At 44.4% G+C, this 144,179-nt stretch overlaps 4 protein-coding genes across 9 annotated transcripts in view; 2 read left to right on the top strand and 2 right to left on the bottom strand.

Moving 5' to 3' along the window:
- The window catches only part of ARHGAP1 (Rho GTPase activating protein 1), a 108,716-nt gene extending 96,148 nt beyond the window's left edge, over window positions 1–12,568 (top strand). The window contains exons 11-13 of the mRNA XM_089684570.1: window positions 1,518–1,646; window positions 3,268–3,371; window positions 6,064–12,568. Coding sequence (XP_089540696.1) covers window positions 1,518–1,646; window positions 3,268–3,371; window positions 6,064–6,243 — 413 coding nt within the window. The 3' untranslated portion in view covers window positions 6,244–12,568. The remainder of the gene's footprint in view (window positions 1–1,517; window positions 1,647–3,267; window positions 3,372–6,063) is intronic.
- Window positions 12,569–17,651: 5,083 nt separating this feature from the next.
- LOC149456697 (SPRY domain-containing SOCS box protein 3-like) lies at window positions 17,652–36,886 on the bottom strand. The gene is made up of 5 exons (XM_089684569.1): window positions 36,705–36,886; window positions 32,958–33,130; window positions 28,399–28,530; window positions 25,829–26,019; window positions 17,652–22,830 (listed from the first exon to the last, which is right to left on the bottom strand). The coding sequence occupies exons 1-5, from the start codon at window positions 36,734–36,736 to the stop codon at window positions 22,612–22,614; spliced, it is 747 nt and encodes a 248-aa protein (XP_089540695.1). The 5' UTR covers window positions 36,737–36,886; the 3' UTR covers window positions 17,652–22,611.
- A 7,202-nt stretch (window positions 36,887–44,088) lies between these two features.
- Window positions 44,089–126,600, bottom strand: ATG13 (autophagy related 13). 6 transcript variants are annotated; one of them, XM_089684562.1, is made up of 18 exons: window positions 126,252–126,599; window positions 105,686–105,767; window positions 100,812–100,892; window positions 99,287–99,406; window positions 94,811–94,857; window positions 91,432–91,572; window positions 90,906–90,946; window positions 86,264–86,360; window positions 85,899–85,997; window positions 80,171–80,261; window positions 79,750–79,848; window positions 57,552–57,662; window positions 54,801–54,928; window positions 54,597–54,717; window positions 53,030–53,107; window positions 50,625–50,732; window positions 50,361–50,486; window positions 44,089–48,721 (listed from the first exon to the last, which is right to left on the bottom strand). In XM_089684562.1, exons 2-18 carry the CDS (start codon window positions 105,752–105,754, stop codon window positions 48,644–48,646), a joined length of 1,635 nt encoding a protein of 544 aa, XP_089540688.1. In that variant the 5' UTR covers window positions 105,755–105,767; window positions 126,252–126,599; the 3' UTR covers window positions 44,089–48,643. The 6 variants fall into 6 exon arrangements, with proteins under 6 accessions (XP_089540688.1, XP_089540691.1, XP_089540689.1 ...); XM_089684565.1 differs by lacking the exon at window positions 79,750–79,848; XM_089684563.1 differs by lacking the exon at window positions 85,899–85,997 and having other exon boundaries at window positions 126,252–126,597.
- A 2,512-nt stretch (window positions 126,601–129,112) lies between these two features.
- HARBI1 (harbinger transposase derived 1) lies at window positions 129,113–139,933 on the top strand. Its single transcript, XM_089684561.1, has 3 exons — window positions 129,113–129,312; window positions 136,100–136,843; window positions 139,478–139,933. The coding sequence occupies exons 2-3, from the start codon at window positions 136,174–136,176 to the stop codon at window positions 139,849–139,851; spliced, it is 1,044 nt and encodes a 347-aa protein (XP_089540687.1). The 5' UTR covers window positions 129,113–129,312; window positions 136,100–136,173; the 3' UTR covers window positions 139,852–139,933.
- Window positions 139,934–144,179: the final 4,246 nt, after the last annotated feature.

The following is a 144,179-nucleotide window of genomic DNA, read 5'->3' as shown; positions in this document are numbered from 1 at the left end:
TGAAAACGCTGCCAATTCCGCACCGCATCAGTGTGAACCCGGGCTGAATATCTGACTTATTGCCGTGAACTGGTATCTTCACACTGGGGATTCATGGAATCAGCATTGGAGACTAAAAGTTTTACTAAACCCATGACCCTGCATTCACTATATCTGATCTCCCACAATACACACAATATAAACTGCTAAGCTAAATACTTTTTCTCATCAGCAGTCTTGTGATTTCTATCAGTGTCCAGCAAAGCACTGGTTAAAGCTTGTAGGAGGAATTTTCATTCTGCTCTGACTGCCCTATGAGGATGCATAACCTCCGAACCTCTCTCTGGGCAGTACTGATTGACCCTGTGATGATCACATGCACACCTCCCAAAGGAAAAAAAAAACTCTCTAGCCATACACACTAAACTGAGTATGTGCAGAGTGACTCCTAGAGCTCTGTATTATCAGCAGAAGGATTGGGGTCAGTAGAAGGAGAGGATCAGAGAAAACAGAATCAAACAGCCTTTTTTACACAATGTGGAGGATTAACCCCTTAGGTTCCACAATGAGTATAACAAGCATGCTGCACTCCATATACACACTGATTTTACTGTTGTGGGTTTAGTAACACTTTAAGTTATGTTTGGCAAAAGTCTCTATTTAGGTTCCCAATATGTAGCAGTCCAGGCTCTTTAGGGCTAGTTTACACCACAATCCCCATGTTTAGTGTGCATTTCCACATGTTTTTATTTAGTTTGTAATGTGTTCTGGTACTTTTTTTTTTTTTTTTTCTTTTTTCCATTTGCAAGTTCTTTATTTTACAATGGAGTATGCTGGAATTTCCTTTGAGGCCATTTCCCTTTTCTTCCCATTGCGTTTGTGTGAAGCATCTTTAGAGTGCTAAGGATCTCCTTCATGTTTATATGCATTCTGGTGCGTTTTACATCGGTTTCCGTGCAAAAAAAAAAAAGCATACTGCTGTACTTTGTGTTCGGTTTTTTTTTTTTTTTTTTTTAACATTGGAACTAAAAGTGCTAGGGTGATTGGAAAACATTGATTTTACTGTGCTTGTGTTTAGGAACGCATCTCTTGGGAACGGTTCAGAGACTGGATAATGATACCCATGTTTTGCTTGAATTGTCTTTTTTAACCAATGAGCTGAACAAAAGTAAAACCTGATTCCTCCATCATAGACAAGAGGAATTCTCCCTGCTGAGACATTGTATTCTGACAGCAGGACTCCTCCGCTGTCAGAATACATCGATCAGCAGCTGCAGCCTTCAGCATTCCCTGGCTCGCCACACATGGATCAAAAGTCATCCGGCCCCTGCTTTACTAGTCATTTCAATCTATCCATGACCAGCTTTAGTGCGGAATGCTCCAAAATCCATAGATAACGTTACTCATTTGGGTGTTTTTAATAAAAGTAAACCGTTTGCAAAAAGTTTTATTTTTATCCTGTTTAAAAAAAAAAAAACACACATTTTAAAATATTTCTTAACTTACAAAATTGTTTTTTTTTTTGTTTTGTGACTCAGGAAATCCCGTTAGTTTTCAGCAGTACAATGATGTTCACTTGACAGCAGTTATTCTCAAGACATTCCTCCGAGAGCTGCCAGAGCCACTGCTGACCTTTAACCTTTACAACTACGTTGTCAGCTTCTCCAGTAAGTCCATTTTTTAACTTTCGATAATATGGGCAGGGCAATGAAAATGTAGCCTTTACCCTACGTGGGTCCCCGAGGCAATGACCTCTGCTACTACAGTTTAAAATCATCACATTATTATTATTATTATTATTATTATACAGGATTTATATAGCGCCAGCAGTTTGCTCAGCGCTTTACAATATAACGGGAGACAATACAGCAACAATACAGTTCAATACAAGAGGGATAGGAGGGCCTGATCCTGGGAGCTTACAATCTAAGAGGAATTGAAGAGGCCTGTTTCGTATATTGAGTATATTGCTGCCTTGCCTTCTGTTATTCAGTCCATAGCCTCCCTTGTACTCTCCTAGTTGCCGGCTCCTGCTAGAGATGATTGAAGGCACGTGTGGCTTGTTTAACATTACCCCAGTAATTTATTTACAGTCTGGGGTGCTGAAGGGAATGGTTTGATTTTCTTTTAGGTGTTCAGCTCTTTCTTTTCCACTTTTCAAACCCCTCCATGCCAGCTGTGAAAGGAAATGTTGGGTAGAGCTTTAACTGAACTTGTTTTATACAATATCTAGAGATGAGACAGTTTACTTTGCTTTAAAGTGGTTGTAAACCCTTCCATATACCCAGAGGAAACTAAACAAATCCCCCCACATAAGTTGTACTTGTCTATCTACATTCGTTCAAAGTGCTGATTTTTAAAGCTTGTCTGGGATGCCAGAAAAAAAGTGGGCAAAGAGCTGACGTTACACTCTGCAGAGTTTAGTGAGGAGAGCTCTGAAAGCTGATTGGAGGGAAGAGACACCACACACACACCACACACCCTATGTCTGTAGCCCCTGTCCTCGTTATTTCCACCCTCAGGCCTGGGAGAAATAAAGCTCCAGACACCGAAGTGTGCAAGCTAAATCTAATCTTTAATGCAAGACAAGAACGGTTATACAGAACTCAGTGGGTGTTGCCTAATCTCAGGATGACCAATGAAACATTCCATTCTTATCAATATAGTTACGTGAAGAACAGAAACTGAGGGATACCATATACTGTAGTTTCATTTACAGAAATGAAACTAGTCTAAGAAACGAGAGAGGAGTTACAAAAACAAAACTAACTTTTCACACATCTAGAAATGGAGGCATTATACAAAATGGATGACCGGTAATAAGACATATTTCCTTTACTTCACCTGAAAAGAGCTGAGGCTGTCAATCTACTGGAGGTTCCTCCCTTGTCACCATTTTTCTCTTGGTGTTAGGAAAACCTGGCAGAAGTGATTCATGCTGATGGCAGTGGAACAAAGCAGCAGAGAGAAATCACACTTGGTGCTCCTAATTGAGACAAGTACACACTGTGGAGGGATATACTTTCTTCATATTTCAACCACTTTCAAAATAAGTCCACTTGTGTTGCTGATGTTAACCTATTCCAGATATGCGATTAGAGATTTGTATAAATCATTTTCTCCATGGCACCGTACATAGTCATAGATATAGGGTCAGTAATGCTAATAATGCAATACACAGAATGTTCTAATGACAAGTGACTTGCTTGCTTGGGCCAACAGTTTTGTTTGGTTTCTGCTTTATTTGATTACCTGAAATGTTTTCCTAAACCCGGTCTCTGTGTGCAGGTATTGAGCCAGAGAAGCAAGTGGAATCCACTCAGGAAGTTCTGAAGACTTTGCCTGAGGAAAACTATGAGGTCCTGCGGTTCCTCACAGCATTTCTTGTGGAGGTAAGACCTGTATTTCAGTGATATAAAGGAAGCTTGGAATCCGTTCTCACTGTGCCCATGTGTACTCTTTGTTCTGTACCTGGCACAATATATACCTGCCCATATCAACAGGCATTACTTTCCTGCAATTAAGGCACATTCGCAAGGCACTCTAAACGCAGGTCAGCTGTGTCAGCTGTAATTGAGCAGTATACATGGCATTGAGAGGCTGTATTTGACTTTCTTTTCGTTAAGCTGCTTTTTTCAAAATTATACTTGCCTAGGTGGGTGAAGCATCAGTCTGATGCTGCATCTCTCTCCCGCTGGCTCGCAGGGAGAAAACTCAGCGAACACCTGATTGCCGAGTTCTCACCACCACTGTGAGCAGAGGATGGTGACTGTCAGTCACCACTGTCTTCTCTGCCTCCCTGCGCTCACTGGAGTGCTGGGCTGTGGAGGGGGAGGGAGCGACTGGCTCAGGATCTCAGCGGATCTCTGGGAGGCTGAGCCAGGTGCCGCTCCAGACTCTGGGGTGGATCCCGACTTTAAAGTCAGGATCTTTCCCCAGTTTGGACCAGCTGAGTGACGTCAGCTGACAGCGGACTTCAGCCTGCTGTCAGCTGAAAATAGGTCACAGGACTGCAGAACGAACTGCACTCCTGTGATCCACAGGAGAAAGACAGCCAGAAGAGCTTTGGCTGTACTTCTTTTTAAAGCACAGCAAAGTGTGGCAAAAGCAGCCTATTGTCAAACGCTGCCTTTCTATTTGAACACCGCATGCATTCGAATAGAAAAAGAATTGTTTGAATAGAACACCTGTTGGCATTTTGTGGGTGCTCTTTGGATTAGATACTGACAGGCTGATTTAAGGGAAAATATAATGGCGTAGTTCAAATCTGTTTAAGAGCCAGTCCACATATATGCAGATTGGATGTGATTTGAACCGCATCCCATCGCATGGCATGTGATATACCTTTCCTTCCTATGGTGCCTTTTCACATATGTCTGATGCACTTTCAGTGCGGATTGAAAAATAGTCCTGTCTGGTTTCTGAGCAGTGCAGTCCAGTTCAGGTGTGGATTATGTTGTCTTCTAATAATTATGAGGTCCACACAGAAACCGTTCATAAGACAAATCTGTTGTCTTATATCAATGATGGAGGACGTATCAGCAGTGTATATTTATATGTACTTTTCCCACAGCAACCAATAGTTTCTATTCCAGAGAGATGCATTTATTTGGATAAAGATATTTGTTACAGATGACAGAAATCCAGCTGAATACTTACATATATTTTACATATATTACATACTTTATATGTAATATAAATATTACAATGAACAACAGCCCTCAAGGTCCCATTCAAGATACTTCATATCAAACATAGAAATACCACACTGCCCAGCATATGTCCGATCTATAATATGCACCTAGGTAGCTTCCATGCATGCAATAATGTGAGTTATAATCTATACCCAGGGGCAGACTGACAACTCATGGGGCCCCCGGGCAATAGGGGATCATGGGGCCCCTGTGTCCTTGCCCAAACTCAAGCCTATGAAAAAGGTACCAGGGGCATCTCATGGGGCCCCCTACTGACCCCGGGCAGTGCCAGAGTTTCCAAATGGTCAGTCCGCCCCTGTCTATACCTGTGCTCTCATATCAGTGACAGAAAAAAACTCTTTCCCAGCGGAGGTACAGACAAGGTAGATGACAGGCATTCATTAGGACCCTTCAGATAACCTTCCTGTGTCCTGTCACATTTAACATTTAAAAATACATTTCCTTAATATACACATTTTTCCCATTCAGTACAATGGCAAGCACTCTGATTGGCCACTTTGATTTTACATGAAAAGACTTCAATTGTCATTACTATAAATAACAATTAGGGTCACTATAGTGTTTCCCAGGTAATCAAGTCATCCTTTCACCATATAATAAGCCCTCAAGTCTAATTACTATCAATAAATACTTCTTGTGTGGTCAAATCACATATACAATGTACCCTTTGGAATGTCTAATTAGATAAACAGGCTATTCCCCAAATACCAGGTGACCTGCATAAAATCAACATAGCAAAGAGTTCTTTTGATGTGTAAAGTGGTTTTGTCACTGGCCTGTCCCAGAATGAACAGTATGTGTTTGTATATATATATTACACACAATATACTACAGATTACAGTGAGGACCACATCTGAATCGCACATGTCATGAGTTTGTGAATGCGATTTCAGGATGGTTTTCTCTCCTGATCCTGATCTAAACATGACCTGATCCTGGTCTAAACCTGACCTGGACCACAGAACAGCTACTTTGTCAATTATCTGTGACAACTGAGCTTCAAGTTGAAATGCACATGTGCGAATCTACACTAAAGGTTTACCGTACCTAAAAAAAATGTAATATATTTCAGTTTAGCAATCCTTAGACGGGGGTGTCTGCAGTAGTTTTCATTTTTTATGCTCAGATTATTTTTAGCAAGTACAGAACACACCTGTTGAACCTACCAGAAATGCAGTGTCCTTGTAATTTCCTGTGAGCTGAAAAGAAAGCACAAACATCCTTCTCTGTCTTGTGTAAATTGCTAGTCCTGGCAATCCACTGTGTAATTTAGTTGAACAAAAGCAAAGGTCCAGTCTGTATGACAAGTATGGCTGCCCCACAGATACAGTGCCGTGCTTGTAGTGACATACTGTCTCTTTTTTTGCAGGTATCTGCTTGGAGCTCTGAGAATAAGATGACCAACACTAATCTGGCAGTGGTATTCGGGCCAAACCTTATGTGGGCCAAAGACGTGGCCATGACCTTAAAAGCCATTAATCCCATCAACACCTTCACCAAGTTCTTGCTGGAGAACCAGAAGGAGCTGTTTGAAGAACGTTCTTTGTAAACCAGTATGTTGTCACTGCAACACTCCGCCACTGCCAATCTGACACCACACAGCCACCTGTCCCACAGCACTGCTCCTTTCCATTCTCTTGTGTGTGTTTGTATGTAAACACCTATGTGTGATGTGTTGGAGCTGGCATCTCCAACTTCAATGACAGCACAAAGACCCTTCTAGTTGAAGCCGCCCATGTGTCTACTCTGTGTATGCCGCTCAGTGACAGCTGATGCCTCTGGCAGGCTAAGCACTTTTGTGTTGTGTGATCGTTGTGATGTTCAATGGCATGTTGGGTGTGAGGTGGTGTGTTGTGGCGTAAAGACCTCATATGATTGTTGAAGGGAAACCTTCTATCCCATAATAATCCTCTGCCCTTAGTTGGAATACATGCTTTTTGACAGTTTATCTTGTGTTTTTCTTTTTCTTGTTTTCCCTGAAATTCTAGATTTGTCATACCAGCCAATTCCATTCTAGTGTCTACTTTTGAATTCACATTAGGAAATGAAAGCTAAATTCGGATTGGTTCTGGACTGTATAGAGTGAAGTCCACCCAAATGCATAGTTTGAAACACGATGCTGGATGGTAGGGTTTAGTTATGACTTATCTTCCTACTGCTATTACAGCTATTTGTGGGTCATGTGAACGCCAAATATGTACGTTTTAACATACAATAACGCATGTGCATTTTACGTTTTTTTTTTTTTATTGCTGGAAATTTGGTAAAATGTAGTCTGGTGTAAGAGTCCTTAAAGCAGACTAAATAGGCTAAATACATTCTAGGTGCATCAGAAAAAAAGGTGTGCAGATTCAGTTTGTTTTCAGATGCAGTCTGAATAGAAAGACCTATTCCCTGCCATTGTGCTGCACATAAGGACCATTGTTCTCTGTGGGGAATCAGTAGTCTCTTTGCAAAGGTCTGACACACATCCTACTGAGTCAAAACTATAGCTCTGCAAGCAACAACACTTCTGTATCCTGCTGACTGAGAGCTCTAGTTTTGACTCTGCAGGGAGTGTGTTGGACCTCTGCAGAGGGACTACTGCTTCCCCATAGAGCACAAGGGTATTATCTAGTATGCTCGGTCTTTTTGGATTGTTCAGAGTCCGTTTGTTTTTGAAAATTATTTATTTAAGGGAGACAGCACATGTTCATCAATAACAAAATTTGCAGACGCTGAAAAACCAAACAGATAACGCAATATAGACAAATAGCTACACACAGGCATGTAAATAAAGAAACATCACCTTGCTCATTGCACGGCTCCCTGGGAAAAGCCATGTCTGTGTACATATAGATGAGAACAATCTGACAGAACATGGGATGCCTTAAGTTTGGTAAGAGACAGCAGATAAAACTATGATTAGTGTGTATGCTTGCAGACAAGAATCAGAAGCTGGAGACCGACGTGGAATCAGAACTGTTCAGAGCCTGTTGAGCCAAACCTATAGCTCTACAGTTGACAAAAGTTCCGGCTTTCTGCTGATTGGAGGACTCTAGCGTTGATTCAGTAAGCGGGGTTTTGGACCTCTGCAGAAGGACCACAACTTCCACACCGAGTGCAGGCGGTCTCTACAGCATGCTGCTAGGGAACTGGTTTTAGTACTCGGGCTGTGGCTGCTTCCTAATGAAAACAAACTGTAATACCTGAAATGTCTTATTGTTTTGATGCACCTGGAATGTATTTAGCAGACTCAACTAAAAGTTCAATTGGGCTTTAAGCCTAGGTTCACATCTCTGTGAGCCACAATTTGTGTGGGCACAGCAGCCCATTCATTTTAATGGGCTGCCATGCCTCCTGAAATGCAGGGAAAAGGTCCCTGCAGCATTTTAGAAATCGCAGCCTATACGGGAACCGCAAGTGCAATGTGGTTCCCAGTGCAGGAGTGACTTTCAGTGCATGTGGCGTGCCATTAGCATTAATGGCACCTGCATACAGCCCCTGCTTTTTTCTGTGTGGGTGGTTGTGGCTGTGGGAACGGGTGCCGTTCCTGCAGTGGTAATCACCCGCACTGATGTGAACCTAGCGTAAAACACATTTTTATCTTTGAGCTGCAAGAGGAGGTACTCATTGTGGGGCCTTTAAAGAATTGTAGAGAGAAAGTGGATAATGTCTTCTTTCCCCACTCGATTCTGAGTGACTGAAGTGAGGAGTCATTTCCTCTTGAAACCTCCACCAATCCCAGCAGCATTTTAGAAATTGCAGCCCGCACGGGCACTGCAAGTGCAGTGTGGTTCCCAGTCCTGGAGCGATTTCCAGTGTGCGCTATGTGCCGTTAGCATTAATGGTACCTGCACACAGCCCCTGCAATTTTTTTTTTTTCTGTGTGGGTGGTTGAGGCTGTGGGAACAGGTGCGTTCCTGCAGTTCTAATCACCTGCACTGACGCATTTTTATTTTTGAGCTACATGAGGAGGTACTCATTGTGGGACCTTTAAAGAATTGTAGAGAGAAAGTGGATAACGTCTTCTTTCTCCACTTGATTCTGAGTGACTGAAGTGAGGAGTGATTTCCACTTGGAACCTCCACCAATCAGATATTTCAGGCTTGCCACTGCGGATCTTTGAGAATATTGCCTCTTGGAATGCAGTCTTGCTTTCTTAGGATTCTTGGAGCTCGGCTGAGGAAAGAAGTGGGCTCTAAAGGATGGGCTACGTCATGCACAAGAATCCAAGCAAACTGCAATCTTTGATTTCTTCAGATTTGGTAAGAAGCACTGTTATTCCAGTAGATTGTTGAGTGCTCTGAAATGGGGGGCCCCACCAGCCAGCAATGGTGGAGGCAGAGGGCTGTGGAAAGGTTTTCTACTTTCTACCTAGAAGTGGGAAAACCTCATGAATGTCCCAGGTTGAGCCCTTACTCTTCTAGTTCTCCTACAGCACCCCTTTCTGCTTTCTGTCTGGAGATATTGAAGGGGTAATCGATCTACACAGATGTCGGGAGAATGCAGAGGGGTTAAAGATCGATCACCAGACTATAACTAGGAACATGGAGGTCACCTATATTCACACATCTGCCTTCCATCACCATCTTCCATTTTTAAATGTTTGTGTGGTGTTTTTAAAGGTTTAGGCCAAAACATTTTGCAGCAGAAACATGCCTTTTTAGGACCTCAAGATACTCTTGGATTCAAGAATCTTTATATATGGTACAAAAGTAAACTACAAGTCAGACGTTTTGCATTCTAAATATAAGCGATAGTGTCTTAAGGTTTTAAGGGTTTTTCTAATATTTGCTAAAAATGTGAGAGCGGCTTCTTAGTCCTCATGCACACCGGACGTTTTTACAGAGGCTGTTTTTGGCTTTTGCCGTTTTTTTTTCTACAGCCAGTAAATCCCCCAGCATGTTATCCTATGTGTCCATGCACACATAGATTGTAATCAGTGGTTTTTGGCTGGAAAAAACCCAGAACTAGTGGGTTTCCAGAGGAATTTTGTAGCTGTAAAAACGCTCTAATGCTGCAAAACGCAGCAAACCAGCGTTTTTGGACTTTTTTTTTTTTTTCTCTTCACAAAAAATCCGCAAACGCGAGAAAACGTGGTCAAAAGCTAGAAATGCTGAAAGTCACATTTTTAAAATGACTTTACACAGCTAACATTACCAACGTGATAAAAACGTCCCGTGTGCATGAAGCCTTACAGGGTTGGTAGAGGGGCCCCTTCTTATGACCCTACACATGGTAGCTTGTCTTAACAACATGACTATTCATTTCTATGAAGCCCTCTGAGAAGGAGTTTATCTGGTGGAGCTGCCAAAATTGGAATGAACCCTTCCTAGGTTCACATCTGTGCGGGTGGTGCGGCTGTAGATCTGCACGAAAATCCGTGCAGCCGTACCACCCGCACAGAGGATTGCGTACCCACGGGCGGTTGCCATTAGTTCTAATGGCATGCCGCCCGCACTGGAAAACGCAACCGTACTGGGAACCGAGGTTCCCGTGGGGGCTGCATTTTCAGAAGAAGTGCAGGGACCTCTGTGTCACGGGCACAGGAGCCCATTCAAATGAATGGACTCTCATGCCCGCGCAAAACACGGCCAACACGGCAGCATATATGTGAACCAGGGATTAACCTGTTTGCAGCTAAACTGAACTGGGAAATAAAAACCCTTCCTTTTTTTAATTAAAAAAAAAAAATAAAAACATTGCCTATCTTTCTAACAGGCACATATGAAAGCATTGAAAATGGCATCTGTATGTAGCCACTCTTCCTCCTCCGCGTGCCATAGCTGAGTACGTCTGAAGCGGTACAAGAGCAGTCTTCGCTCCAATGGCTCGCCGAGAGCTTTCCCTTTTTATGTGATCTGTGCTCATATTGGCTGTAAAGTGGCTGCATATTTTGTATACAGTTAGAATACACCCTTTTCAAGGTGACACTTTTTTCTGGTATAACGCTGCTTTTATTGCTGTTGTCTTTGGAGACAGGTGAATGCTGTCTCTTGATCACTTCTTGTGGTGCAGTTTTCTGATCACCTGTTCTTCTGAGTCAGCAAGTAGCAACAGCACAATATAAACCAAGCAGGACTTAGACCAGTGTCAGGGAGGCACTTACCTGACAGCAAGGTAAGCTTGTAGAACCCATTCCAAATCCTTGAGAGCAGCCAGCTAATCTCACCCCTTTTCTAATGGCTCTGAAGAGGGCTGGTGAGTGTCACCTCTATGGAAACTTTACTTCCCGTGAGTGTCACCTCTATGGAAACTTTCCTTCCCGTGTGCCATACATGCCAGTACAGAGTACAGTGCAAGTAACGTGAAGAATGTGAACTATGTGTTTTGCTTTGGTACTTTCCATAACTATTTTGAGGATTCCTAATTCAGTCTTATTGCACTTTCCAGGCCCTGAAAAGGTTTTTCATGTATGTGAATTTTATTACTTCAACATTGAATATGCGACTGCCAAAGTTCGTTTTTTTAATTAGAATTTCACAGAATGTATGTTTTGGTTTGGAAGGTGAGTGAATGATTCCTTCATTCATTGTTGCCAGATTTCATAGTGTGTGGTTTGCCAATGTGTATATTGGTGACCGCATGCTCTACCATTTCACAGCTGAAAGTAGCATTGTCATATTTTGCTGTGCTGAGCTTTATTGGGTGTAAACTGGGGATCTGTTTCCCTGTTGCATTATTATCTGCCCCCAAAAATAATTGCAGCATTTTTTTTAAACGGGGACAGCTCTCCTGTTTGATCGTATATGATGATGAGAGGAACCAAGCACTGCATACTCACTGTGATAGGACCAGGTACCTACCATGGGCTCCAACAGAGCATCCAGGACTGCAGTGCGGGTAAGTAACCAAAGGAGAGGGAAGAATATCTTCTCTTAAATGGGCAAAGTAACAGGTTCTCTTTAAGCTTTTATTTTCTACTTGAAAAAATGATTGAGTGACTGTTAGCTGGTGATGGAAATACTTCTATTTCCTCCAGTTCTGATAAGTCAGGCCTTTTACCACGCTTGTGCCAATCTCAGCAGCCGTTTGGAAATCTACCTACCGTAGTCAGAAGGGACACTAAAGTCACCAAGCAGGGCACCTGTGTGAGAAGAGTCAAGTAGTTGCTGCCATTCTCTGACTTCCAGGCAGCAAATTTGTTCTACAACAGTAAAGCACCTCCTCAGCTTCACTACGAAAGATAGCACGAAGCCTGGTTGTAGGAAATTGTGGCTGCCATCTGTGGCTTCTCAACAAGGTGCTGTGCCTTTAATAGAATCTATCTGAATTGTGCACAGGGAAATCTATTTCAGCAGCAAAGCTGAGATGTGTGCTTGTATATTTGCTTTTTGTTTCTTTTTTTGCAACTGTTTGCTATGTTTTTTTTTTTTTTAATGTGAGATTGTTTATTCATGCCTTATGTTATGCTTTGCTGTATGTATAATTACAAATGGTGGTTTTTGGGCAACCCATGACCCTCTTGAGAAAACTACAAGGTTCATCATGCCATGCCAACCCCTGGCAGGCACTGCAGAATTTGTTCTTCAACATTTGAAGGGCTGTTGCCATTTTTTTGTGGCTGACATACAAGAAGCATCACTTCCTGTAAATTCAGTCAGCTGACAGGAAATGAGTTGACAGCGTGACTCGCTGCTTGACATGACCTGAAATTAGTCTGTAAGTTGTGGCGACTTGTAATGCGGTCTTCAGCAGTCATGCAGTCAGTCTTGAGGTTTTGCACTCACTTGTTATATTTTCCATATTGTATTTTGGACATTTCTGTATCCGCTGATGTTTTTGATGATCTTTTTATGAATTCCTCTCCCTCTCTGTCACCTCACATAATTTTATTCTGCTTTTAAGTTCACGTTTTGTACTTCAGTAAAGAGTCAATGATAAATTACAAACTGTGTTTTTGTCTTTATTTTGAGAATGGTTACTTTGAGGCAACCGGATGCTGGCATTGCAGTTAAATAAAATATGCTCATTTTACGCGCCTAAAGCTGCAGTCAAGCGGCGCTCCAGTCTCCTTTTCTGTTTACAGATGGTAGGGTCCTTCTTTGGATTTTCGTGACACAGAGGCTTCCTATTGGCTACCCATTGGTGGGGTTCTGTCAGTATCCAGAAGAGGAGTGTGCAGCAGTGACGCCAGTGTGAGCGGAGCGGTCTGCATGGAGAACTGGATTAAGGGACCCAATCAATGGACTTAGGTGAGTATATCTTTTTTCACCAGGTAAGAAAGAAAAATTATGTGCAAGATGGATTTGTAGAGGAAGGGGGGGATTAAACTATAACTAAAGACAAACATTTTTTTTTCTTAGTTTTGAACGGAGTACCGAGTGATTAGAATGTTGGTCAGTTTTTATTGCTGTCACTCCCCCCATTAAGGAGATTCATCCTCCTTTTTTCTTTTTTTTTTTTTTTTTTTGTTGTACTGTTTACCATTATCTATGAAACTGAAAGTAAAATAAGATCACAAACTTTGGGTTGCCCCCAGAAAAGTAATAGAGGGGAAATCTTCCAATGGGGACACTAGTTCTGATGGTCTGTCGCAAAGAAATTCTCTTAATTTGCAGGGATTTGCTCTCACTTCCTGTTCATCTATGAGACAGGAAGTGAAGGGAAATCTCCGCAATGGGACACAGATGATGAAACAAAACCTGATAGGAGTTAGATCTCTCCCTTGCTCTATCCAAAATAGAAAAAAAAATGTTGCCTATAGTTCTACTTTAACGTTTCCTCACTGATGAGCTTTAACTAGCATGGCTTTTGAAGTACAGACGTACCCCGGTTTACGAATTAAATGTGTTCTGCGGGACTCTTCGTATTGCAAAAGATTTGTAAACTGAAATGCGGTTTCCCATAGGAATGCATTGAAAACCAATTAATCCATTCCGGAGGTCAGAAAATAGTTTAAAAAATGTATTTTATTTGTTCAAAACTATTTATAAACTATTTTCTGACCTCCGGAATGGATTAATTGGTTTTCAGTGCATTTACGAATTCATTTTTAATCATGTCCCTGTACAGTATTTATGCCTTTAAAGTGCACTTTATAAATAGTTTTGAACAAATAAAATACATTTTTTAAAGTGCACTTTAAAGGCATAAATACTGTACAGGGACATGATTAAAAATTAATTCGGAAATGCACTGAAAACCAATTAATCCATTCCGGAGGTCAGAAAATAGTTAAAAAAAAATAAAAAAAAAAGTCTTCTCTGTTCAAAATTCTTTATGAAGTGCATTTTACAGTAAAGCAGTGTTTCTCAACCTTTTTTAGGTCAAGGCACCATTTAAAATTACGGACAGTCTTGAGGCACCCCATTCTAAAATGTGAAAAACTATTCTAATAGCTTTATATAATGCAGCAACATCCACACATGTAGGACACCCAACATTAGAGGTGATTTACTCTTGCAAAGCAAATCCACTTTTACACACTGGTACTGACTAGTATTCCAGTGTTTCTCTTTTCTCTCAGTTTTTCTCCATCGATGGGCTGTGACCCCAGTACTGATGGAGAGGGGCAGGGGAGGGACAAACTAGTATCCTGTGCAAATCAAGAAATAGAGATAAAGTGAGCGCTAGATGGAAGAGCTGCTATGCGCCAATAAGTACCAAAAGACTCAAAAAGACATACAAAGAAGAAAGGGCGCAGCGCTAAAGTACAGTATAATTATAAACCATATATATGTAAAGTGATAACAAAGTGCCAAAAACTGTGCAAAAAAGCAATAATAGTCCTTTAAACAATAAATGGTGACTGAAAAACGTGCGTCTTCCGGTGATCAGAGTAATTGAATCATGCACTCACCAGATGCATAATTCAAATATGCATATAGATGGTATCCCGATATCCAAACGAAGTTGTCTCATAGATGGATAGGGTCATCATCTAAGTATAGCAGTCCGTCCAAGGTATCTTCTTATGGATCGTGTGTTGCCACACTAAAACACCCCTCAGCTGTCCCCTAGGGGACTCTGCAAGTGGTGGACTCAGCAGGGTCCCAAGAAAAAAAGCCAGGATGGTGTGATACCGTTTAAAATGAAAATTTATTGGTCCAAAAGAAAGACAAGGACTGCATAAATAAAACTGACCATAAGGTGTATAAAGATGGCCGCCGCTCCATGCGGTGGCGTAATGTCTGGGATATGCTGCTCTTACCCTGACGCGTTTCGTGCCATGTGCACGTATTCATAGGGAGTGTGTCAGCTAACCAGACATCTACTCCAAACCCGTATAAATAGTGTCTGGCAATCGTATAAGCGCGTCCGCCATTTTCCCGGCGTCCTCGCGCATGCGCAGAACAGACATCGCTACGATGTCCGCATCTCAGTCCAGCGCCATTTTGTTGTGGACTTAATTACCAACAACTACGATGCCAGATACAAGCACAGCTATGCAGTGAATATATTATCGTTCATCATAATCCTTAACAGCTGTTAGCCAAAAAACAATACATACAGGGCTGGAAGCAACACACAGGAAATATAGTGAAGACACCTAACAGATGTAATGTAAACGCATGTATATAGATGAATCAACATCGATATACCATAAATGTTAAAGCATATATGTTAATATAATTCTAAGGTGTCTTCAGTATAAATATACAATAAATGCAGTTACATAAAATACAAAACGTATACAAATGTAGTGTTAAAAATAAACATACATAGGAATAAACAATGTCCATATAGACAAAATTGCATAATCAAGTGTATACTCACAATGACCAAGAACCACAACATGGTAAAACACATAATGCCTGCATCCAAATGTCATGAATGGACTTATGGTACAAGTGGCAACCTATCACGGGACCACGCTTGGAGTCACTGATCTCCTGAGAGCGACCCATTCTTTCACAAATGTTTGTAGAAGCAGTCTGCATGCCTAGGGGCTTGATTGTATACACCTGTGGCCATGGAGGTGATTGGAACACCTGAATCCAATGATTTGAAGGGGTGTACCAATACTTTTGGCAATATAGTGTATATTAAAGTGGTTGTAAACCCTTCCATATACCCAGTAAAGTGACTGTCCTCAGATGACACACAGAGATTAAAACAAATCCTCCTACATAAATTGCACCTGTTTATCTTCTGCCGTCTTCCCCTACATCCATTCAAAGTTCAGAATTTACACAGGATCTCAGCTCTGCAATGCAGGCGGTGGGGAGCTGCAGTTGCAACAGTGAGAAAAGCTCTGAGAGCTGATTGGAGGGAAGAGACACACCCCCCTTCACACAGGAACAAAGCTGAGACTGTCATTGTGCTGGAGGTCCCTCCCCTGTCACCATTTTTCTCTTGGTGTCAGAAGTGACTGATGCTTATAGCAGAGGAACAAGGCTGCACATAGAAAAAACACTTAGTACTCTGGATTGAGACAAGCACACACTAGAGGGATACGCTTTCTTCATATTTCATGTCTGAGGCTTACAACTACTATAAGTAGCTTTTATGATAAAAAAAAAACTGGGGACACGTTAAAGGCTTGAGATATTTTTAGGAGAAAAAAAAACTCAATCTTGGTGTTTAAAAGCTATTGTGACGATCAGAGCAGAATGTTCTACAAATTGGAACTGGAGTGCTATAATGTGTACATTACAGTAATTATTTACCAGGAACTGCCCACATTTGCTCAGCCACTGTATCGAAAAATGTTTGTTCATCGTTAACAGATCCAGCTCTTCCCAGAACGCCGGGCGGACTGAAGTGCTATTTGTGGTGGCTGGGTGTGGGCTCCGTGTAAATCTGGGTTCAGAGTTCACCAGAGAGCAGAAAACATCATGTCCTTTCTGATCGTAGTTAGGTGATATGGGTGTTGCAGTTCCCTGTGTGCTGTTTACTAGACATTCCAGCTGCAATAACATGTTTGTGGACCGTGTAGGAGACTTCTCTAATCGTTTGTGTAGAAGCGGAACGACCCGTTGCCCTCTCTGGGTATCCATGAACACATATTAAACACAAGACATTTTCTATGTGATCTGTACTTGTCAGCAAGTATTGGGGGTCATCCATACGATCTCCTGCACTGTCAGTTTCACGTTTTCCTCATTTGGATTGAGGTCAGGGCTTAACGTTAACTATTCTAAGACATTCAAGTTTTTTGTTTTGTTTTGGGGTTTTTTTTGTTTTGTTTTTTTGTTTAACAACTCTTTGGTAACTCTGGATGTATGTTTAGGGTCCTTGTACTGCTGAAAATATGAATACCCGCCCCTGCCTTGGTTCTGTTAGGCTACGTTCACACTAGCCTTGTGTGCAGGAGGCAGAGAGGCGTTTGGGAAGCGTTTTTACCGCTTCCCAAACGCCTCTGCCAATTCTGCACATTACAGCACATGGTGCTGTTCTAACGGGAGCGTTTGCATTGCGTCGCGGCAAAACGGACGCCTCTGGTCGAGTCAGGAGGCTTTGAAGCCTCCTATTCTCGTCTATGGTGCCGCTCCGCAAACGCCCGGCCGGCGTTTGCGGTGCGGTTACGGGGCGTTTGCGGAGCGGTAACACCAAACTGTATTATAGGCGTTTGTGGGGCGTTAACGCTCGGCAAACGCCTAGCAAACGCCACTAAACCGCGCATGCGGCGTTTTCCGAGCATTAAAAAACGCTCCGCAAACGCCAGACCAACGCTTGCCAAACGCTATAGGGGCGTTTGGCAAGCGTTGGTAAAACAGCTAAGTGTGAACGAGCCCTTAGACTGAAACAGGTTTCCCTTTAGAAAAAAATTTTATGCGTTCAAAAAAACCACTGTACACTCAACTGCCTGTAATCGAAGATGTGTACATGGACACATAGGAAAACATTAGGGAGTGTTCAGGGACTGCTGAAAAAAACGTCAACAGCTCCTGAACATCAGTTTATCATCTGCAGTGTACATGAGCCCTAAAAAGATCGCTCTCCAGAGGTAGGGATAGCTAAAGTGTTCTGCCCAATATTGGCTGCACCTGTAAAAGTCTGCCGCGGCCAATGTAAAGCTAAACCACAGAGTACTGAAAATACATGACTGGTTTTATTATATTGTACATAATATATGTAGCTGTAGCAAATAATTTTACATTGACAGAGGTAGCAGAATCTCATGTCTTCCTCCAATGGGTGGCTCACTGCTCTCACCTCTGGAAAAGGAACTACATGAGATTTATAAAAAAAATACAACACAAGTATAAATATAATCACTGCATGCTATAGCAGCATGTTATTCACATTAAGTCCTCATTATTATTATTATACAGGATTTATATAGCGCCAACCCTTTGCTCAGCGCTTTACAATATAAAAGGGAGACAATACAATTCAATACAAGAGGGTTAGGAGAGCCCTGCTCCTTGGAGCTTACAATCTAGGACGTTTTTTACAGCGGCTGTTTTTGGCTTTTGACATTTTTTCCTACAGCTAATAAACCCCCCAGCATGTTATCCTATCTGTCCATCCACACATAGACTGTAATCAACATTTTTTGGCAGGGACGTTTTTTTGGCTGGGAAAAAAACCCAGGACTAGTGGGTTTCTAGTTAGCTGTAAAAATGCTCTAACGCTGTAAAACACTGCAAAGCGGCATTTTTTGACTTTTTCTTTTTTTTTGACCCGAAAAAAATTTTTGGGGGCTGGAAAAAAAATTCCAGGACTAGTGAGTTTCTGGAGGAGTTTTTTAGCTGTAAGAATGCTCAAACGCTGAAAAACGTGACAAACCGATGTTTTGGGAATTTTTTTTTTTTCACCAAAAAACATTTTGGGGGGGCTGAAAAAAAATCCCAGGACTAGTGGGTTTGTTGGGGAGTTTGTTAGCTGTAAAAATGCTCAAATGCTGAAAAATGTGGTACAACACAGTAAAACGCCGCAAACCGGTGTTTTTGGACTTTTCTTTGACCGAAAAATTTTGGGGAGCTGGAAAAAAATCCTGCGACTAGTGGGTTTCTTGAGGAGTCTTTTAGCTGAAAAATGTGGTAAAATGCTGCAAACCAAAAACAAAATTTGGGGGGGCTAGAAAAAAATCCCAGGACGAATGGGTTTCTAGAGGAGTTTTTTAAAAACTGCTCAAATGCTGAAAAACGTGGTAAAACACAGCAAACCGCCGTTTTTGGACTTTTTTTAACCAAAAAAAAAATTTGGGGAGGCAGGAAAAGAATCCCAGAACTAGTGGGTTTCTTAAGGAGTTTTTTAGCTGTAAAAATGCTCAAACACTGAAAAACGTGTTACAACGCTGCAAACTGCCATTTTTGTTCTTTTTTTTGACCTGAAAAAAATTTGGGGAGGCTGGATAAAAGATCCCAGGACTAGTGGGTTTCTTGTGGAGTTTTTTTAGCTGAAAAAAATGATCAAATGCTGAAAAACGTGGTAAAATGCAGCAAAAAATTGGGGGGGTTAAAAAAATACTGCCTCTAAACGCAAATGCAGAAACGTTGAAAAAAAAGCTGAAAAACTCACGTTTTAACATTTACACAGCTAACGTTACCAGCATTATCAAAACGTCCCGTGTGCATGAGGACTAAAACAGTAATAGAGCAAGGCACATTCTTATGATGGTGCTCATCAAACTGTAGCATCTTCTAGTATAAACAACTGTAGCATCTTCTAGAATATAAAAGAACTTCTTAAACATCTGGCCTTCTAGTAGTGCAACAAGCAGTGGTGATGTGCAATGTACAGTAACCCAGAACCACCGGTCTTCACTGCCATAGGTTCACTAACTATGGGCAAGCAGCTTAATACACATACCAACTATGGGAGCTGTTTCATCGGCCAAAATAATATTTTTGTTCTTTTTAGTCCTGAGATTATTATTATACAGGATTTATATAAATATATATTATTATACAGGATTTATATATATATAATTATTATTATACAGGATTTATATAGCGCCAACAGTTTGCTCAGCGCTTTACAATATAACGGGAGACAATACAGCAACAATACAGTTCAATACAAGAGGGTTAGGAAGGTCCTGATCCTGGGAGCTTACAATCTAAGAGGGAGGGGCTAGTGGTACAAAAGGTAGTAACTGTGGGGGATGGACTGGTAGGAGGAGTAGAAGATTCCATTATTAGCTGAAGGCAGGATAGGCTTCCCTGAAGAGATAGGTTTTCAGAGTGAGCCTAAAAGTGGGCAGAGTAGGCGATAGTCTGATATATTGGGGTAGAGAGTTCCAGAGGATGGGGGAGGCTCTGGAGACGAGTATGGGAGAAGGAAACAAGGGAGCTACAGCAGAAGGTCGTGCGAGGAGCGGAGAGTACGGTTTGGGTGATATTTGGAGACAAGATTGGTGATGTAATTTGGGGAAGCGTTATAAATTATTTTACAGGAATTATATAGCGCCAATAGTTTGCTCAGCGCTTTACAATATAACAGGAGACAATACAGCAACAATACAGTTCAATACAAGAGGGATTTGAGGGCCTGATCCTGGGAGCTTACAATCTAGGAAATAAATGGCTTTATATGTTAATGATTTGAATTGCAGAGCCCTGTCTGACAGGGCAGGAGACCTAATTACTCTCTACTGCAGTTTAGTAACTCTTATGGGTCTCTTTCTCAACCTGTGAATGGACAGTGAAAATAGTCACTGATTGGGTGGGGATTTGTCTTTTTAACGGCTACCCATGAGGAGAGAAATATGTCTGTGATCTTAGTTTCCCTTTTAAATATGAACTCCAGCAAATTCTATTTTCAATTTTGGGGAATGCAAGGATCAGGATCTGTCTCCCCCCCTTACGTCCTTTACTGGGGTGGATTAACAAGAAGCAGGACTATCCCTTCCCCTCTAGTAACTAGACGTCTGTGAGCTCCCTCATTGGCACCAATGTTTGCCCGGTTCTCTTCCATGTTCGGAATCTTCGGTCCTATTGATTGGCTGTGCCAGACTGATGCACCTCAGAGCACCTATGGCACCCTACAGATGCCAGAATTGTACATTGCCAAGAACATTGTGAATGAACAAGCAATCCTTTATTGCAGAAGAGACATGAAAGGAGATTTACTAAGACTAGTGCAGCTGTGCGTAGTAAGCAGTCAGCTTCTAGGTTTTCAGCCTCATACACACAGGACGTTTTTGAAAACGCTTTTCCTTTTGGCAGCAGCATTTTAGAAGAGAAAACACCTGATTCTTGTAAAAGTGTCTTACGCTGTGTTTAGGCGCATTTACAGGTGTCCATCACTTGGGCTTTAGTTCACTTCATTGGCCGGAATAATTTATTGAAATGTATTAACACTCAAGAGCTAAATGTGCGTAGCGTTCCCACGCGTTTAGGCGCTTTTACATGCTTCAAGCACTTTTCTTTCGAAACGCTGCTGCTTCTGGATGCACTGGCTGCGGGTTTTGTTCCTGCCACTAAACACTTCGAAAAGCCTATGTGTGCATGGACACATAGGATAACATGGAGGGACATTTGGAAGCAGGAAAAGAAATGTCTGAAGCCCCTAAAAGCGGCAGTAAAAACATCCTGTGTGCACTAGGCCTTTTTGTCAAAGCTTAATTTAACAAACTGAAGCTAGAAGCTGATTGGTTACCATGCACAGCTGCACAAGATAGTTACATAGGTACATAGTTTGTCTGGCTCAAAAAAAGACAAAGGTCCATCCAGTTCAACCATTAAAATAAAAAAAAAAAGTTATAATGCTATACCCACAGTTGATCCAGAGGAAGGCAAAAAAAAAAGCCCAGCAAAGCACAATCCAGTTTGCTCCTGCAGAGAATAAAAATTCCTTCCTGATTTCCCGAGAGGCAATCGGATATGCCCTGGATCAACTTTGAATATAACTCGATACTAACATTTATAGGTAGTGTATCTAGGACAGGATCCAGGCTTTTTTTTTTTTTTTTTTTTTAAAGCAGCCCACTGAGCTGGCCAGAACCAACTCTTGAGGGAGTCTATTCCACATTTTCACAGCTCTTACTGTGAAGAAACCTTTCTGTGTTTGGAGATTACATTTATTTTCCTCCAGACGTAAAGAGTGCCCCCTTGTCCTCTGTGATGACCTCAGGGTCATCAGTTTTAGTAAATCTCCCCCATTGTGTTACTCTTCTGTGATAAAAAGCCAGCCTACCTACCCATTCATGGATGAGGGAAATTGAAGAAATAGGATTGTTGCTAGCATATGATTGGTTCTTTGGAGTGTGCACTTCATTGTCAACTGTGTCACCATTGGTGGGTATTTTTCTCATTTTTCTGTTCTGACACCCAGCAGAAGAGTGAGAGGAATTCACCAATTTAGATACAAAGACAACACCAGAGGCAGGCTGACAACTCATGGGGCCCCTGGATAATAGGGGACCATGGGGCCCCTGTGTGCTCACCCACACTCTAACAACACCCAAAAAAGCCTATGACAGGTACTAGGGGCATCTCATGGGGCCCCCTAGTGACCTTGGGGCCTCTGGCAGTGCCCGAGTAACCAAATGGGCAGTCCGCCCCTGGACAACACTAACTAGCTAAATACCTTGTACCCTTTGCACACTAACAAATGTCTAGTGCTGGACTTTAATTCCAGTTCAGCATGTTCTGAAGGCCATGACAATATGTGCATTCATGGCCACACCTAAAAAGGTTGTCCGCTGTGCTGGAAACTGACCCCCCCCCCCCCCCCCGTTGACGTTTACAGGTGTTGGGCATGCACACGCAGCAAAGTCTTTCTTCCTCTTTTCCACTAAACAGGAACTAGTGGAAGTCACACAGAGTTTTAAGGATGACCATCATCTCCAGTGACTAGGTGTGTACATTATTTATCCCTACCATGGTAATGGTTGAAACAGTTGCTTGCTTTTAACAGGCCAACTCTGGGCCCTCCAGTGTTTTTACTTTTTCTCCATTGTTTTCCTAAAATGTTCTCCTATTGGCATAAGAAGCATTTTCAGTATAGGCAAACAAAGGTCTTTTCCCGGCTTACAACGTGGGCATTCTATCATGACCCCTGGCACATAGTCCACAGCAGCAGTTCTCCTGGATACAGTTCAGGCCTTTAAGACATCTTCGCTTTTCCAACTTTTGAGCTTCCACCTAACACTGGCAGGAAGAGGGAGCCGATCGACCAAGTCTATTTGTGTCAAATTACGAGCCAGAGTGCTGAGACATCGCTCCTCCAAAGTGGGCAAAGTGCAGCAGCGCAATCCTAGTGCAAGTTCGGTTCCTGAGCTGGTAGACGAGACCATTGGATACAAGGGGTGATGGACCTGGAAGATAACCGCATTGGTAAGATGACTATGTAGACACTCTAAAGGCAAAGACACCTGACCGTCACACCTACCCTTTATAGCTAAAGGAACGTGGACACCGCTCAACATGATTGTTTTTTTAGTGAAGGGTACTGCTCATGTTATAGCATACAAAAGATATTTTGGATAATTTTGTATTTCTAGCCTTGTACCAAGTTTGTATTAAAGGCCCTCCTTTTTTTTTTTTTTTTTTTTATTTCAGCATGGCTATGCCCCTATCACCACCCAGGTCTGCAAAGACATGGTTTGGTGTAAAAGAGCCCAAGTGGCCTGAAGAAGGGAGTACGTCTCCCGAAATGCGTTAGCTTACCCCACCAAGGGTCTACCACCACTTTGGACTGTTATTACGGACTCTGTTTTTATCCCCCTTTGGTTTGTGAGTATGCATGTTAATGCTTTAAATAAATTTGTGTTTCACCACAGTAATGCAGGATGAGAGTGCGCCCTGTTTTGCTTTTGTTCACTAAGCCCAAGTGGCCTTCCCTGACCTTAATCCCACCAAACACTTTTTTGTGATGAACTAGATTAGATCTCACCAATTCTCTTCTGGCTGAATGGGCACACATTCCCATGGACAATCAGAAATCTTGTGAAATTGTTACAGCTAAAAAGGGGGATGTCTACCCTTATTAATGCCCGTGGTTTTGGAATGGAATATCCAACAAGGTCATAGAAGTGTTCACAAACGTTTGGTCATTTCATTTGGATATTTACTGTACACTTCTTTTTGTTCTTTGACACAGAACCGTAACATACTAGAAATGCATCAAATTCTATACAATCCAGTTGATTTTGAACGTTACACAGCGGCTGGCTAGAAAAGAAAGCACAAATGAAGCGCCATTTTTTTTTCTTTTTGAGGGGGGCCTGTATGACCTGTGAGGATCTGACTGAACAATAGTCTACAGTTAGAACAAATTTTATCTAGCCCATAAGATTTGACACAAAAGATAACGGCCTTAACTTGGACATGGGATTCCTCAACCATTATCCGACAGCTTTATGACTATTAGCTGACGCTTGACCCCCTCTGTGTGAGTGTAGTACCCCCCCCCCTCGCTCTTGATGTATCTTATCTGTAGCCTTTTTTTTTTTCTCTCTCAATCCCTTCTAACATTCTGCTTAAACTTTGTGATTTGTAATAGTACTGTTTGGACTTTGAAGAAGGGGACATTCCCCGAAAGCTTGTCCTCAAAAATGTATGTTAGTGCAAATAAAAAAAGTATCACGGACAGTACTCAATTGTTTCTATCTAGCCCATAAGAAATGTTGTACCCACATATGTCCCTATTGCTGGGTCCTGATGAGTGCTGCCTAGAGGAGAATCAATAGATGGGCACATTTTCATCCAGTTTCACCCATTCTCTCTACAACTGACATACATACCGCCACATACAGGGAACAAAAAAGTTGGGGAAAAGTTGAAGTTCCTCATCTGTATGCTTCCTTGTACCTAAACTGTGGCCTTTTTGGTGTTTGCAGTGCGGTCTTCATACTCAGCAGTGGGAGTTTTGAATTGTAATGAGTCTGTAATAGATGTGATCACTAGCAGTTTCATGTAACATATCCCCAGTCTCTGACAGTTTGACTGCAGTCTCCAACAACTCTTGTAACACAATCTATAACCATCTCCTCTTACAAATCTTCAGTCTTTGACAGTCTTTTGTAGCAATACATATAATAAGTATTGTATGTGGCCCTTTGATAAAACTTGAGGCCCCATATATTTTGGAAGTTGACAACCACTGGTACACTTGCTTTAGCCCAGCAAACAAAAATACTGAAACCATGACAGCAACAAACTAGTATTTTCAGGAGAGGTCAGCAGTAGTTACTTTATACATTTCTTGGAAAGAAATAATATTCCACCCAGGATACAGGAAAAGGAAGAGTAGTTTCATCACCTGCTTCTGCTAATTTATTTACACACTCCCTGATATCCACTAATGATGGTTGGTCATATACTATTGAGGGTTAGACCATTTATATCTCGTCTGATTCCTCATTTTACAAGCCCTTTATAATTTTTAGGTTACTGGTGTAACAAGAACCATATGAAAACAAAGATGGAAAGATACATATGTAAGTAATTTTTGTTATATTCATTGTGATGGGAGTCACTTTGGGTGGGGGGCCCATGGAACCCAGCTCACTTTGGGGAGGTGGGGAGACCCCATATCCCTCTTATGTGTAAGTCACCCTGTGCCTGTTCGGGGTATTATTATACTTTATTATTATACAGTATTTATAAAGCGCCAATATTTCACTCAGTGCTGTACATTACAAAGGGGAACAGAACATGTGACAGAACAATACCAATACAATGCAAAACATGAGGGGATTGAGGGCCCTGCTCTTTCGAGCTTACAATCTAGGAGGGAGGGTACAGGGTGATATGTCCTAATATTATGTAGACATGTCTAGGAGATGGGTGGCGATTGTGGATTGTTTGGTGTTGTGTGGCTGCATCCCATTGTTCTATTGTGTGTCTTGCTTGGGAGCAAACTATTATGGGATGTATGTGTTTGTGTATTAGCTTAGTGGGGGGGGGGTCTCCAGCAGCCCTCCCTCCTGATGGGACTGTCTGCTGGTGTGAAGTTTGAATACCTGTGTGTCTCTTGTTACTAAATGTAGATTGTCCCTGCCCTGTGTCATTATACAGGGAGGGGGGATTTGTCCCCTGAGTGTATATCTCTTGTATCTGTGTTCAAATAAACTAGTCTTGTATGGTCAGCTGTGGTGTCTGTTGTCTGTGTTCAGATGGGGAAGTACCCAAGCACAGACTAGGTCGGTTCTGTTACACTCATAAATGGCAATACAGAAAAGGGACTGCTGCAACGATTATTTTTTTCTACCAGTGGTCTCAGGCAATTAAAGCCAACTAGGAAATTTCTGTTGCTTGGCAGAAATGTGATTGTATTTCTTCATGAACCTGCTTTTCATGCAACCATCGTACCTTGTGTAACCCTGTGAAGGCCTCTCCTAGACACAGTCGGTCCCTGTAAAAAGTCAGCGTCCCTTCCTCCATGTTTAGGTGTACACCAATCATGGTGCCTTCTTCATAGAATGGTTCTGTGTACTGCTTGCTGATGCCATTGTGCCACGCTGTGCCCTTATAAGACAAGCCCCAACTTTCTGAGTCCATGCCTGCAAAAAAAGACACAAGATCAGATCGGTATGTAGATGTGTAAAAACAAGGCAAGATCAGATCACACTTCCCTGCTTGGTTTTATGTCAGCAGTATTTACATGGAAAGTATAGAATATATAATCATGAAGCCTGGGGCATGCGGTATAGACATGCTGGTGTATCCCAGAATAGGAGTTGTGAGCTATGGAGGCTTAATCAACCCTTTTGAAATAAAATTAACAAATATTAATTTTTAGTGCTTTTAACTAATTGTGATCAGTATCTCTTTCACATAAATGTCTCCCAAAACTGATCATTTAAGCAGAACTGCTACTAAAATGAAGAATGTTGCAGACTCTTTCCCCTCCCCCAACCCATACTCTCAAGAACACAGGCCTCAGAGAAGAGTGCCAGATAACAGCTTCTAGCAGCCAACTGCATTGGATTTATTATCTGTGGTGCTTGCTTTGCTAGCTTTGTTCAGCGATTCTTCATAGACTTCCACAGGTGATATGTACTCTGACTAAAAAGTGTTCCTTTAATTCTTTTGAGCAGAGTATAGCATCAAGTCAATTAAACTCCTGGGGTATTCAGTTGGCCAGTTAAGTAGTAGAGGGGGTTGGTAATCCGTTTCAGATGCTTTGGTGTGAATGAAATTAATAACCGGTGCACTAGATGGGCAACAATGAGACAAACCCCAAAACAAATGATTTTTACAGGTGGAGGCCACTGACATTTTTTCCCTACTCATCTTTTCTGACTGTTTTCACTAGTTTTGCATTTGGCTAGGGTCAGTGTCACTACTGGTAGCATGAGGCAATACCTGGACCCTACAGAGGTTGCATAGGCAGCCCAACTCCTCCAGGATGGCACATCAATATGTGCCATTGCCAGAAGGTTTGCTGTGTCTCCCAGCACAGTCTCAAGAGCATGGAGGGGATTCCAGGAGACAGGCAGTTACACTAGGAGAGCTGGACAGGGCCGCAGAAGGTCCTTAACCCATCAGCAGGACCGATATCTGCTCCTTTTGTGCAAGGAGGAACAGGATGAGCACTGCCAGAGCCCTACAAAATTACCTCCAGCAGGCCACTGGTGTGAATGTCTCTGACCAAATAATTAAAAACAGACTTCATGAGGGTCCAATGTCCTCTAGTGGGCCCTGTACTCACTGCCTGGCACCATAGAGCTGAAATAGCATTTGCCATTGAACACCAGAATTTGCTTGTCTGCCACTGGTACCCTGTGCTTTTCACAGATGAGAGCAGGTTCACCCTGAGCACATGTGACAGATGTGAAAGGGTCTGGAGAACGTTATGCTGCCTGTACCATCGTTCAGCATGACCGTTTTGGTGGTGGGTCAGTGATGGTCTGGGGAGGCATATCCATGGAGGGATGCACAGACCTCTACAGGCTAGACAATGGCACCCTGACTGCCATTAGGTATCGGGATGAAATCCTTGGACCCATTGTCAGACCCTACGCTGGTGCAGTGGATCCTGGGTTCCTCCTGGTGTACGGCAATGCTCGGCCTCATGTGGCGAGAGTATGCAGGCAGTTCCTGGAGGATGAAGGAATTGATACCATTGAATAGCCTCCATGCTCACTTGACCTAAATCCAATAGAACACCTCTGGGATATCATGTTTCAGTCCATCCGACGCCGCCAGGTTACACCTCAGACTGTCCAGTAGCTCAGTGATGCCCTGGTCCAGATCTGGGAGGAAATACCCCAGGACACCATCCGTCGTCTCATTAGGAGCATGCCCTGATGTGCTGGTATGCATGCCTGAGTATCATTTTGAGTTGCTGCAATGACATTTCAGCAAAATGGATTAGCCTGCTGCATCATATTTTCACTTTGATTTTCGGGGTCTCTTTGAATTCAGTCCTCTGTAGGTGGATGATGTTTATTTCCATCAAATGATGTGTTAGGAACGTAGGGATGTCCCAATACCCCAGTGTTTCTCAACTCCAGTCCTCATGGACCCCCAACAGGTCATGTTTTCAGGATTTCCCTCAGATGAAACAGCTGTGGTAATTACTAAGGCAGTGAAACTGATCAAATCACCTGTGCAAAATAATGGAAATCCTGAAAACATGACCTGTTGGGGGTCCATGAGGACTGGAATTGAGAAACACTGCATTACCCGGTCCATATCATTATAGATATCCAGCATTATATTTTTCCCATTGAGATCTGTGTTTTCAAAGTGTTCCTTTAAATTTTTGAGCAGTGTATATTAGTCCTGATTTGTTAACAAGACCATCATTTTTGGGCTGCTAGAAAATGCATCCAGCACTTGTTGACATCTTGTAGTGTGATGGGGCTGGGGGATAGCAGTTAGCTTAGAAGTCAGAAAAGGCTCAAAAAATTAAAAAAATACATCAGATATTTTACCTAATAGGTTGACATACTGGAAATTCCCAGCATGGAGTGCTGCTCTGCCAGTCCCAACACCAACCATAACAGACAGTCCAGTGGGTGGTTCCAGAAACTCCACCTCCCAGTAATGTTCACCTTGTAGGAAGCCTGGAAGAGGAAATCAGTCATGTGAGGGATAACCAATGAACAAGCCAGAATTGTTAAAGACCAACATACAATATTCAGTTTTGGGTTAAATATATACTGTATGTCTCCTCTGATCCTTCACTGGCATGATAATTTGCAGTGGGTTGTGTCTCTGTTCCTCCCATAGTAGTAGATAGTATTTCACTGCAGGACTTAATTAATGAAGAGGTTTTTTTCTACTCAGTAGATGTTTAGAAGTTCAGTTTCCAAAATCGCTGTCCATGAATGGATAGGAGTAGCAATAGATTGCTAGACAGATGCAACAAATGACTCTATGATGTAACACAACACAAATATTATGCCATAGCAATTAACCGTAAATGGTTGCACAAAATCAAGTGTAACTGATTAATACAAACTATTCATCCAACTTACTCCATCATAAAGTGTTTATGTCATCCATATACCAATCTTGTGAATATATTGCAGATTACTAGTCCTTAGAAAAAAGAAACAAATACAGATACCATATTCTAACTTTTTTTTCCCCTTTAAATTTATATGATCTGCCAGTAAGGGCTCATTCACACTTGACTGGTTTACCAACGCTTGCCAAACGCCTCTATAGTGTTTGGCAAGCGTTGGTCCGGCGTTTGCGGAGCGTTTAACGCTTGGCAAACGCTCCGCAAATGCCGCATGCTCGGTTTACCGAACGTTACAAACGCCCATAATGAAGTTTGAATGTTGTTACCGCTCCGCAAACGCCCTGCAACCGCTCGCAACCGCACTGCAAACGCCGGCCGGGCGTTTGCGGAGTGGCACCATAGACTAGAGTAGGAGGCTTCAACGCCTCCTGACTCGACCAGAGGCGTCAGTTTTGCCGCACCGCTCCCGTTAGAACAGAACCATGTGCTGCAATGGGCAGAATTGTCCGAGGCGTTTGGGAAGCGGTAAAAACGCTTCCCAAATGCCTTTCTGCTGCTCGCAAACAAGGCTAGTGTGAACGTAGCCTAACACACTTGCACTCCTGGGATGCCAACACTCAGTCTACTACTGTATCAGTATCTGGGTGAGACCAAAGGACTCCACCCTTCTCCTCCATCACATAGAAGGAACAATGCAACTGATAACAGCACAGGCAGAGAGCACAGGACGTTATCAGTTTACAGATAAAACAAAATGCTTCCAATGGTATATTTTTGGCTTTTTTCCTACAGCCAGTAACCCCCCCAGCATGTTATCCTAGGTGTCCATGCACACATAGGCTTTAATCAGAGCTTTTTGGCTGGAAAAACCCCCAGAACTAGTGGGTTTCTAGAGGAGTTTTTAGCTGTAAAAACGCTCTAATGCTGGTAAACACGGCAAACCAGCTTTTTCGAGCCAAATTTTTTTTTCCCCCTAAAACACGCTAACACGTAAAAATGTGGTTAAAAAACTAATGCTAACAAATGTGGCTTTATGCAGCTACCACTACCTGCGTTTTTAAAATGACTGGCGTGCCTAAATGGGAGAAGTATTTTTTGCATTGCTATTGCATTCAGCCCACCAGAACCCACCAGTCAGCATCGCAGCCATTGGCTGAGAGCACTGATCGGATGCCAATCAGCTGCTGGTTTTCCAGCATGCTCATTTGACAGAAGCAGTTTGCGAGATTGGCTTCTGTCAAACAAGGACCTGTACACATTGGCTGAATGTTGGCCAGTATCTACTGTACCAGCTGATTTTGGCACTACATCTTACCAGGGGAGATTTACTAAAAACTGGAACACTCAGAAGCTGATTGGCTACCATGCACAGCTGCACCAGATTCTAACTTCAGCTTAATCAATTAACTTTTGACAATAAAACCTGGAAGCTGATTGGCTTCTATGCCGAACTGCACCAGATTTTGCACCCTAGTTTTAGTAAATAACCCCCAGTGTGTTGCGGGTTGCTGTGTTGCCAACAATGCTGCAGGTGCAGTTTTTCATGTGTTTTCTAAAAAACGCCTCAATTCACCCAAAATATCACTTTATATTTGCATGAATTTGGTGGCAATTTTATATCTACTGTATGTAATACAAAATTTTTGTATGTCCACTCACTCATAGTTACCAAAATGTACAATTATTGTGTTTTCCGTTGGGTGCTTAATAGTGCATTGCGTACTGTACACTGTTGCGCACTAATGCCCGAAGAAGTCGTGGAATTCAGTAAAACATGTAGGGTTGTGGGAAATGGGGAGTTTTTAGTTGTGAAGAGGTTTAGAGAATCAATATCTGGAAGTCAATGAGAAAAGGATCATTAATAATTTTTCCAACTGACCACCAATTATAAGGTGAGTATTCTTTCAACTAACCACCACTATAAGAGGGGTGTTCTTCCATTTTTTCAAATAAGGGGAGTGTTCTTCCCACTGACCACCTCATTAAGGGGGGGGGGTATTCTTCCAAATGACCACCTATTATAAGAAGCCTATCCCTTTGATTAAACACCACTGTAAGAAGAGTGTTCTTCCATTTTTCCAAATAAGGGGAGTATTATTCCCATTGACCACCACAGTAAGGAGGGAATTCTTCCAAATAACCACCAATGTAAGGGGGGGATGGGGAGGCGTATTCTTCCAAATGACCACCAGTACATTTTTTCATTGATCACTGATAAAGTGTTTTGTTTTTTTTAGCAGGGGTTCCCTGATACCATAAAATAATTGTAAGGGTTGCTTTGAAGCAAAATGTTTGAAGGCTGATCAGGAATTTAAACTTGAATGATACATTGGGGGTCATGTACTAAAACTGGAGAGGGCAAAATCTGGTGCAGCTCTGCATAGAAACCAATCGGCTTTCAGGTTTTATTGTCAAAGCTTAATTGAAGAAGCTGATTGGCTACCAGGCACAGCTACACCAGATTCTGAGTGCACTAGTTTTATTAATTCTTGCCCATTGTGACCACCATTCCTGGACCCCCTCCGGAATAGTAAATGGATGAGAAGCAATAGGAACAAATATAGCTATAGTGAAAATATTGTCATTTGTTTCAATAATTTATTTTTAATTTTGAAATATTCTCAAGCACTCAATGCGAATAAACAGATTGCATGTGACATTACTATCAGATCAGTGTTGAAATAATAAAGGTCGGGCAAGGCTCATAGGGGAAGATTTACTGACACTGGAGCAGTCAGAATTAGGTGCAGCTGTGCATGATGGTCACTCAGCTTCTAACACCAGCGTGTTCATTTAGGGTCCTTTCACACGGGCGTTCCATTTTTTTTCTTTGAAAAAAATGTGACTGAACTGATGAAAAAAACAAATCAGTTTAAATCTGTTTTTTTTTTTTCATCCGATGAAACCGGATGAAAAACTCATGAAACCGGATGAAAAAAACAGTTTTTCATCCGTTTTTTGCCCATTCATGTTTTTTTTATGGAAGAAAAATAGGATTTTCTTCCATTCAAAAAAACAGATGTTAACGGATACGGACATTAACAGATGATCATCCGTTTACATCTGCTGGTCCATAGAAATAGCTGGGTATCTCTTTTTCAGATGAACAACGGACATACACAATGCTCGCGTGAAAGAGGCCGTAAGCTTTGACAACAAAACCTGGAAGCCTATTGGTTTCTATGAACAGCTGCACCAGATTCTGCACTCTCCAGTTTTAATAAATCTCCCCCATAGTCAACATGGGGGTACAAGGAAATGGTCTGTTTTTACAATCTCACTGAAATGATAATCCTATGGATGGCCAAATCCCAGATTGAAGAGTTGAGGGATAAGAACTTGGAAGGCCAAATAATGATGGGGAAAGTTTTGTTTTTTTTTAATTTTTACTAACAAATGTTATGTTTTAGTCATTCGGAATGGATGGACACAGTAGAGTAATGCAAGTCACATTCATTATTTTTATTTAAAAGGTCTTAATAACCCCAGGGGAGAAGGGACTAAGGATATAAAAATAATTCTTGGTTAACAAATGCATCTGCTAGAATCAAAAGGGATAAAGCAGAACTTGAGGAAAATGTGACTGCATGGGTTAACGGCTTGTTTTGTCCAGGGGTGAACAGAAAGCATGCCAAATCCTTTGATCCTCTGGATAACAGCACACCCACACATCCATCAGTGGCCTGTTCCTGCTGTCCTTACATCCAGAGCGGTCTATGGGCATGATGACATCAGGAACAGTCCATTCACTAGACCTCTGGGGGGAAGGGGGATAGGTCTTGAACTCGGAGAATCAGCGGATTAGGTAAGTATATCTCTGCTTTCTGAACCCCTAGACAAAAACGAGCAGTTAACCCGTACAGTGCGGACACAGCACCATTGCATGGGGGAAAAAAATTCCCAAAGTTCTTTTAAGAATGCAGAGCTGTGTATATTGCAGTGTAGTACATTTGTCAGAGTTCCTAACTGGAGGTCCGAGGGCTCTTCTGCCCAGGGACTTGTACCTTCAGGCATGCCCCTTACCTGTGTCCCCCCGCACTCCTGCAGTGCCACTGCTCTCTAGGACGGGGTCAGTATGGAAGTAAACTTCTCGATGGCACTCAGACAGTTCTGCCAATGAGGTCTGCCCATTCATTTCCCACAGCCATCTCTCCTTCACGTATCCACGGGGCATGGGTGGCTTCAGGGTAAACGGACTGGAATCAAAAAAGAAGAAAACTCAAGTGACAAGTCATAAGGATGTGTTATCGTGAGGAACACAAACTGTATGGGGGCTTAAGCTGCTCACACACCATACAATCTGATTGTAGAGTCTCTTTTAGATCTACCAATAACTATGTAGTGCAAGGGCATTCCTGGCTGGATACAGATTCAATGGATTGCTTGGTTTTATGTTTTTCTTTTCATAGTACAACCTTCTTTAGATTACAATCAGATTGTGTAGTGCAAGGGCTCTTCTACAATGGTGAGTGATACTTACCGCCCTTTGAAAAGTGATCCATGGTGGAATGTTTTTCATAAGGTGGTATAGCAGTGGCTGGCAGGTGTTTAGAAGGCGCTACTGAACAGCGATTTCTACATTGAGGGACCACTTCAACTGTGAGCCAAATGTTTGTACCAGGGTTGCAGTGTGACACCATTGATTGCAATGACTCCGCTTTCATTTGCAGCATCTATCTGGGGTCACCAGCTGCTACTCAGGGTGGGGCATGGGGCTGATGCTGAATACAATTACATTGTGTAACCCCCAGAGACTGAGCTAAGGCAGACAAAGGTAGTTACTGGTTTAAGCTGGGTCTGTATTACCTACAGTGGTTGTAAACCCTTACATACCTATACCCAATGAAGTGACTGGGCTCAGGTGATACACAGATTAAATAAATCCTCCTCCATAAAGTGCACCTGTCTGAAAGGATGTAGAGGAGAGAAGACTGTAGACAAAGTGCTTGTCTGATCAGAAAATAGGGGGTGGAGAGCTGAAGTCACACTATGCCAGTGTTTCTCAACTCCAGTCCTCATGGACCCCCAACAGGTCATGTTTTCAGGATTTCCCTCAGATGAAACAGCTGTGGTAATTACTAAGGCAGTGAAACTGATCAAATCACCTGTGCAAAATAATGGAAATCCTGAAAACATGACCTGGGGGTCCATGAGGACTGGAGTTGAGAAACACTGCACTATGCAGAGCTCAGTGAGGAGAGTTCTGACAGCTGATTGGAGAGAAAGGACACACCCCCTTCCACGCAGCTCACAGGAACAGGTCCTGCCCCTGTCACCATTTTTCTCTTGGTGTCAGGAAAACTTGTCAAAAGTGATTCATGCTGATATCAGAGGAACAAAGCAGCAGACAGAAATAACATTTAGTACTCTTCATTTAGACAAGTACACACTACTAGAGGAATATGCTTTGTTCATATTTAATGTCTGAGGTTTACAACCCCTTTAAATCTGGGTTTTTGCTTAGAGGTGTCCTTTGAAATGTTGGCAGCTGTACAAGTTGTTTCATAGAAAAGTTGAATTCCTGAGAAGAAGCTGATGAAAGAATTGAGTAAGACACAGAGTCATGTGATATGCCTTAAGAATTGATGACAGAGCAGGAAGAAGAAACCACAACACAGACAGTCAGGCAGGTCAGCATCGTCCATGTCTGGATGGCCGTTATGGTGTCAGTGGAGTCACAAAGACCAGGGGCGGACTGACCATTTGGAAACTCGGGCACTGCACAAGGGCCCGGGGTCAGTAGGGGGCCCCATGAGATGCCCCTGGTACCTTTTTCATAGGCTTTTTTGAGTTTGGGCAAGGATACAGGGGCCCCATGATCCCCTATTGCCCGGGGGCCCTATGAGTTGTCAGTCCGCCCCTGACAAGGACGGTCTACTGCCGAAATATTGGTAGAGCTAGAAGAGGGGGTTCACATGGTAACTGAGCAGAAATACTGATTTAGGTGCCCACATAACTGGAGTAAAATGTGTATATAAAAGCTGTGCCCTATGGAAGAGGCTTGAGTACATTCACCTATAGAAGTGAACAGCCCGTTAGAGGGCAGATCTATAGAATTATAACAATTCCAGGCCAAACTAGAGAACGTACCCAATGTTATTTGTTTAGGTTGGGATGGAGCCGGATGGGTTAGAACCTCTGGCAGGCTTTAAATGACCCCTTTCTAGAGGATTTCAGGTGACACTAGTAATGAAAAGAAGTGAACAGCCTAAAGCCAGGAAACCTGACAAGTGGTTGAACTTCCCCCATTCTGCTGTCTTTGTACATTTCCCCTTTGTGTGTCAGGTGTCACGAGTAATTATTATTATAAACAAACCAAAAGAAATGATTGTGGCACCAAATATAAGTGAACCAAGAAATACAAAAAATGAGTGATGTTGATTTATTATTTAACCCCCCCTAGGGAGGGTTAGAGCTGCCCCTAAAAAGTGAATGTGACAATTATATGTGGACTGGGAGTGAATAGATAGGATGAATTTATATTTTAAGTACAGTGCCTATGAACCCAATGGGATAGCTGAATATTGGTTGGCCATTCTATTGTCGTACCTGCGATCGGTGCGCACAGACAATATGACGCACATCCAGCGTTCTTTTGTCATACCTGCGATCGGTGGGCACAGACAATACAATGACGCACATCCAGTGTTCTTTTGTCGTACCTGCGATCGGTGTGTACAGACAATATAATGACGCACATCCAGCGTTCTATTGTACCTGCGATCGGTGCGCACAGACAACATAATGACACCTCCAGCGTTCTATTGTACCTGAGATCGGTGCGCACAGACAACATAATGACACCTCCAGCGTTCTATTGTACCTGCGATCGGTGCGCACAGACAATATGACGCACATCCAGCATTCTATTGTACCTGCGATCGGTGCGCACAGACAATATGACGCACATCCGGCATTCTATTGTACCTGCGATCGGTGTGCACAGACAATACAATGATGTACATCGAGGTCTATTGTCGTACCTGCGATCGGTGCGCACAGACAATACAATGACACGTCCAGTGTTCTATTGTCGTACCTGCGATCGATGCGCACAGAAAATACGACACATCTAGCGTTCTATTGTCGTACCTGCGATCGGTGCGCACAGACAATATAATGATGCACATCCGGCGTTTTATTGTCTTACCTGCAATCGGTGCGCACAGACAATATAATGACGCACATCCAGCATTTTGTCGTACCTGTGATCGGTGTGTACAGACAATATAATGACGCACATCCAGTGTTCTATTGTAACTGCGATCGGTGCGCACAGACAATATAATGATGCACATCCAGCGTTTTGTCGTACCTGCGATCGGTGCGCACAGACAATATAATGATGCACATCCAGCGTTTTGTCGTACCTGCGATCGGCGCGCACAGACAATATAATGACCCACATCCAGCGTTCTATTGTCATACCTGCGATTGGTGCGCACAGACAATATAGTGACCCACATCCAGCGGTCTATTGTCGTACCTGCGATCAGTGCGCACAGACAATATAATGACCCACATCCAGCGGTCTATTGTCGTACCTGCGATCAGTGCGCACAGACAATATAATGACCCACATCCAGCGTTCTATTGTCATACCTGCGCTCGGTGCGCACAGACAATATAATGACCCACGTCCAGCGTTTTGTTGTACCTGCGATCGGTGCGCACAGACAATATAATGACCCACATCCAACGTTTTGTTGTACCTGCGATCGGTGCGCACAGACAATATGACAACACACATCCAGTGTTCTAGTGTCTTACCTGTGCTCGGTGTGTGGTCCTTTAGTCCTCATGATTACTCTGCTTCTTCTGTGTTGTTATCAAAACTTGCGCCTATCATTGGAGAAGGCGGTGATATTTGCACCAATAGGACAGCAGCATTGATCCGGCCCTCAGAGAGAACGCTCTGATAGGCTACAAAGTATCCCAGCTGCAAACTAACAGCTAGTCCCCACCCCGGGCATTGTCCCATTAACCCTCCCCTGGTGCTCTTATCCTCTATCATATCCCCAGCAACACTGCTGACATTAACTCTTCCCTGGACTCCAGAGCGCCCCCTCCCTCCTGATTGGTAGGAAGACATGCTGATCTCTCCACATTCTTCTCCATATTTGGAAAGACCTAAAAAACAACAGACTGGTTGGGCTGGTTTGTCAGCCCTCCAGGGTCAGGGAGCAAATATTTGCTCTAAAGATGCAGTTCTAGAACAAGCAGCTGACAATGAGTTACGCTGAAGTGTGATCTGATTTACAACTGAGACTAAAAGTCTAGTAACAATGTATGGAAGAAAGGATCACAATGTACCCAACAGGACTGATCCAGAGAGCACAGCCAGGGTTTCATAGCTCAGTAATAAAAGGAGACTTACACTGCGCTAATACCTCTCTAGGATCAGAACCGGTTCTACCAGGACAGAGAATCTTCCTGCAACGTCCACATCTTCAAGATGACATCACAGGGGAAAGGTGTTTCGGGGCCTTGCAGGACCCCTTGGCCAGTCACATGGCTGGCAAATATGTGCTGTTTGCGAGGCGGTTGGCTGTTGCTGTAGTTAGGGGTGCCACCTCCTACCTTTAAAACTGGACATATTAATTACACAGGCGGCTGATTGAGGTGGTCATTAACCACTTACCTACCGGACACGTATACCCCCTTCCTGCCCAGGCCAATTTCCAGCTTTCAGCGCTGTCACACTTTGAATGACAATTGCGCAGTCAGGCAACACTGTACCCATATGAAATGTTTTTTTATTATTATCCCCCACACAAATAGAGCTTTCTTTTGGTGGTATTTAATCTCCGCTGGGTTTTTTAATTTTTTGCACTATGAACAAAAAAAAAAGTTTTTCTTTGTTTCTATTATAAAATTTTGCAAACAGGTAATTTTTCCTCCTTCACTGATGAGTTGATGAGGAGGCACTGATTATTATTATTATACAGGATTTATATAGAGCAGCGGTTCTCAACCTGGGGGTCAAACGACCATTTCCCAGGGGTCGCCTAAGACCATCGGAAAACACATATTTCCGATGGTCTTAGGAACCGAGACACCGCTGCAGTCTCCGGCGATGTGTGGGCGGGATGATACGCTGCTGTCACCTGGCCACACCTCCGGGATCGCTCAGCAGCTCCGCCTCCTCGCCGCTGATTGGCCACCGGAACTGTAGCTCAGGAGAGGCACACAGGCGGCCAATCACCGGCGAGGAGGTGGAGCTTGGAGAGGAGGAGCCGAGCGGCAGCGCGCGTACATCAAAGAAGACCGAGGGAGCTGCCGGAGCGAGTGAAGAGAGAGGCCAGAGGAGGAAGACAGCTGACAGGTAAGTGAGAGAGCGAGGCCAGGCTGGAGCAGGGGTCAGCAAGGTAAGTATCATTGGTGTCAGTGGGAGGAATAGTGCCCCATCATTTGTGTCACTGACACCAACGATGGGGCACTATTCTCCCCTCCACCACACTGACATCAATGATGGGGCACTATTCCTCCCACTGACACCAATGATGGGGCACTATTCCTCCCCCCACTGACACCAACGATGGGACACTATTTCCCCCCCCCCCCTGACCCCAACGATGGGGCACTATTCTCCCCTCCACCACACTGACATCAATGATGGGGCACTATTCCTCCCACTGACACCAATGATGGGGCACTATTCCTCCCCCCACTGACACCGATGGGACACTATTTCCCTCCCCCCTGACCCCAACGATGGGGCACTATTCCTCCCCCCACTGACACCAACGATGGGGCACTATTCCTCCCCCCACTGACACCAACGATGGGGCACTATTCCTCCCCCCACTGACACCAACGATGGGGCACTATTCCTCCCCCCACTGACACCAACGATGGGGCACTATTCCTCCCCCCCCCCCCCCTGACCCCAACGATGGGACACTATTTCCCCCCCCCCCCCTGACCCCAACGATGGGGCACTATTCTCCCCTCCACCACACTGACATCAATGATGGGGCACTATTCCTCCCACTGACACCAATGATGGGGCACTATTCCTCCCACTGACACCAACGATGGGGCACTATTCCTCCCCCCACTGACACCAACGATGGGGCACTATTCCTCCCCCCACTGACACCAACGATGGGGCACTATTCCTCCCCCCACTGACACCAACGATGGGGCACTATTCCTCCCCCCACTGACACCAACGATGGGGCACTATTCCTCCCCCCACTGACACCAACGATGGGGCACTATTCCTCCCCCCACTGACACCAACGATGGGGCACTATTCCTCCCCCCACTGACACCAACGATGGGGCACTATTCCTCCCCCCACTGACACCAACGATGGGACACTATTTCCCCCCCCCCCCCTGACCCCAACGATGGGGCACTATTCTCCCCTCCACCACACTGACATCAACGATGGGGCACTATTCCTCCCACTGACACCAACGATGGGGCACTATTCCTCCCCCCACTGACACCAACGATGGGGCACTATTCCTCCCCCCACTGACACCAACGATGGGGCACTATTCCTCCCCCCACTGACACCAACGATGGGGCACTATTCCTCCCCCCACTGACACCAACGATGGGACACTATTTCCCCCCCCCCCCCCCCCCTGACCCCAACGATGGGGCACTATTCTCCCCTCCACCACACTGACATCAACGATGGGGCACTATTCCTCCCACTGACACCAATGATGGGGCACTATTCCTCCCACTGACACCAATGATGTGACACTATTCTTCCCACTGACACCAGTGATGGGGCACTACTCCCCCCACTGACACCAGTGATGGGGCACTACTCCCCCCACTGACACCAGTGATGGGGCACTACTCCCCCCACTGACACCAATGATGGGGCACTACTCCCCCCACTGACACCAATGATGGGGCACTACTCCCCCCACTGACACCAGTGATGGGGCACTACTCCCCCCACTGACACCAGTGATGGGGCACTACTCCCCCCACTGACACCAGTGATGGAGCACTACTCCTCCCACTGACACCAATGATGGGGCACTACTCCTCCCACTGACACCAATGATGGGGCACTACTCCTCCCACTGACACCAGTGATGGGGCACTACTCCTCCCACTGACACCAGTGATGGGGCACTACTCCTCCAACTGACACCAGTGATGGGGCACTACTCCTCCCACTGACACCAGTGATGGGGCACTATTCCTCCCACTGACACCAACGATGGGGCACTATTCCTCCCACTGACACCAACGATGGGGCACTATTCCTCCCACTGATACCAACGATGGGGCACTATTCCTCCCACTGATACCAACGATGGGGCACTATTCCTCCCACTGATACCAACGATGGGGCACTACTCCTCCCACTGACACCAACGATGGGGCACTACTCCCCCCACTGACACCAACGATGGGGCACTACTCCCCCCACTGACACCAGTGATGGGGCACTACTCCCCCCACTGACACCAGTGATGGAGCACTACTCCTCCCACTGACACCAGTGATGGGGCACTACTCCCCCCACTGACACCAATGATGGGGCACTACTCCCCCCACTGACACCAATGATGGGGCACTACTCCTCCCACTGACACCAATGATGGGGCACTACTCCTCCCACTGACACCAGTGATGGGGCACTATTCCTCCAACTGACACCAGTGATGTGGCACTATTCCTCCCACTGACACCAGTGATGGGGCACTATTCCTCCCACTGACACCAACGATGGGGCACTATTCCTCCCACTGACACCAACGATGGGGCACTATTCCTCCCACTGATACCAACGATGGGGCACTATTCCTCCCACTGATACCAACGATGGGGCACTACTCCTCCCACTGCAAAATTACAGTTATGAAGTAGCAATGAAAATAATTTTATGGTTGGGGGTCACCACAACATGAGGAACTGTATTAAGGGGTCGCGGCATTGGAAAGGTTGAGAACCACTGACATAGAGACAACAGTTTGCTCAGCACTTTACAATATAAAGGGAGACAATACAGGTTTAGAACTTGTTGGTTTTGGGTGCCGTAGGGAAGCATTGGAACTCGTCAAGTTATTTCGGTCTGGTTCTCACTCTCTATTTGTTATGTTAATTATTATTATTATTATACAGGATTTATAGCACCAACAGTTTGCTCAGCGCTTTACAATATAACGGGAGACAATACAACAATACAGTTCAATACAAGAGGGTTAGGAGGGCCCTGCTCCTGGGAGCTTACAATCTAGGAGAGAGGGGCTAGTGGTACAAAAGGTAAGAATTGTGGGGGATGGACTGGTAGGAGGAAAGAAGATTCTATTATTAGCTGAGGGCAGGATAGGCTTCCCTGAAGAGATAGGTTTTCAGAGATCACCTAAAAGTGGGCGAAGTAGGCAATAGTCTGATAGATTAAGATAGAGAGTTCCAGAGGATGGGGGAAGCTCTGGAGAAGTCCTGGAGATGAGCATAGGAGGAGGAGACAAGGGAGCTAGAGAGCAGGAGGTTGTGGGAAGAGCAGAGAGGACGGTTTGGGTGATATTTGGAGACAAGATTGGTGATGTAATTTGGGGCAGAGTTATAAATGGCTTTATATTTATTAATTATAGTGCCACCATACAGAGAGCAAGGATCCTTCTCTGCTGCATGCTGGCAGGGGACAGGGTTGTCTACTCATGCTGTGGCTGCCTTCTATAGGAAATAAACTGTAAGACTTTGGACACCTGTTTGTTTTGATGCCCCAGGCAGAAGGGACACCGTGAGTCAGCAGCAGGGCTGCCATGGGTGGGGGTACAGCCAAGCCGACACACAAGTAGAGTCATCCAGGCCAAGAGACCGGCTGCAGAGGAGGGCAGAGTGGTAGGCGGATCCCCAATGTACACTGGGAGCGTGTGAGGGCCGGGGCCCAGCTGACAGTGTGCGCTGCAATGTGCAGGATGGTCAGGATGTGCCAGCGAAGGGACTGTGGGAGGAGGAAGAAGAGGACGAGGTCAGGGTGGAGGAGCCCCCCACTCTTTTGCAGCTGCCACCGGAGATCCTGGGGAAGGTGGACGCAGGCACCCCTCCTGGAGTGATCCTGACACAATATGGAGAAGCTACTGCTAGATAGGTAAGAGCTTGGAGGACTGGTGCTTCCCCACTCCTGTCTCACTGTCCCTCTGACACACTGCCCCCCACCTCCCTCCCCCCGTCACCCTGCTCCCTCCTTTCCTGCTGCCCCACACCTGTCCTGCATGTCCGACTACTCCTCACCTGTCCTGTTGCGCTCCTCCTGTCCCACTGCCACTCTTCTGTCCCACTGCTCCCCCGTCACGCTGCCTTCCACCTGTCCCCCACCATGCTGCCTCCCTCTTGTCCTGCTACCCCCGCCTGTCCCAATGGTCTACTCCTGTTCCAATGCCCCCCTAGCACGCTGCCCTTCTGTCCCATGGCCCCATGTTACACTGCCCTCCATCATGCTCCTGTCCTGAAGAAATGGATCTTAAAGAAGGGGTAGGACAAATTTAGACGAGGGTTGCCAGATTTTAGTCTTGCCTAGGGCAGCGCAAAACCAAAACACACCCCTGGATGCACCTAGAATGTAATTATTGGATTTAAATTGAACATTCAATTGAGCCTTAAAGTTGAACTCCAGGCAGATGTACGACACAAACACAGCTCTGTACTCATTAAAGTGGTTCTAAGACCTGAAGGGGTTTTTACCTTAAAGCGGGGTTATACTTACCTCGGTTTCAGGGATGCAGCATACAAGAGCTCCCCGCCTGGCCGCTGACATCTTTGGGCAGTTAGCTTCCAAGTCTTGAGCAAACCCACGTGAGTGCCCCTATAGAAGGGGTAGGCAACCTGAGAGCCTCAGGACTACAAGTTCCATCATGCCTCTGCAAGTCATAGCTGTAACTGTCAGTTTTGTAATTTTTGCAATGCCTCATGGGAAATGTAGTTCCACAACAGCTAGAGAGCCGCAGGTTGCCTACCCCTACCATATAGCAAGCGGCTTGTTATGGGGTACTGGGGGGGGGGGGGAAGAGCAGCTAGGAGCACTGGCGGGGGACTGAAGAGGGGAATCAGGGCTGCTCTGTGCAAAACCATTTAGTAGAGCAGACAAGTATGAACTGTTTATTAAGGTGATAAGAAAACCCTAATAAGGTATTCATACATGGATTTCTTTTACTGCAAGTATATAAATCTGACTATTCATTTCCTACAATCTTCTCCAGCATTGCCGCAGCATGCAGATTGGGAGAGGAGGGGGCAGGACTACGAGGCAGTAGAGGAGCTGCATGCAAATGTGCCAACAAGGAACATGGTGATAGGTGGGGAAAATAAAGCTGGCCATACAAGAATCAAAATTTGGCTGAATTACAATCCATGTGTGACCAATCCACCAATCAACTTCATTTCAACCACCCTATCACTATTTTCTCACTTGATCAGCACAGCAGGCTATAGCCTGCAGCACTGATCTGTGTATTCTGAAGGCAGAGTCTCGCCACTGTCAGATTACGACTCAGCGGTGTGTGGATGAAGATAGCGAGCCTATGGCCAGCTTTAAATGAGCAGAAGGATTACCTCATCAGTCTGCTGCTTCTCCTTCACTGCCTTGTCAGCAGGTTTAGGGTAGAGAGAGGACACGTGTCATGTTTCACATGACTGTCACATGCCTTTAAGTATTCTTTGTATTTTGTCTCTGCTCCTCCCTTTCCTATGGTTTAGTTCTTGCTGTATAGATAGCTCACCCTTTTTCCCAGTAATGCATTTCAGCTTCAAGCCTCATGTCTAATGGAAGCAGATCACATTATGATCTTTTGACCTATCCGATGTTCATTGTTGTAAGATTCTCTCAGTTTATGGAATAAACTTCACAAGATCTACAAGGTGTCATCTGGATCGAGTCACTGCCTGTTATTCAACTAAGATTGGAGTTATCGCTATCTCATCACAACTGTAAGTTACCGAGATCACACTTTCAATGCTTAGATTGGAGAGACAGAACAACACAACCCCACTGTATTCCTTCAACAGTGGACACCTGGATCAGAAAACAGTGTAATGTATATGGCTGTGTAAATCGCAGGACTAGCTGGACAGAAATACATATTGTTCGGCAGGTACAACAGCTCCCTTATAGCTGTGTATTAAGCATGTTGCAACTAGCAATTTTGATGGAAAAAAGAAGAAACAATATAAGTCATGTAAATACATATATTTATTTTATAATACATCTCTTTCATTACAACAGTGCTGAATTTCCCCTCGCTGTGCAAGACTGGTATATTGAGGGGGGGGTTGTAGCAGCATTAAACCCTCCACTGAGTCCTAAAACACCTAATGATGTCCATGACAGGTAACCGAACTCCTGCAGATCTCTCTACTCTACAGAGTACATGGCAGCTCCCTAAGATCTATGTACAAACGGAGAAGGCTTTCTGCTGCTGGCATCATCGGGCAATCTGCGGTTTCATCATTACTAGTTATTGCATGTAGTGTATTTAATATATACATTGAATGTCTGAATTGTGTAAAGAATAAAGCATCCGGGGGAGGAGATGGAGCCACCGAAGGCAGTCTGGCAGCGTTGGGTGGTGTGCCGATAGTTCTAGGCTGTAGTTAGGATTTCTGCCTCTAGGGTGCAGCAGCTTCTAACTACAATGGATCACATTGATCAAAGTGGCTGGACTTATAATGATGTGTTGCTTGTCACAACCAATCAGATTTGGACACTGAAAAGATAGAATCTGCTCTTGTCCCATCTGACAATACAAGCTAGACTCGAATCACTGCAGCATAAACCAGGTGGAGCTTTTATTACTGTTTGTAGCACTAAATGATTGAAGAAGAGGTGTTTATAAAAAAAGAAAAAAAAAAAAAAAGGGGGGGGGGTCGTCACTGCACAGATTAGATGAATACATTGCACACTCATTGTTTTGTCTATTATTTTGACTGCAAGTGAATTCAGAAATATCACCGTATTACTTATGTCACCTTAATGAGGAGCTCCAGTCGTTTGTAAAAATTAAGTCAGCCGCTACAAAAACTTCAGCTGCTGACTTTTATTAAAACACTTACCTGTCCCCAGATCCAGCGGTGTGTTCACGTGAGGGGGCGTCCGGTACCACCTTTGGTCCCCGAGACCGGCATCTTAGCTGTGGGCACCCGGCTGTGACAGCTTGCAGCTTAAAGGCAGGGTGCCCGCTGCACATGTGCGTGCTGCGCTGCACACTGTGATTGGCCCCGCAGTCTTCTGAGAACTGTGCTGTGTCCCAGAAGACTGCAGGGGGAGCGAAGGAGAACTTTGGATCACCTCACTCACAGGTGTCAAACTGGTGGCCCTCCAGCTGTTGCCAAACTACAAGTCCCATGAAGCATTGCAAGAATGAGTTACAAGCATGACTCCCAAAGGCAGAGGCATGATGGGACTTGTAGTTTTGCAACAGCTGGAGGGCCGCCAGTTTGACACCCCTGGCCTAGCTGATCTGACTGGAAGTGGGAGCCGGTATCTGTCAAAACCACTCCTCCCCCCACCTCAAAAAGATTGCCAAATGTGAAAGAAGATGGAGAAAGGAGGCCTTAAAGCGGAACTTCCACTTTTGGGTGGAGTTCTGCTTTAGAGTGAGCCTGTGCTGAAATAGGACAGGATATCTTTACACATTTAAAACCGTAAATAAGATTTAAAACTCACTGACCTCTGTAGCTGCAGTAAGAGCTGCTAAATCATTTCTGGGAGCAGCAGCTAAAAGAAACAGAAAACAAATGTGCATCTGTTGTACAATTTGAGAATGAATCATTCCATGGTACTTGCAACTACAAAGGTCAATGAAAAAGCTTGTTTACGGCTTGTTAATAAAAGATATAAAGTGAACCTGTGTCCAGGTTACTGACATTCATATAACTATGCTAGCTTTGGGTTGTTGACAAGACGTTTACATACATACATCTGCAAATGGTTGTCACCAAGTGGTTAGCACAAGACCATAGCTGCAATGGCAGCCATAATATTGTTTTTTTTTTCAGCTGGCAATCGGCTGCTTTGTAAAAGTGATCCAGGAGGCTTTACAGCCGCTGGATTACTTTTACAGCAATGAGAAAGGTCACTGCCCATAGTAAGTACGTAAATAGTAATAGGCACGTCTTCACACAGAGGAGATTAAGGAACATCTGTTCTCTGATCTCCTCGATGGTGAAGGAAAGTTAGATGGAAAAAAAAAATAATAAAATGTGAAAAGATACAAATATAAAAATGATCAAATATATTAAATAAATGGAATAAAAAGAATTAAAAACAAAAATTAAAAGCACACCTGTCTCGTGTGCATACGTGCAAATGTAAACACACATGGAGGTCCTGCACACATAAGTAAACAGGGATTGCGCCCTACAGGAGGTATCGCCTGAATGTTGGGGTGAGAGCAATAATTCACGACCATCTCCCAACTGATAGCCTGTAATGGCTTTTAAAGTGTCACCTATGGACAATATTAGGTGCTGTAGTTTGCCGTCATTTCACGAGTGAGAGCATATTTAAATATTGACATGTTTGGTATCAATTTACTCAATGTAACATCATCTTACCAAAAACATTGGTATTATTTTGTGTGTGTGCAGTAAAATTCACTTTAATGTACTTTTTTCTACAAAAATAAAAATTGTGTTTGATTACCGAATGCGCAAATATCACGTGACATCATTATTGCTACAGCCACCCTTTTATTCTCCAAGGCCACAGCTTTCAGAAAATATAATGATCCGGAGTTCTATTTTATTTTCTAGCAAAAGTTGCTGATTTTAACATGTACGGAAAATTTACAAAATTGCCCAGACAGCAGGTAAAGAGTTTACAGAGGAGCTCAGGGAAAGAATCAGTTTGAGGGCACTAGGGTGATACTGATGTTTAGGGACTGAGCATTATTCTGCAAATATTTTCACTATTAAATTAACAAGTTAGGCCTCCTTCACACACAAAAAACAAACAAAAAAAATAACTGATGGCAAAAAAACACACAGACTTCATGTGCAATTCATTGAGTGTTATACACCTTGCAGATTCCTGCGCAGGAACAATCTGCATGTGACACCAGTGTTGTGGTGTGAACAGGACACATAGAGAACAACTGTTTTCTTTGTGCCCTTGCAGAAAAACCGACGTCTCTGCACATGGTGTGAACAAGGCCTTAAAGTGGTGAATTGAGCTTACCGCGTTTATTTCAGATACTTTGATAAATGAGACCCATTGCGGTTAACAGACCAGTTCCACCCAAAACTGATATCTTAATAAAATGTGGATGGCCAAAACAAAGTCACTGGAATTTCCCAGACAAGAGGAAACCCAACTTTGCCATCAAGGCCATTGTGATGCCAAGAAACGGAGTCTCGATCCTAATGCTGCATCTTCAGAAATATCTAAATGTAGAAGTATCTAAAAGGGAAGGAAAGATTCGTTGTAATTGTGGCGGCAGACAGGAACTCTGAATTTCAGTCTATTAAAGTGAACCTGTACTCCATTTTTTAAGTTTTAAAAGTCTTTTCTAGGGGTAGATACAACAAGATGCTATCTTCTGTGCCCCTCCATTATTTAGTGGCCCAGGTATAAAGCAGTGGTATGGTCTTGCCATTTCTTTAAAAGAAAAAGCTAAGGAGAGCCGAAGCAAGCAAAGCCACATTCAACATCATAAATGAAAGCAAAAATTATAGGATAGCCTGGTCACATGACCTGTCTTTCCATCATTGATCCTTCTTTATAGCATTCTGCAGAGGACACCCCGATGTACACTGCAGACTCTGCACCATGGCCTGCATTTAATGGCATACAAAGCACACACATGGTGTGGAGCAGGGGCGGACTGACCATTTGGAAACTCGGGCACTGCCCGGGGTCAGTAGGGGGCCCCATGAGATGCCCCTGGTACCTTTTTCATAGGGTTTTTTGAGTTTGGGCAAGGACACAGGGGCCCCATGATCCCCTATTGCCTGGGGGCCCCATGAGTTGTCAGTCCACCCCTGGTGTGGAGTGAACGGTCCAGTGCTCTGCGGAGACTGATATCCATTCTATGTTTTTCAGAGGTCCTTTAGTTTCACCCTATTACTTGTGCCTGACTTTCCTGATGTCCTGGCTAAACCCGGCTGACCAGGAGTCTGCCTACATGTACAGGGGAACGGCGGTTGAAGTGTAGCCATAAAGTCAGGCCCAAGTTACCAAGTGAAATGACGTCAGAGCAGGCACAGCGAAGGGGGTAGCATTATGTGTATCTATGCTTTGGGGGACACTGGAAGAAAAAAAAATAATTTTTTTCTGGTATACCTGAGAAAAGAACAGATGAGGAGGGGCAGATGTAGTGCTAGTGCGGGTGGTACATATGCACTTGACCCATGTAGATCATGTAAGGTGCAGGGCAGTCTGCGACAATATATTTACAGCGAATAGACTGCACCAATATGAGGGGTGCTAGGATCACATACAGCTCTCCATCTTCTGGCTTTCATCTAGCCTTCTTGTCCAGCAGTACAGCTCTTGGACCTGCCTCTTCAGGAAGAGTCTCAGTGTTCAGTGTACGAGGGCAGCTGGTTAAAAGCTTGCTAGGTTTCACTGCTCAATGTTTTCAGTCATTGGATGTCCCTATAAGAAGACTGGAAGGTGCTCCATCATGAATTACAGGACAGGGTACAGCAGGGAGGTTGGTTGAGTTTAGCAGTGGGGTCAGCAATGGATCATCATCCACAACCACCTCCCAAGATCAGAGTCAGTCATCCTACTGTAAAGATTCAACAAAAGCATCAAACTCTTCCATGTTCTTTTCATGCATTGCCAACTTCTCTGGCAAGGAATCCTGTGGAGAAAAGCAGAGGGTGAAATCGAAGGCTTTCTTATTCGTGAAACTGAAATCCCCCAGTCAGCTGATCTGAAAGAGAACCAATCACATTTGGGCTTTTGCGAGAATCTGAATATTTAGTCTTTAAAAAGGTCAAATGGTGCAGCTTCATTTATATGGAAGACTCCCCTAGCTGCTTTCATTATATACCTTATTTTAGGCCCAGAGACATCATCAACTGAGCATCTGCTCTTCTCTATGAAATGGAGGTAGATCATGGCTGGTAAAGTGTTGTACATATCCCCCTGAAGACATCACAGCTCCCTGTATCAGTACTCCTCTGAATAACCCTAAGCCCTGATGCAAGCCGTGGGCCGGCTCTTGGAAGGAGTCCTGTAAATATCAAAATGCCTTGATGGGAAGAATGGGAAGATATCAGTGGAAGAGTGGGCATTCCCAGGCAGGCTGCATACAATAACATCCACAGGTGATGCAGAACTTCCATGACTGAAAGAACTGCCCAGAAAATGAGAGACAGGGGCTGGGGCTGGCCAGAGACAGGGGCTGGGGAGGAAAGGGCTAATTATGCATGATATCCTCCAGCCAGGAAATATGGCCGGCTCTATAAGACTGGCTGCAGCTTCTAAAGCGCACCATGAGAAGCTAATTGTGTCCACTGAAATCAGAGTAAGCAGCTTTAAAAACGAGGAGTTTACCTTTTGGGAAAAAAATAAAATGCGCATATTTTTGAAGGAAAAAAAAACAAAAAACTTGCATTCAATATTTTTTCCTGCGAGTCTGGAAAGCATTGCACTTGTAATGAGTGGATCAGGGGTGCTATGCCAGACTCCTGCAGACAAGCCCTGCAGCTCTCAGCTCGCACCTTCATATGGGCTGACTGTTTACAAGCTGCAGGGCTTGTGACTGAGAGTGCTCATCAGGGACCTCGCAGCTCATTAGGAACTACAAGCAATGGCTGATGCGATTTATAATTCATGTATTCACAGGAAACTGTGAATAAAGGACGTGGCTGTTTGGGTGGAGTCTTGCATGGCCACGTTATTTTCAAATAGTGACAGCGGGCACGGGGAGGGGATCCCCCACTCGCTGTCACAGGGATGGGGAGAGGCTGCAGCTGCTGGAACATGTTCCACCTTAAATACGGGTGGAACATGTAACATGTTCCAAAAGATGAACTTCTCTTTTTACAGCTCAGAAATTAAGGTAAAAAAAAAAATGAAAAATGCCGTTCCCTTTTACTAGCAATATGGTCTAACCAGCTAAAAAAGAAACAAAACAAAAAAAACAAAAACAAAAAACCACATCCTTTTCCCACTAGCATCCCCAGCAGAGGAGGCAGCTCCACTGAGCAATCTGATGGTGATGAACATCCATCACTGGACCATTTATGCAGTCTTCACTTGCTTTTATTTGCATACTCGTATATCAAGGAGGGACTGAATGGATATAAATACTACTACTGCTTGCTGAATGGACTTTCGGAGGATTCTTCTGTGATCAGTCAGCAACCACAGAAGACCAATCAGCAACCACAGAAGACCCATCTTCAGCATCCCAATTACAGGAGATCCACAGACAGCTTTAGGTGGTCAGTCAATCATCAGAAGTGGGTTGTAATAGAAGTGTCTGTCCTCACCAGATCTTCTGCCATTGACTGCACAGCGATGTCTATGGAGAGGCTACTCAGCTGCGGCGGGTTCTGAAACTCCCGGTAGAAAGTCCCAACATCCATGGGCAGATCATCTTTGGAGAAGGCGGGTCGCTGAGAGAGGAAAGAAAATCAGTATTTAAAAAAAAAATGGGGGGGGGTTTGAATCTATATGATCAATATGCTGCCGTTCAGCAGGTGTTGGGGCACTCTAACCATGTTGTGTCATTGAGCCATATTAGGAACACTTACAAAATCCACCATCACAAAGTCATCCTGAGGCACCTCACTGCTGGAGCAGGAACTCTGCAAGCTCCGCGCATCTGGTGACACCTCCTCGGGACTGTCGGGGCACAACACCTACAAAGGAAAGGCAGGAAGTGTGGAAGACGGATACGGTCAGAAATAAAGTGATCTCATTCATTTCACCCTAGGGAGCTAACTGGAGAGAATCATGGTAAACCAATCTCTGAAACCAGCGTGACTGACTTCTTAAAACTGGAGAGCAGCAAATAAAAACAAAATTTAATTTTATGGAAAAAATTAAAAATTCAAGAATTATTTATATTGCATACTTACATTGGTCTAGCTTGGCAAAATTGAAGTATACATTACTCATATCTGAGGGAGCACTGGGGATGCTAGAAAGCTGCTTTGACAGTCGGAGCTATTACAGTGATAGCTGCCATCTACCAAGTCCTGCTTAGGTTCTTTTCGGCTGCCTGATGACCAGGGATCACTCACTTGGCATGATAGCCATTCCTAGAGCACCTTGTATTTTTTTTCTATGAATAAAAGGCATTCTCTGATTGGACTAGGTGGAGAGGAAGGGCACTGATGTCACAATCACCACCTTGATCATAAAATTCCTATACTGAATACCATTTATTAAAGGGTAGCTCCAGCCCTAACTTTTATTGCAGTTCTGGATAGCATAGGAAAGAGTGAAATCCCTGTCTGTTTGTTTTGGTATTTATGGCCCATTGGGGAGATTCCCTTCACTTCTGAGTCTCAGTCATCAATACAGGTGTCTCCAATGGACCTTGTGACAATGGTCTCTAGGATAATAAGAGGGGGGTGAATCTGCACTAAGACAGCAGAGATTGCACCAATACCTGACAGAAATTCTAACTTCTCTACTCTATCCAAAACCTAGAAACAAATCTGGATACACTGTACAATAATTGTCACTGTAGTGGTCCTTTAAGCGTTATTTTATTTCATAATCTCTATACATCTATAATAGACACACACACATACACATATATATATATACACACACACACACACACATACATACATACATATATATATATACACACACATACATGCATACATACACACATACATGCATGCATACATACATACACACACACGGTTGTACAGCTTGATATTTTTTTTTTTATTAAAACAAACGTCATACTTACCTGCTCTGTGCAGTGGTTTTGTACACAGTAGACCCAATCCTCCTCTTCTCGGGTCCTCTGCCGGTGTTCCTGGACCATTCCCCTGCCAAGTGCCACTCCTGTGCTCACTCCAGAGATGGCCTTGAATGTCCATAAGACATATAGAGCATTGCTTGGCCCCGCCCCAATGGCTGTGATTGACAGCAGCAGCTCCAGCTTCTGCGTCTCAGCCAATGAGAAGAGAGAGACCCGGGAGTGCCAAGAAAAATCTTTTGACTGGGATCAGGATCAATTGAGTATCGGGGGGGGGGATGAGTGAGGATCCTGCACATTGAAGGTTTTTTACCTTCATATATAGAATGCATGAAGGTAAAAAAAAAAAAAAAAAACCTTGAGCCTTTACTACCACTTTAAAACTACCATAAGTGTCACATCACTGTTTGTATATTGACAGAATCTTGGAGCTGGACTCGGTTTGTACATTGTATGCTCAATTTCCAAACATTTCTATTCTCAGTGGTCCCCTACCACACCAGCTGACAGGTCAGCCATTTGCTGAGTCTGCCTCTTACTACTTTGGTTTCTGTCTCGGTAATACACAAGGTGACTGTAGTCATGTAGTACACCTGAAGCACCACACAGACAGGTTGTACACAGGGTCTCAACCACCCAAATCAGCCTTCATAACCCCTTACCTTTCAAAATGTTACTGTCAAAGAGTCATTGATTTGTAGAGACTTCAGCATCTAACAGTTGATTCGCAGCTTGATGAGAAGCTGAGGCCTTGTGTATAGCATAGGTTTGAAAGAAAAGGGTAGGCCCTGAAAGCTTACAGTAAAGTAAAATGCATGGTCCAAGGCCCCCCATTAAATGTCCAAGGCCCCCCATTGACCCCTCTACCCCACCACTTAGGCAAGGATGATGTTACACTCCAGCGGGATCCTGGGGAATAAAGAGCAGCCCATAGGTCAAGATGATGCTCTTGCAATGAACTAGCAAACTAGCATGTCCCCTCATCTGACCTGGGCTGCTCCCCATTCTCCAGGAATCACTGAAAGATGGTAACATCATGCCCTGGAATGCAGAAGCCAGGGGTACGGTACATATAAATCTTTATTTTTTACTTTAAAGGCACACTTTGGAACTACTAAAGGAAAGTCATTTTACATGGGGGGGGGGGGTGTTTGGGGACAGTGACATCATAAATGCACCTTGCACAGCTATAATTGTGTGGTCCAGGCAAGAACTTACCATGGGGTCATTCTCCTCAAGCTCTGCAAGCTTGGGTGCAAACACAGCAAAAGGAATATCGGTGCTGGCATAGGTGACCTGTGAACAGAAACAAAGCTGTCCAGAATTAACGACGTCAATACTGGCAGAAGTGACACTTTTCACAAGCATGCTTTGGAGTTGTCAGTTTTACATTAAAAGTGGTTGCAAACCCTGACATATACCCAGTGAAGTGACTGGCCTCGGGCAACACAGAGTTGAAACAAATCGTTCTGCATATGTTGTACCTGTTTATCTGCCACCTTCTCTCCTCTACAGTCTCCTAAAACACACACTTTACACAGCAGCTCTGAGCTTTAAATAGCAGGGGGTGGGGACAGCTCCTATACCTCCTTACCATGCAACAATTCAATTGCAGAGCTTCAGTGACTAGAAGAGATTGTGGGTATTTAAAAAACTAAATGATTGCAGGGGGTGTTAATCTCAGCTTGATGAGAAGCTGGGACCCTACAGATAACCTGGATGCAGAAGGAGGAGTAAAAGGGGGTGATAAAAAGGATTCAAGGGGGGCTCTGCATAAATCAGCCTCAGCACTGTTGTTGCACTTTTTAGACCATGTCCACATTAACTCCCAGTCTGCTCACTATATGAGGAATCCTCATCACCACTCTGCACATCACATTCTCAGGCAGGAGACCTGAAGCTGTAAAGATGAACCGGGAGATACTGCAGACAACATTCTGGTTATGAAGCATGACAGAGCTGTGTAGGTTACAGGCTGAGTGAAATAAGTCCTTCCGCAGGTAAAACCATTGCCTAAAACAGGGGCGTCCCTAGGGTTGATGTCACCCGGTGCCGGAACACTTGGTGACACCCTCTTCGATGATCCCCGCAGGATGGATCGGAACTGCAAATTGAGCATAATGGACCGGACTCCGATCCATTATCCTCCCCAATCCGCAGATCCGATCCATCCTGCGGGGATCGTCGGCTTGCAACCTATACGGGGTTAACGGATCTCTCCACGAGCTCCACGAAAAGGTCAGTTTTAAAGCAAGCCGACCATCTTTCCCCCCCCCCCCCTTCTCTCCCCCCTACCTACTACATGAAGGTGCAGTGCTGTCACCAGGGTCTGGGGATTACACACTGACCTGCATACTCTGCCCGCTCCTCTAGCTCTCCAACTTCAGCACCCGTGGCAGGGATGTGGACCCGCCCCTCTGCCGAAACTCCGAGGTGTCCGAAGTGCCTGCCTCACTGTCTGTCCCCTCAATGCTTGCTTATTTCAGCAGCAGCACATACAGGGACAGACTGAGCCTCTCGTGGGGCCCTGTAGTGACCCCGGGCAGTGCCCAAGTGCCCAAATGGTCAGTCCACCCCTGGTGGAGTGGGTCCAGTGTCACCCCCTGATAAAAAGATGTCCTCCTGTGTGGCGCACACCCCCAGCACCTGCCTAGGGACTCCCCTGGCCTAAAGGTATTTCAACTGTGTATGCAACAGTCAACCTGGAGTTCCACTGTAAGAGATCGATCGAAGCTTAGTTTGAGGTTCATCTAAAAGTTGACACCAAACAGATGACTCGATTTACCTGCGGGGAGGGCTTGTCCACAAAGGCCCCTACTTTGCGGGTGAAGAGGATGTGAGGGGTTTTGTTTGGCGAGCCGCTTTGGCCAGCAGTGTTGCTTCCTGATGGGGTGTCAGCTTCCTCACTGTGGAAGACCAGAAAAAAAACACCAGCAATAAGAAAATGACGAATTTACCACTTACACAACCCTGGTGAATGATCACTTACCTGCTGGACGTGGGGCCTCTTACATTAGATGGTGAGGTCAGAAGAACCCGATCATGTTCAGCTTGAGTGCCATGTGCAGGCTGGGCAGTGATGTTGGGCAATCCGCCCTCTTTTCCTGGTACCATCATCTACAGAGAGAACCCAGAGTTAGAATCCTTCTTTAATTACAGTCAGGTCCATAAATATTGGGACATCGACACAATTCTAACATTTTTGGCTCTATACACCACCACAATGGATTTGAAATGAAATGAACAAGATGTGCTTTAACTGCAGACTGTCAGCTTTAATTTGAGGGTATTTACATCCAAATCAAGTGAACGGTGTAGGAATTACAACAGTTTGCATATGTGCCTCCCACTTGTTAAGGGACCAAAAGTAATGGGACAATTGGCTTCTCAGCTGTTCCATGGCCAGGTGTGTTATTCCCTCATTATCCCAATTACAATGAGCAGATAAAAGGTCCAGAGTTCATTTCAAGTGTGCTATTTGCATTTGGAATCTGTTGCTGTCAACTCTCAAGATGAGATCCAAAGAGCTGTCACTATCAGTGAAGCAAGCCATCATTAGGCTGAAAAAACAAAACAAACCCATCAGAGAGATAGCAAAAACATTAGGCGTGGCCAAAACAACTGTTTGGAACATTCTTAAAAAGAAGGAACGTGAGCTCAGCTTACGCCACCTTAAGACTCAATATTCAAATGGATTCTAGATTGCTTGCATCCAAATTGATCACAAATCTATAATCCGTTTGAATAATTGAGTCTTAAGGTGGCCATACACATAGCGATTTGTGATTGATTTGGATGCAAGCAATTGCTATGTGTATGGCCACCTTAAGACTTGATATTCAAGTGGATTATAGATTGCTTGCATTCAAAATCGATCACAAATTGCTATGTGTATGGCCACCTTAAGACTTTTTACATCTTTTGTTTTCATGTACCTGGAATGTATTTAGCGGAGTTGAACTTAAATGTAATTTTGGCAATAACTGTTGTTCTCAGCTCTTTATGTAGCGGAGTGCGACCAAACGGCATGCTTTATAATATTTTTATTGCTAAATTAAAGAATTATTGCTAGAATTAGTTGAAGGAGGTCCATACAATGTTTTGGCACTAGATTTCCTGTACTGCTTACAGCCACCAATCAGAGTCCACTATAAGAAAATGAAACAGAGAATCTGGTTGCTGTGGGTAAAACGCACTGGGTTAGATTTACTAAAACCTATGCTCCTAGAATCTGGTTGAGCGGTGCCTGGGAGCCAATCAGCTTCTAACCTCAGCTTGTTCAATTAACCTTTGGCAATACATCCTGGAAGCCGATTGGTTTTGATGCAGAGTTGCACCATATTTTGCACACTCTACTTATAGTAAATCTCCTCCACTGTTTTTTTTTCTTCAGCAGTTTGAAAACGGGCCTAATGATGTCTAGCATTCTTCATGATTCTCATCCGAGATTCCTTAAGGGTTGGGAACCTTGGATACATTATTCCTTGCCATCCCTGCCTCCTACTAGTTATGGCCTCCTATAGTCGCTGCCTGTGATAGCCCTAGATCCGTGATCCTGCTAGTTTCCCTTCTTTTATGTTTTCTTTCTAATTCCTTTTTGTTTTATTTTCTTCTAACCTTTTTTCTTCTCTTTTTTCCCGATATTATGTTGGATTACTGCTGCTATTTGGTTCGGTTTTTTGCTGGCCCTTCTTGATGTCATTGGACATTTTGTTATTTGACTAATACAAGTCAGCACGATGTCTCTGTTTATGTGTTATTGTTCTGCTCTGCCCCTGTGAGGGCGTATATTGAATTTGTTATATTGTTAAAAACAAAACTAATAAAATTTCCTAATAAAAATATTGAAACAGAAAATGGGCCTAATGTGATCTGCTCCCTTTTCAACTGCTCTGGCTTTCCATACTTCCACTTAATTGCCCAGAGGTATTAATTTACATCATTTAAAAATATGACTTGCTCTTGTAATCATACATAGATCTGGAAAGTTTGTACAGTGCATATACATACAAGGTACATGCACAAAATGTGTCTTTTATGTATGTTTTTTATTAAAAAAAAAGAAGAAAGAAAATTATTAATATGCGCAGCATTGTTCATTTTTGTCGGTTTGCATTAGGTCTCATCTCTTGGCATTCAGTGATGCAGGAAGGATATCTCTGTTTACATGGTTATCAACGAATAGCAATTTCTTCAAAAGGAAACCTGTAGTGAGAGCAATAGGGGGGCTGCCATTGATGACTTCCTTCTGAAAATACTAGTTGCATGACTGTTTGGGCCAAAATCCAGTACTTACCAATACACTGACCAGGAACAAGCACACAAACAGAAAAAAGTTAAAAAAATGAAGTCATAACTGCTAATCTGCATACTGAAGCCACTGGATCAGCATGACAGCCAGAGAGATAGGATTTTCAGAATACCAGCTCTATGATGACAGCCAGTCTATTCCCTCAATATAGGTTTCCATTAAGGTCTGTGTAATGACGAGTGATAAAGCATCTTGAAAGGGAAAAAAAAAAATGGTATAAAAGCCAATAAGAAGGATTTACAATTTAAGAAGGATTGAAGCTTTCTAATATAACCTTTGCATTCCACCAGTGCCATAAAAATGGTTACTAAACATTGCTTGGAAAGAAAAACATCCCTTTACATCCTTGCTAATATGTAGGCAGGCGTGGAGATGCTCATTCACTCGCCCCATGCACGCGGTGTGCCCCTCTCCTCCGCAAAGGACTACCTGGTGTGGAAGGGTAGCGCTCACTCCAGCAGCTAAGGCCACTGGGTAGCACGGCTCAGAGGATCCAGCTCCAAGGACAGTCGGCTGATAGGAAAGGCGAGAGCTGTACAGCTAGACAGTGAGACAGAGAAAAGGAGGAAGGAAGAAATAAAGAGATGGAACAACTGCAGTCTATCCAAGATTAATAAGCACTTAACAACCTCCCAAGTTCCCCGACCATTCCAGTAATGTAAGCTGTGCATACGACTCCACAACTCGCATTACTCTGCAGCTACTAGAACTGAAAGACAAAAACTGTAAGACTGCCAATCAAATCAAATCTTGTCTTGGGCAGCAGATGATTAGTATGGCTGATGCAAAAATGTATACCAGTTTCCATATTCCAGTGTCTGCTGCTGTGACGTTCTCAGATCCCTTCACACTACTGCTACCAAGTCCTCATGTCTCATCCCTCGCTCCACTACTGCTGCTGTCATGTTTACATTTCACTGCTGATGCTGTGACGTTTACAGTGCCTCTCCCTCCACTGGTGCCGCTGTGACATTCCCAGCATCCCTCACTCCACTGCTGCCGCTGTGACATTCCCAGCATCCCTCACTCTACTGCTGCCGCTGTGACCTTCCCAGCATCCCTCACTCTACTGCTGCCGCTGTGACATTCCCAGCATCCCTCACTCCACTGCTGCCGCTGTGACATTCCCAGCATCCCTCACTCCACTGCTGCCGCTGTGACATTCCCAGCATCCCTCACTCCACTGCTGCCGCTGTGACATTCCCAGCATCCCTCACTCCACTGCTGCCGCTGTGACATTCCCAGCATCCCTCACTCCACTGCTGCCGCTGTGACATTCCCAGCATCCCTCACTCCACTGCTGCCGCTGTGACATTGTCATCACCTCTCACTCAACCGCTGCTACATGCCCAGCTCCCTTCACACTACTGCTGCAAAGTTCTCATCATCTCTCATCCCTCCCTCCACTATTGCTGCTGTGATGTACACAGTGCCTCTCCCTGCTCTGCTGCCGCTGTGACATTCTCATCACCACTCACTCCACCGCTGCTACATGCCCAGCTCCCTTCACACTACTGCTACCAAGTCCTCAGGTCTCATCCCTCGCTCCACTACTGCTGCCGTCATGTTTACATTTCACTGCTAATGCTGTGACGTTTACAGTGCCTCTCCCTCCACTGCTGCCGCTGTGACATTCCCAGCATCCCTCACTCTACTGCTGCCGCTGTGACATTCCCAGCATCCCTCACTCTACTGCTGCCGCTGTGACATTCCCAGCATCCCTCACTCCACTGCTGCCGCTGTGACATTCCCAGCATCCCTCACTCCACTGCTGCCGCTGTGACATTCCCAGCATCCCTCACTCTACTGCTGCCGCTGTGACATTCCCAGCATCCCTCACTCCACTGCTGCCGCTGTGACATTCCCAGCATCCCTCACTCCACTGCTGCCGCTGTGACATTCCCAGCATCCCTCACTCTACTGCTGCCGCTGTGACATTCTCATCACCTCTCACTCAACCGCTGCTACATGCCCAGCTCCCTTCACACTACTGCTGCAAAGTTCTCATCATGTCTCATTCCTCGCTCCACTACTGCTGCTGTGATGTTATCATCTCTCATCCCTCGCTCCACTGCTGCTGCTGTGACGTACACAGGGCCTCTCCCTCCTCTGCTGCTGCGACATTCTCATCACCACTTACTCCACCACTGCTACATGCCCAGCTCCCTTCACACTACTGCTGCGACGTGATCACCTCTCAATCCACTGGGGCCTCTGACATTTCCAGCATCCCTCACTCCACTGCTGCTGCGACGGTCTCATCACCCCTCACTCCCCCGCCACCACTGTGACACTCGTTACCCCTCAATCCACTGCTCCCTCTGATGTTCCCAGTACCCTTCACACTACTGCTGCTGTGACATGTTCATCATTCTTCACACCACTACTGATGCTGTAAGGTTCTCATCACCTCTCACTCCACTGCTGCCGCTGTGACATTCCCAGCATCCCTCACTCTACTGCTGTCCCTAGGACGTTCTCATCACCTCTCACTCCACTGTTGCCACTGTGACTTTCCCAGCACTGCTACTGTGACATTTTCATCACCACTTACTCCACTGCAATGTTCAAATCACCATCACTCCTCTGCTGCCAATGTGATGTTTTCAACACCCCTCACTCCATTGCTGCCGCTGTGACGATTCCAGCACTCCTCTCCCCACTGCTGCCGCTGTGATGATTCACCTGCTGCTTGTTCAGTGAATGTCAGATCTGAAGCTTGACTTCAGAGAGAATCCACTTGATATACTGAACGTCAAAACAACTGGAGCCATGGAATGAGGTGTGCTGGGATCATCACAAGGGCAGAAGTGGTGTGAGGAATGCTGGGAGCACTCCACTGCTGCCGCTGTGACGATTCCAGCATCCCTCACTCCACTGCTGCGACGATTCCAGCATCCCTCACTCCACTGCTGCCGCTGTGACGATTCCAGCACCCCTCACTCCACTGCTGCCGCTGTGACGATTCCAGCACCCCTCACTCCACTGCTGCCGCTGTGACGATTCCAGCATCCCTCACTCCACTGCTGCCGCTGTGACGATTCCAGCACCCCTCACTCCACTGCTGCCGCTGTGACGATTCCAGCACCCCTCACTCCACTGCTGCCGCTGTGACGACTCCAGCACCCCTCACTCCACTGCTGCCGCTGTGACGATTTCAGCACCCCTCAATCCACTGCTGCCGCTGTGACGATTTCAGCACCCCTCACTCCGCTCCTGCCCCTGTGAAGATCCCAGCAACCTCATTCCATGGCTCCAGTTGTTTTGACAGTCAGTATATCAAGTGGATTCTCTCTGAAATCAAGCTTCAGATCTGACATTCACTGAACAAGCAGCAGGAGACGATGGAAGTAATGTCCCAACTCCAGAGATTACACATCTTTATACATGAACATGACGAATTACCCTCCACCCAGTACTGAACTGTTTAGGGTGGAGTAGTTTAAAGCGATCCTCTCAGTCAGTGTAAAAAGGAATAGATAAAAACAGAGTGCAGCGCTAAAAAATATGAATACAAACGAGAAAAGTCCGTAATAATTAAATAGATGTATATCTTAACGAATCCCAAGGAATAGCTGATAAAGCCCGGAGACAATGGAAAGAGTGCGCACTCACCGGACGCGCATGGAAAATGCGCATATAATAAATATCCCCTGGAATCTTTATGGAAATGAAGAGAATAAGCTCCAACTCTGTAAATCAATCAGCCTGGAGATGTATGAGAGAAGTCCGGAGATCCCCTTTACAGGTGGTAAGGTAATCAGCCAGGATCCAGAGCTCCGTCCCTCCGGTGGTGGTAAACACACACTACAGGAATCCTGCAAATGGATTTAGCTCCCAAACAGGAACCAAAAAACAGGTGCCCATAGTGTAGTAATTCAAACCAATTTTAATAAAAAAATCAGGATAAAAATACAGGGTAGTAGGCTGTGTACAATGGATATATTACAGCAGAGTACGCAGCAAAAGGTACTGACCCTAAGTTAAAATGGCCGCCGGGCTATCTCGTGGCTCAGGGCGGGAGATGACGTCATGCTCTGTCGGTTCCTCCTAAGGCCTTTCGTGCCCAAGCACATCATCAGAGGGGATACCAACCAGAGCATGACAGACGTCCATCTAATTTATACTGAATAGCGGCACTCGCGCATGCGCAGTACGGCGCCGCCATTTTGCCGAAGTTCATGGAGTGCGCATGCGCGGCTCCATAGAGGCCATTTTGCCGTGGGTGAAGTCATATGCAGTTCGTGATAAACAAAAACGGTTGCTACCAACGTTCAATGGTGCAACCAGAAGATTTATTCTTTACACCAGGGAATTAAATAAGGTTAAACACTGGTGTTATAAATAGTAGATGGGTAAGATGAAAACCCATAAGGTGCAATTACACTGCCAAATGAGGATCAGCATTATTATACTCTGCACTACGGCAAAAGGGACACAAGGGGGTGCCAAATCCACCAAAAGGATAAAACACAATTTAAAATATATATACATTGCAGATCATAATAACAACCTATTAAATGGTTGTAAAAATCAATACATGATTAATTCATATTGATAGTAAAAGCATAATACCAGAATATACAAAACCCAGAGAATCATAATATGGCTCAACATTAAAATTAATGAAATGTGAAAGAAAAAGAAAGATAGGAAAAAATACCAGGAATCCAGTAGTATCCAAATGACCTTATGTGGCGAAGACTGTATAGATGCATAATATATTATCAATCAGTGATTTGCAATAAAGCAGTTGACATCAATTTCAATATTGTGTCCTAATGGGTATAAAGTACCCAATTCGTATACCCACTTGGTTTCTGCTTGTGAGACTGCGCGTGTTTTGTTCAGGCCTCTCCAATGTGGGGTAATGATATCAATAGCCGTGAACTTAAGCGAGGTAGGATCTTGATTGTGATAAATCCTATAATGATTAGATAGAGCATGATCCTTGTATCCTTTCTTAATATTGGATACATGCTCGCGTAAACGATCACGTAATCTTCTAGTGGTACGACCCACGTATTGCTTTAAGCAGGGACATTGGAGTAAATACACAACGTACCTGCTATTGCAAGAAATAAAGTGTCTTATAGTATATGTTTTCCCAGTGACATGTGAATTAAATAAATTCACCCTGCGTTTTCTGGTGTTGTCACATTTACATATAACACACCTATTGCATGGGTGAAAACCTAATATATCAGCAAATAGTTTAATATTTTTAGGAGGGTCAACTACATTCGGTGCCAGACTGTGTCTCATAGAGGTCGCTCTCCTAAAAACAATCTCTGGTTTATCTGGCAGAATCTTACCCAGAATAGGATCAGTTTTCAAGATATCCCAGTTCTTTTTTATTAATCTGCTGATAGATCTATGTTGTACTGAAAATGTTGTAACAAATGGACAAACTTTAGCTTGTATAGGTCTAGTACTGTTCTGTAGCATTACACTTCTATCAGTGTGGGCTACATCATTGAGGGTATCTGCCAGAGTGTTCTTATCGTATCCCTTTTCAAGGAATCGATTTTTCAGGATCTGAGCTTGGGAATGATATACCTCTAGATCTGTACAATTTCTCCTAATCCTCATGAATTGACTCTTGGGTATATTCGCCAACCAGTTAGGATGGTGACAACTGTTGGTAGGGATATAGCTGTTACGATCCGTATTCTTAAAGAAAGACTTGGTCATAATTCTTCCGTCCATGTTAATGAGTGTTAAGTCTAGAAAATTGATTTCTTGCTTACTATAAGTGTATGTAAGGTGAATATTTAATTTATTATTATTCAAGGTGCCAAAAAAATTGGTCAAAGATTCCTCATTACCATTCCACACCAACACAATGTCATCTATATATCTTTTATAAATAGTTAATTCCGGCCAGTCTCTAGCATATATCAAATCTTCCTCCCACCTTGACATAAACAAATTTGCGAGACTGGGGGCAAACTTTGCCCCCATGGCAACTCCCTTAATCTGCAAGTAATAGGTCTTATTAAACCAGAAATAGTTTTTCATCATGGCAAAATCCAACAAACGTAAGATGAAATCTTTCTGTATAGTTGGTAGGGAACTATGGTGTGTTAAATAAAAATCAGCGGCCTCCATTCCATCACAATGATTAATATTAGTATACAATGAAGTTACATCCGCTGTCACTAAAAATGTGTCTGAAGAAATAGTGACATTATTCACGAGATTTAATACTTGCTTAGTATCCTTTAAATAGGACGGTGTCTGTGTGACCAAAGGTTGCAAGAAGAAATCGATATATTCTCCAATTTTTGAGCACAAAGACCCTATTCCACTAATTATAGGACGACCTGGCGGTTTAATAGGGTCTATGTGGATCTTAGGCAATATGTATAAAATGGGTAGTTTAGGGGCAGCTGGAATCAAAAAAGCCTTCTCTTTCTTATTTAATATATGGTTATCATACCCATAATTAATAATATCCTTGAGAGACCGTTTAAAGTTAGTAAGGGGGTCTTTTGCTAATGGGACATATGTAGTCCGGTCTTTCAAAATATTTTCGACTTCTGCTATATAGTCAATTTTATTGAGTATCACTACCCCGCCCCCTTTGTCTGCCGGTCTTATTACCAAGTCTTTCTTTTCAAGAAGTGATCTGATGGTTTTATAGTCTCCTGATCCATCAAATGGCCGTTTAACGGATAAATTACCCAATTCTTTAAGAACTTTATCTTTAAATATGTTAACATGAGAGTTAGTTTGTGGAGGGGGGTTGAAAGTTGAAGCATTACGTAAGTTGGAATGTGTAAAATTATCATAAGTTGTAATGTTATGAGGACGGTTAGCAAAAAACCTTTTTAAAGATAGTTGCCTAGCGAATTTGTGTATATCCATGTATACTTGGAATTTATTCAGTTTACAGGGAGGGGCATATTTAAGCCCTTTATCAAGCAACCTAAGTTCATCATTTGTAAGTTCTTTATTACTGAGGTTAAATAACCCTTTACCTACTACATCTTTCTTTTCTTGTTTGTGTCTATTAGTCCTCCTCCCTCCCCTTTTTCCTCTGTAGTGTTTCTTCGCTTTCGTGTATTGCCATTCCCTAAAAAAGGTTGTCGTGGATTATTATAATTAGAATTTTGAGGATTCATGTTTCTATTGGGAGTCATAGGGGGTGCCTGGTAACCATACGATTGATTAGGAGGTGCCTGATAACCATAAGATTGATTATTCCTTCTTGGACCTTGCCAGTATTGTCCATTATGAGATGGTTGTGTCCTTCTATTATTATATTGACGTGGAGGATAGTAAGAATTGTCATATTGGCGTGAAGGAGGATAATGAGAAGAGTTATCATATTGGCGTGGAGATGGATAGTAAGAATTGTCCCCATTACGCCTTTGAAAATTATCGTGTCGCTGAAACCCATTTTGCTTAGGGGTATGAGTGTGCATATATGTCGATGTCTCCATGGTAGAGTGCCAGCGAGAACCAATGTTATCATCATATGGTTCATAAAGAGGTTCAAACCTATTATGAGTCTGAATATTGTAATGTTGAGTCTTTTGATTACCGGTATGATATGTAGGTCGAGATACAGGACCTGAAGTGTTCGGTATGGGGTTATTGATAGGTGGTACCGGTTGAGTTTCCTTATTTTGCCAATTAAATACAACATGTTCAGAATAGTCTTTATGGTCCCTCTGGTATTTTTTCCTTTTCTTAACCTTCTGTTCCTTTTCTACTCCTTCCAGATGTGTTTTTAATCTGTCTGATTCTATTTTATATTTCTCATTATCTTTATATGGCATGAGTTTTTCTCGAACTGTATTAATTTCCTTATCAAGATTTATTAATTTTTTCTTTTTCCTCAAAATGAGAAATTTAAGTAAGTCTATGCCAGCAGCATTAAAAAATTGAAACCATTCCAAATGGCCTTTAATATCATCTGAATCGGGAGGTACATCCCATCGTAAAGATCTTGGCACCATTTGCTCTTTTACATATTTATCTAAAAAAGAGATATCCCATAACGTTTTTATTTCTGCTGTGGTGAGATTTTTAAGATGTAGAAAAAGACCTTTAAGGTCATCACTATCACTGTCAATAGTGAAAAAATCGTCAGATAACTCTGTCCTAGATAATCTGAGGTCAAATATATCTCCCATATTAAATGGTGATAAGTAAAAAGTAGTATCACTGAATAAAAGAGCCGCTTCAACTTAGCACTGGATAAATGGCAAACTAATAAAAGGTATAAAGTGAGCGCTCCTAAGTAAGCAGCTAAGGCACTAAAGGTAATCACAGTATACCTACAAGTAACAGATAAAAACAGAGTGCAGCGCTAAAAAATATGAATACAAACGAGAAAAGTCCGTAATAATTAAATAGATGTATATCTTAACGAATCCCAAGGAATAGCTGATAAAGCCCGGAGACAATGGAAAGAGTGCGCACTCACCGGACGCGCATGGAAAATGCGCATATAATAAATATCCCCTGGAATCTTTATGGAAATGAAGAGAATAAGCTCCAACTCTGTAAATCAATCAGCCTGGAGATGTATGAGAGAAGTCCGGAGATCCCCTTTACAGGTGGTAAGGTAATCAGCCAGGATCCAGAGCTCCGTCCCTCCGGTGGTGGTAAACACACACTGCAGGAATCCTGCAAATGGATTTAGCTCCCAAACAGGAACCAAAAAACAGGTGCCCATAGTGTAGTAATTCAAACCAATTTTAATAAAAAAATCAGGATAAAAATACAGGGTAGTAGGCTGTGTACAATGGATATATTACAGCAGAGTACGCAGCAAAAGGTACTGACCCTAAGTTAAAATGGCCGCCGGGCTATCTCGTGGCTCCGGGCGGGAGATGACGTCATTCAGTATAAATTAGATGGACGTCTGTCATGCTCTGGTTGGTATCCCCTCTGATGATGTGCTTGGGCACGAAAGGCCTTAGGAGGAACCGACAGAGCATGACGTCATCTCCCGCCCGGAGCCACGAGATAGCCCGGCGGCCATTTTAACTTAGGGTCAGTACCTTTTGCTGCGTACTCTGCTGTAATATATCCATTGTACACAGCCTACTACCCTGTATTTTTATCCTGATTTTTTTATTAAAATTGGTTTGAATTACTACACTATGGGCACCTGTTTTTTGGTTCCTGTTTGGGAGCTAAATCCATTTGCAGGATTCCTGTAGTGTGTGTTTACCACCACCGGAGGGACGGAGCTCTGGATCCTGGCTGATTACCTTACCACCTGTAAAGGGGATCTCCGGACTTCTCTCATACATCTCCAGGCTGATTGATTTACAGAGTTGGAGCTTATTCTCTTCATTTCCATAAAGATTCCAGGGGATATTTATTATATGCGCATTTTCCATGCGCGTCCGGTGAGTGCGCACTCTTTCCATTGTCTCCGGGCTTTATCAGCTATTCCTTGGGATTCCTTAAGATATACATCTATTTAATTATTACGGACTTTTCTCGTTTGTATTCATATTTTTTAGCGCTGCACTCTGTTTTTATCTGTTACTTGTAGGTATACTGTGATTACCTTTAGTGCCTTAGCTGCTTACTTAGGAGCGCTCACTTTATACCTTTTATTAGTTTGCCATTTATCCAGTGCTAAGTTGAAGCGGCTCTTTTATTCAGTGATACTACTTTTTACTTATCACCATTTAATATGGGAGATATATTTGACCTCAGATTATCTAGGACAGAGTTATCTGACGATTTTTTCACTATTGACAGTGATAGTGATGACCTTAAAGGTCTTTTTCTACATCTTAAAAATCTCACCACAGCAGAAATAAAAACGTTATGGGATATCTCTTTTTTAGATAAATATGTAAAAGAGCAAATGGTGCCAAGATCTTTACGATGGGATGTACCTCCCGATTCAGATGATATTAAAGGCCATTTGGAATGGTATCAATTTTTTAATGCTGCTGGCATAGACTTACTTAAATTTCTCATTTTGAGGAAAAAGAAAAAATTAATAAATCTTGATAAGGAAATTAATACAGTTCGAGAAAAACTCATGCCATATAAAGATAATGAGAAATATAAAATAGAATCAGACAGATTAAAAACACATCTGGAAGGAGTAGAAAAGGAACAGAAGGTTAAGAAAAGGAAAAAATACCAGAGGGACCATAAAGACTATTCTGAACATGTTGTATTTAATTGGCAAAATAAGGAAACTCAACCGGTACCACCTATCAATAACCCCATACCGAACACTTCAGGTCCTGTATCTCGACCTACATATCATACCGGTAATCAAAAGACTCAACATTACAATATTCAGACTCATAATAGGTTTGAACCTCTTTATGAACCATATGATGATAACATTGGTTCTCGCTGGCACTCTACCATGGAGACATCGACATATATGCACACTCATACCCCTAAGCAAAATGGGTTTCAGCGACACGATAATTTTCAAAGGCGTAATGGGGACAATTCTTACTATCCATCTCCACGCCAATATGATAACTCTTCTCATTATCCTCCTTCACGCCAATATGACAATTCTTACTATCCTCCACGTCAATATAATAATAGAAGGACACAACCATCTCATAATGGACAATACTGGCAAGGTCCAAGAAGGAATAATCAATCTTATGGTTATCAGGCACCTCCTAATCAATCGTATGGTTACCAGGCACCCCCTATGACTCCCAATAGAAACATGAATCCTCAAAATTCTAATTATAATAATCCACGACAACCTTTTTTAGGGAATGGCAATACACGAAAGCGAAGAAACACTACAGAGGAAAAAGGGGAGGGAGGAGGACTAATAGACACAAACAAGAAAAGAAAGATGTAGTAGGTAAAGGGTTATTTAACCTCAGTAATAAAGAACTTACAAATGATGAACTTAGGTTGCTTGATAAAGGGCTTAAATATGCCCCTCCCTGTAAACTGAATAAATTCCAAGTATACATGGATATACACAAATTCGCTAGGCAACTATCTTTAAAAAGGTTTTTTGCTAACCGTCCTCATAACATTACAACTTATGATAATTTTACACATTCCAACTTACGTAATGCTTCAACTTTCAACCCCCCTCCACAAACTAACTCTCATGTTAACATATTTAAAGATAAAGTTCTTAAAGAATTGGGTAATTTATCCGTTAAACGGCCATTTGATGGATCAGGAGACTATAAAACCATCAGATCACTTCTTGAAAAGAAAGACTTGGTAATAAGACCGGCAGACAAAGGGGGCGGGGTAGTGATACTCAATAAAATTGACTATATAGCAGAAGTCGAAAATATTTTGAAAGACCGGACTACATATGTCCCATTAGCAAAAGACCCCCTTACTAACTTTAAACGGTCTCTCAAGGATATTATTAATTATGGGTATGATAACCATATATTAAATAAGAAAGAGAAGGCTTTTTTGATTCCAGCTGCCCCTAAACTACCCATTTTATACATATTGCCTAAGATCCACATAGACCCTATTAAACCGCCAGGTCGTCCTATAATTAGTGGAATAGGGTCTTTGTGCTCAAAAATTGGAGAATATATCGATTTCTTCTTGCAACCTTTGGTCACACAGACACCGTCCTATTTAAAGGATACTAAGCAAGTATTAAATCTCGTGAATAATGTCACTATTTCTTCAGACACATTTTTAGTGACAGCGGATGTAACTTCATTGTATACTAATATTAATCATTGTGATGGAATGGAGGCCGCTGATTTTTATTTAACACACCATAGTTCCCTACCAACTATACAGAAAGATTTCATCTTACGTTTGTTGGATTTTGCCATGATGAAAAACTATTTCTGGTTTAATAAGACCTATTACTTGCAGATTAAGGGAGTTGCCATGGGGGCAAAGTTTGCCCCCAGTCTCGCAAATTTGTTTATGTCAAGGTGGGAGGAAGATTTGATATATGCTAGAGACTGGCCGGAATTAACTATTTATAAAAGATATATAGATGACATTGTGTTGGTGTGGAATGGTAATGAGGAATCTTTGACCAATTTTTTTGGCACCTTGAATAATAATAAATTAAATATTCACCTTACATACACTTATAGTAAGCAAGAAATCAATTTTCTAGACTTAACACTCATTAACATGGACGGAAGAATTATGACCAAGTCTTTCTTTAAGAATACGGATCGTAACAGCTATATCCCTACCAACAGTTGTCACCATCCTAACTGGTTGGCGAATATACCCAAGAGTCAATTCATGAGGATTAGGAGAAATTGTACAGATCTAGAGGTATATCATTCCCAAGCTCAGATCCTGAAAAATCGATTCCTTGAAAAGGGATACGATAAGAACACTCTGGCAGATACCCTCAATGATGTAGCCCACACTGATAGAAGTGTAATGCTACAGAACAGTACTAGACCTATACAAGCTAAAGTTTGTCCATTTGTTACAACATTTTCAGTACAACATAGATCTATCAGCAGATTAATAAAAAAGAACTGGGATATCTTGAAAACTGATCCTATTCTGGGTAAGATTCTGCCAGATAAACCAGAGATTGTTTTTAGGAGAGCGACCTCTATGAGACACAGTCTGGCACCGAATGTAGTTGACCCTCCTAAAAATATTAAACTATTTGCTGATATATTAGGTTTTCACCCATGCAATAGGTGTGTTATATGTAAATGTGACAACACCAGAAAACGCAGGGTGAATTTATTTAATTCACATGTCACTGGGAAAACATATACTATAAGACACTTTATTTCTTGCAATAGCAGGTACGTTGTGTATTTACTCCAATGTCCCTGCTTAAAGCAATACGTGGGTCGTACCACTAGAAGATTACGTGATCGTTTACGCGAGCATGTATCCAATATTAAGAAAGGATACAAGGATCATGCTCTATCTAATCATTATAGGATTTATCACAATCAAGATCCTACCTCGCTTAAGTTCACGGCTATTGATATCATTACCCCACATTGGAGAGGCCTGAACAAAACACGCGCAGTCTCACAAGCAGAAACCAAGTGGGTATACGAATTGGGTACTTTATACCCATTAGGACACAATATTGAAATTGATGTCAACTGCTTTATTGCAAATCACTGATTGATAATATATTATGCATCTATACAGTCTTCGCCACATAAGGTCATTTGGATACTACTGGATTCCTGGTATTTTTTCCTATCTTTCTTTTTCTTTCACATTTCATTAATTTTAATGTTGAGCCATATTATGATTCTCTGGGTTTTGTATATTCTGGTATTATGCTTTTACTATCAATATGAATTAATCATGTATTGATTTTTACAACCATTTAATAGGTTGTTATTATGATCTGCAATGTATATATATTTTAAATTGTGTTTTATCCTTTTGGTGGATTTGGCACCCCCTTGTGTCCCTTTTGCCGTAGTGCAGAGTATAATAATGCTGATCCTCATTTGGCAGTGTAATTGCACCTTATGGGTTTTCATCTTACCCATCTACTATTTATAACACCAGTGTTTAACCTTATTTAATTCCCTGGTGTAAAGAATAAATCTTCTGGTTGCACCATTGAACGTTGGTAGCAACCGTTTTTGTTTATCACGAACTGCATATGACTTCACCCACGGCAAAATGGCCTCTATGGAGCCGCGCATGCGCACTCCATGAACTTCGGCAAAATGGCGGCGCCGTACTGCGCATGCGCGAGTGCCGCTATTCAGTATAAATTAGATGGACGTCTGTCATGCTCTGGTTGGTATCCCCTCTGATGACAGAGCATGACGTCATCTCCCGCCCGGAGCCACGAGATAGCCCGGCGGCCATTTTAACTTAGGGTCAGTACCTTTTGCTGCGTACTCTGCTGTAATATATCCATTGTACACAGCCTACTACCCTGTATTTTTATCCTGATTTTTTTATTAAAATTGGTTTGAATTACTACACTATGGGCACCTGTTTTTTGGTTCCTGTTTGGGAGCTAAATCCATTTGCAGGATTCCTGTAGTGTGTGTTTACCACCACCGGAGGGACGGAGCTCTGGATCCTGGCTGATTACCTTACCACCTGTAAAGGGGATCTCCGGACTTCTCTCATACATCTCCAGGCTGATTGATTTACAGAGTTGGAGCTTATTCTCTTCATTTCCATAAAGATTCCAGGGGATATTTATTATATGCGCATTTTCCATGCGCGTCCGGTGAGTGCGCACTCTTTCCATTGTCTCCGGGCTTTATCAGCTATTCCTTGGGATTCGTTAAGATATACATCTATTTAATTATTACGGACTTTTCTCGTTTGTATTCATATTTTTTAGCGCTGCACTCTGTTTTTATCTGTTACTTGTAGGTATACTGTGATTACCTTTAGTGCCTTAGCTGCTTACTTAGGAGCGCTCACTTTATACCTTTTATTAGTGTAAAAAGGAATGTTTTGCTCCAGAGCAGACACAAGATGTCTGCATTTCCCTTTGTTAGCTAGAAAATCCTACTCCATGTTCCTGTCTAAAACTAGCTTCATTTTCTTTTCACTAGAGGTACAACTTCTTGATTTCATGGCTATGCCCTGACCGCAATTCCCCACTTCAATGAGAATGCCCTTCAGAGGCGTAGCTGGGGGGGGGGGGGGGGGGCAGAGGGCTACATATGTACCCGGGTGCCAAGGTACAGGGGCGCCAAAATGAGGTCACAAGATCACTGCAGCGGCTGCAGCAGACGTGTCATCTGATACGTCTGCCATCCACAGTGAATTATGAGAGGAGAGAGGAGCTGGCCGGGAGAGGAGGGCAGTGGGCCGGGCATGTGCCGGAAAGGGGACGTGGGGAGGGACGAGCTGGGTGAGTAGTGCCATGGATAAAGGAGGGGGGTGGGGGCAATGTGATTGGGATGGGGGGGGGGGGTTTGTGTGTCTACATGGACCATATGAAGTGGGGGGAGGGGAGGGTCATGAGGTGACCGTTAGTCCACGGGCGCAAAATATCCTAGCTACTCTTCTGATGCCCTTACTGACTGCGGACACACCATCATTGGAAAGAAGCATAATTGATGGGGCTTAGCCTGGGAGATGCAGAAGGGCCCTTACCTTGGTAACCAAATGAGGACTGAGATAAGAGTTTTCTGGCTAAAATTGATGACAGTGGTGTCAATGTTGTGGTGTCTGCTCTAGGACAGGATGCTTCCCACCAGCTAAAACAAACAAATTTGAAGTACTTTGCCTTCAGCGGGTTTAGACTTTCTCCATTAACAGCCATCTAATGCTTCCTGGTCCCTTCTGCTAACAGCCACAGCTTAGGGTGGAATCTCTGTGCGGCAAAGTCCCCAACTTACTGCTAAGATAGAGTTGGACATCAGTGCCTCTGCCACAGGGGCGGACTGACCATTTGGAAACTCAAGCACTGCCCGAGGGCCCGGGGTCAGTAGGGGGCCCCATGAGATGCCCCTGGTACCTTTTTCATAGGCTTTTTTGAGTTTGGCCAAGGACACAGGGGCCCCATGATCCCCTATTGCCCGGGGGCCCCAGGAGTTGTCAGTCCGCCCCTGCTCTGCCATTGCTTTAGGTTGAAAGCATCAGGAAGAAATGGCCAGTCAGCAACAGAGGGAACCCGAACCTGCTAAAAGTTTAAGTGTTTATATAACGAATGCTGCTTTGAGTTTGCAGGCGAGAGGGGAAACCACTCCAGGTAATATCTACATCTCCCTAAAAAAATGTGCCTGTAGCTCTAAAAGTGACATGATGTTCTCAAAAATATAAAAGGTGGTAGACAGTGCTCCTTTGTTTTTTTTTATTGTTCCACTGATGTAGGTTTTAGATATACTAGACTCGCCACTACTTGATTAACAAGGTTACACACAGCAACATGAAAAATTCTGACGTTATTCAATTTACCATTTTCCACAAAACAAGGTATTAGTGAATCTTTCACCAGCAGAACATAATTAAATCATTTGCACATGCTAAGTTATAAATTATAAATAAAATTCTATGACAGTCTATCACATGCAACGAAAAAGGATTTTAACCTCCTTAGCGGTGTTCCCGAGTGTAGCTCGGGGTAAAATTTCTGTACCAAAAGCAGTAACCCCGAGCTACACTCGGGCTTACCATGCGGCGCTGTTCTGGGGGTCCCTGCAGCACTTACCTTCTCCTTCGCTCCCACGATGTGTCCCCTGCAGCGTCCCCGGCCATCTCCTCCGGCCGATGCCGGCATCCGGCTTCTGTGTTCCGGTCCCTGTGACGTCGGGACGTACGGGCGCCGGAACCGGCGGGAAATTTGAATTTTTAAAAAAATTTCATTTTTGCTGTCATTGCTATTTCAATGCATTTCACATACATTTTGTCCCGAGTGCTTTGTCTGGCGCCCTGCCTGCATTTTTACTGTTCTTTCTGCCTGGAAACTGAGAAACGTCCATGGCGTCCAAAAAGCGTCCCTTTACGTCAAAAGCGGTTTTAGACCGGCTAGAGAACAGCGATAGTAAATCAGAACCACTTGCAGAATTGAGTGATAATGATTCGTGGGGGAAATTCGTCATCAGACACTGAAAACAATTTTGCGACTTTGCTCAGTGATGTGCGAATTTGCCTCTGTATTTCAAATTTCAGTGTTTTTGGTTTGATTATATTATTGAATTAAATTTATTATTATTATATTATTATTTTTTATGATTATTAAATTATAATTTATGATTTCGTGTTTCAAATTTTATCATATCCGGAATGTTTAATAGACTCTTGTTCGGACAGATTTCAGTGAGTTATTCCTAAAAATTACAGCCTACAATAAAAAACTACATATTTCCATGCAAAAAAATGGTACCGCTTTCAGCACAAAAAAATCGGAAAGAATCATACCGCCAGGGAGGTTAAAGGCTCGGTCCACACAAAGCCAATAATAAAAGTATACCTGGGCCAAAAGCAAACTGCAATGAGGCATAAGCTCTACGAGCCGGGCCCTTCTATTCCTTCTGTACTGAAATGTATTGTAATTGTATTGTCTCCCGTTATATTGTAAAGCACTGAGCAAACTGTAGGCGCTATATAAATCCTGTATAATAATAATAATAACATGGAGGAACCTAGAGGTGATTGCAATCATCTTCTAGAGCTTACCAGGAGCCAAAAAACCGGGGGATCTCTATTATGAAGGCACCAACTTCAACTCAGGTGTTAGTGCTTTGGCCAGCTTCATCTTGCCCCCCACCACTGATTTTAAAAAAAGCCACCTATCACACCGCTAGACCAACCCTCAGAAGTGGGAGGGGGGACCTAAAAAGCCAACTTCCAAGCTGAAGCAGATATTTGCGCATTGGAGCGCCATGAATTTCAGGGCTCCCTGGGTGCTTTAGAAAATATATTAAACAATTGTTTTACTGCTTTACTGCAGTGCTGGACCACTAAAGGCATGGATAGATGCTAGCTGGTTCAACTGTTCACCGCCTCATCGACTTCCGCTGCAAAACCATTACGATAGTATTTAGTTCAGGTCCACTCTGCTGCAGCCATTTCAAAACATGGGAATCAAACATGAAGAATAAAACCCCGTTAAAGAAGGCCAGAGAGGTGGGGGGAGCTGGAAACTAGAGCTCCTACTGTATATTTCACCCCATGAGATATGTAAATGACTGGAAAGGATATGTGAAGCAGCCCACACACTTAGGGCTACCATCCCAGAACCATTGTTCCTCCATGGAAGTCTCCATGCTTCCTAGCTTTAAATGGACTTGAGAGTTCCATTAAGTCCTGCTGCTTTAGGATCCAGTTAACAGCTATTAATAAAGGAGGCTTTCTATACAATAGTTCTGTTTGGCCATTGTCACCCTGTATCTGGCCATTGTCACCCTGTATCTGGCCATTGTCACCCTGTATCTGGCCATTGTCACCCTGTATCTGGCCATTGTCACCCTGTATCTGGCCTGTGTTCAACAATTCATTTTCTCCCTTCTCTATTGCTCATCAGCTCTTTGTGGCCCTGACCTGCCAGCTATGGTGAACAGCACTGCCAGAGACAGATTAGATGCTAGGGACCTTGCTGCCAAACAACTAACCGCAATGCCCAATCTGACATTACACCTGGCAGTTAGAAGCATAGTAATCAGGCTGAGCAATCTGCAGTGGAAAGCTGCTCAGGCTGTCGCTGGGCAGTTTCGTTACTGCACAGAGCTATTTCCTCTCTGAGATGTTTTCTGCTCATAATAAACACATACTTAACACCACAGTTAATCGTAGGCGATTAGTATGAGCAGGAAACATCTCAGAGAGGAAGCTCTAGTGTTCAGGCAGTGATATGTGAACATGTGTCTAATCATATAAAGCGGAACATAAAATGTTGCATTTCCCATCACTAAATAAAAACCTGACAGCGGTTTCACTTCCCCCAGTCTATGCAAAAGCCTGGCTTTAAAGTAAAACTTTTTTCCGATTTGGAAAGAGTGGTGGGGGGTTAGAATCACAGTCTTCTTTTTATTGCTGCTGTGTTCCTATTAGGGACATTCACTTTCTCGATTTGTCCTGTTCACCCCTGCAATGGGAACTAAAGGAGGGAGGAGGAGGGAGGAGGGAGGAGGGAGGAGGGGGGAGGGGGGAGGAGGAGGAGGAGGAGGAGGAGGAGGAGGAGGAGGAGGAGGAGGAGGAGGAAGAAGAAGAAGAAGAAGAAGAAGGGAGGAGGAGGAGGGGGAAGAAGAAGAAGAAGAAGAAGAAGAAGAAGAAGAAGGAGGAGGAGGAGGGGGAAGAAGAAGAAGAAGAAGAAGAAGAAGAAGAAGAAGGAGGAGGAGGAGGAAGAAGAGAAGAAGGAGGAGGAGGAGGAGGAGGAGGAGGAGGAGGAGGAGGACGAGGAGGAGGAGGAAGAGGAGGAGGAAGAGGAGGAAGAGGAAGAGGAGGAAGAAGAAGAGGAGGAAGAAGAAGAGGAGGAGGAGGAGGAGGAAAAAGAGGAGGAGGAAAAAGTGGAGGAGGAAAAAGAGGAGGAGGAAAAAGAGGAGGAGGAGGAAGAAGAGGAGGAGGAAGAAGAGGAAAGAGGGAGGAGGGAAGAGGGAAGAGGGAAGAGGGAGGAGGGAAGAGGGAGGAGGGAAGAGGGAGGAGGGAGGAGGGAGGAGGGAGGAGGGAGGAGGGAAGAGGGAGGAGGGAGGAGGGAGGAGGGAGGAGGGAGGAGGGAGGAGGGAGGAGGGAAGAGGGAAGAGGGAAGAGGGAAGAGGGAAGAGGGAAGAGGGAGGAGGGAAGAGGGAAGAGGGAAGAGGAGGAAGAAAAAGAGGAAGAGGAGGAGATGTTTTAACCCTCCCCTACCAAAACTGAAAACAAAAAAAAGTTTGGGCTTTAAGCAAGGTCAGTTCCCAGACAGATCCCTGCATCAACACAATCAATGTGTGATGCAGGGATCTCTCACGTTGTGCTATTGTATTCTGACAGGGGGACCCCCCCCCCCCCATCAGAATACACTGATCAGTGCTGCAGCCATTGTTTGAATGCTTGTTTTTCCATCATGACTGTTGGAGAGAAACCTTTCCTTAGACCGCTGTACGCGCAGACTGAAATTTACCCCCAGTTCACATATCTGCGGCCGTGGGGGCCGCATTTTGCGTGTTCATGAAAGCCCATTGATTTGAATGGACTCTTGTGCCCCGTAGGGAAGAAGTCCCTGCACTTCTGAAAACGCAGCCCGCACAGGAACCTCGATTCCCAGTACAGCTGTGTTTTCCAGTGCGGGCGGCGTGCCATTAGAACATTAGTAAAACTTTTTTCCGATTTGGAAAGAGTGGTGGGGGGTTAGAATCACAGTCTTCTTTTTATTGCTGCTGTGTTCCTATTAGGGACATTCACTTTCTCGATTTGTCCTGTTCACCCCTGCAATGGGAACTAAAGGAGGGAGGAGGAGGGAGGAGGGAGGAGGGAGGAGGGAGGAGGGGGGAGGGGGGAGGGGGGAGGGGGGAGGAGGAGGAGGAGGAGGAGGAAGAAGAAGAAGAAGAAGGGAGGAGGAGGAGGGGGAAGAAGAAGAAGAAGAAGAAGAAGAAGGAGGAGGAGGAGGAGGAGGAAGAAGAGAAGAAGGAGGAGGAGGAGGAGGAGGAGGAGGACGAGGAGGAGGAGGACGAGGAGGAGGAAGAGGAGGAGGAAGAGGAGGAGGAAGAGGAGGAAGAGGAGGAAGAAGAAGAGGAGGAGGAGGAGGAGGAAAAAGAGGAGGAGGAAAAAGAGGAGGAGGAAAAAGTGGAGGAGGAAAAAGAGGAGGAGGAAAAAGAGGAGGAGGAGGAAGAAGAGGAGGAGGAAGAAGAGGAAAGAGGGAGGAGGGAAGAGGGAAGAGGGAAGAGGGAAGAGGGAGGAGGGAGGAGGGAAGAGGGAGGAGGGAGGAGGGAGGAGGGAAGAGGGAGGAGGGAGGAGGGAAGAGGGAAGAGGGAGGAGGGAAGAGGGAAGAGGGAAGAGGGAGGAGGGAAGAGGGAAGAGGGAAGAGGAGGAAGAAAAAGAGGAAGAGGAGGAGATGTTTTAACCCTCCCCTACCAAAACTGAAAACAAAAAAAAGTTTGGGCTTTAAGCAAGGTCAGTTCCCAGACAGATCCCTGCAGCAACACAATCAATGTGTGATGCAGGGATCTCTCATCACGTTGTGCTATTGTATTCTGACAGGGGGACCCCCCCCCCCCCATCAGAATACACTGATCAGTGCTGCAGCCATTGTTTGAATGCTTGTTTTTCCATCATGACTGTTGGAGAGAAACCTTTCCTTAGACCGCTGTACGCGCAGACTGAAATTTACCCCCAGTTCACATATCTGCGGCCGTGGGGGCCGCATTTTGCGTGTTCATGAAAGCCCATTGATTTGAATGGACTCTTGTGCCCCGTAGGGAAGAAGTCCCTGCACTTCTGAAAACGCAGCCCGCACAGGAACCTCGATTCCCAGTACAGCTGTGTTTTCCAGTGCGGGCGGCGTGCCATTAGAACAAATGGCACCCGCCAGCGGGTCCGCATTCCTCTGTGCGGGTGGTGCGGCAGCGCGGATATTCATGCGGATCCGCACCACCTGCACAGATGTGAATCTAGCCTTAGCCGGTTCCTGTTCAAACAGCTGATTTTTGGGCCCAGCTTTAGAAAAACTTTAATGAAACGACAAACTGAAATTCTGTTAAGTTGCTATTTTTGTTATATTATATAGTGTAGAGAGGCTGCATCGCCACACTAGTTGATAAAATGTTGCAGAGGAAAAGAAACACTCCAATACAAAATGGGAATCTACAACTAGTAGGTTGCGCATGCTCAATAACAACCAATCAGAGGCAGCCACATGATGTAACTGGAAAGGGGTTCATTGGGAAATGCAGTCCAGGAAAGGATTATGGAACTACCCTTCAGGAAAAAAAAATGCATTCAGACACAGGGATGCAGGTAAGAAATATGATTTTTGATCCATAAAAGGCTATTCAGGGTATGTTGATATGCATGTGTCTATAAGTACAGGAAAATGATGCTTGCTTAAAGCGACACTGAGCTCCCTGCAAGGAAAAAGCATTTACATGGCTCTCCTGCAATCACTGTAGTAATAAGAAAAGTCACATGCAGAAGAATCTTCAGAACCTGAAATTTTTGGGAATGTAGATTTCCAGGTCCTATGCTGCACTTTGACGCTCCTGTCACAGCAGATTGAATCCCTGAGAGCATGGGCAGGGTACCACGAATCCAAAGTGCCAATACTAGGTGTCGTCCTAGACTCCAATCTATCCTTCCAGCCCCATGTCCAATCGCAGACAAATTCATGCAGACTCCACCTCCGCAACATCTCCAAAATACACCCATTCCTAACCCCAGAAACTACAAAGCAACTCATTCACTCCCTCATTATATCACAACTTGACTACTGTAACTCCCTCCTCGCCGGCCTACCTCAACACAGGCTATCCCTGCTTCAGTCTATCCTGAATTCTGCGGTCAGACTCATCCACCTCACCAACCGCTTCGTATCCGCCACCCCCCTCTGCCAATCCCTCCACTGGCTTTCGATTGCCCAACGCATAAAATTCAATTTATTAACATTGACGGTCAAAGCTGTTCATAACACTGCCCCAAGCTACCTCACCGACCTGATATCCATCTACCACCCAAAACGTACTCTCCGCTCCTCACAAGACCTCCTACTCTCTAGTTCCCTGGTCTCTTCCTCCCATGCCCATCTCCAGGGCTTCCCCCATCCTCTGGAACTCACTATCCCAATCCATCAGACTGTCACCTACCCTCCTCACCTTTAGGCGCACCCTGAAAACCCACCTCTTCAGGGAAGCCTACCCCGCCCTCACCTAATTGCCCATCTCCTCCGCTCTTCCCACCACTCCATCCCCCACAGCTATTTCCTCCTGTACCACTCTCCCCTCCCTCCTAGATTGTAAGCTCCAAGGAGCAGGGCCCTCTAACCCCTCATGTATTGTATTGTTACTGTATTGTCTCATGTTCTGTCCCCCACTATAATGTACAGCGCTGAGCAAACTGTTGGCGCTATATAAATACTGTATAATAATAATAATTCCTTGATTCTACAGCAGGTCACTTCCCCTTACTACTGTAATGAACAGACGTGAAAGTAGGAAAGGGTAGTATCTAAATTCTTCTTTGCAGGGAGCATTGAGTTTAGGTTTTAGGGATAGAGTCACTTCAGGGAGGTTCTCTGCACACACGCACACACTGTACATGCCACTGTTGAACTCACTTGGTGTGAGAAGGCCAGTCCCATTGTCAGGACCCTGTGAGAGTCTGTCACCACAGTATTAGCGGTCTGACCCTGTGCCTTGCTGAAAGTAAACACACACTGCACACAGCAAGCCACAGACAGAGAGACAGAGAGAGAAAGAGAGAGACGGAAGAAAAGAAAGATATGAATGCAGGTACAGGAATGCCCTAATCTCTATAGACAGCTGATGAAAAAAAAATAAAAAATTCCACATTAAAAAGCAATAACCTACTTCTGCACTCTCCCCGTTCATCACCAGACACGAGCTTCACACAGCAGGTCCACAGTCAGAGCAATAGCTCATAGTGGATCTCTGCTTCGCTGAGCATGGTTTGGATTTGCATTAGGGAGGCACAAGATGGTGTGTGCTGCATATCACAGGAAGAAGAGACAAGCTCACCTGCGATGGTGGGGAAGTAGAAAAGGACGTGGTGCAGACATCCTGGGAATCTTCCACAGATGGGTATACGGTGCCCTGCTCCTCAGACCCCCTGTTAGCAAATATTAAAAAAAAAAAAAAAAAAAAAAATGCACAAAGCAATTAAATTGGATTGGTTAAAAGCAAAGACCTGTGATTAGTTCAGTGAATGGAAAATAAAATTATAACATTTCTAACATTAATGTTCAAAACACATACAGCAGTATAGGTCTGCCTGTCTGAGGCTCCTGTATTTTTTCCCAGGTATAGCTGTAATCCCCCCCTATGATGCCTTGCTGAATATTTGTTTTGGGAACACCTGCTGCTGAGTCAGGTCAGGTCAGTAGGCAGGCCTGGTGTTCCCAAACCCGCCCATAAACTTTTTAGGCTCTTTGTGCATGGACTTCTGATCAGGTCAGAACTGCTTTTCTCTACTTACAAGTTAATGGGTATGCAAAAGAAGCTTGATGCAGTTTACAAGGTCAACAGCGGGTCTGAATAAAAATCAAACTCATTTGCAAGCTGAAAGTCCCCTAAATTATGCCATGTTTTCCTCATCTACACCAGCCCTTGTGTCTCCCAAAGAGTGACTGAGAGATTCAGAGCACCAAATCATGTGACCAACAGACTCAGTGCTGCATATGAGGATCCTGCAGAACCAAAGCATAAATGGGCTACATAGGTCTGAGATTTAAAGGAAGCCGACCGGCTGTTCTTTCTAATGCATGATCCCAAATAATTCCAGGTAACAGGTGAAAGCAGAGAAATGCCTACACTAGGCAGAGATCATTGCAAATAAACAAAAACATCCATTTGACACAACCGAGATTAAAAAAAAAAAAAAAAAAAAAAAAAAAAAAAAAAAAAAAAGGGAAGGAAGAAGGAGTACATGCCCATTTTCCCATGTATGAACCTTTAAAAACTCTGCAATAACAAAAAATACTTTCTGATGTGCAAGAAATCCATTGAGCTCCTACCTTCCTGTAGGGAGCTGACAGGGCTGCCTCTGCTGCACTGAAGTGTCAATCAGTGCAGTCAGTCCTGCCGGAGTTCTTTTGTCCTGGACTACAGAACACATTTTCTGTATTCCCATATAAGAGATATAGGCAGGGACGAAAACACCGCATGGGATTTCAATGCGGCATGGTGTTTCAATGCGGCATGGGATTTCAATGCGGCATGGTGTTTCCAGCTCCAGCAGAATGTTAGGAACACACTGGATTTCTGGCCCGATATATCGAAAAGACAACCAGTCCATTTCTGGAGTACATTTAACCGAATATTTAGTTACAAACCAAAATCATTTTTCCAAATACACACCATTGTTCTTCATTAGGCTTTGAGCACATTGGGCACTGGGGGCATGAAGCTCCAGTGTTTATGTACAGGTGTATGGCACAGGCACATTGTCCAGCCCCGCTGCCAGCAGCTTGTCACACATGAGAGGCCGGCAGCGGCTGCGGATGGATAGCGCACCGAGCGGTTTTTTTACATTCAGTGCAATATGCACTTACCTTGTACACCTATTTTTTCCATTAAAATGGACTCCAGGAAAGGACAGTCCATTTAACAACATTTCAAAAGCAGTACAAAAGCTGGTTCAGATGTGGGAACAGCCCAGTGAGGAAAATGATGATCCCACAATACTTCAGGTGAGGAACCGGAATTTTGTATTCAAAAGCCCAACTTCAGCCAAAACTGTGAAACTCTGTTTTAGATAGCATGGGGGAAAATATTAAAATTTTGGTCAGGATTTTACTGCTGGCTATGACCCCAATGGGGAGATCTTCTCCTTTCTGTCTCTGACACCAGGATGAAAAAAAAGGTGTCATTAAAAACAACAAAAAAAAAGTATTTGCCACTTTTGGAGAGAGTTTTTATACTTCAATATTTTTATTGAAAACTTGGTATACACAGAAATATTAACAATTTCCACCTACATGGTGAAATGGTGTGCATTAACATATTCATAGAACATATAGGCACATGAAAAAAAATATTAGTCAATGACATTATATACAGAGAACACCATCCCCACCAGGTAGCAAACCTTCCATCAGTCATTGAACAAAGGCATTGCCATAGAAACTTACCAACAGTATGAAAACCAATTCAGGAAGAAAAAGGATTAAGAATAGAGAAATCAAAAGAATATATCTAGGATAAGACAGAAAACGGGGGAGAAGGAGAGAGAGGGAGAGAGGGAGGGAGGGAGAGAGGGAGAGAGGGAGGGAGAGAGGGAGAGAGGGAGGGAGAGAGGGAGAGAGGGAGGGAGAGAGGGAGGGAGAGAGGGAGGGAGAGAGGGAGGGAGAGAGGGGGGAGAGAGGGGGGAGAGAGGGGAGAGAGAGGGGGGGAAGAGAGCGAGAGGGGGGGAGAGGGAGGGGGAGAGAGGGGGGGGGGGAGAGAGAGTTTTTTAATCACTTCCTGTTCCACTGAGCCCGTGACATGGACAGAAAAGGTGGATAAATCTTCCCACTGTGTACACAGGCAGCAATAACATCACGGAAGAGGTTCTAACATCCATTCTAAAACGGAAAGGTTTTGGCTGGAATTGGGCTAACAGTTTTCATGAATATGAACCAATCACCTACAGCAGTGAAAGCAGCCATTTTTTGATAAACATTCATAATATAGCATAGTGTCAAATCACAAGAAGTCACTGACATCACAAAGGCCCAGTAAAGCTCCCAGTAAAAGGGATTAGCATGATGCATGGCCCAGGACATAAAAGGTCTTCCTCAGTGATATGAAGACTGTATTTATGAGCATATAGTATGCTTGCTGGAGTTTTGTGCATAAAAAAATACAATATAAAGAGGCCTAGTCATTTTGCAGTAGACATATTATTACTGGGAAGAAGAAAGATGGTAATTATAGATGCAGTGCCTACCATTTTATATAAAAAAAGGTTTTAGTATATTTTTGAAGTGTGACATTTACATCTTGCCTCATTAAAAATAAAAAAATAAATAAAAAGTAGCTGGAAAATCTAAACACTTCTCTACTGCAGAACAGCAGGAGTGCCCTAATCAGATCCCTCATTGATCAGCTATTTAATCAGTCAAAAGCTACCAGCACTGAAAGGAACCTTTCCTTTTACCTTGAGCTACACAACCCGTTTTTAGAGACCAGCAAGGCAGTTTGTGATGTGCAGGTGTAAGTCAGGTTTGTAAATATTGATATAAAAATGGGTGCAGCACTAAAAATCAATATGCAAATGAATATAAAGTGCTGATCATAACCAATAAAGTGACATATGTTTTATGACATCTTCAAACACAGCAAATAAAGTGCACAAAATGAAAACCACAAGCAGTGGTTAAAGTGATAAGTAAATGTCCAAAATGATTGAACGTGAGGATCATAGGATCTCCAAGAAGTGGTCAATCAATATCCGGAGTGGTAGATGGGGTGACCAGTATGAAGTAAATTGCGCACTTACCAGAAGCGCGACTTAATCACGCATTTGAGATAAGCTATATCATCAGGTCAGCCATAGCATCCACTCTGGAGATGGTCAGATTCCAGGCTTGTAAATATATTGAGAAGCAAAAGGGACTTTGAGGAAAGCCAAGAAAAGCCAGGGATTTCTCTAGCAGTGGTAGTCTCAAAGCTGCTGGCACGTGCTGGTATTAAAAAAAAAAAAAAAAAGTCTGTAGGAGTTCTAAGTAGGCCAGTATCTCTGTGAGAATGAGAACCCCTTTAAGGCCATCCCTTGCTTCTGTGCAAGACTAGCCTAGCAAATTAACCAAAAAGAGATGCGATATGCACAAAATAGTCTCCTGACATGCTGCAGGTAATTCACAGAACTACTTCAGGGTCCTCTGCAGATGCCCTGTTGGACCAAATGTACAGTCAGTCTGGCTAAAAAAAAAAAAAAAACCCCCATAAAAGTCAATTTAATTCGACCATTAAAAAAAAAAAAAAAAATAAAGTTATAATCCTATATCCACAGTTGATCCAGAGGAGGGGAAAAAACCCAGCAAAGCATGATCCAGCGTATGTAAGGTAGAGACATAGCGCTGACATCATGCTACTACTGGATGCTGTGCTGCTGCTTTTTATACATGGACTTATTTATTTATTTCAGGTACTTATATAGCACTGTCAATTTACACAGCACTTTACATATATATTGTACATTCACATCAGTCCCTAACCCTCAAGGGGCGTACAATCTAAGGTCCCTAACTCACATTCATATACAAGGGCCAATTTAGACAGGATCCAATTAACCTACCAGCATGTCTTTGGAGTGTGGAAGGAAACCGGAGTACCCGGAGGAAACCCACGCAGGCACAGGGAGAACATGCAAACTCCAGGCAGGAGGTGCTGTGGTTGGGATTCGAAGCAACGACCCTAGTACTGCCAGGTGGATGCTAACCATTTAGCCACTGTGCTGCTGACCTATTATGTAATGGATGCCTGCTGGCACTCTGAAATAAATACTACACTATGAGCATATTTAAGTGGCTTGTGTGGTGAACTTTTTCCTTTGGTAGAGTGCGGTGTGAATTAATGGCACCTCAAAAAAGGGATATCATCCTCGGTGTTAATCGATGACGGAGGTGATTGCAGTGGATGACCAAATTTCCTTGATGTGATTACCTGAGCGTTTTGTGCTGTAGACCTTGCAGCAAATCTTTCTGGTGAGTGAGCATTCACCGACCAGTAGACACAAATCCAAAGCCCAGATCAAAAGGCGGTCAATCGAACAATGTGACGAAAGTATAATGTACATCCAACACTGATCAAAGGTTGTGCGGCTCAAACACAAAGCTGGGAAAGCTTGATAAACACTGTAGTAGAGAACAAAAAGCACACCAACCTTGCGCATTACCTCAGTAGGCTATTAATAAGGGACCCCTTCGAAACGCGTCAGCTTGACCAAGAGAGTATCTCCCTTCCTGATGGGATTTGCACGTGTCTCCCAACCCTTTAATTTGCTTTTTGATGTTACATGCCTTTTATATTGCTATTCTTGAGAGTATATTTCTTAATAAATGTATTAATTGTCTACTGAGGTAATACGGAAGGTTGGTGCGCTTTGTTTTTTTGTTCTCTACTACAGAGTGAGCATTCACTTCAGAGTGTTGTGTGGACATACACAACCCTGGATACCGATCTGACACGATGGTGGAAGACACAATTTTAGCACATGAACTTTATGGATGTATTTGATCATTACATTTAAGTTTGGTATATATTTACTTGGAATGTTGCTTAATTATGTTGCACTATTTTTGATCTTCATCTTTCCCCTGGATGTGATAACCTGAGCATTTTGTGCTGTAGATCTTGAAGCAAATCTTCCTGGTAAGTGAGCATTCACTCAAGGATGTGGTGTGAACACACACAGGAAGATTTGATACCGATCTAATACAGTTGCGGAAGACACAGTTTTAAACACATGAACTTTAATAATTGCACTTATATTTGATATATATTTTTAATTTGGAATAGTGCCGAATTATATTGCATTATTCTTGGCACTGCACATTTGTTTTTTTATCTCTAACGACCAAATTTCTCTCAGTACAGGATACTTTTAAATGTCACGCTTCAAAAATAACACTGCCAGAATATGTAAATGAATGCCTCCTGTTCCAAGGCATGGTGGTTTTCTGTGGGATCTTTGTAGGCAAGGCCTTTAGGCTGGGGGACCATTATGCTTGTAGGTGATCCGTGTGCATGCTACCTGTGTCCTCACCTGTAGTTGCAGGGATGCAAGTGTGAGGTGCTGGGGAAAGGTCGGTCAACAAAGTGATCAATAATAATCCCCATGATGGGTTGAGTCCTCTCAAACTGCCTGAAATGCAATAAACACATTGATATATTATTGAGCTGCCTTGCCCCGCAGATCACCCAATCCCACCAGGACAGGAGACAGGTGGGGAAAGTGCATGTGACAAAAGGTAGCAGGCAAGAGCGTGCAGGAAACACTATGGAGGATTGTTAGCCCCTTTGTCATGTGACACTGCTCTGGGCTGATCCATAGGAGGATGTGAGTGTATACCAAGAACAATACCGATCTTTTGTTAAGTGACCTCATACCAGACGAATGACCAGGCTTACCGTGTAGACATAAAAGCCAGATTAGTTCTGTAGGCACAGGTCAGGGTAAGTGTCCCTATAGGGGTCCCCACTGTTCCAACACGTACCGCCTGGAAACCTGGGGGGGGGAAAAAAAAAAAAAAAAAAAGTATGAGGTCGACATGATTAGATATTATCTAAAGATCTAGGCACACAAGTGTTAGTGCCTCCTGTCTCTGTCCTCTATTATTTCTAGAGTCAAATGCAAAAACGATTTAGAAGCCCTCGTAGATACCAGTGTTTTCCACATACTATTAGAACCTTTTATTTTCTCAGTTTTAGGATGAAATGGATAAAATTAAAGAAGGAATGCATACAGTTGCAAGAAAAAGTATGTGAACCCCTTGGGATTACGTGGAGTTTTGCATGAATTGGGCATAAAATGTGCTCTGAACGTCATCTAAGTCACAACAATAGAAGAACACAGTCTGCTGAACATAATACTACACAAACATTAGATGTTGCCATGGTTTAATTGCACATAACATGTAAACATTCACAGTGCAGGGAGGAAAAAGTATGTGAACCTTTGGACTTAATAACTGGTTGACCCTCCTTTGGCAGCAATAACCTCAACCAAACGTTTCCTGTAGTTGCAGATCAGACCTGCACAACGATCTGGAGTCATTTTGGACCACTCCTCGTCACAAAACTGTTTCAGTGTAGCAATATTCTTGGGATGTCTGGTGTGAATCGCTCTCTTAAGGTCATGCCACAGCATTTCAATCGGGTTGAGGTCAGGACTCTGACTGGGCCACTCCAGAAGGCGTATTCTGTGTTGTTGCAGCCATTGTTTTGTTGAATTACTTGTTTGCTTTGGGTCATTGTCCTGTTGCATCACCCATCCTCTGCGGAGCTTCAATTGGCGGACAGATGGTCATACGTTTTCCTGCAAAATGTCTTGATAAACTCTGGAATTCATTTTCCCATCAATGACAACAATCCGTCCAGGCCCTGAGGCAGCAAAGCAGCCCCAAACCATGATGCTCCCTCCGCCATGTTTTACAGTGGGGATGAGGTTTTGATGTTGGTGTGCTGTGCCTTTTTTTCTCCACACATAGTGTTGTGTGTTCTTCCCAAACAACTCAATCTTGGTTTCATCTGTCCACAGTATATTTTGCCAGTAGTGCTGTGGAACATCCAGGTGCTCTTTTGAAAACTTCAGACGTGCTGCAATATTCTTTTTGGACAGCAATGGCTTCCTCCGTGGTGTCCTCCCATGTACTCCATTCTTGTTTAATGTTTTCCTTATTGTAGATGTGTCATCAAAAATGTTAGCATGTGCCAGAGATTTCTGTAGGTCTTTAGCTGACACTCTGGGATTCTTCTTTACCTCATGCAGCATTCTGCGCTGTGCTCTTGCAGTCATTTTTACAGGACGACCACACCTAGGGAGAGTAGCAACAGTGCTAAACTTTCTCCATTTGTAGACAGTCTGTCTTACCGTGGACACATGAACATCAAGGCTTTTGGAGATACTTTTGTAACCCTTTCCAGCTTCATGCAAGTCAACACATCTTGATCGTAGGTCTTCTGAGAGCTCTTTTCTGTGATGCATGGTTCACATCAGACAGTGCTTCTTGAAACCAGTAAACCCAACACAGGTGTGTGTATTTTAAGGGCAGGACAGCTGTCAGCAACACATCCAATATCATCACACTGATTGGAGTCAAGGTTGGCTCACTCCTGGCTCCAATTAGCTCTGGGAGAAGTCATTAAGCTAGGCTCACATACTTTTTCCTCCCTGCACTGTGAATGTTTACATGTTACGTACAATTAAACCATGGCAACATCTAATGTTTGTGTAGTATTATGTTCAGCAGACTGTGTTCTTCTATTGTTGTGACTTACATGACGTTCAGAGCACATTTTATGCCCAATTCATGCAAAACTCCACGTAATCCCAAGGGGTTCACATACTTTTTCTTGCAACTGTATCACAAATCTATTTATAGATTTGGACAAACAAGGACTTTGCAAATATACTAGTGTACATCTACCCATTCATGTGATTTGGAGAGGTGTCATCCAGGGCCCAGCCTCTTGAAATCTTTTGTTTACTTGCAGCCATGTTTTAAACCTCCCTCACCTGTAGGATGCCCTACACAATTAATGAAGGCAGGTATTGAACTGGTAAAGGCCAAAATATCATGGTAAACAAAAAACGTTTTGCTATGCTGAATGAAAAAAGTTATGTTGTTTGAAAAAAACGTGGAACCCTTGAGATAACTTATTTTATCTGGTCGAAAACGGACAAACCTTGTGCCTTGGACTCACGGAGCAGACGGGTTAGAATGCTTATAAATAGAACAAGTGAGCGCTAAAAGACAAGAAGCCGCTATAGCACCAAAGGATACCAAATAACCTCTAAGACATACATATATATACACATATACATACACACTATATATATATATATATATATATATATATATATATATATATATATATATATATATATATATATATATATATTTATTAAAAAGGTGCAGCGCTAAAATTCCAACTAATGACATAAGAGCTCAATCTAATACATGCCAATAATCATAGATCATCATAAAATTAACATAAATTTAAAGTGACTTGTGACAAGGTGCCAAGATCCACAAAGATAAATAAAGTGACTTCTGTGAAGATGTGAAGTCTGTCACTATTGAGTGACCAGTAATGCTAATATAGTGATATAGTATTGTCCCAATGTGAATGTGGAAGATCAAATTATCTCCAAGAGTAGATGTTCCATCCAATACTGTGGTGAAATAACCAGTATCATAAAGACTGCGCACTCACCAGATGCGCAATCAGTCAGCGCATTTAGAGACAATATTCTCTGTGGATGAACTGGAGGCTCCTATGTGGATGGATCTGGTCTGGTCAGAAGTTCCCCTCACTGCTCACTCCTGCTGTCAATATGGCTCTAACCCTCCTTTCATATAGCTCTGTGGGTTATTAGAAGCTCACAGGAAGCGGTTTTCCTGGAAATTTACATGGCACCGCTGCTGTGAGCTAGCAGAAAGAAACAGATACATGCATAAAAAGTAATCAAGATGGCTGCTCCAGGAAAACAGCTTCCTGTGAGCTTCTAATAACCCACAGAGCTATATGAAAGGAGAGTTAGAGCCATATTGACAGCAGGGGTGAGCAGTGAGGGGAACTTCTGATCAGACAAGTGAGGGGAACTTCTTATCAGACCAGATCCATCCACATAGGAGCCACCGGTTCATCCACAGAGAATATGGTCTCTAAATGCGCTGACTGATTGCGCATCTGGTGAGTGCGCAGTCTTTATGATACCGGTTATTTCACCACAGTATTGGATGGAACATCTACTCTTGGAGATAATTTGATCTTCCACATTCACATTGGGACAATACTATATCACTATATTAGCTTTACTGGTCACTCAATAGTGACAGACTTCACATCATCACAGAAGTCACTTTATTTATCTTTGTGAATCTTGGTACCTTGTCACAAGTCACTTTAATTTTATGTTAATTTTATGATGATCTATGATTATTGGCATGTTTTAGATTGAGCTCTTATGTCATTAGTTGGAATTTTAGCGCTGCACCTTTTTTATATATATATGGGTTAGAATGCTTACTCAGATGCTATTCTTATTTACCTTTTTTTCTTCTTTTTTATCTCTTTATTTATATCTTTGCTAGTTTTACAGATGTTATGTACACTGGTTTATTGCTTTGGAAAGACGTTTCCAGATGCATAATGCTGAATGTGGGAGGACATCCCTATAACGAGTACTATGGTTACTAGCAGATCCCTTGTATACATCACACACATGCTTCTGCTAGAAGTCATTGAATATGTAAGCATGTAACACTGATCAAATGTTTATTGCACCATTGTACTTTTTTCTTCAGGCAAACCAATAAAAACTAATGGGGAAAAAAGGCAGGTAGGGTTTGGTCATTGTAGTGATTCATTCCTACCTCAGTATTTGCTGACTGGGATCACAGGGAATGGGAGAAAGGACCGGGCTTAGCAAACCTCATGCAGTAAAATAGCAAGATCTCCCTGCCATAATTCCTGACACGGTTTCTATCAACTTGGGAGTTTTCGATGTTCCTGCCAATCTTTGTGTTCCAGCTCAACCTGTTGCATTCTCCATAAAGTACCTAACAAACACTGCCTAGGCAATCGGAAGCGGAAGTACCCCCCTCAGTCTTCTAGGACATGTGACAGGTCCCAGAAGACTGCAGGACCACTCACAATGTGCAGCACTACTCGCGCATGCACAGTGGGCACCCGGCTGTGACGCTGCAAGTTACAACAGCCGGGTGCCCACACTTAAGATGCCGGTGAGCACACTGCTGGATCGAGCGACAGGTAAGTGGCTGTTTTTTAAAAAAGTCAGCAGCTACAGTTTTTGTGGCTGCTGACTTATTTTTTCACCGGAGACTGGAGCTCTGCTTTAAATGTGCACAGAAACTATGTTGAGAAAAAAAAAAACCTCAACTATACTTTGGCCCACCAACCGGCTGAGGTGCAACTGTTCGTAAATATTCCGCTTACATTATAGTCTACTTCTGATAGACCGTGGGAATATTATATGAGAGCTCAGTTATTTCTTGTGAATGTCACATAAAATTATATATTTTACCTTCTTTAAGACCCAAAAGCTGAACATCTCCAAAATATATCCTGCAAATAAAAACAGCAGATAAGAAAACATTAGTATCTGCATAAAACTGCCCTAGTACACATACATATGAAAGCTAGATACTAACACACATTATGTACGACTGTAAAAACCCCTATATGGATGCACTGTAGCATTCTTCTATCAAGAGATTAAAAGTCAAATTAGGACAACAAGCTCTATATTGTACATTCACATCAGTCCCTAACCCTCAAGGGGCGTACAATCTAAGGTCCCTAACTCACATTCATACATACACATACTAGGGACAATTTAGACAGGATCCAATTAACCCACTAGCATGTCTTTAGAGTGTGGGAAGAAACCGGAGTACCCGGTTTGCGTGGTTATGTGTGAATGTAAATGGTGATTCGCAATTACATACATTTTGATACATTTCTATTGATTTAAATGGAAAACGCATCCAGGGAAAAATTCATAGGTGTCAATATGCCCCAAAAGTCCATCTCTGGGCTGATATACCTACCTGTAGAGAATGACATATTCATGCCCCTGCTTCCTGGACAGCCTGTAGGCTGGTGTTACCCTGGTGACTGCCAGTAAGGATTTCAGTAGCAGTGACAGCCGGTTATACACAGTATAGGAGACCTTTATATCTCGATCACATCTAAAAAAAAAAAAAAAAAAAAAAAACTCCAATAAGTTACAGAAAATAAAAGTTGACAATTAATATCTTTTACAGGTACACTGCATACACCTTTCCAACCGCTCCGTTTCCGCCACCCCCCTCTGCCAATCCCTCCACTGGCTTCCGATTGCGCAACGGATCAAATTCAAAATCCTAACACTGACGTACAAAGCTGTCCACCATACTGCCCCGAACTACATCACTGACCTAATATCCAAGTACCGCCCAGCACGCACACTCCGCTCCTCACAAGACCTCCTTCTCTCTAGTTCCCTGGTCTCCTCCTCCCATGCCCACCTCCAGGACTTCTCCAGGGTGTCACCCATCCTCTGGAACTCCCTGCCCCAACCCATCAGATTATCACCTACTCTCCTCTCCTTTAGGCGCACCCTGAAAACCCATCTCTTCAGGGAAGCCTACCCCACCCTCTGCTAACTTGCCGACCTCCTCCACTCTTCCTACCACTCCATCCCCCACAGCTATCTCCTCCTGTGCCACCATCCCCTCCCTCCTAGATTGTAAGCTTGAAAGAGCAGGGCCCTCGATCCCCTCATGTTTTGCATTGTATTGGTATTGTTCTGTCACATGTTCTGTCCCCCTTTGTAATGTACAGCGCTGAGCGAACTATTGGCGCTTTATAAATACTGTATAATAATAATAATAATAATAATACACAGTAAGTTCATAGAAATCAAGCCTCTCAAAACAACTGGAAAAAGCTTACTACACAGTTGTACTATAATCTCACCAGCAGGTGGCGCAGCAAGTGAATTTTTTAAATACGTATATATTTTGGTCCGGATAAAAAAAACTTTGGCAATTCCTCCAAAGGAATTCACATGCTTGCCTCACAAAGCCCAAATCAGAAAAAAAAACAAAACATTTTCATTTGGAACCACAGCTAGTAATTTTACATTTTGGATAGAAAAGGGTACCATTAGAGCTTTTTATGAGCATTTTTTGCTGTCTATGACCCAACTGGAAAGATTTTGGCCCACTTCTTGTTCTGACGACACACATTAGGGTGTAAACACAGCAAAGACAGAAATAAAAACACGTCAAGTTCTCATCGAATGATTTCTGTCTGTATCTGTGGTATGAAAGACCGCTGCCATTGGGAAAAGGAGTAAGGAAAAATCTCCTCTGTAGGACAGAGGAAGTAATAGGCCTGTCAGTGGTTTTAATCCTCCCCTCTTCTATCCAAAACAGGCAAACAAGCACTTCAATTGTCAAGTTTGCATTTCAAGTTTAAAGTGGTCCTAAAGGCTTAAGGATTTTCACCTTAACCAATTCCCGCCGGCCGCAAGCATATATGCTGCCTCTTGGTGGGTTGGCTTTAATGCCAAGCAGCCGTATATATGCGTCTATATGAAAACAGTTTACTGTGCTGAGAGCGTGGGGCTGCTCTGTACAAAACCATTGCACAGAGCAGGGAAGTATGACTTTTTTAATGTAGAAAAAATAGGTTTACAATCACTTTAAAGTTTAACTATGGGCACAAAACCTTTCCCTTTCATTTTTCAAGCCCAGTTATTACATTGTAAAAGTAACATCATTAGCCTGCAAAGCTGTGTGAGGGACACAAAAGTGTAAGATAGATAGATAAATAGTGTGTGTGAGAGAGAGAGAGAGAGAGAGAGAGACACAGAGAGAGACAGAGAGACAGAGACAGACATGGATAAAGAGAGAGAGAGAGGGATAGAGAGAGAGATAAAGGGAGAGGGGGTGGGGAGAGGGATAGAGGGGGGGTAGAGAGAGGGGGGGGGAGAGGGGAGAGAGAGAGAGATGGGAGAGGGGAGGGAGAGAGGGGCGAGAGGAGGGGAGGGAGAGGAGAGAGGAGGGGGAGGGAGGGAGAGGAGAGAGGAGAGAGGGGGGAGAGGGAGGGAGAGGAGAGAGGAGAGAGGGGGGAGAGGGAGGGAGAGGAGAGAGGAGAGAGGGGGGAGAGGGAGGGAGAGGAGAGAGGAGAGAGGGGGGAGAGGGAGGGAGAGGAGAGAGGAGAGAGGGGGGAGAGGGAGGGAGAGGAGAGAGGAGAGAGGGGGGAGAGGGAGGGAGAGGAGAGAGGAGAGAGGGGGGAGAGGGAGGGAGAGGAGAGAGGAGAGAGGGGGGAGAGGGAGGGAGAGGAGAGAGGAGAGAGGGGGGAGAGGGAGGGAGAGGAGAGAGGAGAGAGGGGGGAGAGGGAGGGAGAGGAGAGAGGAGAGAGGGGGGAGAGGGAGGGAGAGAAGAGGGAGGGAGAGGAGAGAGGGGGGAGAGGGAGGGAGAGGAGAGAGGGGGGAGAGGGAGGGAGAGGAGAGAGGGGGGGAGAGAGGGAGGGAGAGAGGGAGGGAGAGAGGGGGGAGAGGGAGGGAGAGAGGGGGGAGAGGGAGGGAGGGAGAGAAAGAGGGGGGAGAGGGAGGGAGGGAGAGAGAGGGGAGAGGGAGGGAGAGAGGGGAGAGGGAGGGAGGGGGGGGAGCGAGAGAGAGAGAGAGAGAGAGAGAGAGAGAAGCGGTAACTGGTCTTTATAACAGAAGTGGTGTACAAATTCAAAGTGCAAGAGTTAGATTATGCTGGATTACTGCACAGATCTGAATAAAATACCAAGTTTTACGTGTGAATACATGAGTCTTGGAGTCTTGTAATTAAACAATATTTGTCGTCAACTTTAGGATTTGTTTTAGCCTTGGATACAGTGGGAAAGGGTTAGAACCACTGTCAGGTCCTTGCTGCTGTCTATGTCCCCACTGAGCAAATTTCCCCTCACTAAGCATCCCCCCAAAAAACAGCCCTTCTGGATTTCCCCTCATTTGTTGTCTTAGTGGTCACCAGGACAAATAGTAAGGGGTGACAGAAAATCTGACTAAGGTTCTAAGCCTTCTCAGATGCATCCAAACTAGAAAATATCTTTTTTCCATGGTTTCACTTTAAAGAACATTAATACTTTGAGGGATCTAAGGTTTATTTATCAGAACATAAATGTAAAGGGTTAAGGTAACTAGTGAAGAAATCTTCCTTAGGGAAACACAATTTGGGGGGGATTTAGGAAGAATTAAAAGTTATTAGTCATCCAAGGTGACATTTCCGATCTGTGCTACCCGACAGACACCGAGGAATGCATAGTATGCACAAGACACAATGCAATAATACATTTAAAGGTCACATTAACACAAAATGACAAGACACTTTCAAATGTCTGTTTCCCAGAAGAAAATGAAGAAAAAAAAAAAAAACAAACTTCACTAACTTTTCATTCATTTCCAGACACCACACTTCAAGTTCCATGGAATCACCCTGCAACACATTGAGAATTATGATTAATATTTGGGCTGAAGTCATACGCAAGACCCTGAACATACTGAGAAAGTATAAGCCCCACCATACAGTGACCTGTAGTTCCTCTGCAGCTGTACAGAAGCAAACTGTATATCACCAATACACAGAAACCGCAGAGCCTCAATACATGGGACTTGCAGCACTGAGGTCCTCTGCTCAAATCCCAGCCAGCACACTATCTCCATGGAGTTTGCATGTTCTCCCCGTCTGTTTGGCTTTCCTCCGGGTACTCTAGTTTCCTTTTGCACCCCAAAGACATGCTGGTAGGTTCATGGATCCTGTTTAAAAATTGTCCCTAGTATGTGAGATAAGGAAAAGAAGACTGAGGGCAGGGACTAATGTGAATGAATATCATGAAAAGTGTGGAATAAATTTGTCAGTGCTATATACCCGATTTTGACAGGTAACCGCTCCCACATCCGCTCCGACCAACTAGGTCAGGGGTGTCAAACTGCCAGCGAAACTACAAGTCCCATCATGCCTCTGCCTTTGGGAGTCATGCTTGTAACGGTCAATCTTGCAATGCCTCATGGGACTTGTAGTTTGGAAACAGCTGGAGGGCCATTAGTTTGATACTTGTGACCTAGGTGATCAAAAGATGAAGTTCTACTCCCTCCTTCCCCGCAGTCTTCTGGAACACATGACAGGTCCTAAAGACTGTGGGACCAATGTGCAGCACAGCTCACGAGTGCTTAGTGGGCACCCGGCTCTGAAGACACAAGCTGTCAAACCAGGGTGCTCACAGTTGATGTGTCGGCACCGGGAACAGAAGACCGAGGGAAGGAACATCTCGGGTGAGCACATCGCTGGACCCTGGGACAGGCAACTGTTTATTAAGAGACAGCAGCTACAGTTTTGGAGCTGCTGACTTTTAATAAACACAAAATGAAGGAAGGTCCTCTTTAACCACTTGCCGTCCGCCTGCTGTTTATAAACGGCAGGGCGGTGGCAGTCCAGGGGCGGGTTGCTGTTGATAAACGGCACCTGCCATTTCTAGCTGTGCGCGCTACCTGAGAGCGCGCAGCACCACGATCCGGTGCCCGCTGTGTCCTCCGGACACAGTGAAACACCGATCGTCGGACGGGACCTCTGTATGAGGTCTCGATCATGTGATCACCGATTGGCCAATCAGTGATCACATGCAAAGTAGTAAGCAAGATGTCACTTGTGACATCATTGCTTACTACGTGTGAAATCTGTGAATGATCACAGAGGTCACATGGTACAAGGCTATTCACAACATCCTTGTACCATGTGACAAGCTGTGACCAATCACAGCTCACTCAGTATTTCTCAATGGCTGCAAGAATGCAGACAGAGAGAAAGAGAAATGATTGCTTTTACATCCTATATGGGTGTAAAAGCAATCAGCGTAAAAAAAAAAAAATCTTCATCACCCCCCACAAGTAGTACAGTGTCACCATGGTGACACTGTACTGCCAGGGTGACAGTAAGTAAAAAAAAAATAAATATAAAAAATAATATAAAAAAAAATAAAATGTAAAAAAAAGTTTAAAAATTATAATTTTTGGTTATAAACTAAATTTGGATTTCTTTTTTTATTACTAAAAAAATAACAGAATAAATTTTAGATCAATCAAGATTTATGATTAAATATTATTTATTTGCAAAATTTTATAAAAAAAAACAAAACACTTTTTTAAAATTTTTTGGACATTTTCATTTACATAGTAAAAAAAATGAAAATCCCAGCAGTGAATAAATACCACCAAAATAAAGCTTTCTCTGTCTCAAACAAATGGTAAAAAATTCATATGGGTACAGTGTTGCATGACCGTGCAATTGTCATTCAAAGTGTGATAGCGCTGAAAGCTGAAAATTGCCCTGTACAGGAAGGGGGTGAAAGTGTCCGGACTGGAAGTGGTTAAAGAGGGAGAGGCATCACAAGGAACCAATCAGTTGTGCTGCAGTCCTCACCTGTCATGTCACAACAAATGACATGCTGATAACGGAGCAAAGTGAAGCTCATCAGTCTGCTGCTTCTCCTCTCACTGTCATGTCAGGGGGGGGAAGGGACCAGACCTGTAAGTGTTCCTGCAGCAGAGAAAAATCAAGTCTCCTGCCATGCCAGGCATGGCTGTGCTATGTGGCAGAGCTGACTAGATCTCATGACTGGATGAACATGAATTCAAATCCAGTGGCAGCTATAATTAATCCCAAAAAATATTTATCTTTGTATTTAGCCATTTACCTGGAATTCAGCTTTAAATCTCTCTTCCCATCTTGAATTAATCACAATATACTTCCCTCTTCTGTTCTCCTCTTTCCTTATGTCCTTAGAGGTTATCCTTCTCTATCTCTCTTTCAAGTCTCTTCCACTGAAAGCCCGAAGTGCTGCTTTACAAAGTCCATATACAAGGTGTGAGCGGACATGAATCAACATGAATCACTGCACAGACATCAAATGTAATGATTTCTTTAACCACATGCCCTCCGGAAGATTTACCTGCCTTCCTGACCAGGCCATTTTTTGCTATTCGGCACTGCGCTATTTCAACTGGTATATGCGCAGTCATGCAACACTGTACCCAAAATAAATTTGTCATTTTTGTCACACAAATAGAGCTTTCTTTCAGCGGTATTTAATCACCAATGCATTTTTTTTATTTTTTATGATATGAACGGAAAAAAAATAGTGAAAATTTTGAAAGAAAAAAAAAAGATATTTTCTATTTTTGGTAACAAAAAATATTCAATAAACTCAAAGTTAGTCATTTATTTATTTCAGGTACTTATATAGCGCCATCCATTTAAGCAGCGCTTTACATATATATTGTACATTCACATCAGTCCCTAACCCTCAAGGGGCATACAGTCTAAGGTCCCTAACTCACATCCATACATACTAGGGACAATTTAGACAGGAGCCAATTAACCTACCAGCATGTATTTGGAGTGTGGGAGGAAACCGGAGTACCCGGAGGAAACGCACGCAGGCACAGGGAGAACATGCAAACTCCAGGCAGGTGGTGCCGTGGTTGGGATTTGAACCGGCAACCCTAGTACTGCCAGGCAGACATGCTAACCACTTAGCCACTGTGCCGCCCAGTCATAAATGTAGGCCAAAATGTATTCTGCTACATGTCTTTGGTAAAAAAAAAAATCCCATTACATGTATATTAATTGGTTCATGTAAAAGTTATAGCGTCTACAGACTATGGTATAGATATTTGAATTTACGCAGCTTTTACCTTACTTGAGGTGCTAAAATGCCAGGGCAGTACAAAGACCCCCAAAAATCATCCCTTTTTGGAAAGTAGACATCCCAAGGAATTTGCTGAGAGGCATGTTGAATTCATGGAAAATTTTATTCTTTGCCACAAAATTTTTGAAAAATTACAGTTTTTTTTTTTTTACAGAAAGTTGTGACTTAATGATATATTGCTCACACATGCCATGGGTAAATGTGGAATTACACCCCAAAAAACATTCTGCTACTTCTCCCGAGTATGAGGATTCCACATGTGAGACTTTTTGGCAGTCTATCTACATACAGACCCCCAAAATCCAATGACTACTTTCAGGCTTTCAAAGGGCATATTTCCTCACTACCTATCACTGTTTCGGAGGCCCTAAAATGCCAGGATAGTACAAACACCCCACCCCCCTCAAAATGACCCCTTTTTGAAAAGTAAACAATCCAAGGAATTTGATAAGAGGTATTGTGAGTATTTTGCAGATATCATTTTTGCCACAGGGTTTTCAAAAAAAAAAAAAAAAAAAAAAAGAAAAGAAAATATACATTTTTGTGTTCTTTCTTCATTTTCCAAAAACTAGTGGCAACAGATGAGATCTGCAAAATACTCACCATGCCTCTTAGCAAATACCTTGAAGTGTCTACTTTCCAGAAAAGGATTATTTGGTGGGTGGGCGGAGGGATTCACGGAGATCTTCATTCTGTTGTGTCCCTTGGACACAGCGGTCGCGGGTGGGGACTTGTGTTCGTACAGCCAGAGCGACGTTCCCGTATGTCGCTTTGCCTGTAACTGCCGCCCATCTACAGTACACTGTGGGCAGGCAGCAAGCGGTTAATATGCCGGCAGTAGCAAAGTGATATGTATATAATGCATTCTTTACAGTGCAAGATCTGTGTTAAAGTAAAGCAGTGTCCCTGTAAAATGCTAAGGTGCCAGTGGTTTGCAGTGTGTGCAGGCACAAGCTTTTCCCAGCAAACTGCCTCTCATCCCAACACTGGGACTGATCATGTGCCTAGGAAGTGAATGGAATGCACATGCCAGTTTCAAACTTAACAGGAGATTAGAACCCACAAAGAAGGTTCTTTGACATGAAAAGGATTTTTATTTTAATAAAATAGGATTTACACTTATTACTTCAAAAACTATAAGCCGTCATATCCATACTATACCTCTGAGGTCTTTAAAGAAATTTCGACACACATTGAGCGTCCTACGGCAGGTAGCTGACCAGACAGGGCTTTCTTGGCTTCCTGGGTAACCTCAGGGATGTCCTTGATTGCCAAGTTGAACTGCAAAAGGAAAAGGTTTACCCTATAAATGCTGAAAATCCATCAGCCAAAAAACACAAAACATATCCCATAGTCAATGGGCATCGAACACATGCACTCAAATGAAAAACACAATTTGTTGAGTTTAGTCTGCAAATACACCCTAATAACACACATGCCGCATCTAAAGAAACGCAAAGCTGTCATGTACATGGGAATTTACTAACCTGCGTCTGACTTTAGTTTCAAAGACACGTCAAACGCAGGGAAAACAACGACCGTGTACATGAGCTCAGCAGCTTACAAACTGAATACAAAACTTAACAAAATGATACTGCACATTTTTGAAGAGGACATGTCTCCGTATTACTAGCAGCACACGCAGTGAATGAAGAAAGTGAGGCTTCCCACCTGTTAGCTAGGTGTCTCATCACACAGCGGAAGCAAAAGAATGTTACATCACTTCTGCTTTCAGCGCAAAACATGTCGTCACTTTCACACCTGCAAATAATGCAGGTTCCATTTTTTTGGTCTAACCCCTGTATTTCTTCACCAACATGGAAAATGACACTCTAGTTTATAACTCAACTACTTTACTGAATATATTACATAAGGCAATGTAAAACAGGATGATGAGACCTCTTAAAAGAGGAGTATGGCCAAAGCTTTTTTCTTTAGCTGACTTTAATGTCAGGATCCACCCACATGCCTGGACTGGCAGCTGGCTCAGCCTCTTAGCGAGCCACTGAGTGCCTGAGCCAGCCCCTCCACAGCCTGCCACCCTAGTGAGCGCTGAAGGGGCTGAGCAGAGAGCCAATAACTGACAGTCACCGCTCAGTGAAGACCGAGAATTGAGTGATCGGCAGTCATGTGATCGCTCAGTTCTCGGTCTTAGAACTGGTTGGGACAGCTGCAGCATTGGACCGATGCTGCAGCCATATAGGTAAGTATGTTTTTTTTTCCCCCATTTTCCACACTTCACCTTTAAGTGTTTCATGCCTAACCACATTTAATTATAGAGTGATTAGGAACGAAGTCTATGATTAAGTGCGGTTAAACAAGAGATGTGTAAAAGGTCTCATCTTACTGTTGTACTTTTACTTATGGAATATATTCAATAAAGACGGTAAAGTTTTAGCCTGGAGGGCAGTCATCTATTCTGGTGAAGGAAAATGCTCAGTTACGATAAGCTTCAGAGAAAAAGTCATCACATAGCTTCTGATTTTTTAATCCTTTTAAATGAGCTAGACATATGGGTCCCCATGAACACAGTAATTTGTTCCACAGGAGGGGTTTATTTAATGAAAATCGCAAGTTAGGCGCTATGTTGTTAATTTAGATGAAAATTGTGCTCATTGATGTTCTTTAAATTGACAATACTGGTATTTATACTGAAAATTTGACCTGCATTTAAAAAAAGTTTTACCCAGTCTGAACCGGTTGGAGAGGAGGAAGAGCGGGTACATATCTTGTCCCCAAGGCGAGCCTGGACAATCACCTGGACAGTCTGCAAAATGAACAGAGTTTTAATAAAAGGTCATAAATTTAAGAGTAGATCCATAGGTGACATTACCATTCAGGACATCGGTCAAAAATTCCTCATTTTCCCCATCTGAATTCATGAATAAACAGGTTACAGCAGACTATAGAACTCTCCCACTACGAATTCCAGAGTGTGTACCATAAGAATACATATTGACTATATTGTGTCTATGGACACCGTGGTTCCCAAACAACCATGAGATTAGACCACTGCCAGAAATATCCATGTAATGCACAAACACAAAATCATACATAATTATGGAAATATTTTTATGTGGATGGATTTTGCCCCCATCATCACATATCAGTGACTAGCCACCATCACATATCAGTGACTAGCCACCATCACATATCAGTGACTAGCCATCATCACATATCAATGACTAGCCACCATCACATATCAATGACTAGCCACCAGCACATATCAATGACTAGCCACCAGCACATATCAATGACTAGCCACCAGCACATATCAATGACTAGCCACCAGCACATATCAATGACTAGCCACCATCACATATCAATGACTAGCCACCATCACATATCAATGACTAGCCACCATCACATATCAATGACTAGCCACCATCACATATCAGTGACTAGCCACAATCACATATCAATGACTAGCCATCATCACATATCAATGACTAGCCACCAGCACATATCAATGACTAGCCACCAGCACATATCAATGACTAGCCACCAGCACATATCAATGACTAGCCACCAGCACATATCAATGACTAGCCGTTTGCTGACCACACAATTTTCAGGCGATCCCAATTGCATGGAAAAGAGGGCAGTCTAAAGCCTGGTACACACGGACCAAATATCAGCCCACTTAACAGAAACCGAACGATATTTGGCCCGTGTGTACAACAGCCTGTCCAGCTTCTGTAAAATGGACATGCCAGAAAAACATCTGCTGGCCAGTGTGTTCCGGTGGGGGGGCAGTCCCCTGTTAGAACACAATAGCACAGCGAGGAGATTGCATTACTAGTACATCGAGTTCCTCTGGAGCTTTTCAGGAGCTGGGCTGAACGAAAAAAAAAAAGAAAAAAAACCAAAAACTCAGTGTGTACCAGGCATAGGAAGCTGGCTATACATGAGGCAATTTGCTATATCGAATACACTTTGATCACGTTTGACTAAAAAGCAATCAAAGACTTAAAACATGATGGTCTTCAGGGCTGCTGTTAGAAACCACAGGGCCCCATACAGCAGACCTGACAGGGCCCTCTCAAAAAAAAAACAAAAAAAAAAAAAACCACACAACACCAGGAGTGTATGATGCTTCAGTTATGAATGATCGGTACCAATCACCCATTGTGTTCATTCAGGAAAGAAAGGGGCTAGTAAATGTGACATATTTACCAGAACCATCCCCCACTCTCCATTCTGAAGGCTCCTATTGTGCACTTGCAGCTGCCGGACGGAAGCAGAGGATGGAAGTCGGCAGCATTGCAGGGGGAAATGTATGGTGCACAGGGAGGGTGATTGGTACATCGGGGGGGAAGCAATTACTGGAACTGATCCCCTGCAAGAGTGACGGTCAGTCAGTCAGTCAGTCAGTCAATCTCTGCAGCAGCTTGGAGGGAGAGGAGAAGAATCCAGCTTTCAGCTGCTGCAGGAAGAGCCCTACAGCGGATCGGTTCCAGTAATTTGTGCTGATCACCCTCCCTGCCCACATCAAATTATCCCAGCTGTCCAGGCCCCCCTGCTGGCCTGGGCCCCGTACAGGAGGACTGGTGCTACCCCTTATCCACAGCCCTGATGGTCTTCACCAACCACAAGGAGACATGATTGAAATTGCCCTGATCGAAGGAAGCATCTGATCGCTTTCAGCTTCATTTCCATAGTTTTCCAGTGCCGATTCCATTTCAATTTGCTCTTTTGGTAAACTGTATGGAAGCTTTCAATGTATACACCAACCCCAGTTTTAACTTCATAAATCAACTAAATTCTGGCAGCTGATCTAACCCATGGGTGGTAGATTGCTTTGTTTTCACTGATCACATTTGCGAATCCTGGTGGCCCAAAAGTGGTTGAAATTGACTGAAAATAGCACATGTATGACCAGCTCTAGGTAATTTCATGTTGTTGAAAGAAACGGCTTGTGGTAGGTTGTAGGAAACCGCTAAGTTGGTTTTATAACCGAAAGCTAGCCAAGAGTGGTAATATGTATGTGTGTCCAGCATTATTGGGTGATAAAATGCTATAATAATGTTTGCTATCAAAGAGTAATGCTGGCCATACAGTATATGGAGCAATCTTTTTATTTTTTGTAATTTCAAATAACTTTCCATTTCAATATGGTTATTGTTTGTAAAGGTTTTACAATAAAGAATAGAGAATGCATATGCAAGGTCTCAGATATTTGTCAATTATTTGGTAAAACAGGAAGAGTAGAACAGCGGCATTAAGCAAATACATTTTACTAGAGCAATATTAGTGTGGATGAGTCAACAGTACCCATGTGTAGTTTGGATGTGTTGCATGGGGCCTGCATGGCAAATAATATATAAAACTGTCTTAAAGGATTTGGGTGCTAAGAAAAGAAAGAGTGGTTAGAAGACGGCGAGGTGAAGAAATGTAAGTAAGGGGCGAGGGCTTTTGGTAAATGACTCTGAAGTGTTCCTACTGTAACTGGTGGGTCATGATAGTGGTAATATCATGTGGTATAGGGCAGGAAGATGACTGGTGAGCCAAGGCATTCACACTCTCCTAAATTCATCTTTATAATCTGTAAGGGTGCTAGAGAGTTTACCAGAAACACATTCATTCTTTGTTTAAATTCTTCATAACAAATGGACTATTTTTTCGACTAAAAAGGAAAAGATTTGCTTGTCTGCCAGTAGAATGTAGTTCACCATTTTTTTTTTGCTAGCATCTATCCAGTCAGTCTAATATCATGTGTAAGACAGTGCATGCCTGGGGCCTCTCCTTACTCAAGTATCAAAAAGTATGGAGAACAGTCTGTAGATTTATGGCCAGAAACTAACTGCAAACGGGCCAGACCACCATACATGCATGGCATCACCTGCTATGCTGCATCTACAAAGGTATATAAGGGGGTCCCTCTCCCACTGACCACTAATAAAAGGAAAGCCATAAAAGAAAGTCCTTTTCCTACTTACCACGAATATAAGGGAGTCCTTCTCCTGCTGACCACTAATATAAGGGGTTGCTATACAAAATGTCTGCACAGTTGTAAAACTTGCCATTTATTACATCAAAAAAGAGGCTTGCATCATTGATCCCCTAATGAATTTCAGCCAAAAAATAGCCTAAGTCATAGCTTTGACTAAAGCCAGCCATAGACCATTCATACCTCTGCCAGTTTTGCAGGAACCGGCCAAAATTCAAAACATTTATGGTCAGGCTGGATGTACCCAAAAAATTTATATTATATAGGGCGCGCTTGTTGGAGCCCAACCTCTGTAGCTGTAAGATAAAGGTGCCAGATGGATATCAGGGATGGATGGATGGGAGCAGTAACACTTAGGCAGCTCTTCTTAGAGTGGAAGCAAGGCTCTAATGCAGTAACAAGAAAAAGAGAGGAAGGCGCCTCTAAGGGCAGTATTGACAATTTATTCAGTAAACAATGGAAAATTTGCACTTACAAGATAAAGGTTAAAAAGACTCATCGTGTGGTAATTAGATCCAGGTGGGACATCCAGCAGCAAACTATGCCTATAGGATCAGGAAGTAGAGACCAGGATGTGCCTGTGCATCAAAAATGAAGCTTGGAGAGCCGAGTCAGATGTAGCAGGTGAAGGGGGCGGTAATGCATTTCGGAGCATGCTCAATAGGCTCCTTCTTCAGCTGAAGAAGCTCTCCAAGCTTCATTTTTGATGCACAGGCACATCCTGGACTCTATTTCCTGATCCTATAGGCATAGCTTGCTGCTGGACGGCTGGATGTCCCACCTGGATCTAATTACCACACGATGAGCCTTTTTAACCGTTTATCTTGTAAGTGCAAATTTTCCATTGTCTACTAATAAATTGTTAATACTGCACTTAGAGGCGCCTTCCTCTCTTTTTCTTGTTACTGAATGTACCCAAGCTGATCGCTTATTTAACCTGGGTACAACCAGCCTGCTGGATTTTACATGCGATTATTGCTAGCGGCTGTTATAGCCGCTAGCAATACTTCCTTTGTTCTCCTGGCAGGTACAGCTCCCCCCGCCACACAGTGAGGGATTTCCCCATCAAATTTCTTTCCTGCAATTCTTGGATGCAGGAAAGAAATTTGCTCTGTCTATGGCCAGCCTTAGGGTTTGTAGGATTAAGGTACGTTTTCCTGAAGGGGACATCTGGTGAGAGCCCTGCCTGCTGATTTTTTGTGACATATTTAGTGAGGATCAGAAAAAGGTGGACCAGATCTGTAATCAGTCCTATGATAGTAATTTCAACTATTTTCCATTGATAATAGAATAGGAAAGTTGTTGAATTATCAAATGCAACCTACCCTAATGAATATGATCAATCAGCAAAATACTAATCAATTTTATATCTGAAATACATTTCTTAGACTGAATGCATAATTCTGATCAAATAGGAACTGAAAAAACAGGAATCCCATTAAAAAAAACTGATAGAAGCAATCATAGTTTCTACCACATTCACATTTTTTTCTCCTATGCAAATGCCCAGCATGTGATTGAAAAGAAAGGATTTTGCCAAAAACTTGATCCTAAAAAACATGAACATCAAAACACCTAAGTTATAATTTTTTGTTTTTCTTTTTATTTACCTTCAAGGCAAAAAATTTGACAAACTTGTCCAAGTCCTTCCGGTCTTGTGGGCTGAGGTCTGAATCCATGGTGTCTGTAGGCCTGAAAATAAGAAACCACTGTTAGCCGGACTATGGGGAGACAATCAGCGATGAACTGCCTTACAGAATACAATTGAAAGAATGGTCCAAAAACAAAAAAAGGAAAAAGAAAAACCTGGCCAATAGCCAATCTGTAAGATCCTTTTTTGCCATGTTCTACAAACATGGATAGTTGGAATCAATAGTAACTGAAATTGAAGCCACAAGGATATTGGTGCTCATATGCACTAGAAATCCTTTTTGCATTTATTTTTCTTAGTAGGGATTGCGTTTTTTCTTGGTCTTTGATCAACAATCATTGATTATTAGTGAATAATTTTTGGTCTATAGCCCATTTTTTTCCCATGTGTGGCTGTGGTTTTTTAAATTTTTGTTTTTAAAATGGATAACCATCTGTAGAAATATAATATATTTCTGCAAGCAGTAAATTATGGCTTTATGTACGTTCTTTTTGAAATGTATTTCTTTATTGTACATCACGGGACACAGAGCAGGCCATTTATGACTATATGGGTTATAAACCAACTATAGGTGAATGGACACTGGCTGACCAATCAGAGAGGAGGTCCTTCCCTATATAACCCCTCCTATACAGGAAGTACTTCAGTTTTTTCACCAGTGTCTGTAAGGTGGATGGTCAAAGTGTTGTTGTGCTCTTGGAGCATACCTGAAAGTCCAGAACGGTTCCATTCGAGAATCAGAGACTTTAATCGAATCCATTCAGAAAGTGGCGAGCCAAAATGGATGGTACTCAAGCCTCATTGGATAAGGAGAAGAATCCTTGAGGTTTTGCCTGTAATGCAGCCTTATGGCACTGGACCCCGCGCAGGTGGAACCCTGTGCAGTTTTAAATCTGACCAAGGCTCTTCCAGCGGGGTGCTATATGGGTCCAGGGCAGTGGCCCCTCAGCATGGGGACTTGGAAGGTCTGTATAAAATGCCCGCCGTGATGGATGAAGGTTGGTGCCTGACGGAAGTTAGGGACCTGCGGTGGGACTGGTAAGAGGTTGTATTCTCTCTCATACCCCATGAAATAAAAGTCTGTTTGTTAACCTCCTCGGCGGTATGATTCTTTTCCGATTTTTTGTGCTGAAAGTGGTACCATTTTTTTGTATGGAAATATGTAGTTTTTTATTGTAGGCTGTAATTTTTAGGAATACCTCACTGAAATCTGTCCGAACAAGAGTCTATTAAACATTCCGGATATGATAAAATTTGAAACACAAAATCATAAATTATAATTTAATAATCATAAAAAATAATATAATAATAAATTTAATTCAATAATATAATCAAACCAAAAACACTGAAATTTGAAATACAGAGGCAAATTCGCACATCGCTGAGCAAAGTTGCAAAATCGTTTTCAGTGTCTGTTGACGAATTTCCCCACAAATCATCACTCAATTCTGCAAGTGGTTCTGATTTACTATCGCTGTTCTAAAACCGCTTTTGACGTAAAGGGACGCTTTTTGGACGCCATGGACTTTTCTAAGTTTCCAGGCAGAAAGAACATTCAAAATGCAGGCAGGGCGCAGGACAAAGCAGTAGGGACAAAATATATGTGAAATGCATTGAAACAGCAATGACAGCAAAAATGAAATTTTTTAAAAAATTCAAATTTCCCGCCGGCTGCGGCACCCGTACGTCCCGACGTCACAGGGACCGGAACACAGAAGCCGGATGCCTGAGGAGATGGCCGGGGACACTGGAGGGGACAGATCACGGGAGCGAAGGACAAGGTAAGTGCTGCAGGGACCCCCAAAGAACGCTGCATGGTAAGCCCGAGTGTAGCTCAGGGTTACCGCTCTTGGTATAGAAATTTTACCCCGAGCTACACTCGGGAATACCGCTAAGGAGGTTAAGAAATGGGGGTTGCCTGTAGTGGATGCAGCAGTTTCATCCCTGAATAAATCTTTAACATGTCCTGATGATAATGTACAGGTTAAGGACCCAACAGATAAGAAGCTTTAGTCTCTCCTTAAGGCCTCCTTCTCCCCGACAGGTTCTGCCGCACATCCAGCTATGGCAGCTATTGGCATTTGCCAGTCTTTCTGATCGTGTCAAGCAGTGAATCGGAGGACTAACAGTGCAGGGGGAATGCTCAGCCCAGGATTTGAAGGATGTTCCGCGTGCTTTGTGTTTCGTGGTTGATGCCCTTAAGGATTCAATTCAGCAAATTTCTCACTTAGCCCTTTTATCAGGTGAAATCAGTTCCTAAATGTCCGATCCTTTCATATGGAATCAGTTTGGTCAGTATTAGCGTCCATAGACATCAAGGATGCATACCCGCGCATACCGATATTCATTCCTCCCCAAAGATTTCTGCGGTTTGCAAGAGGAGCTCAGCATTTCCAGGTCATAGCACTACCATTTGGGCTGACCACGGCGGCCAGCTTTCACAAAAATTCTTGCTCCTCTGTTTGGGCTTTTCAGAACTCAGGGAGTATCGTTCACCGGTTATCTAGACGATCTCTTGCTCAGAAATCAGTTGGTGCCAGATCTGATGTGGTCCTTACGATGCAGATCCTGGAACAGCTGGGCTGGGTGCTCAATCTCAAGAAGTCAGCCCTGGAACCAGTGCAGAGTCTGGAGTATTTGGGGATGGTTCTAGACACAGTTCAAGCAAAAGATATTTCTGCCTCCAGAGGAACGAGATTTGCAGTTTGAAGGCCAAGAGGTATCCTTCAATTGGTCTCTGTATGAGGTTGCTGGGGAAGATGGTGTCCTCATTCGAGGCTATTCCCTATGGTCAATTCCACTCCAGACCGCAACAAAGGTACATTCTGTCCGTTTGGAACAAATAGATTCCGGCTCTGGATTACTGCATATCTCTGTCTCAAGAGGTGCAGCAGTGCCTGAATTGGTGGTTGACAACTCACAATTTGGAGAAGGGAAGATCCTTTCGGCCAGTGGTGTGGAAGTTGTAACCACTAATGCTAGCCTTTCAGGTTGTGGCGCCGTTCTGGAGGAGGCCACAGTTCAGGAAACATGGCTTCCACAGAAAAAGGTTCTTCTCATCAATGTCCTGGAACTTTGAGCAGTGAGGCTGGCTCTGAGGTATTGGAAATCCCAGCTTCAGGGTTGGCCTGTAAGGATTCAGCCTGACAATTCCACAGCAGTCGCATACATCAACCACCAGGGCGGTACCAGGAGTCGAGGTGCTCAGAAGGAGGTGAACTACATTCTGACCTGGGCAGAGAGATATGTTCCAAGTCTGTCAGTGGTGTTCATTCCAGCTGTGGAAAATTGGCAGGCGGATTATCTCAGTTGCCGGCAGTTGACTCCAAGGTAATAGGCTTTGCATCCTGATGTTTTCAAGGAAATCTCCACCGACGGGGTTGTCTGGATGTAGATCTATTGGCATCCAGGTTCAACAAAAAGGTTGGTATTTTTGTGTCCAGGATAAGGGACCCTGTTGCAGCAGGGTAGGCACCTTAGGGATTCCTTGGAACCAGTTCCCACTGATTTATGCCTTTCCTCCGATCCAGCTGCTGCCACGTCTCTTACACAGGATTCAGGAGTAGTCTATTAAGGTGACACTGATTGCTCCGGCCTAGCCCAGGAGAGTCTGGTACGCGGACATAGTGAAGATGGCAGTAGATGGGCCGTGGGTCCTGACATATTGGCCAGACCTGTTGTCTCAAGGTCCTATATTGCACACAGCTTTATGGTCGCTAAGTCTGACGGTGTAGCTATTGAAACCCAGATCCTGAAGGATAGGGGAGTACCGGATTCTGTCATCCCCCTCATGTTGGGTGCTAGAAAGGACGTTTCTAGGACATTTGTTACAGAACCTGAAAGTCTTACATTGCCTGGTGTGAGGTTCACAAATGGCACCCATGAAAGTATGTGATTGGCAGGATTCTGTTGTTTCTTCAAATAGGGTTAAAGAAGAATTTGGCTGTTGATACCATTAAGGGCCAGGTTTCAGCATTAGCTATTTTTTCCCCAGATGCACACTGCATCTCACTCTTTGGTCCACACTTTTTTACAAGGAGTGATGCATATTATTATTAAACAATATTTAAATAGTGCCAAGGGGGTTTGCTCAGCGTTGTACAATAGCGAGCGGGACAGAACATGAGACAATACAGTAACAATACAATACACGAGGGGTTCGAGGGCCCTGCTCTTTCGAGCTTACAATCTAGGAGGGAGGGGGTAGAGGTACAGGAGGAAGTGGCTGTGGGGGATGGAGTGGTGGGAGGAGTGGAGGAGATTGGTTTTTAGGTGAGGGTGGGGTAGGCTTCCCTGAAGAGATGGGTTTTCAGGGTGCCTGAAGGTGAGGAGGGTAGGTGACAGTCTGATGGATTGGGGTAGGGAGTTCCAGAGGATGGGGGAAGTCCAGGAGAAGTCCTGGAGTCGGGCGTGGGAGGAGGAGACCAGGGAGCTAGAGAGTAGGAGGTCCTGTGAGGAACAAAGGGCACGGGTAGGGTGGTATTTGGGTATCAGGTCAGTTAGGTAGTTTGGGGCAGCATTGTGAATGGCTTTGTAGGTCAGAGTTAGTAATTTTAATTTGATGCGCTGGGCAATCGGGAGCTAGTGAAGGGATTGGCAGAGGGGGGTGGCAGATGTGGAGCGGTTGGTGAGGTGGATGAGTCTAGCCGCTGAGTTCAGGATAGACTGGAGTGGGGATAGCTTTTGTTTGGGTAGGCCAGTGAGAAGGGAGTTGCAGTAGTCCAGGCGTGAGATGATGAGGGAGTGTACGAGCATATGGCTCCTCCTGTCACATTGCCTTTGTGTCCTTGGGACCTGAACTTGGTTTTGGAGGTTCTGCAAAGCCACCAGTTGAACCTATGGGAGAGATTCCACTGGTCCTGTTGACTCGTAAGGTGTTGTTTCTAGTTGCAATCACTTCTGCGAGAAGGGTGTCGGAGCTGGCAGCTCTATTTCTTACCAAAATGTGGTTTCTAGCTTTAATCTCAATCAGGACACATTTCTGCCTTCATTCTTTCCTAGACCTCAGTCAGCAAGAGAAAGACCTCTGCATACCTTGGATTTGGTACCTGCTGTAAGGGTCTTCTTGAAGATGATAGCACAGGTCAGGAGGTCAGATACTCTATTTATGCTGCCAGAGGGGCCTAGGAAGGGGTAGGCAGCATTCAAGGAGACTATTTCTCATTGGATCCGCCAATTGATCATTCAAGCCTATGGTTTGTAAGGTAAAATCCCACCCTTTCGGGTGAAAGCACATTCTTCCAGGAGTGTGGGGGCATCTTGGGCAATCGGCCATCAGGCGTCAGTGGCTCATGTTTGCAAAGCAGCTACATGGTCTTCAGTTCACACATTCGCAAGGTTCTACCAGGTGGATGTCAGAGCCGCAGAGGATTCTGCCTGTGGCCACAGTGTTTTATGGGCGTCTGAGTAGGTCCTGAAGGATTATGGACAGTGGCTATCATGGTGTTACCCTCTCCTCAAATTTCTTATTGCTTTGGGACACCCACCATAGTCATGAATAGCCTGCTCTGTGCCCAGTGATGTACGACATAGAAAATTGAATATTTCTACATACTTACCTGTAAAATCCATTTCTTGGAGTACATCACGGGACACCCCTCTTTCTGGAATTTTCATTGCTTGCTACAAAAACTGAAGTACTTCCTGTATAGGAGGGGTTATATAGGGAAGGACCACCTCTATGATTGGTCGGCCAGTGTCCATTCACCTATAGGTGGGCTATAACCCACATAGTCATGAACAGCCTGTTGTTTCCCGTGATGTACTCCAAGAAATATATTTTACAGGTAAGTATGTAGAAAAAACTCAATTTTATTTTTTTTTTTTTTACATTTGTTGAGTATTTACATCAGGGCTTAAAATTTCAAGTCCTGAGCTACTAGCCAGGCCTTAAGAGTTACTCGCCACCAACAAACACACACAAACAGAGACACCTGTACACACACACACACACACACACACACACACACACACACACGTGCATACACACACACAGAAACATGTACAAACATGCACAGAGACACATGTACACACAGACACATGTATACACACACAGGCACTTACAGACACGCATATACATACACATGTACATTACAGACACGCATGTACATACACAGAAATACGCAGACACGTACACACACACACACACACACACGTACATACACGCAGACACATGTACAGATACACACATGTACATACACGCAGACACATGTACAGATACACACATGTACATGCACACACGTACATACACACAGACACATGTACATGCACACACGTACATACACACAGACACATGTACATGCACACACGTACATACACACAGACACATGTACATGCACACACGTACATACACACAGACACATGTACATGCACACACAGACACACACACACAAAGCCCTATAAAAAGTTGCAGTACTTCGTTGTTCACTCACAGAGCAGGGTACTGCACTCTAGGGGGAGGCAGAGAGCACAGCACACACTCCTTGCTTTGCACTCAGCTATTGAGCAGTCTGACGGCTCCCAGTGCCAATGACAGATCCGGCCTGAGCTCCGAGCCTGCTCAGCAAGATGGCCCTGGGGGACACACTCGCCCCCACCATAATTTCCACTCGCCATTGGTGAGCAGACAAGTGGAAATTTCAAGGCCTCATTTACATTACTGTGTATTGGTAAGCCATTATAATTTTTGATCCCAAAACATAAATTTAAAGGAAACATAGATCCCCAGCACCTCCATAAAGAGAAAAGAAGTAAGATTTTTCAGCGCTGGATTTGTCAGGAAAAAAGCATCTAAAAAAGTAAACTGCAATTTTTAAATATTAAGTCATGCAATGTGAATGAGATCATGTAACAAATATAAAGTAGGCATTATCCTAATTTGGCTACAAAAGTAGAAATACACTTTAAAAAGACCACCTCAACTACAGCATATCGATGCCACTTGCGAGACCAACAACTAAACTAGAATGGTTTCTCCAAGTGAATAGCAGGCTTGGACCACATGCAACTCCCCTATGCTGCCGGGTTGACCACTGTGAGCAGATAGCAGTGGCTGTTGAGCCCATACACTGACAGGCTGTTGGCGGCCACAGCTATTTGTGGTTGTTTGCACAGCCAGCGATTACATGTGGTGATCATGGCACAGTGTGTGTATCCAGCCCTGATCATAGCTGCAGCCTGCCATTACAGCGTATGGGCTTGGAGGACACTGCTATCCGCTCACAGCCATGAAACCCAGCAGCAAGAATCAGTGACTAAATACCAGTGCAAATATAGACTAATGCAGGCCATACAAAAGTTGAATTCTGAAAGAACTTTACTTTGGAAAATTGTAACTAAGAATTTTCGTTGGAATTTGGCACCATTAGTGGGCCGAAGCATCAGCTGATTTTTGTGCAGCCATCAAATTTGAGTGATTGGGCATGTTGGAAATTTTTTGAAAATCAGGACGAATTTCTACTCATCGATGGAAGAATCATGTGAGAAATATAATTGAAGCAACAAAAGTTATTTTCTGTATCAACACGAGGTGAAATTGAAGGCTTGGTTGGTCGAATTTGAAATGGTGGTACCATCGGATTACAAAACGCAGGAAATTTCTGATTTTCTAAAGAAAATTTGCTCAGAATTCGACCCGTGTATGGCCTGCCTTAGGTCCCATTCATGCAGGACAGACTCAGTTTTGCTCAGCAGGAGATGGCTGCTGAGCAGAGCAATATGGCTGGATGACAGATCTGCATCTTCCCCGCCTATACAGAGCAGACATGGACAGGACACTCTGTTCTATAACGGTCGGATGGGCAGCACAGTGGCTAAATGGTTAGCACTTCCACCTGGCAGTACTAGGGTCGTTGGTTCGAATCCCAGCCACGGCACCACCTGCCTGGAGCTTGCATGTTCTCCCTGTGCCTGCGTGGGTTTCCTCCGGGTACTTCGGTTTCCTCCCACACTCCAAAGACATGCTGGTAGGTTAATTGGCTCCTGTCTAAATTGGCCCTAGTATGTATGAATGTGAGTTAGGGACCTTAGATTGTACACCCCTTGAGGGTTAGGGACTGATGTGAATGTACAATATATATGTAAAGTGCAGAGTAAAGTACCTGAAATAAATGTAAAGGGACCAGCTCTCTGCTTACACCCGACTGCCCTCCGATCTGCCCTGAAGGAGGGGAATGGATCCTGTTCCATTTGATTTTAGCGGATCGGATTGGAGGTAGGCTAGTGCAAACGGACACAAGTCTCCATAGAGGAGAACGGAGGGTCTGATTGGGTCCACCTAAAAACCGGAGAGGCCGACCCAATCGGATCAATCTTGTGAATCTTTAGAGTTCAATACACAAACACAGTAAGATTCGCCAGCTCCAAACCCACACATCCAAGGCATCCTTTTTGTGTGATCATTACTTAGTGAGACTAGCCTAGAACAAAGTACATGACTAATAAAAGTAGAGATTCCCAAACTGCAGACTTGTTCCAGGGCAGTGACGCTGGGATCAGGATTATACCCCCAATGCATTGCTCTTTAAAAACAAAACTGCAATGGCTGTCCTCACATCTCTACCATGACACCATCGCTTTAATCAATAAGCCATGATTCTTTGAATTCGTTATAGGAAACTTGTTCTAGACCACCTCAGCACATTCATGCATATTATAATAATCACAGAGGCTCCGTGGTCACTAATTAACACTACATATGGCCTGAAGGTGATATTTAGTGAGAAGAGCTAACTAGGGCACCTCACACTGGGACAATAACAGATTACATGCACACGTCCTGCCTTCCTTCCTATGGGGCCGACTGATGCCAGGCTCAGCTTTTTGAAGCCAACCTTGCCATGCTCAGCAGTTTTCCTAAATATACCCCCCGGGCACCGCAGAATCTAAACATTCGGTTACATATTTGAAGATAAGCTCTAAGAGGACTCCCCCGAGGGTGCTGGAGTAATTAATCCTTATTAATTCTCGGCACTTCTACCTCCTGAAACATTAAAGACATGCAGAGACAACATGAAGGAACATGAAAGGCTCAGAGACCTGGCATACTCCGTCACACGGAACACTGCGTTCCCTCACTGAGCACATCCAATGGTAAAGTACACAGCGGTGAAGAATGTTCCAGTGATGCCAATAATAATGAGCAAAATTTAAGGAAAACCGGGCTCACAGAAATACTTGGGATGCCATTGCTGAGTTCCTTTTAAATATAATAGTTGCCTTGATTTCAATGGATTACAACAAGTAGACAACAAGTGAAGTCAAAGATAAAGTGTATGTAAACTCCATCAATGAAGTTCTTATATTGACTCCCTTTTGGTCTGTTAAATATACCATTACAAGAATATTGTTATAAAAAAAATATATTATTTACAGGTGTATCTCGGTTTATGAACGCCTCAGTTAATGTAATCTTCGGTTCAAATCCATTGAAAATAATACTTTGGTTTACAAATTATTTTCACAATATGAAGTGTATGTCAGTGCCAGGGGCGGACTGACAACTCATGGGGCCCCCGGGCAATAGACGATCATGGGGCCCCTGTGTCCTTGCCCACACTCAAAAAAGCCTATGAAAAAGGTAACAGGGGCATCTCATGGGGCCCCCTACTGACCCCGGGCCCTCGGGCAGTGCCCGAGTTCCCAAATGGTCAGTCCGCCCCTGGTCGGTGCTGATTTTTAAATGCAATTGCCGGCTTTTTTTTCTTCACTATAGCTCACAGAATTAGCTGTCACTTTCCCCAGAGTTAAACAATACTTTGTTCCTTTAATCTGGGAAACAAACTAAAAGGAAACATTGTTTCTTTAAATCCTGGGGAAATAAACTAAAAGGAAACTCTTTTAGCTGGGGGAAAGTGACAGCTGATTCTCGGAGCTATAGTGAAGGGAAAAAAAAAAAGCCGGTAATTACATTTAAAAACCGGAACTGACCTATAGGGATATTAACTTTTCTTTACTTTTTTCTGACCTCCGGAACGGATTAATTAGTTTTCAATGCATTCCTATAGGAAACTGCGTTTCGGTTTACGAATTTTTCGCAATATGAAATGTCCCAGAGAACGCACGTGCACACACTGCATCCAGAAAGTATTTACAGCGCTCAACTTTGCCACATTTTATTATGTTGCAGCCTTATTCCAAAACGGATTAAATTCATTTTTTTGCCTCAACATTCTACAAACAATACCCCATAAAAACAACGTATTGAGCAAAGGCTGTAGATACTTATGTACATGTTTTTCATTTTTAATAAAAATTGCAAAGATTTCAGAACAAACTTCTTGCATGTTGTCATTATGGGGTATTGTTTGTAGAATGCTGAGAAAAAAAATAAAATTTAATCCATTTTGGAATAAGGCTGTAACATAACAAAATGTGCCAAAGTTAAGCGCTGTGAATACTTTCTGGATGCAGTGTATACAGTGAAGGAAATATTTGCTCCCCTGCTGATTTTGAATGTTTGCCCACTCACAAAGAAATCATCAGTCTAAAAATCGAATGTTCGCTGTATTGTAACACAGAGACAGAATAGCAACAAAAAATTCAAAAGAAATGCATGTCTAACAAATGACGCACTGATTTGCATGTTCATGAGGGAAATAAGTATATGATCCCCTTCACAAAACATGACTTAGTACTTGGTGGTAAATCCCTTGTTGGCAATCACAGAGGTCATACATTTTCTGTAGTTGGCCCCCAGGTTTGCACACATCTCAGGAGGGATTTTGGCCCACTCCTCTTGGCAGATCCTCTACAAGTCATTAAGGTTTGGTGGCCGATTGGCAACTCGAACTTTCAGCTCCCTCCACAGATTTTCAATCTGATTAAGGTCTGGAGACTGGCTAGGCCACTCCAGGACCTTAATGTGCTTCTTCTTGAGCCACTCCTTTGTTGCCTTGGCCATGTGTTTTGGGTTATTGTCATGCTGGAACACCCATCCACGACCCATTTTCAATGCCCTGGCTGAGGGAAGAAGGTTCTCACCCAAGATTTGAAGGTACACTGCCCCGTCCATCGTCCCTTTGATGGGGCGCAGTTGTCCTGTCCCCTTAGCAGAAAAACACCCCCAAAGCAGAATGTTTCCACCACCATGTTTGACAGTTGGGATGGTGTTCTTGGGGTCATAGGCAGCATTCCTCCTCCTCCAAACATGGCGAGTTTAGTTGATGCCAAAGAGCTCGATTTTGGTCTCATCTGACCACAACACTTTCAACCAGCCCTCCTCTACATCATTCAGTTGTTCAGTGGCAAACTTCAGACGGACCTGTATATGTGCTTTCTTGAGCAGAGGGACCTTGTGGGCACTGCAGGATTTCAATCCTTGTTGGCGTAGTGTGTTACCAGTTTTCTTGGTGACTGTGGTCCCAGCTGCCAGGAGATCATTGACAAGATCCTCACGTGTAGTTCTGGGGCGATTCCTCACTGTTATCATCATTGACACTCCACGAGGTGAGATCTTGCATGATGCACCAGACCTAGGGAGACTGACAGTTGTTTTGTGTTTCTTCCATTTGCGAATGATTGCATCAACTGTTGTCACCTTCTCACCAAGCTGCTTGGCGATAGTTTGGTAGCCCAGTCCAGCCTTGTGTAGGTCTACAATCTTGTCCCTGACATCCTTGGACAACTCTTTGGTCTTTGCCATGGTGGAGAGTTTGGAATCTGATTGTTTGATTGCTCCTGTGGACAGATGTCTTTTATACAGGTAACAAAATGAGATTATCAGCACTCCCTTTAAGAGACTGCTTCTAATTTCAGCTTCTTACCTATATGAAAGACACCTGGTAGCCAGAAATCCTGCTGAATGACAGGGGATCAAATACGTATTTCCCTCATGAACATGCAAATCAGTGCATAATTTGTTAGACATGCATTTCTTTTGAATTTTTTGTTGCTATTCTGTCTCTCAGTGTTACAATACACCTACCATTTGATTTTTAGACCGATCATTTCTTTGTGAGTGGGCAAACATTCAAAATCAGCCGGGGATCAAATACTTATTTCCTTCACTGTATATATCTGTTGATCCTGCCAGGGAACTTATAACCTCTGCCTGTGCTGCACTGTTCTCATTTAGCATTGTTGCTAGCTCTGTGAACTACAAGACATCTCCCTCTAGCTTATTGTGAAGAGGAGATGTAGTCCTATCTTAGGACAGTTTCCCTGCGGCCACATTTGTGCGGGCAAAGTAGCCTGTTCATTTTAATGTGCTGCTGTAGCCATGGGAAAAGGTTTCTGCAACATCTCTAAAAACGGACAGCCACAGGAAAATACGCCACAGTTTCCAGCATGTGGTGGTGCCATTAGGAATGAATGGCACCCCTGCGATTCTGCTAACTGCAGCACGTTTCTGCTGCAGGTGTGGGAAAGTGTGCATTTTACACAGTCGTACACCTGCTCAGATGTGACCCTGGCCTGAACAAAGCCTTATGCAGGCCATAGACGGGTCGAAAATCGGCCGATTTTTCGGCCGAAAATAAAATCGGCCGATTTTCGGATCGTTAGTGGGCGATTTGGTCGGCCGTTTTTCGGTACTTTGGCCGTTTTTGTTTTTCGGTAAAGTTGGAAAAAAATCGGCCGATTTTGCCGATCGGCCGATTTTCGCGGCAATTAGTGGGCAAATCGGCCGATTTTTACCGATAAAAAATCTGCGCATGAGCAGTGACCTGCAAGAGGAAGACAAAAAGAAGAAAAAGAAGAAGAGGATGAAGAAGAGGATGAAGAAGAAGAAGAGGAAGAAGAGGATGAAGAAGAAGAAGAAGAGGATGAGGATGAAGAAGAAGAAGAGGATGAGGATGAAGAAGAGGATGAAGAAGAAGAGGATGAAGAAGAAAAGGAAGAAGAGGATGAGGATGATGATGAAGAAGAGGATGAGGATGATGAAGAAGAAGAGGATGAGGAAGAAGAAGAGGATGAGGATGAAGAAGAGGAAGAAGAAGAAGAGGATGAGGATGAAGAAGAAGAAGAAGAAGAGGATGAGGATGAAGAAGAAGAAGAAGAAGAGGAGGAGGAGGATGAAGAAGAAGAGGATGAGGATGAAGAAGAAGAAGAGGATGAGGATGAAGAAAAAGAAGAAGAAGAAGATGAGGATGATGAAGAAGAAGAGGATGAGGATGAAGAAGAAGAAGAGGATGAGGATGAAGAAGAAGAAGAAGAGGATGATGATGATGAAGAAGAGGATGAGGATGAGGAAGAAGAAGAAGAGGATGAGTATGAAGAAGAAGAGGATGGGGATGAAGAAGAGGATGAGGATGAGGATGAAGAAGAAGAGGATGAGGATGAAGAAGAAGAGGATGAGGATGAAGAAGAAGAAGAAGAGGATGAGGATGAAGAAGAGGATGAGGATGAAGAAGAAGAAGAAGAAGAAGAAGAGGATGAGGATGAAGAAGAAGAATAATAAGAAGAAGAAGTAGGATGAAAATAAGAAGAATTCCAGTCCAGCAAAAAGTGTCTCTGCAGAGAGCTCCGCTATTTCTGACAGTTCTCTGACAGTTCCTTGACATTTACAGCGGTTGAAACATTGTATCTATTTGTTTCCGAATAAAAACATCTGTATCCTAAATGGAAACAAATAGATACATTGTTGCAACTTCTATAAATGTCAAGGAACTGTCAGAGAACTGTCAAAGAAATAGCAGAGCTCTCTGCAGGGACACTTTTTGCCGGGTAGAAAATCGGCCGATTTTTTTTTACCATTGATGGTAACGTCGGCCACTTGAACAACCGATTTTTCGTTTTTTAAAAGAAAAATCTGCAGTTTTTCTCCCCATCTATGGCCTGCAATAGATGATGTAATTTTCTTTCCTGCAGCCTGTGTGCTCGATTTCCCCATCAACACAGTCAGTGTTGATGGGAGAAGCCCTCCCACAGAGCCATCGTGTTTTGCCAGTGGTTGGGCTGTCCTAGAGAGTCTTCATGGCCGGCAAACCACAATGATTATTATTATTATTATACAGTATTTATATAGCACCAAAGGGTTTGCTCAGCGCTGTACAGTAGCAAGGGGGACAGAACATGAGACAAGACAGTAACAATACAATACACGAGGGGTTCGTGGGCCCTGCTCTTTCAAGCTTACAATCTAGGAGGGAGGGGAAGGTGGTACAGGAGGAAATGGCTGTGGGGGATGGAGTGGTGGGTGGAGTGGAGGAGGTTAATTGTTAGGGGAGGTCGGGTGTTAGGGGAGGTTGGGGTAGGCTTCCCTGAAGAGATGGGTTTTCATGGTGCGCCTGAAGGTGAGGAGGGTAGGTGACATTCTGATGGATTGGGGTAGGGAGATCCAGAGGATGGGGGAGGTCCTAGAGAAGTCCTGCAATCGGGCGTGGGAGAAGGAGACCAGGGAGCTAGAGAGCAGGAGGTCCTGTGAGGAGCGGAGGGCACGGGTAGGGTAGTATCTGGGTATCAGGTCAGTTATGTAGTTCGGGGCGGCATTGTGAGTGGCCTTGTAGGTCAGAGTTAGCAGCTTGAACTTGATGCGTTGGGCAATCGGGAGCCAATGAAGGGATTGGCAGAGGGGGGAGGCAGATGTGGAGCACTTAGTGAGGTGGATGAGTCTGGCCGCTGAGTGTAGGATCGACTGGAGTGGGGATAGCGTTCGTTTGGGTAGGCCAGAGAGAAGGGAGTTGCAGTAGTCCAGGCGTGAGATGATGAGGGAGTGTACGAGTTGTTTGGTGGTGTCTGTGGTGAGGAATGTGCGTATCTTGGAGATGTTGCGGAGGTGGAGCCTGCAAGATCTAGATAGCAGTTGGATGTGGGGTAGGAAGGAGAGGTGGGAGTCCAGGGTGACACCCAGGACTTTGGCGTGTGGGGTGGGAGAGATGGTGGCGTTGTTAGTAGTGATGGGGGGTGGGGGGGTGGGAAGACCAGGAGCTCGGTTTTGGATAGGTTAAGTTTGAGGAAATGGAGCGACATCCAGTCTGATATGTCGTTTAGGAGGTGGGCGATGCGGGCAGAGAGTGAGGGGGTGAGGTGGAGAGTGGAGAGTGAACAATGATTACTGCTAGTAGCTATAGCCGCTGGCAGTTATCGCATCCAAAAATTCGGACAGACTTGTTGTACCGAATTCAGTCAATGGATCGACTTCAGTAAACCAACCTGGCCATAGATGGATCAAATCTTAACCGGTCCCTGATGAACCAGCTGAAATCCTCCCAAGACATCTTGCTCTCTAGTCTCCCTCAACACCTCCTCTCATACTTGCCTCCAGGACTTCTCTAGAGCCTCTCCCATCCTCTGGAACTCCCTACCTCTGTATATCTGGTCAGCCCCCACCCTGTTTGCCTTTAGGCAATCTTTGAAAACTCACTTATTCAGGGAAGCCTACCCCACCTCCACCTAAGGTACTTTAGTCACCTCCATCAGATCATCCCCTGCAGCTATCACCTTTTGTACCACCTCCCCCTTTCTTTAGATTGTAAGCTCCACGAGCCGGGCCCTCCTATTCCTTCTGTACTGAAATGTATTGTAATGTCTCCCTTTATATTGTAAAGTGCTGTGCAAGCTTTTGGCGCTATATAAATCCTGTATAATAATAATATTTCGATGTATACATGGGCGGCTTAAGGGTGACAATGCTCCTCCTTCACAGATCAAGCAGGGTGAGTTGTCACCTTAGGACAAGGATATTGTTATGGCTTGTTCACACCCACCCACACACTAAAAAGGGTGCAGACTAGTGTCCACTGTGTACTGGCAGTGCCTCATGCTCTGATTTCTTCTTTCATTTTTATTAAAATGTCACTTCATACAGTTCTATGCACCGCAGTATCTCTCCAATCTGTGATCCCCTATACCAGGGGTGACAAACTGGTGGCACTCTCGCTGTTGCAAAACTACAAGTCCCATCATGCCTCTGCCTTTGGGAGTCATGCTTTGAACTGTCAATCTTGCAGTGCCTCATGGGACTTGTAGTTTGGCAACAGCTGGAAGGCCGCCAGTTTGACACCTGTACCCTAGATAAAACCAAGCAGTCAACCCATGCAGTGCAGGCACAGCCCCACTGCATGGGAAAATAAAAACAAACTAAATTTTCCCGCACTTCTGCTTTAAGCTTTACACAAGGGTAACGATCTTTACTCTCAGTCATGCAACTGTTATTTTCAAATCTCAGACTCGGATAAATAACTGTCACCTTATCCTGGTCACTTTGTGAACCGAGTCCAACGTCAGTTATAGGAAACCAGTAAAGTTTTTTCTTTTTTAAATAAAAGCTGCCCAGATCTATTTATAGCCATTTCTTTTTACCTTGGAGAGAGTATAGAATGGCTGGAACTCCTGTCAGTTGTTTATTTCCTTTTTGCGATCTAATCTCAAGATTTTACATCCTGTTCTGAAGATACAAGTGCAAGAAAATCTTCTCTTCCTTAGTTTTGACAAAATCTCAGTTTTCACTGGGAATACATCTACCTGCCTGTTCACAATCCCCTGTAGACAATACACTGAGCTGCCCATGCACAGCTCAGTTTACATTCCAGCGTTTGCACATGAGTGCAGTCATCCCCACACACAAAGCGTGCTGGAATGTAAACCGAGCTGTGTATGCGCAGCTCAGTGTACAATCTACATAGGATTGAGAACAGGTAGGTAGGTGTATTTTATTGCAAAAGTGACATCCTCTGCAATTAAAAGCCTACCTGATCTCCCTCTGTATTTTGATACCTCCTTGCTGCTTCCCTCAGGACTCTCTGCTTGGGCTTTCCTCGCCTTACCACCCCCTTCTTCAACCACAGGTGACCCCCTGGGATCTCTTCTTACCCACCACCTCCCCTTTTCATCCCTTGTCCTCCCTAACTTTTCCACATATATACTTGGAAGCCTACTTTCCCCCAATTGATTTCTAACTGTGATTCAATTAAAGCGGAGTTGGCATAATAACTGCATAGTTTACACGAAGTATCTCCTTTTCCTGATAACATCCGTTTCAGACAGCTGTCCACCATTCAGCCTATGTATTGTTGAAAAATAATAAACCTATGGTACAAGGTAAAAAAATAAATAAAAGCTTGCCTGTTTGCAACTTTCTGCTTTAAAGTGATAATAAAGGTTCCTGTTTTTTTAATAACAAACATGTGATACTTACCTGCTCTGTGCAATGGTTTTGCAAAGAGCATCCCCAATCCTCCTCTTCTCGGGTCTCCCACTAGCACTCCTGGCTCCTCCCCCTTGCTGAGTGCCTCCGTAGCAAGCTGCTTGCTCTGGGGGCACTGGGAGTGTGCTTGCTCCCGAGCTGCCTCTCTATGAGACACATAGAACGTGGCTCAGCCCTGCCCCTGCTCCCTCCTCACTGGCTCTGATTGACAGCAGAGAGCGCCAATGGCTTCCTTTGCTCTGACTCAGCCAATGAAGAGGGAGAGACCGTTCTCTCATGTACAGTGTTGGATTGCAAGCGGGCTCAGGTATGTATTGGGGGGAGGGGCTGAAGGGGAGCAGCACATTGAATGCATAAAGGTAAAAAAACCTTAAACATTTCAAACCACTTGCCTACCGGGCACTTATACCCCCTTCCCGCCCAGGCCACCTTGCAGCGCTGTTGCACTTTGAATAACAATTGCGCGGTCATGCAACACTGTACCCATATGAAATTTTTAGCATTTTATTCACACAAATAGAGCTTTCTTTGGTGGTATTTAATCAACATTGAGTTTTTTAATTTTTGCTAAATAAAACAAAAAAACACCTGAAACTTTTGAAAGAAAAACTTTCATTTCTGTTATAAAATTTTGCAAATAAATAACATTTCATAAATTTAGGTCAAAATATATTCTGCTACATTTCTTTGGTGAAAATAATAATAATAATTGAATTTATAGTTTTTTTTCAAATGTTTCTATTTTTTTTTATTTTACCATTTTATTTTTCAACACACTGTGACCAAAGCAATACAATGTTACCATAGTAACATTGAACTACTCTGGGCAAGTGATCAGGTTTTTTTTTTTTTTCTAACACATTATGTATTTCATTGATATTTGCAATCATTGTTACTGAACGAAACTGATTCATTCAGTCTTTTGTTGTGATTAGCTGTGATTGAGCAAAGCTGATCACATGATACAGATGGGGTTGTGATCAGCCCTGTCTGCATCATGTGACCAATCACAGCTAACAATTGTATACAATGAATGTCATGACAGGAAGCCATCCATTGTATACAATTGACGTGATCTGCTGTGATTGGTCACAGCGGTCACATGACACTGGCAACAGGCCGGTGTAGTGATGTGTCATCGGCTGTGTCATCGGCTGTGTCCCGTGGATACAGCCGGTGACAGATCGTCCCGCTGAGCGGCCCCGCGGCCACGTCAGCGGCTCGTTTTAAAAGGACATCATATGACGCCAGTCACAATTGCGAGTGTCTCATCCGGCCTACAGATTGACAGCCGGGTGGAAAGGTGTTAAATACTAAGCTTTTAGGGTGTAACGTGGTTCTAAGTACTGCCCCCCTCATCTCCCCCATGACAGTGGGTGGGGGTTCTTCATTCCTGCCACATTTAAAGTCAGCACAGCCAAGTGGGTCTCAGCCTGCACAGCTGTGTCATTCATTCATGGAACTCTGTGAATTAATAAACTACAAGTCCCACCTGTCACTGCGGCAGATGGTTTTGTAATGTCAATGGACTGTGAGTGTGCTGATCTGAGCGGTCACAGTCCATTCACTCGTCCTCCAGATTTCAAACAGAATGCCTGTACAGAGGTATGAGCAGAAAGATGGAGGGGAGTGTGCAGGAGCCTGACGTAACACCCGGGATCCGCTGATTGTGGATGCAATGCTCTGCAGACTCCTGCAAACAAAACAATAAATACACAATTTTTCCTGCAAAATCCTGACCATTTTTTTATTTTTAGGTGAACTTAACCATTAAGTGTCGGCAGCTTCTTAACCACTTGCTGACCGCAGATAGCTGAATGACAGCCTCACCACGGCCGGCCAGTTCTGGAAGAGCGTCATATGATGTCCTCCCAGAACGCGCCCCCGGCGATCTCCATGATTGCTGTGTGCTACGGACACAGCCGATCACATGATGTGGTAAAAGGCCAAACACAGCAGCCTTTTACCACGTGATCAGCCGTGTCCAATGACAGAGCAGATCACCAGTAAATCAGTTGCTGGTTATCGGCTGCACTTTCTTCACGCTGTCGCAGCATGAGGAAAGTACTGCTGATAATCGGCAACTGTCAGAAGAGGGATCAGCACCGATCATCAGGGCACTGATGATCAGTGCCCAGCTGTGCCGCCCATCTGTGCCCAGCAGTGCCACCCACAAGTGCTGCCCATCAATGCTGCCTATCAGTGCAGCCTCATCAACGCAAATCACTGTCAGAAGAGGGATCAGCACCGATCATCAGGGCACTGATGTTCAGTGCCCAGCTGTGCTGCCCACCTGTGCTGCCCATCAATGCTGCCTATCAGTGCAGCCTCATCAACGCACATCACTGTCAGAAGAAAGATCAGCACCGATCATCAGGGCACTGATGATCAGTGCCCAGCTGTGCCGCCCATCTGTGCTGCCCACCTGAACCCAGCAGTGCCGCCCACCTGAACCCAGCAGTGCCACCCACAAGTGCCGCCCATCAATGCTGCCTATCAGTGCGGCCTCATCAACGCACAGCACTGTCAGAAGAGGGATCAGCACCGATCATCAGGGAACGGATGATCAGTGCCCAGCTGTGCCGCCCATCTGTGCCCAGCAGTGCCACCCACAAGTGCCGCCCATCAATGCTGCCTATCAGTGCAGCCTCATCAACGCACCTCACTGTCATAAGAGAGATCGGCACTGATGATCAGTGCCCAGCTGTGCCGCCCATCTGTGCCCAACAGTGCTGCCCACCTGAACCCAGCAGTGCCATCCACAAGTGCCGCCCATCAATGCTGCCTATCAGTGCAGCCTCATCAACGCACAGCACTGAAGGAGAAAAATTACCTGTTTGCGAAATGTTATAATAGAAACAAAGAAAAAATTTAATTTTTTTTTAAACTTTTGCTCTTTTTTTGTTTATAGCGCAAAAAATAAAACTTCCAACGACTAGTCCATACCATCAAAAGAAAGCTCTATTTGTGTGAAGAAAATGATAAAAAAGAAACTTTCATATGGGTACAGTGTTGCATGACCGCGCAATCGTCACTCAAAGTGCAAGAGCGCTGAAAGCTGGCCTGGGCTTGAAGGGGGTAAAAGTGCCTGGTAGGTAAATGGTTAATCTGCAGAGTGGCGGCAATTCTTTTCTGAATCTGTTGCCGCCATAGAGAACGTTTCTCAAAATGCTGCAAACCAGGAATACCGGAAAGTGAGATGTACCGGAACGCAGAACAACACTGCCGCAAAGCGCTCCGGAATTAGACACAGACGGGTTTCAGGGTCTATGCCACCACAATGGGGTCACCAAAGGTTTCCTGAAGTCCCCGGATGGTGTGAAGGAGATCATTACCTGGACAGGTCCTATGAATGCACACATGGAGGTCAGTGTATGTGGATGGGAGGCCATTATGAGCGGAAACCTCCCAGCTGACTCAGGCCAGTGATAGCACAGCTCACCTCTTCTCCTCTCTATGGTAATGGAGGCCCGGCCTGGGCCCAGCTCACCCGCACAGCCTCGGCTGCTCCACTTCTCTGCCCCCAGATGTCCCTCAGCGGATGTCCCCTCCAGGCCCGGCTCTGCTCGGCTCCCCAGGATCACGTCCCCCGTACAGCCCTCCGGGTCGCCATTACTGTTTGTGTTTTGCTGTCTGCCGCCAAGTAGAGCCGTCCGCCGCCTCCCGCCCGCACATTCCACACAGGAAAAAAATCCCGCATCGTCAAACCGGCCTCCAGACCAGAGTTCCCGATCACATCTCACCCGCTGACTAAGGAGAGGTGGGAGGGGGAATTATTTCCGTCCGCTGTTCAGTCACACCGGGAGGAATGTGCCGGTGTAGGGGGCAAGATGAGTATCCCGTGAAGCAACTGCGCATGTGTCGGTTTAAGGCACGACAAGCCGATCACCGAACTACTGCAGCCTAACATGTACCTGAGTTAAATTGGTGGGGTCGGCGGGGGCTGTTACATGCCACATTCTCTGCAGTGACATCGGGCAGCACAGTGTCAGTGACATGGGGGGGGCAATGTGAGTGACATGGGGGGAACAGTGTCAGCGACTTGGGGTGGGTCGAGGACAGCGTAAGTGACATGGGGGGGACAGTGACATGGGAGGGGGCAGTGATAGTGACAACGGGGAGGACTGTGCTTAACTCATCACTGCCACTGTCCTCTCCATGTCACTGCCCCTTCCCCCCCCCCCCCCCACTGACACTGCCCCCCATGTCACTGACACCGTCTTCCCAATGAATGTCACTGCCACTGCCCTCCTGCCCATGTCACTGACACTGCAACCTCCATGCCACTGCCCCCCCCCCCAATGTCACTGACACTGCCCCCCATGTCACTAACACTGTCCTCCCATGTCACACTGCAACCTCCATGCCACTGCCCCCCCATGTCACTGACACTGCTCCCCCATGTCACTGACACTGCTCCCCCCCATGCCACTGACACTGTCCTGCCACTGCACGGGGGGTGCTCCCCCCCATATCACTGACACTGTCTCCCCAATGTTACTGACACTGCCCCCCCCCATGCCACTGCCCCCCATGTCACTGTCACTTCCCCACCCATGTCACTGACACTGCTACCCCCACCATGTCACTGCCACTGTCCTCCCCATGTCACTGACACTGTTCCGCACCCATGTCACTGGCACTGTCCCCCCCATGTCACTGACACTATTCCCTGTGTCACTGCCACTGTCCTCCCAATGTCACTGCCACTGCCCCCCCATGTCACTGCCACTGCCCCTCCCCATGTCACTGGCACTGTCCCCCCCATGTCACTGATACTACTCCCCCCCCCCCCGTGTCACTGCTACTGCCCCCCCATGTCACTGACACTGCAATCTCCATGTCACTGCCACTGTCTCCCCAATGTTACTGACACTGCCCCCCCATGTCACTGACACTGCCCCCCCATGTGCCTGACACTGTCCCCCCCCCATGTCACTGACACTGTGCTCCCCCCATGTCATTTACGCTGTCCTCCCTCATGTCACTGACACTGCTCTCCCCCCATGTCACTGACACTGCAACATCCATGCCACTGCCCCCCCATGTCACTGCCACTGTCTCCCCAATGTTACTGACACTGCCCTTCCATGTGCCTGACACTGTCCCCCCCCATGTCACTGACACTGTGCTCCCCCCATGTCACTTACGCTGTCCTCCCAATGTCACTGCCACTGCACCCCCCATATCACTGACACTGCAACCTTCATGTCACTGACACTGTCTCCCCAATGTTACTGACACTGCCCCCCATGTCACTGACACTGCTACCCTCACAATGTTACTGCCACTGTCCTCCCAATGTCACTGTCCCCCCCATGTCACTGATACTACTCCCCCCCCTGTCACTGCCACTGGCCCCCCCATGTCACTGACACTGCCCCTCCCCATGTCACTGACACTGTCTCCCCAATGTTACTGACACTGCCCCCCATGTCACTGACACTGCCCCCCCATGTGCCTGACACTGTCCCCCCCCCCCGTCACTGACACTGTGCTCCCCCCATGTCACTTACGCTGTCCTCCCTCATGTCACTGACACTGCTCTCCCCCCATGTCACTGACACTGCAACATCCATGTCACTGCCCCCCCATGTCACTGCCACTGCCCCCCATGTCACTGCCACTGTCTCCCCAATGTTACTGACACTGCCCCCCCATGTGCCTGACACTGTCCCCCCCCATGTCACTGACACTGCAACATCCATGCCACTGCCCCCCCATGTCACTGACACTGTCTCCCCAATGTCACTGACACTGCCCCCCATGTCACTGACACTGCACCTCCCAATGTCACTGCCACTGCACCCCCCCATATCACTGACACTGCAACCTCCATGTCACTGACACTGTCTCCCCAATGTTACTGACACTGCCCCTCCATGTCACTGACACTGTCTCCCCAATGTTACTGACACTGCCCCTCCATGCCACTGCAACCCCCATGTCACTGTCCTCCCAATGTTACTGCCACTGCCCTCCCCCCCCATGTCAGTGCCCCCCACCCCATTTCACTGACATTGTCCTTCCCATGTCACTCCCACTGCCCACCATGTCACCCCCCCCCCCCCCCCATGTCACTGCCACTCCATGTTACTCCCACAGCCTTCACATGTTACCGACACTGTCCTCCCCATTTCACTGCCCCCTCATGTCACCGACACTACCCCCCCCATATGTCACTGACCCCCCATGTCACAGCCACTGCTCTCCCCCCCCCCCCCCCCATGTCACTGACACTGTGCTGCCCGATGTCCCTGCAAAGAATTTGGCATGTAACAGCTTTCGTCCACTCGGCATGTAAGGGGTTAATTTAACTCGGGTACATGTTCGGCTGCAGTAGTTCGGAGATCGGCTTGCCGTGCCTTAAACCGGCACATGCGCAGTTGCTTCAGAGTATATTGATTTTCATGGGATACTCATCTTGACGCTACACTGGTTGGGATGGGGAGACAGAGGGAAATCACCGAACCCGCCCCCCGGGCTCCACCTATAGGAGCAGAGTGAGTACAAGGGGCACCTACCCCGTACACAGCATACACCCCATATACCCCGTACACAGCATACACCTCATATACCCCGTACACAGCGTACACCTCATATACCCCGTACACAGCGTACACCTCATATACCCCGTACACAGCGTACACCTCATATACCCCGTACACAGCATACACCCCATATACCCCGTACACAGCGTACACCTCATATACCCCGTACACAGCGTACACCTCATATACCCCGTACACAGCGTACACCTCATATACCCCGTACACAGCATACACCCCATATACCCCGTACACAGCGTACACCTCATATACCCCGTACACAGCGTACACCTCATATACCCCGTACACAGCGTACACCTCATATACCCCGTACACGGCGTACACCTCATATACCCCGTACACGGCGTACACCTCATATACCCCGTACACGGCGTACACCTCATATACCCCATACACGGCGTACACCTCATATACCCCATACACGGCGTACACCTCATATACCCCGTACACGGCATATACCTCATATACCCCGTACACAGCATACACCCCATATACCCCGTACACAGCATACACCCCATATACCCCGTACACAGCATACACCCCATATACCCCGTACACAGCATACACCCCATATACCCCGTACACAGCATACACCTCATATACCCCGTACACAGCATACACCTCATATACCCCGTACAAGGCATACACCTCATATACCCCGTACAAGGCATACACCTCATATACCCCGTACACAGCATACACCTCATATACCCCGTACACGGCATACACCTCATATACCCCGTACACGGCATACACCCCATATACCCCGTACACGGCATACACCCCATATACCCCGTACACAGAGGTACACCTCATATACCCCGTACACGGCGTACACCTCATATACCCCGTACACGGCGTACACCTCATATACCCCGTACACGGCGTACACCTCATATACCCCGTACGCGGCGTACACCTCATATACCCCGTACACGGCGTACACCTCATATACCCCGTACACGGCGTACACCTCATATACCCCGTACACGGCGTACACCTCATATACCCCGTACACGGCGTACACCTCATATACCCCGTACACGGCGTACACCTCATATACCCCGTACACGGCATACACCTCATATACCCCGTACACGGCATACACCTCATATACCCCGTACAAGGCATACACCTCATATACCCCGTACACAGCATACACCTCATATACCCCGTACACAGCATACACCCCATATACCCCGTACACGGCGTACACCTCATATACCCCGTACACAGCATACACCCCATATACCCCGTACACGGCATACACCCCATATACCCCGTACACGGCGTACACCTCATATACCCCGTACACGGCGTACACCTCATATACCCCGTATACGGCGTACACCTCATATACCCCGTACACGGCGTACACCTCATATACCCCATACACGGCGTACACCTCATATACCCCGTACACGGCGTACACCTCATATACCCCGTACACGGCGTACACCTCATATACCCCGTACACAGCGTACACCTCATATACCCCGTACACAGCGTACACCTCATATACCCCGTACACAGAATACACCTTGTACACAGCATACACCCCATATACCCCGTACACAGCATACACCTCATATACCCCGTACACAGCATACACCTCATATACCCCGTACACAACATACACCCCATATACCCCGTACACGGCATACACCCCATATACCCCGTACACAGCGTACACCTCATATACCCCGTACACAGCGTACACCTCATATACCCCATACACGGCGTACACCTCATATACCCCGTACACAGCGTACACCTCATATACCCCGTACACAGCGTACACCTCATATACCCCGTACACAGAATACACCTTGTACACAGCATACACCCCATATACCCCGTACACAGCATACACCTCATATACCCCGTACACAGCATACACCTCATATACCCCGTACACAGCATACACCCCATATACAGCATGCACCTCATATACCCCGTACACAGCGTACACCTCATATACCCCGTACACAGCGTACACCTAATATACCCCTTACACAGCGTACACCTCATACACCCCGTACACAGCGTACACCTCATATACCCCGTACACAGAATACACCTCATACACCGCATACACCCCATATACCCCGTACACAGCATACACCTCATATACCCCGTACACAGCGTACACCTCATATACCCCGTACACGGCGTACACCTCATATACCCCGTACACAGCATACACCCCATATACCCCGTACACAGCATACACCCCATATACCCCGTACACAGCATACACCCCATATACCCCGTACACGGCATACACCCCATATACCCCGTACACGGCATACACCCCATATACCCCGTACACGGCATACACCTCATATACCCCGTACAAGGCATACACCTCATATACCCCGTACAAGGCATACACCTCATATACCCCGTACAAGGCATACACCTCATATACCCCGTACAAGGCATACACCTCATATACCCCGTACAAGGCATACACCTCATATACCCCGTACAAGGCATACACCTCATATACCCCGTACAAGGCATACACCTCATATACCCCGTACACAGCATACACCCCGTATACCCCGTACACAGCATACACCCCATATACCCCGTACACAGCGTACACCTCATATACCCCGTACACAGCATACACCCCGTACACCTCATATACCCCACACACAGCATACACCTCATATATCTCATATATCTTGGACACAGCATACTCCCCATACACCCGTGCACCTCATACACAGCATATACTCGTATAACCCATACACCCATATACTCGTATAACCCATACACCCCGTACACAGCATACACCTCATATACCCTGTACACGGCATACACCTCATATACCCCGTACACGGCATACACCTCATATACCCCGTACACGGCATACACCCCATATACCCCGTACACGGCATACACCCCATATACCCCGTACACAGCATACACCCCGTACACAGCATACACCCCATATACCCCGTACACGGCATACACCTCAAATACCCCGTACACGGCATACACCCCTATACCCCGTACACAGCATACACCTCATATACCCCATACACGGCGTACACCTCATATACCCCGTACACGGCGTACACCTCATATACCCCGTACACGGCGTACACCTCATATACCCCGTACACAGCATACACCTCATATACCCCGTACACAGCGTACACCTCATATACCCCGTACACAGCGTACACCTCATATACCCCGTACACAGCGTACACCTCATATACCCCGTACACAGAATACACCTTGTACACAGCATACACCCCATATACCCCGTACACAGCATACACCTCATATACCCCGTACACGGCGTACACCTCATATACCCCGTACACGGCGTACACCTCATATACCCCGTACACGGCGTACACCTCATATACCCCGTACACAGCGTACACCTCATATACCCCGTACACAGCGTACACCTCATATACCCCGTACACAGAATACACCTTGTACACAGCATACACCCCATATACCCCGTACACAGCATACACCTCATATACCCCGTACACGGCGTACACCTCATATACCCCGTACACGGCGTACACCTCATATACCCCGTACACGGCGTACACCTCATATACCCCGTACACGGCGTACACCTCATATACCCCGTACACGGCGTACACCTAATATACCCCGTACACGGCGTACACCCCATATACCCCGTACACGGCGTACACCCCATATACCCCGTACACGGCATACACCCCATATACCCCGTACACGGCATACACCCCATATACCCCGTACACGGCATACACCTCATATACCCCGTACAAGGCATACACCTCATATACCCCGTACAAGGCATACACCTCATATACCCCGTACAAGGCATACACCTCATATACCCCATACAAGGCATACACCTCATATACCCCGTACAAGGCATACACCTCATATACCCCGTACAAGGCATACACCTCATATACCCCGTACAAGGCATACACCTCATATACCCCGTACACAGCATACACCCCGTATACCCCGTACACAGCATACACCTCGTATACCCCGTACACAGCGTACACCTCATATACCCCGTACACCTCATATACCCCGTACACGGCATACACCGCATATACCCCGTACACAGCATACACCCCGTACACCTCATATACCCCACACACAGCATACACCTCATATATCTCATATATCTTGGACACAGCATACTCCCCATACACCCGTGCACCTCATACACAGCATATACTCGTATAACCCATACACCCCATATACTCGTATAAACCCATACACCCCGTACACAGCATACACCTCATATACCCTGTACACGGCATACACCTCATATACCCCGTACACGGCATACACCTCATATACCCCGTACACGGCATACACCCCATATACCCCATACACAGCATACACCCCATATACCCCGTACACAGCATACACCCCATACACAGCATACACCCCATATACCCCGTACACGGCATACACCTCATATACCCCGTACACAGCATACACCCCATACACAGCATACACAGCATACACCCCATACACAGCATACACCCCATATACCCCGTACACGGCATACACCCCATCCACCCCATACACCTCATATACCCCGTACACAGCATACTCCACATACACCTCATACACACCGTATACCTCATATACCCCCTCGCTCTCTCTCTTTTTCCCCCTCGCTCTCTCTCTCTCCCCCCCCCTCGCTCTCTCTCTTCCCCCCCCCTCGCTCTCTCTCTTCCCCCCCCTCGCTCTCTCTCTCCCCCCCCCTCGCTCTCTCTCTTTCCCCCCCCCCTCGCTCTCTCTCTTTCCCCCCCCTCGCTCTCTCTCTTCCCCCCCCCTCGCTCTCTCTCTTCCCCCCCCCCTCGCTCTCTCTCTTCCCCCCCCCTCGCTCTCTCTCTTCCCCCCCCCCTCGCTCTCTCTCTTCCCCCCCCCCTCGCTCTCTCTCTTCCCCCCCCCTCGCTCTCTCTCTTCCCCCCCCCTCGCTCTCTCTCTTCCCCCCCCCCTCGCTCTCTCTCTTCCTCCCCCCTCGCTCTCTCTCTTCCCCCCCCCTCGCTCTCTCTCTTCCCCCCCCCCTCGCTCTCTCTCTTCCCCCCCCCTCGCTCTCTCTCTTTCCCCCCCTCGCTCTCTCTCTTTCCCCCCCCTCTCTCCTCCCCCTCCCCCTCTCTCCTCCCCCCTCCCCCTCTCTCCTCCCCCCCTCCCTCTCTCCTCCCCCCTCCCTCTCTCCTCCCCCCCCTCCCTCTCTCCTCCCCCCTCTTCCTCTCTCCTCCCCCCTCTTGCTCTCTCGTCTCTCTTCTCCTCTCTCTAGTCTCTCTTCTCCTCTCTCTAGTCTCTCTTCTCCTCTCTCTAGTCTCTCTTCTCTCTCCATCTGGTCTCTCTTCTCCCCTCTCCTTCTTTATTGTATCAACAGAAAACTAATGCAGCCAACACATGTAGAGACTGGTAAACTGCAGTATATTTATTGTGTGTGTGTTCGGGGGAATATTTTTTTTTGTATTTCAGATGCAGTTTTCAATCTTTTAATCTGCAGTATTTATTAAGTGTATCCTGAAGACACCACCATACATGCACCATAGACATTTCAATGTAGACCAGAAGCATCTATACCAGCCATACCCAGTGGAAAGCAGATCCAGAACAGCGTTGGTGGATGGGAGGGGGGCAGGGAGGAAAGCCACCATGTTAAGTTTGGAAAAAAAAAAATGGCTCCATGTAAGCACAGAACTATTGCAACACTGAGAGTGGACTAGGTGGTTATAAACAAGGTCGACTCTCCAATTCTGAAATCGATCTGAGAGAGGAAATGGTGAAATAAAGAGCTGTAAATGTTTACAATTTTTGTCACTTACCTAGATAGGATTGTTTTCCTAACAAAATTCAACTTCCATTTAGGAGCTGTTCACTCCACAATGCCATGCGGGAATGGCGCATTCTGTGCGTGTTTCCCGCATCATGCTCAAAAACACTGCCCTTGCTATGTTCGGGTGCCAGTGTATTGTTAATGGCACCAAATCACACGGTACTTCAGTAGATTTGTACATGTTTCATTTATTTTAGGTACTTATATAGCGCTGTCAATTTATGCAGTGCTTTACACATATATTGTACATTCACATCAGTCCCTAACCCTCAGGGGGCGTACAATCTAAGGTCCCTAACTCACATTCATACATACATATACTAGGGACAATTTAGACAGGATCCAATTAACCTACCAGCATGTCTTTGGAGTGTGGGAGGAAACCGGAATACCCAGAGGAAACCCACACAGGCACAGGGAGAACATGCAAACTCCAGGCAGGTGGTGCTGTGGCTGGGATTCGAACTGCCAGGCGGAAGTGCTAACCATTTAGCCACTGTGCTGCCCCCACTGGGGCATAGCAGCCCATTCATTTGGAAGTCACACTGTAATGCAGAAAAAGCAATGCATGCACTTCTTTTAAAAATGTGCCACACCAAATTGCAGCACCATGTGATTTGGTGCAGCACATGTATATTAGTGGTGCATGCATTGCTTTTTCTGTGTTCCGGTGAGATTTGCAGCCCATTCAAATTGCACCACACAGGAATGCGCAGGATTCGCACAACAGGCGCACAGCACACATTCCTCAGTGATTCTGGTGTGAAATTGCCCTAGTGATGTTTTATTGTTGAAAATTAATTTCTCCAAAATATACACAGTACATGCACTCCTCTTCAGTCTATTTCTTCTTTTTTTTTTTTACAGCAATTCCTGATATGATGTGTGGACTGCTGTGAAGAATTTGTTTTATCTTGGATGGTCCATTTGTAGTTTTAGACATGGCCATTCCTATAACTATCTTGGACTGTGACCTACTGCTGTATGGTCGGGGACACCGCACACTTGACCGATTTCGGCTGGATGATGTCACCGATGAATACTTGCTTTCTACTTATGGTTTCCCGCGTCCTTTTATCGACTACTTGGTTGAGCTTTTGGGTGGAAGCCTGTCCAGACCAACGCAGCGCTCCAGAGCGATCAGCCCAGAGACCCAGATTATGGCCGCTCTTGGGTTTTACACCTCGGGGTCATTTCAGACACGCATGGGAGACACAATAGGCATCAGCCAAGCTTCCATGAGTCGCTGTGTCACAAACGTAACCGAAGCCCTGGTGGAGAGAGCCCCACAGTTCATTAGTTTTCCTCATGAGGAAGCTCCAGTGCAGAAGCTAAAGGATGACTTCTATAACTTGGCTGGGGTTCCTGGGGTACTGGGAGTTGTGGACTGTATGCAGGTGACTATCAAAGCCCCTAATGCAGAGGACCTGTCATATGTCAACAGGAGGGGTATGCATTCGTTGAACTGTCTTCTAGTCTGTGATGCTCAAGGGGTTCTACTCTGGGCTGAAACACAACGACCAGGCAGCTCACAGGACAATATTGTCCTTCATCAGTCTGAACTCTCCTGTTTGTTTGAGACAAAAATGCACAAGGAGGGCTGGATGTTGGGTAAGTCAAATTCTGAAGATCTAGGAGAACTGAATATGATATATGGGTGTGGGTGTTCCGCGATGTGGATGTTATATACCTGTGTGCCTTGAGAAGTCAGTATTTGTACCTGTGTACCCCAATAAGTAGATGTTTCTTACATGTATGTCTCAATCCAATGCCAAACATGCTTTGTTGTGGGATTATTGTTTTTTTGGTTTTGTAATATCAGCACATTAGGGCATAACTACAGTTTTTCAGGCAGACCCTGCATTCACCTCTATGGAGCAGCAAGTGTGAATGAACTTGTGTCCATTTACCCCGCCTATCTCTGATCCAATCCACTAAAAAAAAAATGGAAGGGGATTTGTTCCCCTCCATCTAGGCGGATCGGATTGGAGGGCAGTCGATCGGACATCCAGTCTGTTTACACACAGCCACCCATAGGGCAGAGTGGGCTGTGTCCGTGTTCTCCCTGCATAACATGGACATGGACCTGTCAGCTATCAGATACCAGAGCTTCTGTGATCAATAGAGGCTTTGGAATTTTATAGAAAAGAAACCTGGTTTTGATAATGCAAGCTCCAATCATCCAACTTGTCAACAGAGGCCGACGTAATATTTGACAGATTGGCCTACACAGACAAACATGGTCCAAGCTTCAGTACAGAACCAGGGGTGCAGAGGTGGTATTTACATCTTAGTTTCCTGTGTCCCACTGCAGAAATTGAAATAGAGCCATGCAGATCTAGCAGGCTAGTACCACTCGTATGAATGGCATAGTCTGTAGCAAGGATAGCAACATCAACAAAGGTTCTAAAAGCTGGTAGAGAGCGGGGACGTCATTGCAGACGAGCACTATGGATCCAACCAAATCTTCCATTTTCGCCATTGGATATCTAAGTGCACATCTGTCGGCCTTGAATGTTGAGGGCGGCTCAGTGTTCTAGGCTCCTGTTTGGACATCCTTACTGTTCATTTAGGCTGGTATTGTAATTGCACACTGTGATTGGTTGGTGAGACAAATGCCCAACTCCATGTTGCACACCGCATGCATGCTCACCACCTTGTGCCTTCCCGCTTAATTTTTGTATACATGCTTTTTTCTGTTGCCCTCTCTTAACCCCTTCACGCCTAAGGGTAAAACAAATCCTAATGCCTAAGCACAATTTGCAACATTGACATGTGTTAGTAAACCCGCGCATATTATCACAACTACTTTGTGCATCCAGGTGAATTATACATTGTTTTTTTCAGGACAAATTGGGCTTTCATTTGGTGGTAAATGATATCTCCTGATTTTTGTTTATTATCAAAGGAAAACTGGCCCAAAATAGTAAATAAAAATATTTTGTTTTAATTTAGCTGTGTTTCTTGTTACAACATAACCTACCACCAAATAACAACCCAAAATACATTTTCCAGCTCTTGACGATCACAGCGATACCATATATGTGTATGTTATCTGTTGTTTGTACCCGTAGTACAGCCCAGGAACAATAGTGCACATTTTGTTTTTTGGTTTTGTTGTTTTTTGTTTTTTTTTTACCTAAAACACGCTGCCACTGATACCAAATGTAAAAAAAAATATATATATATCTTGACTTTGACCCTGACCCAAACACTTACCCTGGCACTGAACTAGATCAAACCTTGATCTAGGTATTTTTTCTTTATTTTTTTATTTTTTAATATTTATTTAGCTTTTTGTTTTGTTTTTACAAACATTTTTTCCCCCTCTATGCCAGGAGTAAGATACAATGTATCTCTCTCCTCCATTCATAGAGAGAAAAACAAATCCAAGGGGGCCAGCCTGTACATTGATCACTGTGATAGCCTCTGATTGGCTATCACAGTGATCATGTGACCCGGAATCTGGAGTCCTGGGTTCCGATCATTAGAATGGGACCCGGGGCCCTCAATGACACCCTGGTCTTTGTGCTGGGAACTTGTTGTGCGGCGCGCTTCCAGCACAAAGACAGGTACGCTAATATGTGGCCCCAATGAAAAAAGCCCAGTTCTGTGAGGCCGCATATTTGTATGACGTCGGTGTCAAGGGGTTAAGCTACATGATGCATAGGCGCCTCTTTCTTCTCCAGTTTCCTCCTGTGGTGGGCATTCCCTGTTTATAGCGGTGCCATGATCCTGGGCAGTAGGAGACACTATGGGCTCACAGGAAGACCAGCAGCAGGAGACAGGAGTGGTAAGTCTTTGGGGGATGGCCCTGGAAAGGAGGTGAGTATTGCTGAATTTGTGTTGGGTTATTTTTCATTGTAAGGTTTAGAGTAAGTCATTTGTTTTGCATAAAGTAGCAAGGACTTTTTATTTCTATCCTTTTTCCCCCCATAAGGAGGATTTTCCTCACTTCCCATACCAGTGATGATGGTCACAGAAACCAAAAGTGGGGAGGGACCTATGCAACTGGGATACGGATAGCAACAAAACCATTTTAGTAGAGCGGGGAAAGGACAGAACTTCTGCCAGGTTTGTGTTGCAGTCAACACGCATCTTGGAGCAGGGTCACAGATACCTGAAAAAACCCAACAGAGGGTTAAATCCCATCCAATGCAAGTAAACTGCAATTATAATGTAAATACTCTGCTAATAGAAGTTTTTTTATGTTCTTGTTCACTGTATTATTTTTTCTATTAACAGCGGACAGTGGATTTCTTCTCCGGCCTTGGCTGATGACCCCAGTGCAGATTCCTGAGAGTCCCCAAGAATACCGTTACAATATGGCCCATACTGCTACTCACAGTGTCATAGAGCGCACCCAGAGAGCTCTTCGGCACCGCTTTCGTTGTCTGGATGGTTCCCGGGCTACTCTGCAGTATTCTCCTGAAAAGTCATCTCAGATTGTTTTGGCTTGTTGCATATTACACAACATTGCACTGCAGCATGGCCTGGACATCTGGTGTGAGGCTGGCTGTACTGCTCTGGAGGCCGAAGAGGACTGCAACAATATGGAAGCGGTAGAGACAGAAGCTTATCGCATGAGGCAGGAACTTGTCCTCACACATTTCAGCTAACTCCAATCTCAAATAACATTTTTAAATTACATTTTGTAATTATTTACAGTTAAAGTTCCATTAAAATATCTTTTCATTTCAATCTTTGGCCAGCTTTAAGTTTAAAAAAAATAGTTGGACTTTGCTTCTTTCAATGATGGTACCAGTACAGTGTTTGCATCATTTCCTAGAATTTTAACTGGCTTTTCCTAGAAGTGAGCTCAGCACGAGGTCAAATTCTGGGCATGACCGGTAATATCCTGCTTTAAATAATTTAAATAATAAAATGTATTATAAATAATAACGTTAGATACATGCGGAGGTTCTGTACACCCAAAGGGAAGCTGGGGAGGGGAAGGTTTCATACTCTACTATAATCAGGGGTGTATTTACCACAAGGCAAACAAGGCATTTGCCTAGGGCGGCATTCTTCAGGGTGGCAGCACCACCATGACCCGGAAGAAGGGAAACATGGCATGGGCAGGTGGGATACAAAAGAGGCTGCTTGACGGTGTATGCAGTGTCTGACTCTTCTTCCCAGGGATGTTTGGAGCTGTGAAGGTTAGTGTCTTTCTTTCGGCGGGGAAGGGCAGGTGGGAGGTGGTTTGCTGGTGTATGGGGGGAGGTGGTATTGGAAGCCCCTCTTGGCGGGAGGGGGGGGGGGGGGGGGGCAAGGGGGTTGGTCAAAGTCAGGCTCTCTCTGCAGGGAAGGGGGGGGATTTTTGTGTTGCCTAGGGCAGCACAAATCCTAAATACGCCACTGACTATAATACTGGAACTGATCAGGTGATTATAGTAGGCAAGCCCTGCCACTCAGAAACTGGCTTTCAGCAAGTGTACTGGAACGGCATCCTAACGTGTATATCTAGACAAAATCTTGTTTCTACGTTTGGATAGAGGGACAAAGAGTTAGATCCTCTGCCAAGTTTTTAAAGCTGTCTGTGTTCCAGCTGGGGAGATACACCCCTCTATTTTGTCCTGGTGATCGTTGTCATGGTGAGTTAAAAAAAGCAAAAGTTTGGAGTTGTCCACAGAACAGGAGGTAATGAGAAATCTTCCAATGGTGAGACATTGGGGACAACTGTCACTTTGGGAGATTTTATCTAACTCCCTATGTCTTTGGAACAAGGAGTAAAGGGAAATGTTCTCAATGGTACAAAGACAGCAAAAAAATAAAATAAAAAATGGGCAGGGGTTTTGACCCTTTTATTACTCTATCCAAAATTAAAAACAGTCTGTTGATACAATGAAGGAATAAGTATTTGATCCCCTGCTGATTTTGAATGTTTGCCCACTCACAAAGAAATGATCAGTCTAAAAATCGAATGGTAGGTGTATTGTAACACTGAGAGACAGAATAGCAACAAAAAATTCTAAAGAAATGCAAGTCTAACAAATGGCGCACTGATTTCCATGTTCATGAGGGAAATAAGTATTTGATTCCCTTCACAAAACATGACTTAGTACTTGGTGGCAAATCCCTTGTTGGCAATCACAGAGGTCAGACGTTTCCTGTAGTTGGCCACCAGGTTTGCACACATCTCAGGAGGGATTTTGGCCCACTCCTCTTGGCAGATCCTCTCCAAGTCATTAAGGTTTGGTGGCTGACGTTTGGCAACTCGAACTTTCAGCTCCCTCCACAGATTTTCAATCGGATTAAGATCTGGAGACTGGCTAGGCCACTCCAGGACCTTAATGTGCTTCTTCTTGTATACACACACGCAATGTATATAGTTGACCTGGAGGGGATTTTTTTTTCTCAGTGAAACTGAAGTTTAAGACTTTCAAGCTGAATAATCAGTTCCAGATTAAACACACCACATAAGCAGCTTTGCCCCCCCCCCCCCCTACAATGGTATGCCCGCAGGAAATACATAGGGTGATGAACAGCTGACTTAATCTCAGATGATTACTTAGTTTAGCATCACACGCATGGTAATATATTGTACTGAATGAAAAAAAATGTACATTGCACTAAACGGGGGTTATTTACTAAAAGGTGCAAAATTTGATGCAACTGTGCATGGAAACCAATCAGCTTCCAGGTTTTATTGCCAAAACTTAAATGAACAAGATTAAGTTAGAAGCTGATTGGCTACCATGTACAGCTGCATCAGTTTCTAAGAGCACCAGTTTTATAACATCTACCCCAATGTGTCCACATTGTATGCAAGCAGTGTACATTGCACCTCTGCAGGTATGCCAACCTTCCTCTAACACAGTGGTTCTCAACCTTCCTAATGCCAAGACCCTTTAATACAGTTCCTCATGTTGTGGTGACCCCCAACCATAAAATTATTTACCCAGTAATTATAATTCATGAAGTGTCGTTTTACCTCCAATACTGCTGCTTTCAACACAGTAGCTGCTTTCAACACGGTAGCTGCATTTAACAGAGTAGCTGCTTTCAGCACAGCAGCTGCTTTCTACACAATAGCTGCTCTTTACACATCGGAAATATGTGTTTTCTGATGGTCTTAGGGGACCCCTGTGAAAGGGTCGTTCGACCCCCAAAGGGGTCGCGACCCACAGGTTGAGAACCACTGCTCTAACATAAAGAACATTCACAGTATGCATACGAAGTAGAGCTATACATTAAAAGTACTGATTTATTGGAGAGTTCCTTTAAATCGGTTATAAACCTCAGACATGAAATATGAACAAAGGTTACTGTAGTGTGTGCTTGTCTCAATCCAGAGCACCAAGTGTAATTTCTGTTTGCTGCCTGGTCCCTCTATTATCAACATGAGTCACTTCTGACAGGTTTTCCTGACACCAAGAGAAAAAAGGTGACGGGAGAGACCTTCAGCACACAGCCTGTGATTGACAGCCTCTGCCTTGTTCCTCTGTGGTGTGTGAAAGGGAGTGTTTCCTTTCCCTCCAATCAGCTCTCACTGGACTCTGCTGAATGTAATTTCAGCTCCCCGCCCCCTACTTTCTGAAAGCACAGAAAAGCTGTATAAATTCAGCACATTGAAGGGCTGTAGAGAGGGCTGCAGATAAACAGGTACAACTTATGTAGGAAGATTTGTTTAATCTCTGTGTCTCTCCTGAGGCCAGTCACTGCAACAGGTATATGTAAGGGTTTACAGCTACTTTAAGTCCACCTCACCATAACCTGTCTAGGTATATTTAGTGCGCACCTGTCACTATTCAAGCTCCAAAACTAAGGATTACGTATGTGCAGGACACCTCAGGGGTTCAAGATGACCAGCAACCCACTCCATGCAAATTCTGTCTTATGGATAAGTTCATTTCTCTTTGTCAGTCTCCTGGGCTGAATGAGAGGAATCTATTGCTTTCACCCCTAACTTGGATGGGTGAATCTTCAACTGCTGCTCTTCCACTGTTTTTCATAGAAGATTTGTACCAGTTGATTGTGGGCCAAAGCAATTTTTGCGCACAACAATACATTGCCACCCGCCCATTTTCAGCTCTTGGTAGACAATACACATGGAAATCTATCACGGTTTCTGAATTTTTGGGGCCTAACCCTCAGCATGGGCATTACAAAAAAGAATGAATTGTGGTCATATTGGTCCACTACCAGATTCATCATATGCCCGTGTTCTCTGCTGTTAGGGCAGAGGAAAGATCTAGAGTCTAATAGACCCTAGATTTCTCAGAAAGGAATTCCTGTCACTGCCTATTGCTATCACGGGATATTTATATTCCCTACGATAATAATAAAAGTTATAAAAAAAGCAAGAAAGGAATAGTGTAAAAAAAAAAAAAATCACCCCACCTCCCTTCCACTGCGCAAAGGCGATTAGAAGCGTCAGTTCAGTTTCTGAATTTGTGGGGCCTAACCCTCAACATGGGCATTACAAAAAGTAATGAATTGTGGTCAAATTGGTCCACTACCAGATTCATCATATGCCCGTGTTCTCTGTTGTTACATACTGTATATGCCCAACAAGGACCAGCAACATACTGGTACGTGGCTGCTTTCTTGGGCTCACCCTTCCCACGGGGGAATCCAAGAATGCAGCCGACAGTTCCATCGGCTGACCATAGAGCTGATCGAAGACCAGAATGGTCATCATCTCTATGGTCTAAGAAACCAAAAGCTACAAGTATTTCATCATTTCTGTTTTGCCGGATATTAACAGGTCCATTTTTAAATTGGGAAAGCATCTGATTACACTGATCTTGGTGTGATGAGATGCTTTAAGGGCAGAGGAAAGATCTAGAGTCTAATAGACCCCAGATTTCTCAGAAAGGAATACCTGTCACTGCCTATTGCTGTCACGGGATATTTATATTTCCTGTTTTAACAATAAAAGTGATTTAAAAAAAAACAAGAAAGGAGCAGTGTAAAAATTAAAAAAAAAATCAAAATTAAAAAA

Source organism: Staurois parvus, unplaced genomic scaffold (genome assembly GCF_062004578.1).
Source record: "Staurois parvus isolate SC_StPar_1 unplaced genomic scaffold, SC_StPar_1.0 ptg000350l, whole genome shotgun sequence".
NCBI classification, from domain to species: Eukaryota; Metazoa; Chordata; class Amphibia; order Anura; family Ranidae; genus Staurois; species Staurois parvus.
This window is presented reverse-complemented; position numbering and strand designations above follow the sequence as displayed.

Bases quoted from the DNA above. Each gene is read 5' to 3' on its own strand.
- LOC149456697 (XM_089684569.1), bottom strand. From the start codon at position 36,736: ATGAGGACTAAAGGACCACACACCGAGCACAG. The intron at 33,131-36,704 runs GTAAGACACTAG...TTTTGATTCCAG, and splicing joins GGACCACACACCGAGCACAG to TCCGTTTACCCTGAAGCCAC. The intron at 22,831-25,828 runs GTACGATGGTTG...GTTATCTTCCAG, and splicing joins CCTTCACAGGGTTACACAAG to GTCCATCACCCCTTGTATCC.
- ATG13 (XM_089684562.1), bottom strand. From the start codon at position 105,754: ATGGATTCAGACCTCAGCCCACAAGACCGGAAGGACTTGGACAAGTTT. The intron at 86,361-90,905 runs GTAAAATATATA...TCCCCCCCCCAG, and splicing joins GCTTTTGGGTCTTAAAGAAG to GTTTCCAGGCGGTACGTGTT. The intron at 85,998-86,263 runs GTAAGCCTGGTC...ATTGCATTTCAG, and splicing joins CTGGCTTTTATGTCTACACG to GCAGTTTGAGAGGACTCAAC.
- HARBI1 (XM_089684561.1), top strand. From the start codon at position 136,174: ATGGCCATTCCTATAACTATCTTGGACTGTGACCTACTGCTGTATGGT. The intron at 136,844-139,477 runs GTAAGTCAAATT...TTCTATTAACAG, and splicing joins CAAGGAGGGCTGGATGTTGG to CGGACAGTGGATTTCTTCTC.